Below are 107,869 nucleotides of genomic sequence, written 5' to 3'. Positions count from 1 at the left end.
TGTGTGTGTGTGTGTGTGTGTGTGTGTGTGTGTGTGTGTGTGTGTGTGTTTGTCTATGTGTGTCTGTCTGTGTTTGTGTGAGTGTTTGTCTGTCTGTGTATGTGTCTGTGTTTGCCTGTGTGTCTGTCTGTCTGTGTGTCTCTTTCTCTCTGTGTGTCTCTTTCTCTCTGTCTCTCTTTGGTGCATTGATGGGAGCATGCAGCTGAACAGTGAAGGGGGACGAAAGTTTTGAGGTTGACATCAGGCAGCCACTGTTGAAGGAGGCTGGTCAGTGGATGGATCCTGATCATGACATCTGCTTTTTGACACTACCCCAGGCTGTGGGGGCATCTTTTTCGTGAACTGTTGCTTTTGCAGGGATCTACTTCGCTCAACCTCCAATTCGATGGTGAACGAAATGTTAGAAGCTGGAGCTCAGCGCGCTGTGGTGTTTCGAGTTGGAAGCAGTCCTAGCCAAGGGAGAAAACGAGACATGCAGGTTCTCAGGTGATACATTACCCCCGACTCACGCAGCTTTCGGGTTCTAAGCACTTAACAGCACGACGTAGCATAGCCTTCTTCGCACGCCTCGATCGACATAGGCAGCAGCCTCCAGGAGGACAGATTTGGCAAGCCGCAACCCTTCAAGCTCCCCACGCGTGAACACACGCGCATGCAGCCTACACGACACCCCAGAAGCGGCTTAAGACAACTGCCAAAAGCATGCCTCAGCGCAGCCAAACATCGTTCGTGCATGCACACCTGCAGTCACCAACGGTTTGCTGGCTCCTTTCCTACGCAGGTTCGACGCAGAAGGCCAGCCTTCAGTAGTGGCTACCATCGATGGATCCAAAGTGAGTGAGAGTGCTCGTTGCAAGGCATGCTGCTGCTTGCTTCCCTTGCCGCTGCTCGCACTGACGCAAAATAGCTTTTGGCTGCATGCTGCGCATGGGTTCTTGTCACAGTAACCCTTTCAACGCATGCCCTTATTTCGACGGTGTGCGCTGGTGGCTGGTGGGTGCCTCTTTGTTGTCTAGCTCAATCTGCAGGGGAAGCCTATCCAGCCATCCGCCGCAATGCTTCATTCTTGCGTGAGCAACCACGCGCACATCCCGATAGGCTTGCTGGATCTGGCCTTTGCAGCTAGTCGTTCTGGATTGGGAATTTTCGCATCAGCTTTGCCCTCCTGCTTCCAGCCTCCTTGCCGGCAACGTACCCCCAGCAATGCTACGCTGGCGTCTTAATAAGCTTCTCTCTATCTCTCTATCTCTTTCTCTCCCTCTCTCTGTCTATCTCTCTCTCTGTCTCTCTCTGTCTCTCTCTCAATCAATCAATCTATCTATCTATCTCTCCATGTATACATATGCATATATATATGTGCATATGTATTTATGTACCTATTTATCTATATAAATGCGTCCATGGAGCTTGTCTTGCCAGTGTCGCTAATAGCGGCTCTTTGACACTCAGGGTGTGCGCTGCAAGCATTTTCCGCCGACTGTTGGGAAGTGCTTCTTTTGCGGGCCCTTCACTTCTGATTTTAGGAAGAACGTTTGATTTTGTTGGATGAGGCTTCGTCCTCTTCCTCCTCTGCATATCCGCTTCTCTTCGACTTGGAAACACAGCGCATCACCGACCGCATTTCAGTGGATGCGCAAGTAAGGAAAGAGTCTACTCAGGCCTGTGGCTTGCCCCCGTGAGGCAGCTGTTTCCCAGTCACCATGAGAAACATCGTGCCATGAGAGCACGCTCTGGCACTTTTAGAATCGTAAGAAAGGGCACTCCTGATGAGCGACGCAGGGAGACTAATGGCGGCAGCAGGACCTCTTCGCGCTCAACAGTTGGAACTAAGGCATCTATTGCTAGTGGAAAGCCTGTCTCAGCAGGGGTGTGCTGTCGGAGCTGTTGGGGTTCATGAGTTGTCTGAGGTTGTGGTGTCTGCATTGCGGTTGCCTGCCGCGTGCGGCTGTTTCTTGTGAAGCCTCGTGGCTGCAAAGTTTTCGCTATGTGTGATGCTGGTGTGCAGCTCGAGCACATCTTGCCAGCGACTTCAGAGTCAAAGGGTCTGTCAGACCCAACATTTATTGGTCTCAATTCAAAGGCCTTTTTCTGTATCGACACCCGAGTTAAAGGAGGGTCGGCCAGGAAGCACTCGTACACCTACTCCCAAAATCAAGGGTTCTCTTGTGGTGGTAAGCACGCCATGCTAGGAACCCTCACAGAGACCACGATCCTTGAAATCGCATACACTGTGAACGCTTGCTAGCCATAAAGAAATAGGTCGGCGCGTCGTGGGGTGAGCACTTCAAAAGGGAGAAACGGCTTCTAATGAAGGAATAGGAATTCGGGTTGGGAACATTTGGTTTTTATGAACTGTGGAGTCAATTTAAGCGTTTAAAATGCGTGCTTTCCAATAAGGGGTGTGAATGGTCATGTGTATGCTTGTGTGTGTATGGGTGTTTGTCCATGTGCTTCGCGGGGTGGGGTGTCTGTACAGCAACGAACGCTGAAGGCCATCTGGTGTTGGGAAGCGGAAAGGGAGTCTTGCGCCTATACGATGGGAAAACAAACAGCGAGGGCTCTTTTAAAAGGGCGAAAACACAATTGAACGCTTTCGGAGATCCAATTCTCCACATCGCCGTGACTAAAGACGGAGCTTGGATTCTAGGTCAGTTTTCTCGAACCCTGAACGCTTAGCTGCAGCGCGTATCGGACCCGTAAATTGAGCATGAAACCCCGAAAAATGTTGCAGGGAGCGATCGCCATGGGTTAGTCACGGCATGCACGCGCAGTGTACAGCCAGCACGCATGCACTGAACGCATACGAAATGGGTGCCCGTATACTCGAATCCACCCTATTACAGCCCTTGATCAGCGCAAACTTGGACCTCAGGCTGTATGAACACCTCAGGCTGCACGCTTTTATTGACGCTGCCTCCTTCCGAGATCCCTAGGTTTCTCTTCTAGTGATTTGCGCTGCAGCGACTTGCGCACGATACTTGCTCCTCTACCCAGTACGCCTCCAAGGGAGTGCCAAGACGGGATTTACTTCTCCCTTGGGGGCCCTCAAGCCAAAGCCCATACTACTGCGCTTGAGCTTGGAGGATGTCAGTCGCTTCAACCTGCAAACCTGCGCTTTTAAGACGGCCGTCTTTGACGCGAAGGAACAACACATCGTTACAAGCACCAACAACCTCGTTATTATCTGGGATTTCGTGTGAGCCAAACCTTCAAGGCCGCACTTTTCCCTATAGGAGCAGAGCCTGCATTATATGCACGGATACAATGAGCAAGAAGGGCGTTAGAGAAGGGAAAAAAGGGAGGGACAGACTTTTAATATGGGGGGCGTGTGGGTGTACCACCAAGCTTAGGGTCGTTCTCGAGTGTTCGAGTTATCTCAGAGCCGTGAAGAACGGCAAGACTGACGCTTACCAAATTCGGAGAATCAGTGACTACATCAAGGATCTCGCCTTCTTTGAGGCTGGAGATAGAGAGGCGGTCCTCATGGTGCGCTAGGGCGTATGTACACTAGGAAGGGGCCCTCATGCAGCTTTCCCCTTTGGTGTTGTTGTTCAAGGTTGTGAATTAGCTTTTGAAGTTTGGTGGTATCTGTGCAGGTGACGCCGTGTTCAATCACCACGCGTGGTGTTCGTAGAGTGTATCAAGACTGCGAGAGCGAGCCAGAAGCTTAGCGCATCGACAGCAGCTTTCGCCTCTCCAGCTCCAACAGCCGTGGGAACTTCTGCAGCAGCACTTGCTGCTGCAGAAAGTAGAGTAACAGCAAGGAAAGAACTGTGGTAGCTGGCGCCAAGGTTGAAGGTGCTGCTGCAACTGCGACAGGCGTGACAGTACAGCACCTGGGCGTTGGTGCACCAGTGAATTCCTGCCTGTGTGTGAGCACGAGTGTGAAGTGTTACTACGAGTCGTATAAAATTTGAGGATCCGTCTGCACGGACCTGTCTTAACTTTCGAGAGTCTCGAACATTATGTGGCTCTCATTTGGTAGTGTTGCTGCCTATTGCATTCGGGATGTATGTACACTTGGTGGCGCGCTGCCTCCAGGTGCTGTGCAACCTGCTTGCACGTTTCTATGTTTGGTGTTTGCATACGCTGAAGTGTGTTTATGTATGCTGATATGCAGATGTAGCAAGTTAAGTACATATATACGCATGCATGCATATATATGTGATGACCTCCGTGTGCATGCATACACCAATGAATACACCTCTATCTGTGCGTGCGTACATGTATATGCATGTCGGCGTACATCAATATACATCCCCGTACACTTGAACTCCTGTAGGGGCACAGGTATTCACGTACCTGTGTATACGCATGCACATGCCTCCACATGCATCCCGTATACATATATATATATATATATATATATATATATATATATATACATATCACAAAGTACACATGTATTTTTAGCATATATATACACAAATATGTGTGTAGGGGTTTGCTTGTCTAAGCGGCGGCAGAAACTGCATCCCAGAGCTCAAATTGCGTACTGGTTGCTATATCGAGCAGACAAAGGTATCACAATCGAGGAGCATGTGAACAGCAGGATGGTGTATAAGGCTGTAATGTAGCGAAAGCTTGGAGGGCTCCGCAGCAGAAGCCTCGGAGCCTGGGGGTACTCTTTGGTCTCGTATTCGTCGAGCGTTTCTCTCTCGGCAAAACTGCAGTTTATCATGGCCGAAGGCTCAAGGTGCAAAGCCGGCGGATTCGCGTGTTTTGCATTAGTGGCACTTGAGGTGAAGGATGTACTGCAGTATACCGTTAAAGATTAGGTGTTTGGCGCATGGAGTTTGCACACGCTCTAGAGTCTAAAGCTTCTGTACATTAGAGAAGAGAGGCAGTTGCAAGACAGACGATGCCCGCAAGAGCAACACCGACTGGCGCCGTCCAAAGACTCACAGCGCCAAAGAGCTGCAGCTGTTGGGGTTGCTGCTCGCGCATTTGTTGCTGGCGGGTTAGGGCATTGAGTAGGGGCATAAATCTGATTGCGTCAGAGCTCCAGAGTGCAAGCGGTCTTGCTGCTCCAATCTGTGCTTCTGCAGCCTGGCTACCACCGGCAGGCGCAAGCGGGTACCTGAAATTGAATGCATATGGCTTCTTTCTTTCTGAAAAAAAATCCTCCAATGGATGCTCAGTAAGTGAGGGGAGGCGGACCCCGGGAACTCTTTCCTCCTCGACGCCGCAATGCGACATTAAAAAAGACGGCTCCAAGCTCTCCAGGAGGGAGGATACTGGCGGTAACAAACGACCCACACCCATTCTTCCGATGTACTCGCTGCTGCTGTTGCCGCTACATTCACTGCTGTTCGTGCAAACGTCGTTCTCAGTTGAGAAAGCGCTAGCCGCTACCGCAGCAAAGTCGGCGTTTGCTTGTTTGTACAAAAAGTTATTCACAGAATGAGTCCACCTGTCAATCAGCGACGCCCCCATGAGGAAGTCTCCCCCGTAGGAATAGCTGCTTTCTCCCTTGAGGGAGGAAGAGATTCGCAGCACGCCAGGTGTCTGCACACCTGCAAGCAGCGTGGCGGCCTGGCAGGTCTCAGCAATTAGCAGCATCCGCTTAAAACGCCCCAAAGAAGCCATTATTGCGACTGCATCACTCAGCTGCTGCTGTTGAAGCACCTCCCAATCGCTAAACTTCAAAAAAGGGTCGCCCCCGTGGCCAGACAGAAACACGATCACGCCACTCTCCTGGTCGCTGTGAAGGCGCCTCTTTCTGGGGGTTTGGGGAGGCTGCATCCCCGTAAGAACCCCTAAAAGGGCTGCCACTGTCACGTCATCTCCTCCGTAGTCGACTTCAGCTCCCTCCCACCCCAATGCCCCCGCAGCGCACTTGGAAAAACTACGGGAAGAGAAAATCTCTGCATGTAAGTCCTGATGCTGCTCCTGTGGCCCCTCCTGATCTTGGTGTTGCTTCTCGATGCGTTGCTGAATGCGCCTTTTGAGTTTCTCTGCGCAGATGTTGTGCCCTCCGAAGAGGTTGTGCTTTCGGCTGGGGTGTCTGTACACCCCAGCAGGAAAAGGGTTTCTGGCAGTACAGGGCCCGTCAGCCCCGGCAAGCATGAGCACGATGTTCGAGTCCCTTAGGCCCTGCTGCTTCAAAATAGAGTAGAAGGAGAGTGCATTGGCTGCATGCCGGTAGTTTTGCCAGTGACGGGAAGTGGACACCACAACGGCGTGCAAAGAAGAGAGCGAAGAAGCGCGCAACGCAGTCAAAGCCGACAGATAAGTTGAATTACGCGCAAGCCACTGCTGCTCCTCTTGGTGCTCAGCCGGAGGTTCTTGCAGCCGTTCGCGTTCATCATGACTGTGGAGGGATTGCCGCTGCTCCGGATTGCCAGGGGCAGCGAGAGTAGCGAACGACGATGCCGTCGAGAGGAACAGCCAGAGAGGCAGGACCAGCAGCAGGAAGAGCAACAGCATCTGCTGCAGCCTCTGCGCGCGTGCTACGAAACGGCTGGCCGACCCCATCCGCTATGTGCTTACACGCGACCAGAAAGAAGCGCCTGCATTTGAATCTGAGTCTTTTACTGCAGCAAAGACAGCGGGTAAAGAAACTAGCCAGGGGAACAACAGCCTATGGTGAGATGCATGCCTTCAGACACGGGCAGTGTTAACCTTGGCTTTGGGGCCATACGAGGTGAAGCCGACGCCACCACTCTAGCGGCAGCCACAAGCAGTCGACTCGTAGCAGCACCAAATAAATCCCCAAATAAAAATAGAAACATGCAGACAAACAATATTTCAAAGTGGGTCCTTTTTACTCGAGTGTATGCATAGCTGATCGGCTCCACGGTGAGCCCCCGAATGCAGTTTATTGAAAGATAAGCGGCTTCTAACCTTCGTTGCTTGCTTCGCCTGTATGTAATTCAAAACAACTAGTCATGGGCATCATGTGCCTGAGCCCTTTTGCAGTCAACGGAGATGCTTACCCACTTCAAGGCAGTTACGGACAGCGACTACGCTTGCTGTTCAGGCTTCAGGCACAGTTCCTCACAGGCTGCGCCTACTTCTGCCTCTTTTTCTCCCTTACTTTGCTTACCTAAGCGAGTCACATCCCGCGAAGCAACGCCTCCTCTCGTAGCGCCAGTCCCTATTCCTGCAGTGCGTGGCAATTCCTAGCGTAAATTTCGGCCTTCGGCTACCAGAAACTACCGATACCCTGGTGAACTGTTTGTCTTTTAATCACGCGCTGCTACTAACATCCATTTTGTGCTTAGATCTGTTCATTTGGAGGATTAATGCAGAGCAAAAGTTTACTGTCTCTTTGTATCATGCCTCGATCACGAGGCGTCCGGATCCAACGGAACGCATTAAAGCGCAAGAGCTAAAATGCAGCTTTCCTCCAATGTTTGCAAACGTAAATAGCAATGGAATGTGCTAGCATGGAGCGCCAAACAGAGAATTAAAATAACGGCCAAAGCTCTTGTTGACAGCCGATTAAGGACGTCAGTAAAAGCAAAGAATGGAAACATGCTGAGGTAGCAGATTAGTGGAGCCTAATTTTCCTACATGTCTGCTCCCTTTGACAAAACTGACTGACAGAGTAGTGCGCGTTTTTTTCCTCAAAGCACTGCATACGTCGTCGGGTCTAACGCGGCAACACGTACAAGTGCCTCGATTCAAATGTGCATGCAGATGATGGGCACTCAGTAGCGTGACAACCTGAAGCAACACATGTATCGTGTACACCAGAGCGAATCGGCTGTATTTATGTCGATAAACACAATCATGCACCCAGATGCACATAAATCTATGGTTGTCTACACACACATCCAACTGTACGTTTACGAACGCAGCTGATGCGAGGAAAATCCGTACAGGGCAACCGCATTCCCGTGTCCGGGAAATTCTTGCATTGCAGAAATCCGCGGCAGTCAACAAAGAGCCGAGGGTAACGACAAAACAAGAGAACCCCAAACCCACGGGGGGATACCCATGCACGACGGCAGTGAGGCACCAATAGGGAAGGCACAGGAAATAAGAAGGCTGCTGCTCAGGCGACAAAAAGCAGCAGCCGCAGTTATTACTGCTGCTCCTGTGGGGGCTTCTAAGCGACACATGCGGCTTTGCGCTGCAGCTCCGATACGGGGGCTCTCAGCCGAAGGCCCTCTTAGGGGCCCCCACCTAAGGGCCCACTGACGGGGGACACTTTCCAGGGAAACGACCTGCGTGAATACGGGCGTTGTCGTCACATCCGCTAAGAGCGCGGCCAAACAAAACTGCTCAGCAGCACCCGCATCTGCAGAACAAATAGATCCCTCCCTGTTGCTCCGGGGGAGGGAGGAAAGACCCCCAAGCATTCGGGAGACTGGCCAAAGGCTGTAGGGCCCCCTATATCATTACTGGAAGCCTCAAAGGCCACGAACGCTCCACAAGAAACGGAGCACACCAAGCTGCTAGGCGGGGTGCTATAAGAGACGGCAGCTCGCGGCCAGGGGAGCTGCCTCCCGTATCCATTTATGCCCGTACATACTTCATTTGAGTGTCTCTTGCTTTCCTTCCGTCCCTCCCATCCTTCCCGTCTTGCGATTTTTCGAGCCCTTCTTATTTTTCTGCTACTCTCCACCACGTGCTCCCGCCTCTGGGCGCCGCCATCCTGCTGGCTTGGGATGCCTTTCCCGCAATTCGTTCGCTAGGCTCTGGTGCCTCACCTTGCGTGCCTTTGGGCTTTTTAATTCCTTCTTCCCTGCAGTCCCCTTCGCAGCACCTCTCTCTCTCTGCCCTCTCTCTTTTACACTTCCCTTGCTGTGTACCTCGTCCGTCTTCAGTCCGAATCCTGTTGAGTGACAGCAGCAATGTCTGTTCTGAGGTCGTGCTTGCAGATAGGACAGAGTGTGCTTCTCTTCAGCCAGCAGTCAATGCAGCGCTGATGGAAGGAATGTGTGCAGGGCAACCTTCTTTGGGTTTCTCCGCCTTCGTACTCATCGAAACAAATCGTGCACTTCCTATGTTCAGCATCCAGCCGACTGCCCCGCTCCGAGTCGTACTTGCTGGTGGGTAGGAACTCAATGAAAGCATCTACCAAGCGCCGCTCGCGCAGCTCTTCCTCATACTGCTGCTGCTGCAGTTGCTGCTGATGGTGGTGCAGGTGGGCATGGGGGTGAGGGTACGCCAAAGGCTCCACTCGTCCGCGGGCAGAGGGGCCCCCATGCGCGCCTCCCCCCAGTGGGCCCCCGTGGTAGGAGGCACTCATGGGGCCCCCCCCTCCGTGACGTCCAGAAGCGCCCCTCGCGCCGGCGTAATAATAGCGAGGCTGCAGGCTCCCCTCCACATGTATCTCTTGCAAGGATCGAGGCCGCTCGACAGGGGTCCAAGGAGGCCTCTCGTAGCTAGCTGCAACCCGTTGCGCAGCTGAAGGGAGAACTCGACGCGGCACTGCTGGTGTCACTAGCCCCTCTTCAATGAGCGCCTCTGCCCATGTGGGGGCGATTGTGCCGGGGGAAATGCGGCTGCTGCTGCTGCTCCGCGCGTATATCCAGCCACTCGAACCGCCTCCTGCTTCCAACGAACTCTCCGACGCTCTGCCAGTGAGCACTTGGGAAGCCGCAGAAGCCTCCACGGGATAATCGTGCAGCTGTTCACTGTAAGTCCGCTGCAGGGTGTGCCCCGACGGGGGCCCCTCGGAGTCTTCCACGTAGAGGCCCCCTCGTGCTCCTCCCCCCCTGGAAGCTCCCAAATTCAAGGAGCCTCCTCGCACCATCTCGGGGTAGCGCAGCACCTCTCGCCTTTCTCTGTGAAGCTCGGGGGGCCCCCCAGGTGACCCTCTCTCGGAGTCGTATGCTCCGGGGCCCCTAAGACACTCCCGCATTTGCCTGCTATCCTGCCTGCGCTCAATGTACAGCTGCTGCTGCTGCTGCTGGAGCCGAGCACGCGCCGCTTCGCTCCGAGCAGACTCCGTCGAGAGGCGGCTCGCAGGAGCGTGCATGCCGAACTGGCCGCTGCCGCTGCGAGCAGGGGACTGCGATTCCAGTCGCCGCGCTGCTGCTGCTGCTGCGGTGTACCGTGTGCGATGCTGCGACTGAGGGAGGTCAGTTCCACTCCCCTCGTACAGCCGGGGAAGCTGATGCTGCGAGGCTGGAGCGCTGTGACTGAGCACACGCTGGAGGGGCGAAGCCGAGGCAGTAGCAGCTGCTGCTGCTGCAGCAAACGACGAGGCGATCGAGCCGCGAGATCCGGCGAAGCTCAGCAAGGATCCCTCATGAGCACCGACAGTTCTGTGATGCACTGTATGCAGAGCTGTCGAAGGGGCCCCTGAAGCCGTGCGCGAGGGGACAGAAATCGGAGAAATGGAAGCTGCATTCCCCACGCCAACAGAGCGGGTGCGCTGTATCTGTGCAGGCCGCCTAATGCTGCTGCTGCTGCTGCTGGTAGTAGTGGTCGTCGTCGTCGTTTCGTTGCTGTTGTAATTACTGTAAGCGACGCCACCCAAGTTGCTGCTGCGGGGAGCCCGCTGCTGTAGAACGTCGATTGCATGTGAAAAGAGATGATCTGCCAGCTCATGAGGCGCGAACATGACGCGGCACTCTGGACAGCTCACCTGCTGCTGCTGCTGCTCCTGCTGCTGTTGCGGTGTCTGCTGCTGCTCGAGCTGCTGCTCCGACGGCTGGAGCTCAGGGCTGCTGCTGCTGCTGCGCATGGATCCTGCGCGAGCAATGGAGGGGGGGGGGACGGCTCCCGCGGATCCTTCAATGGGAACTTCATTGACATCGGACTCGTCGCTCCCTGACTCCTCTTCGATTGTTGCTGCTGCTGCTTCTGCTGCTGCTGCTTCTGCTTCTGCTGCTTCTGCTTCTGCTGCTTCTGCTTCTGCTGCTTCTGCTGCTGCTATTCCTGCGGGTGCTGGTGAGGGGGCTGCTGCTGCTGCTGCTTCTCCATCATCACTGGTACTCGCAGCTGCAGCGGGGGATGCTGCTGCAGCTACAGCGGGGGCTGCTGCTGCAGGTGCTGCTGCAGCCTCCACTCCCCCTCCGCTGGTAGGAGAGGAAGGGCTGCGGTGTGGGGCCCCTGAGCTGGAGGGTGGCATATTACTGCTGCTCCCGTGGCTTGTACGTGTTGCCACCTCGTCATGCGTTTGAGTGTCTTGAGCTGCTGCTGCTGCTGCTACTCCGGGGGGCGTTGCGCGTGGTGTAGGGGTGTCGCAGACGGAGGGGGAAGCGCCCAAACCACCACCAGAAGTCGATGGATCTCTTCTCTCAGGAAAGAAATCAGCAAGGCTGCCCGTAGGGGGCCTCGCTGCGGGCTCGAGCGAGGCGTCCATACGGCGTCACCGTGGATTGGAGTGTACAGGGAGCGTTTGAAGGATCGGCGTTTGCGGCGTAGGCCTAGCGGCTTATGCAAGCAGTAGTAGTTTCCCGAGTAGCAAGGAAATGAGTTTCATAGGCGGAGGAAATACCCCGAGGGACGGGCAGAAAGAGACAGCGAGTGGAGCCTCCCCCGGAGCAACAGCAACAGTCCCCTGACCCTGCAGGCCTTAAGGGAGGCAAACCGAAGCTGAATATCTGGAGTCAGAAGAGCAAACCACTAGCCCTATTGCAACTTTTTGGTTAATCCATGCGCCTTTAACTCCGAAAGAAAATTCCTGGGTCCAAATAGCCGATATACCGTGAAATCTTGGGTAGCCTGTAGTGCTCTGGCTGCAGCCTAAGGCGCGCTGGTCGACCCCACGCGGTTCCTTGTGGCGGAAATGGGGGAAGGAAACAGTCCTCGCATTCGTAAATTGGCCTTGTACGTGGAATATTCGAGAAAAAAATATTCCTCGACAAATTCTGCCGGCATTACATACGCTTCGCCCATCGCCAGCTTGCCCTTGTGCCCGAACACGTTTGCAATGCGGGTCTGGCTGAAGATAGGCGTGGCTCTCTGTGCAACTGACTATGAAACACTTATACACGTGGAAAAGCTGACAATCTCCGGGTACTTAACCTGCTCTTGGCTCTAGATTTTCGCCCTTGGCTGGGGGATCAGATCCATGACATCACAAAGCCGAGTCTCCACTTCGGGAGCTTGGTGGGTGCTGGCGTGCTGCACAACGATTCTGTGTTGGTCAAACTTCATTCGTTTTGACATCATTCCGCATGCCTTCAAGTTGGCTCGAATTCGCTTTTACGGAACGCAAAATGTGCTGGCTAATTATACGCAATGTAGGGCGATAGGAGGCCCATGGAAGATGAATTAACAATTAAGCCGATATACTCCTACACTAGTTCTCTTTGAAACAAAGTAAGTTAGGCAAGACCTGCATGGTAGAACCATTCTTGTCTTCAATGTGTTTCAGAGGAGGCTTAATGCGAGAACCGTGCCTTACAAGCAAGATTAGGCGGGGTCGAGAGCCCTACGGATCCTGGGAAGGCCTCTAGCTTCGTCACTGCGCCTCCAACAGGCGCCGTAGCTCTAAGCCTGTTAGTTCATCAATCACCTAAGTGCTTATCTTCATGAAATACCCTTTCTTGGAATTGTGCTCTACTAATGACCGCTAGTGCTCTCCTCAACTTTCTAGCGTGACAGGGTGGCAAGGGTCTCTGGTGGGGGCTGATGGCGCGTGCGAAATCCTAAATTCGATAAATGAGTGGCTCACACATGCTTGCAACCAATGCACAGCCTATCTCTACAACGAATCGGCTTTCCTTAATGTGAAATTGTATGCAAAGGCTCCGTGAAGGTGCCACGGAGATCAATCTTCGTTCCCACGCTCACTGGGCCGGTTTAAAAAAAAGCCTGCAACTAAGACTTTGGCACAACTATGGTTATTTGTTGCTCGAAGCGAATCAGTGCTAATGGATAACAGCCGAATTTTCAAGGTCAATGCTTTAGACTATTTTGTCATCGGAATTGGTCTCCAGGCGAGCTTTTGCGTGCAAGTAAAGTCGAGCCATGAATGAATTAGCTAGAGCGAAAAACGCCTCTTTAGGCAAGTGGGCGTCATATGCTTTCTAGCAACAATCAGCAAGCTAGAAACATGTTTTTCTTCGACCTCATTTTTAAAGCCGCCCAGAGTCAAGCTCAAACTTTGTACTAAGTTTAACAACGGCGCTACACTGCGGATTATAGCAAAAATACAAAGAATGCTTCCGCGCAGCCATATCCCCTAGAAAAACCCTTTTTTCGACCATTAGCAGACGTCCTCAGTGTGTAATGGGCTTTACTAGGGGCTTAGGGCCCCGATCGACTGTGGCGGTGCAGAGCCCGTGGTTCTTTAGATCTTTGTGATTGTTGAGGTAGTTGAGCTGCAGAAAATACAGCCAAGAGCGCGAATGCAATGATAGCTAGCTAGAATTATTCTTTCCCTCAAGATCCAGTGCAGGAAAGACGAAAACACAAGCACACCTTCTAACCAGCTGCGATAGAAGCCCCGAGCACAATCGAAACGGAATACGAAATCATGAGCAAGAAACGTAGGCAAAAATAGTCGACATGCAACCCCTGTGCTAAAGTTTTGCTTATAGATAAGCTGGACGCGATGGCAAAGCAAAAAGCTTTCCCGTAGTCAGCCTTGCTACTCACCTGTGGACGATGGGTAGGTGTTCTCGATTAATGATTCGAACGACTAGCCCATCCGCTCGTTAGTACCAGCTATAAGTGTTTCATGACACCAACAGTTGAATTTGATGCAAAAGTACCTGATCATTCAATGGAGAGATGGACGCTTTTGCATCACTTGTTGTCGCAGGGTGGTGACACAATGGACTCCAAACAAAAGCGAAAGCACCAATGAGTCCACGCAGTATAAAATTGCCGCTGCAAGTTTGCATCAAAGCTAAGGTAGTGGATGTGTGCGGCAAGTCATTGAGCACCTCGTTTTGATTGCGTCTAAACGCCGCTTGGCATCGGTAAGTGAACTCATGTCCCATCGCACTCCTTTTGGCTGAATAATACAACTGACACACACCAGATAAGCCTGCTGCAGCCATGCTGCCTTCATTTCAGATATGCAGGCGGGTCCTCCCACGTGTGAACAGCCCTAAAGCCTTGAATACGATTTCTGATTGTTCTCCGAGCTCCTAGCGGATTCTCACTTCGTGCCACATTCCGTAAGTCTTTCCACTGGACAAAAAGCTCTTTCTGGCCTCTTGTTCGCGCGACATTGCAGCAAGGATCAACCTTTTCCAGTTCTACACCATCTACCATGGCTTGGGCGGCTGCTACCCCTCTTTTTAAATATAGAATATGGGCATGGCAGGGCGAGCTGAGCTGCAAGAGCAACGTGAAACACGGGATGCTGCAGCATGGTGGGAGAAAGCTGAGGCCTGTAGACACCTTCTGCCGATATGTTGGACTGCAGAATTTGAATGAACCAACGAAGCAGGTTCGTTGCTGGGTGTTATGCACAGCTTTTGAAGTGGACGGACACCTGACCCCTAGGCCGCCTTCGGGAAATTCTACTTTTCTGCGTAGTGCGTTTCCGCTGCCAAGCTCTCAGGAAACGTGCTGCTGTGAGGGCAGCCAGTTGAGTCGACAAGGGGCTCGCATGAAGGGCAGTCACGTTAGAGGTTCGATCTTATCAACAATGTCTAGGCATGTTTCACGCAGGAAATTTCTTCCTACAATGACCTAGAACGAGGTCACACCTGCAAAATTGTGCACTGTGCAGCTGCATGCTAACGCATTTGAGCGGAAAATGGTCCCCTCGCTGATTATCTGGATGCATCCGCGCAGGATCTGCTCTGGTTTGCGGTGAGCGCGTTTGGTATGGTCGTGGGACTGCGGATACCAGGCACTTGGAGGGTTCGCTTGGTGTTGCATCTGCAATAGAACAACTTCGAGCTCCAACGATACCCACATCACGGTCTTACGCTGTCGTGCGGAAGCCCACGATAACGTGCTAGATGGTCAGCCAACAAATCTTACGTGTGCGCCTCTTGAGCAAAATTTTAGGTGGGAACAAAATGTTTTTTTCGGATTGTATATACCCAGACTAGTTTTGTCCCACGTTGTACGCAGTGCGAGGTAATGCTATGAAGAAATCCAGTGACACTTGGTCTCACCGTCTGTTGGAAACTTGGGGACTAGAGGAAGCTGACGGGCGTCCTATTGACAGATGTGCTGGCAATGGGACAAAATTTTACGTATGTCATGGAATAGCCGCACATGTCCGGTCAGCTGAGCTGTCTGGCAAGGTTATCGTTTGTTTGCTGATACCCTTGTGCTCTCATGTGGGATAATCATATGCTTAGCACACTGTGTCGCGACGTACTTTGTCAAAGGAAGCACAGGCAAATAGACAGTGAATTTGTCAGCTAGGAGGCAGGCAATGCATTACACAGCTGCAAACATGAAAACAGCTTTGAAGAGGGATAATGCAACCTTTCGTTACCCCGCTGGCCTGTGTTTAAATGACTAACAATAATTCGAAGTTGATAAAAGATGCTATGTTAGCCAGTGGATCCCATCACATCTTTGGCTCTATCTTTGTACCATTAGGCACACCATGTACAGCGCCGAATCGCTGCTCACTCAAACTGCCACACGAGATGCCGTACAAAAACAGAATTGCTTAAAGCAAGGAAGACCGCCGGATTACACCAGACCGACTACAAGAGGCTCGCCTGAGCTTCAGAGACACATGGAAATAGAACTTGAGGTGAGATGCGTATAATCGCCGCAAGCCTCGGCCATGATTCCGGTACGTGGGGTGTTGCAACTGCTAAAATAGGTGGCCAGTCACCAGGGAAAACTTCACTACAGCTACCTTACTGGTTTCAACGCTTCCCAATAAAGGCAGCAAAGACTGTCTTCACAGCGGAAACATTTTCCTAGTGCCCAATGGGAATCCCACGAGCCATTTGACAGAGGTGTCATGTGTGAAAGCAACGTTGTGACTCCCCGGAAATTGTCCTAAACACGTTTGAAGAACTTTTGAACTCGGATGGTGTGAGCAGTTGCACAACACTCTAGTCGGCATTCAATAAACACGGTTGTTGGGAGTGTAGCGCACTAGGTAACAATAAAGTAATCCCGTATTCGCAGGCAAGCATATTAAAACTTCGACGATTGTGGTATTCAGTAATAAATTATCGTGGACCGCTGCACTTTGCGCGTGGCATAACACCTTTTCATCAGCACATGTAGGATGAGCATACGAGGTACGAAAAAGAGCAGCTTTCCCAGAGAAACCCGCCCACAAGATGTGCTTTCTTTTGAATTGAAAGCCGACAACGCAAAATAATTTGCACATCTTCTGCATTGTTGCGCCGCCTTTTGTGCTCACGCACAGCTCAGTAATCGAGTTGACATTTTCTTTCCTCTGCTCCAAGCATTCGATCAAGCGTACGCTCATCGGTAGAACTTCAAAGCTAAAGACAGTAGGACGTCGAAATAATAAATGCGCACACCTAAACTTGACGCATATTTGTGGGCCAGTTCCGTATGTTTGAGGGTTCAGCAGGTGTTCCCCTTCACATGTGGAACCTTCGATCTGGTTATATCAAATAGATTCGTCGTCTAAAAGGTGTGATTCCTGTCAGCGCAGCGCTGTACGAGCAGTTTGGCTTCAAGGGACTCCAGCGCAAGGGTTGTTTGCTGGACGTACAGTAACACTGCCATTAGCGTATACTGCCAAAACTAGTGCCTCGGAGCTTTGGGGTTTAGCCCGAAGGCTTGTGGCTTGTTGCCGCCTGCATCTGCATCTTGCCAAGCCGTTGCGTAAGCGAGGCGTAGCATTCCTTGTTTAGGCGTGTGTCAGGGCCAAACGGCAGCCTGCGTCAGCCGGAGTGCAAGCAGAGACATAGACAGGCAGCACAAAAAATATAGCATCATACACTGCCAACAAAAGAGCACGTGCAACAACAGCACCGGAATTGCCGTCGGCAACATCAAACGCGCCGATGGCATAAAAAGTGGCAAAAAATCAACGTTTGCATACTCAGCAGCAGCCTACTGAAATCCCAGCTCATTGCAAATAGCTTCCATCTGTTTGAATGGAACGCTGTACTGGTGTCCCAAATCACCAACTGTCTCATCGGGGTACCTGCGAATGCGCAGCAACAAGCACAGTCGCACGTTCAAGGCTTGCTTACCACCTGCCGTGTCTGCTTAGCCCTAGAGGCCTTCGATGCAGAGTTTTTCTTCACACGCTTCATGCGCCACAGGCTTTGGGTTGTGCCAGAGAATATCACAGCACACTGGAGAGCATAGTGGTCAGAGGGGGCTGTATCCCGGTGGGGGTTTGGAGTAAACAGAAGGCTTGTTATGCGCACACGATGCCCAAGGGTGTGCGCTGGATGTAGGAGCCAGACTTTAGGATGCAGGCATTAAATATATGATTGTGCATAAGGGAATAAGATTGCGTTTACAGGAATATGGTGCTGTTGGGGTCGGCGACGTGCAGTAGTTCCACCAGCCCCCAGGCGGCAGCTGGGTGTACATAGTCCCCCAAAGGAGCACGCGGGTTGATGGGGGTGTTACAACCAGCTCTACAAAGAGCGTCTCCCAGAAAATCCAAGGGAAAGCCGAACCGAGCAGCTAGAGACTGAAAGGCAAGCAGAGACGAATACACATTGAAAGAAGAGACACATGGTTTGAATCGAAGTCCAGAGACCACATCTGCAGAAGGGCCTAGCGATAACGGGCAGAGTTCGACCTAAGTGTCAAATATTTAGTTTAGGTTATACTAAAGTAGCATATGAATGGAACATATTTCGGAGCCGACATCAAGCTTTCAAGACGCATGCGCAGTTGCAACACAGCACGCAAGCTGCTACCGTCAGAAACAGTACGGTGGGAGCACCTCGAGAGACTCTGAAAGAACACCGTTTTTCTGCGCTCTAAGGAATTTCTCCTTCTTTTCGTCATCAGTCAAATCCTGCAAAAGCAACATCAATCCAAGTGTCTGAACATATCGTGCCCAGAAGTTGCACATTGGGTTTCGTGGATACGTATATCATGCTTACTACGGAGCCATTAACTGTAGATCTTATGCACTCAACTCCAGCCCATTGCTAGAAGCCACCCTAAGCCGTCACCCCCAAAATTTTGGCCCTACCGCGAAGAGATCTTCTCTGGTAATCGGCTCTTCCAGGGGAGTCTCGCCATCAACCCGCAGATCCAAAACCTTTGGAATAGATTCTCCTAACAAGTCCTCTGAACATGGTATAGTCGTAGAAATATGATGCGAATGTAGTAGTTGCAGTGCTATCACACATATACTTGCAGTCTAGGTACTAACGTATGCACAAGCAGCAATATCAGGAGTGGCAGTATAGCTGGTTCTTTTCTTGAACAACGTGGAGCTGCACAAGTTGCGGCATCACAGCTCCCAGAGGGAAGATCGGCAACAAAAGCACTCTATGCAGCAGGATTTGACCAGTAAAGGATAGCAGGATAGTCGCACCTTTGCTAGGGTAGACCAGTTCGAGTTCCTTCTGCGTTCGTTGCTGAAGCATAGCCTCTTCCTGCCCCTCACGGTGCATTTGCTGTAATTGCTGCAATTCCTCAGCTGTCCAGACAACGCCCTCCAAGTTCTTTCGGAAGAACACAGAAAATGAGTCTTCGTCTGTAGTACCTGATTCGTTTGCTGCCTCTGTCGGCGTGGATGTTATTCCACCTTCTTCAGGAGCTTGCCCTAGTGCCCCTGCTGCAACAGTTGCTGCTGCTTTTACGCTATCTTTAGCTTTCCATGACTCTGCAGTAATTTCTTCTGTTACATGCCCTGTTGTCGCGTCCACTGGAGGTTCCCGTGGTGCATGGGTGTCAGAAGTGACCTGCTGTATTGGCCGACTTGTTTCGCGCTCCAACTCGGTGATGTCTTCCTTGTTCAAATGGCGCAAGGATGAATTCGCGTCCAAGTTGAACACGCCGCCCTAAAAAGTGCCAACACGTAACTCTCACTCTACACTCACATATGAAGGGCAAAAGGTGCAACGTGTTCAACTCCATCCTAGCCTCCAGTGGGGCACCGCTTCACAAGGGCTTTACATGCCAGCCCAAGATATATGCTCCAGGATGCACACCCAAAGAACTATGCAGTTCTTGGTGAGCTGGTTCAAGCTTACAGGGTCGGCAACAGCTGCTGCGACTTCAGCTCGTGCCATCCACCGTCGCATGACTGAAGCTGTATCTCCGGGGTTCATGAGCGGTTTTTGTATCTCCTCGACCTGCACACAAACTGCAGTTTCTTCGGTACGAACCTCGCGAGAACTCAGCCCGTAGTGCTCACCGTTTAGCACTAAAAGCGCGTTAGTCTTAATCCATCGTCCTAAAATTCAAGTTTGCCAGGGAGTGTCTCACTGCAGCAATGAACCGTGCGGCGGCTTCCGGGTCAGGCGTTTGAGGCTTGACACCGTCTATCAGGGCTCTCCGAAGACTGCGCAGTTTAACACAAGACTCGACGTTGCATACGCCATTATCAGGAAAGGCTGCGGTGCCTCATCTTTCTGGCAGCTGCACTAAGGCTTCAGCTTATAGGCTGATAAACTTGCCGGGTTCGTTGAACCTCCAGGTCGCCCTCGCAGCGGAGCCCCCTATAAATCAGACATTCTCGTAAGTCTGTAGGAGACAGGCTGCAAGACAGCAGCAGCATCAAGGCGGCTCGCACTGGCAGGCTTGCTCTTAGTGCACCAGCGGGTGTCGATACACTCTATCGTATTATGACCGCGGTAGGCGTGGCACATGGTGCCTCTACAGTCGACAAAGCTGCCTACACTGCAGCCGTAGGTAAATCCAGCCAGACACGCATGCAACACACACTGGACACGGCCACGTGTTGGCAGCATCAGCGAGCACACACCTCTCGATATCCTCAACAGTAACTTGCTTGCATCGTTCCATTTGCGCGAGGGCACTTTGATGCAGTTGCTGCATGAGAGGCTTGTGTATTTGCTGCTGCTGCCGCTGCAATTCTTGCGACTTTTGCTCTAGTGCCGCGTCCAGCTGCGCTTCTGACATGTAAACCCCATCGACGTAGCCCTCTGTGGGGATTTCATTCTCTCCTGCTGCTGCAGCACCCACTGCGTGCTCTGGCTGCTGTCTCGGCAACACAGGAGGAACTCGAGGCATCTGAAGGAGACTGGCGCTAAGGCTGTCAAGCAGGACAGCTCGACAATCTGAAGGAGGGCAACTCTTGGGATCGATGCTCCTCAGATCGAACAGGTGCTGCCGCTGTTGATGGTGCGCATGCTGCCCTTTCTCTTGCTGCTGCGCCGATGTAGCGGATGCCAAAGGATCGACGGAACCTGAAGGCTGCCCGACGGACCTTCCTGGCTGGGGAGGCTGCGGCTGCTGCAGCCCTAGTAGCTCCTGCTGCAGACTCTGCTGAAGCTGCTGATGCTGCGATCTTGCGACAATGGTCCCCAAGCTGTCCAGCGTTGGATTCTCGCTGTTTACCCATTCGGCGAGTTGCTGCTCAGCTAGCCGCTGGTTCTCTTCACTCTGCTGCATGCGCTCTTGCTGCTGCTGCTGTAGGTCCCGTGACGCCCAGCCCCCCTCATCTGAGGGACTAGCAGCAAGCTGACTGATGCATCGCGGGGTGACGGTGCATGCGTGATGGGCATGGATGCCACGGAAAACGGAACGCGGTGTGGCTGCATTACCAGATTGAAAAAAGAGTTGTGCTGCTTTGGATTGGAAGTAGGCTGATGCGTTCTTCCTCAGGAAAGCTGTGCTAGAGCGTTTCGTTAGGGGGAAGCTACCAGAGCTGGAGTGACTGTTGCCGCCGCTAGATGGAAGCTTGCTGCTGGGCTTGACATTGCTGCTGCCGTATATTTGGCTATCCAGTAATTTAGGCCGACAAGGCTGATGAATCCCACATGTGGGCGACACATACACCATCAACAGCAGTGATAGCAGCAGCACTCTACCATTGTGCAGTAGCAACTGATGCATGGGCAATACTGAGCGTGTATTCTTCACCGCACCAGTTAGACGAAGAGGGCCTTGTTGCCCTCTAGGAGCCTTCGCCTGTTCAATGGATCTCTTACGCCAGCTTTCCACGGAATTCGCTGAGTCATGCAGGTTGACGCTACAGCGGCACCAGAAGTATGAAGGAACACTAACTGTACGAATTCGTGATGCTGCTAGTCTTCCCTCATGGTGTACATGAGTGTCAGAACGAAGCACAGGCAGCACCCGATAGAATCTCCCAATCTACTTTGACAATATTTCTATAGTAGATGGAATTCCCGTATGTTCAGAGGCAAGACACCTGGGAACTTCCCCATACCCTCGCGGGCTGAGTACCCGTCCCTGCTCCCTGTCTCCTCGGACTGGCAATCGCCAATTTCAAGCGTATACCCTCCTCCCACGCCCTTTATCATAGTTTTTTGTTGGTGGTATTTCTTTTTCAGGTGCATAGGAGCTATGCATGGATGTACAAACGATTTCTATGACTACGAATTCTTGAAAGCTTGTGCAGACACACGTTCGACCACGAGACGATATCGAACCCCTCTGTTCCCCATACAAGACGGCAAGCCGTGAACTCTAGCCCCCAAAACTTTGACCATGGTGCGCGCACTAGCTGTATTCGGCTGCTTGCTGGCATGTGTAGGACCTTTCGATGTACTTACACAAGTCGCAGCCATAGGCGTTCCTCGCCATCAGGCAGGTTTCGTGGGGCTGCCCGTAGGAGGGCCTCTACAATACACATTACGCTGCAACAGGCAAAATTTGAACCAGCAACAAGTGGCAGCAGCAAGGAGACCCTTTGTAGGTGGTAACTGGAAATGCAACGGGACTGTAACTGGCGCCGAAGAAATCCTCAAAATGCTCAACGAAGCTCCCAATGAAGTAGATGACATCGAGGCAAGATAGCAGCTCCAACCCTCAGAACCTGAACCACAAACTCTAGACGCCAGCAGGGAGCGTCACAGTCAACAGCGCATTGGGCAGTACAATTTGCGGTGATTTCCGGCATGCATTTCCATTATATGCGAGGGCTTGGAAGAGCTTGCTTCCATGGGTAAGCAAAGTTAGGAATTTGTGGTAAATGTCTTGTATGGCTGTTGTAGGGTGTATGCGCAGGTGGTAGTGGCTCCGCCCTCTCTCCATGCAGGCTTTCTATTGAGAGGCCTCAAGAAGCCCTTCGCCGTGGCATTGCAGGACGGCAGTCAAGTAAAGGGCTATGGGGCGTATACGGGGGAAGTTTCCCCGCAAATGGCAAAGGCAAGACATAGATGTGGGGGATAGGGAGTCAGGACGTTCGCCCTCTCTCTAGGGAGATTGTAATGTACAATTCCAGTAGTGCTAGCTGGTTTATGCATGGGGCATTGACGACGCCGGGCTACATGGGGTACTGAATTTCTCGTTCACAGTTTAAGGGATGACTTTTGCAGCGTTAACACACAGTACAGAGCGCCCATAGTTCATATTTTGGCAGTAGGAGAATGCTATTGTTGGGATATGAAGGGAAAGAGTTCTGCATGTTTTCATGGGAGTGTCACAATGAGCGGACCTAGGCTTCAGAATTTGCCATCGTATGTGGCTGTAAGAAGCTAAGGCATTTGGAATGTACGACTGGGAGTTTGTTTTCCAGGATTTTGGTATTAAGGCGGTCATCGTTGGTCACAGCGAAAGGCGCGAGGGCTTCGGAAATCAATCGGTAAACCAGCATTCACACCAAAGAGGATGTCTCAGCTATTGAGTTTAAAGCTTAATATCTTAAAACATGCGAGATTTGGGGGTCTCTGGCATAGGGGGAGTCCAACGAGGAGGTAGCCGCCAAGGCTAAGAACGCTGTGGACAACGGGCTTCAAGTAATTGCATGTATCGGTAAATCCTAATCAGCGAATCCTTGACCTGCTACTGCCCCTACGCCCCCACCTACCCCGTCCCTCTGCATACACAGTTATCATTTAATTGCAGGTGGTAGAAATTAGATAAGGTTCGAGGGGTTTGCTACAGGAGAAAGCTTGGAAACGAGGCAGAGTGGAAAAACGATGGAATTTCTCGGGAAGCAACTGCAGGTAAACTCAGCAGTCTCGACGCCTTAACATGCACGAATTCATAAATGCAGGCACCTCTTGCAGGTGTGCAAAGGCCTACCAACGTGGCTTGCTTCAAATCCGCCTGTGTATGAACTCGAGTTCGTACGTTGTTGGCAGTGCGCACTGCTAAGTCTTTTCATGCCTTTTACATTATTGTCGGCATGGACTGCATCCGAGCAACTACATATGTGCTTCAGGCCTACGCTTCGGCGTTGTCTGGCGCTGACTGGAATTCAGTGGTTTTAGCCTACGAACCTATTTGGGCTATTGGTACCGGTGAAACGGCTACCCCCGAGATTGCACAGGAGACACACAAAGGCACGCAATCCTAATTCCTGAATCCGCTATGTGTGACCACTGAGGACCCTTGATGTACTTCTCAAAAGAACTATTCCTAGACTTGCAACCAGCAATTCCGTCTTACCGCCTGCCCGGCAGCGCGTGGATGGGCTTTGCGTGTTTAGACTTTCGGCTTGATGAGGACTGAGCAATATTGTCTGCAGGTATTCGGGAGTGGTTGAAGCAACACGTCGGTCAGCAGACAGCGGAGGCCTTGCGCATAATCTACGGAGGATCGGTCAAGGGATCTAACGCTCAGGTTCGTCAGGAGAAAGGATACTAAATATACTCTCAGATAAAATAAGTGCATGCAGCGAGTAGCACAGTAACAGGGGAAGCCTGGGAAGTAGGGCTGTAAGCACAGGAGCAGAGAAATGAGCACGCACAAGGGAACAGGGGGACCCCTGCAACAAAGGCGACAGGGAGCCACACACGCTTGTGGTCAGACTCAGTGACGTAGTGGGAAAGACAAGGAGATTCATTGGTAGATAAAGTGAGATGAAATTATCTGGGGAGGTAAACAAACCGGCATAAATCTAAACGTGCAGGCAGAACACTAGCATAAAGTCATCTCGTGCACTACCGAAGCCTAAAAATGGCGTATGTGCTACACCACATGCCCACATGCCGGCTAGTGGGCCAAGAGTTCACGAACAGCGTGTCTGTCCGCCTAGATGGCTACAATTATCATCTATATGTGCGCGAGATCTCGGCCGCTTGCAACACGGATTCGTTACTTACCTGCTACTTCATCCCTATATCTGCCTCGGTGAATTCCGTGGTTACTAGCTCTTGCCAGTGTGCCTTTTTCCCCTATGTATTACGCTCTCTACGCTTATGTGTCACACAATGCTGCATTCAATTACCGACAGTAACATTTGGCAAAACTGTCCGTATAGGTTGTTATTTGCATTATATCTGCTGAATCCCTGCTTCTTTGTGCTTTCTGTTAGTCCCTTTTCACCGGGGAGGATGTGGACGGCTTTCTAGTTGGGGGCGCTAGCCTTACTGAAGATTTTCACGCAGTCCTCAAGGCCACCAGGACTTCCCGAGAATGAAGGCACTAAATCTTCTCAGGGCATATACATATCTAGGCAGCTGCACATTTGCAGCTAGCGACAAAGCGAGCCATGTACTTCTATAGAGATATCCAGAGTGTGCAGGGCTAACTAGCAGTATAGCTGATTACAGAGAAGCTATACCCGGCTTGCGAGTAGCCTGGTCGCGCAAGTAGCGCGGCTATAATCGCCACATACAAAATTGCACTAGTGAGTTGTGCTGTTGCAGCAGTGGCTGCACAAAACAGCGTCTCTGTGCGTTAGCCAGACAGGATGCGTTCGGTGCATTCCCAATGTATTGGCTTGAATGAAAGCGATCACATGAGCATCTCATTTACATTATCAAAGATTTTGTTTCTACATGAGGTGTGCGGGTGTACAGCGGCAGTTAGTCCGGTAGCCTCCCCTGATCGTCCCTTGCTTGGCTGGTAAACCAGGATATGTGTGCAAGTATGCTTGGATGGCTGACTAGCAGCCGCATGCAGGCAGGCAGTATGCTTTGAATCTGGTGTTACAGCGCCTGGGTGGAGGGGCGGTCTGGCAGTAGAAATTGCATTACTTGAGGCGTGTGAAGATGCATTGCTAAAGGTGCTGGTTGTGAAGTGAGCCAACAAAACTAGCCAATGGGCTTGAAAAACCATTCTCTGTAGCATTTGCTGCTTCACACCACTGCAAGCTTACATGCATTAAGCCAAGCTTTCCGTTCACACTGAGGATGCTTGCGGGTCCGCTTTAAAATCCTGTTACCTTCGTAGTCAATCCGCAGCCCAGCTGGTACATGCTTGCCCTGTAGAATTTCCTACGGTAGTAGGAGACCGCGCAGAGCATTGGACGAGGAGCATGATAAGGCTGCCTCCATGGGGACTTTGCCATTTTGATAAAATCATGAACTTGAGCCTTCTATGCTTCGTGAACTGTAGAAAAGCATTGTATTGAGGAAGGCTAGTGGTTCAAGAGTGGTGCGCTGAAGTTGCTTGAACGGGAAAATACTGTTAGGCTACTGACAGATGCCCATTAGGTACTAACTATCATTTTCCATTGTGCCATAAAGCTCCTGTGAATCGAGCAACAATCATTTAAAACTTTCAAACCATACATGAGACAGCTTATCTGGACCGATGATAAAGTTCTGGATGCCCAAAGAACCAGAGTAAGTGTTGGTTTTTCGGAGGTGCTATGATTTCAGCAATGGGATGTATTACCATTTAAGGTTCATTTTACAATAAAATAGCATCGATTAATACATATGAGAAATACAATTGTTGGCGTGTGGGCTCAGCAAGAGCCGCGATCAAGAGAAAGGATAACCACTACAATAAAAGCAAGCAACCCACTGCGCGGCCACGTCTTGATGTATTTACGTAGGCAATAGCGAAGAGTCGAACGAACGATCTCTCTATTCGTATATCGTACTTATTGCAGGGTAGCATTAGATCAGAGACGAAGACGCAACGTTGCATGCGTGTGCGCTACATGCATTGCGCGGTTTGTTCCGTATGCTGGGAATGCTTTGAAGGTGAATCTAGGGGCACCCTAGCTCCCTCTCTCTTGAAGTCGAAACTCTGAAAGCCGCTGGCAAAGAACGCACGCAGCACTTTTCAAAAAAGCTGTTGCTGATTACTTATCAAGGTGGTGTTGAGTGTGGAATAAATGCCTCTCGACAGAATCATAGATGGGTAGATGCAGTGTAGCAAAGCACCTTTTTGATGAAGCTGGCATTCCACGTCACCCACTGCTTATAGAATGCAGTGGGATGCCGGCGTTTTCTACAAATGTTGTTTAGTATGATCAAGTTATTCGGTATTTAGAGCATTGACTATTGGTACGCAAAAAGATAGGAGGAAAACCGTCTGGTGACCCAAGTTGACAGTGGCACTACACCTGGTACGGTGGCAGATGCCGCCTTACAACCAAGCAAAGATGCATAAGGCTTATACCTGGTGAAACGGCATCACTTTTCGCCATATAGGACGCTCATGGACTCGCCGAAGCGGTGATGACCACTAGCAAAACATTGCGGTTTCGAGGATAGGCAAATGCTCGTCCATTTCGTCAGCCGGTGGTAAATACCTCCATTTGTAGCTGTGCCCCAAGCACCCATTTGCAATTTGTAGACAGAGTTTTAGGCCCTGAGTGTTTAGAAAATGTCCCACAGTATTCGACTGCACCCGCAACGAGCGCCGCAGCACTAAGCTACAATGGAATCTACTGACCTGGTGCCCCCTTTCACGGAAACGAGCCTCCAACCACAACACATTCTTGAGCCGGCGCACGTTGTTGAGTAGTGGTGATGTCAAGGCAGCTTCAGCACAATATTCTAGCAAGGGTTTACGGTACGACCAAAATGCGCGCGAGGATACTCCAGTGATCGGTATACTGTTCAGACTTTGTTGAAACCCCTGCACGCCCCATTTCATCAAGGATTCACTGCGTTTTGAAACTTAGCGTGACGATTTCTCAGTGAGTCTTTTGGACTTATTCTTTGTTCCTGCACTCTCACTGGCACGGGTAAAGCATGCCTACAATTTAGACCCTAGCGTGTATACGAAGAGTCTTTCATGCTACTAACCAATGAGTGCTGTGAATGAACAGCCAAATTTGCACAAAACCAACTTCCAGAGACTGACCAGCCATCAAAGATTGTCTCTGCATGCACTGTTGCGTGCAAGTCAAACTGCGGTACGGGGGTAGTAGCCTCCCTATTTGTCCAGTAAGCGTCGGTGCCGCTCTTACCACACATTCAGCTAGATACATATCATGGTTCTATTCTTCGCTAACTTTCAAACCCTACCCACTGTAAGCATTTTCCCTAGGCATAACTAGCAAGGAATAATACGCAGCTATAAAGACGACCGATATAAGTTTCTTCCCCACTTCCACTATGGTAATGCGAATTTGGTTCTACTGTATGAGATAGGTCAGCGTTAATCTGTCTTAACAATCTTCAGAAGTTGACGGCCCTTGTAGACTGTGGAAGGGCATGGCCTCTTGTTCTTTAGATGTTTGTGCTAAAAGAGTGCCTTCAAATGCGATGATAGCTGCTGGATTATTGGAATGGGTCATAGCATTACATAACCTAAAGCTCAAAAACGCGTCAATGGGGCTTCGGTAGTGGCAATACTCAAGGATGGAAGCAAGAGGGCGTTATCAATACTGGAAGAAGGCTGCCATGCTTCCTCGTCAAGGAGTTGAACCCAAATGGTGCTTAGAGTTTTTCTAGCACACACTAGCTCAGTCTTTTGCACCTGTTCTGCCGTTACGTGACTGTGTTTGGTGTTTACGGAATTGAGAAGGCAGGGTATACTGAGAATATCTACGGAGGACTATCTCTCGGGGCTGCATGTGGGACTCAAACGGCTGGTTTCACGGAGCTCGTTTTTATGAAGGAGGGCTTCCAGCTATTTAAGTAATGCGTATTATGTGTGTCTTTGCTGCTTTTTGAGCAATTTGAATGGATGCATTTGAGCGTAGCTACATTCCAAAATGTCAGCCCTCAGCCCCAATTCCAAGCAGCCACAGGCGCTCTTGTGCTTTTTGCATTAATCAAAAAGCCATACCAACTACAAGGATCAGGTCTGCTGAAGGAGCGGTAGCTTCCCCGAGGGCAGCTCACTGCAGCAGCACGAGTGCGACTCACCTGCGTGTACCATAGCGCGTTCAACAGCTGCAGCAACAATGAAACGCCTTGGAGAGCGATTTCAGCAACGCCGACAACAGACAGGCTCCCTCCAGCAGCAACTTTCCAGCGGAAGCACTGATGTGGCTCTTGGCAATGCATCAACATTGCCGAAAGCCACATCAGGAGACGAAGCAAGCACACGAACAAGCCTTTCTACCGGCATCACGTTGCGCCAGACACAGCAGCAGCAGGCGGGCAGCCCATCAGTATTAGACCGGTGTACAGGAGCTACAGGATCTCCCTCTGTTCTCTCACCTTCGAAAGGAGCACCCCTGCCCCAATCTTCTTGTGAGCAGCATCCCGATTCCCCACGTGGTTCAAGTTTCCCCGTACAATTCACAGGAATAAATTCAGGAGCAATACGAGCATCATGGCGGGCAGAAGGCCATTCCACGAGACAGCAGCACCTCCGGACAGGCGATCGTGACGCGGCTGCTACCGCTGGAACGACTGCAGGAACGACAACAGCGACCAGATCCATCCATGAAACAGCTGCAGAAGGTGCTTCCGAAACTGCGGCAGAGGCAGGAAGCTCTACTGCAGCATCAACAGATTTGTCTTTGCAGCACCCTGCATTTTGTCTGTCTCGAGCAGCAGCAGGAGCACCAAAAGACACGCGCGATGTACAGCTAACTCGGGTAATTTGCTGTTTTTTACTGCAGCATGCAACGCAACAGGAAGCAGCAGCAGGAACTTCTTCAACTGCTGTCAAGCTCGGGTCGTTGCCGCACAAGATCATTCTGCGGCAGCCACTGTCTGTTGCTGCGCTTCCTGTTTTGATTAGAAGGGCAGTGGCAGCGGTAGCGACACTGCACCATAGCCGGCGGCTTGCGCAGTATCCAGCCGCAGAGGTTGCAGCTATCATTAACCAATGCAGTAGCAGCGCCACTGATAGCAATCATGAAACAAGCACCAATAGCCATTTTAGCGGCAACAACAGCTTCTGTGGGGTCCCTGCTCCTATGCCCATGCTGAAAGCTGATGGAGAGGGGCCGCTCAGGGCAGTATCTGCGGTGTATCCTCACCGAGTGGCTGCCTTTTTGCTTCAACTGCATGCTCAGAGCAGCAGATGTGGGCAACAGCATCAACAACAAAAGCAGCAGATGCACGGTGTTCCTCAAACAATGCAGCAAAAGCAGCAGCTGCGGCACCAGCAGCTGTATGAACAGCAGCAGTTAGTAATGCATCAACAGCACCTCCACAAACAACTCAGACACCAGGATGCCCAGCAGGAGGGTAGGCTTTTGCAGCAGCAGCAGCAAGAAGCAGAGCTTGAGGCGCTCCTTAGCGAGCCTACGGCGAAGGTACTCTTGTTTTTAACGCATCCGCCGCTACAACTACCCTTTTGCGCTGCACTTCGTATGACTACTGCTGTACCCTTGCCCCAGAGTAGTTGTCTGAAAGTCTAGTCGGCTGCTGCGGTGTACGCTTGCCTTAGAACCAAACTACGCACCAATTAGACTCCGAGGTGCGGGCCCTCCTCTCCGCATTGACTTCCAGACAGCAGCAGGTGAGCTGCCGGTGTATATCCGAGTCTCACAGAATACAGGTGGCAGGTCGATTCCAAGGGGAGGCTTATCTCCCATGTCGCACGTTGCTCTATTTAAAAGGGAAATTATTCCAGTTGATCTCTGCTTTCGTTCATCAGCTGCTCATTCAGTTTGTGTCGGTTTTTGGATATGTTGTAATCTAGCGTGTTTCACACTGATCCGCCATTTTTGTCGCTGTTCTTGAATACCTGACTTCTTTTATATGTCCAAGAATCTGCGCATGTGTGCATCTTTCCATTTCTGTAGGTCACGCCATCTGATTCCCCTTTTACCTTTGTTTCCTCTGTTTCCTCTTCCTTTCTCGTGTTTCCCTGCCTGTACACCTAAGGCCATTTAACCTCCACTGAGCCCCGTTGCCCCCCTCCCCCCTCGCGACGCTAGTTTGCTTAAGTACTTGGCGTCTGCGTTTGTTAGTTTATTATTTCATGATTGCTTTGTGTGTATCTGCATTCATGTCTTACTCTCTGTGTATCTGCTTTCATGTTCTACTTTCTGTGTATCTGCTTTCATGTTTTACTTTCTGTGTGTCCTCTGCCCCCCGGCTTCACAACCACCATATTGTAATCCATCCTTGTACCCCTCTCTGTGTAGGTGGCGGCGGTCTTTCGGACGTCTTCTTCTGCTACCTTTCGCCCCCTTTGTCCCCACGGTACACGCGATGAATGTGCCGAGGCTCTTAGGCGACAGGGTGTCTCCCCACATTCTTCTCGTACTCTTTGCAACAAGGTAATACACAAGCCCCTAGACACCACGCTCCCTGAACCGAAGAACGGATACATTAACACTCGTAGATTTCGAACACGGCATCACACACTATCCCCTCCTTTATTGGCATTTGGGCTATGCATTTTAATTTTACAATTCAAGGGGTTATTGTGTGCCTCAGTTGCACTTTAGGAAGATCATTGTAGAAGGCCTTACAGGTGGGCTACTCATGTGTATTATTATTGTTGCTTCTGTGTTTTCTTCTTCTGTTGGTACTTTTGAGGCGCTTGCCGCCACCCCGTTGTGTACTGTTGCCACGATTATTCGTGGCTCCGCAGTTCGAGCGATGGTTGTTGCTCTCCCCGCCAACGATACTGCCTCAGTTTTCGCTGCTCTCTGGAGGCGTGTATCTTTCCAATACTTTTTCTGCTGGTGTTCCGCAGACGAGCGTTTAGGCGACTGCAGTTACTTGGACACTTGTCGCCACATTGAGAAGTGCCGATTTGTGCATTACGAGCTCGAACAAAAGCCCAAGTTAGCCTACAGGATTTCGGGTTTGCATTTAAGCTATAAGGATTTCTGGCTTGGCACTAGGCTGACGTTTGCAATTTCTTGCGTTTGGCTTTCAACTTATTGGTTAGCTAAGCTTCAAGTGCAGAGCTTGCGGAGCGGACGCAGACGTTCTGCTTGTAAGGGTTAAAGTTCGTTTTGGAGGATTTAGAGTTTTGCTGCAGCGAGGAGCCCGTAGAGCCCTACTCCATTGGTCCGCAGTGCCTCACAGAGAAGTATCCCGCTCAATGGATTCGTTGCGACATTCGGTGTGCAAATTCTGAACCCTATGACATTCGCAGGTTGAACTCTACTTACAACACGAAGCTGTTAATAGCAGGAAACAAGCATCTTACTGGGCGCTTTAGGGTTTGATCGTGAAGGTGTGAGGGCTACGTTTTAACTGCTCTTTGCTGCAGGACATTTGACTTCTCAATCTTCAAGCCCTTTGTGGACGTAGTGATGGCGGATCCTCCCTGGGATATTCACATGGATCTGCCTTATGGCACAATGACGGACGACGAAATGCGCAGCCTTAGAGTGAGGATTTGCGACTTCGGTTATGCGGCTTTCGTGTATTTTATGTAGTTGGCGTGACCCTCAGTTTCCATTCTGCGGCGTTTTTGTTCATGGCGGCTCTATCGGACTCGGGACTAGGGTTTATTGTTGACCAAGTGTGTGTTACTACCTGGGTTGTAGCGGTGTTGCCGGTGATTCTGCAGGTAGATTTGATCCAGGATGAGGGCTTGCTGTTTCTATGGGTAACTGGAAGAGCTATGGAACTCGCGAGGGAATGCCTGCAGGTGCCTTCAAACCCACATTTCTAGCGCATCGACAAAGCTTTTTGGTGTTCTTATTGAGTTGATGAGGTTCCACTATTTGGTTTGCAGTGTATTTTGCGCAGCTATGGGGATATCGTCGGGTTGAGGAAATCCTGTGGGTCAAAACAAATCAGCTGCAACGTATTATACGCACGGGCCGTACAGGCCACTGGCTTAACCACTCAAAGGTAAATCATGTACTCGCTGCTCATGCACAATTCTTCGTATTATTTCCTATACGCGTAATCCATTGTTCTACCCCGCCACCAAAAAATGCGCAGAAGCCTTTGCTGCCTTACACGCGTTCACCAATATTCATTTTGGTCTTATGGTCTAGCGTCTATAGTTTGAGGGTTTGCGATGTTAGGAGCACTGCTTGGTGGGGGTTAAGGGCAACCCGAAGGTAAACCGCAACATCGACTGCGATGTCATCGTCAGCGAAGTCCGGCAAACCTCCAGAAAGCCAGATGAGATCTACAGGTACTAAACTCTATGCGCATATGAACAGTGTATGTACAAAACGTCACACCATGGGCTCTTTGGTGCTTGTGGCGCGCTTTACGCTCTAACCCCTGTGGCATGAATCAACTGCTTGTTTTTTTTCTTGGTTGAATTTTAGGATGATAGAAAGGATGCGCCCTGGTACATTGAAGGTGGAGCTGTTTGGCCGGCAGCACAACATCAGAAATAACTGGATCACATTGGGTAGGCTGTGACTGCGAGGTTTTAGGGTTTGTGGTGTTCTTGGGAGGTTTGAAGTTACAGTGGAGCACTTTCGGGATACAATCAGAGGGCCATGAAGTAGGGGGGTTGACGTACAGGGATTGTTTTTGGGAGTGTTTCAGGCAACCAGCTAGAAGGCGTCAAGCTCGAAGAACCAGCGGAGCTCGCTCACAGGTACAACGCATTTGTTGCAGCCAACCCGCAGCAGCAACCGCAGCAACCGCAGCAGCCGCAGCAACAGCAAGGGGAAGTTTCAGATAGCAGGGGGACAGCTGAACCTAGCCTCAGCCCCCAACCATGAGGCTATCCAGATTGCGTTTTGGGATCTAAGGTGGATGGAGTGAACTGTTGCTTTCGGCAACTTTGAAAAATAAATCTTCCTTTTTTTGCTCATACATTTATTCCATATTCGTATCACGTAGTATTTTCAAATACGGCTACATTTTATCGTTGGTGGCTTTCTGGAACATGGCTCTGGGCATTTACTGCTAAAAGTGCCTTGTTGGTTTCACTGTCACTGGCGACGGCAGCTCTGTCCTTGCTGCTGATGGTCACTGCCCACTTAATTAATTGAAGTTTTACTTTTTTTGAAATTCTCAGTATTCTTCGAGGTAGGTGCTAGGGGCTACTATTTGTGGTTTTGCCGTTTGAGTACTACGATGGGCAAACACCACCGAGCCTCATGAGAGGACACGAGCTCAGTACCATTTGTCGAAACCGAAAGTGAAATCCTAATCAAGTTTTCGGCTCCTAGGAATCACCAGAATATACACCTTTCATAGATTTTGATGATGAAAGATAGACATGGGGCTTTGGGGTCCGATAACCTCCCATGGTCACCTGAGTCCTGCACCCGCAACGGTTTTCGCCGGATATCAAGGCGGTCAGGGTGGACAAGAGTAGCCAAAGGCAATCCTCTAAAAATAGTAGTAAATTGAATACTACCAGTATGCCTTAGAGTGGCTATTAAGCGCATTCGTAATACCAGGGTGATCATGCACTCGCTCTGTTATGCTGATGTGCGAGGTCCCCTTGGCGTCACCGATGCTGTTGCTGCGCTGTAGCAGTAAATACAACGAAGAATGCCCCAGAAAATCGCTGAGTACACACAGTCACGTGCACCGTGTTGATGTTACTGCTACAGTTCTACCCATACTTTCCAATGGGGCAAGTTCGCTGCAGCAGCGAGCCCAAAACATGAAACCAGAGGAGCAAATGCAGCAGCGTCAGCGGCAGAGTGACAGAAGGAAGCGAAAACCGCTGAAAAAGACCAGACAACTGACTCACGCACACCTTAATGGCCTTAGGCTCAAAGTTTGCCCTTCCTTCGCTGGCTGTACCTCCTTAGAGGTATGACTTTGTATCTGGGGTTGGCCGTTTAGGCTCTAGCGTTCATATATTAGCTTAGCTCTAGAGACACTCTTCTATGCGTATTTTTTTCTTAAGCCTAGGTTGTTGGGCTCCGGACCTGAACTTTTGGATTTTTGTACTTGTTTTGTGCCTTGTGATTTTCGTTCGGATAGGTGGTATATTTGTACTGCAACAGTCTCTCTACAGTGTCAGCACTGAGCGCTTTACCCCGACTACAGCGGTTGTACTTACATCATAACGAGCTGGGATCCATTTCTTCTATCTGTGGCCTCCCGGCTCTTCGAGAACTCGACGTCTCCTTCAACCGTCTTACCACCTTAGACGGCCTCACGGGTTGTCCCCTGTTGCAAACCTTGTATGCAGACAGCCAACAACTTCAATCTCAGGAACAGAAGGACCAGGAAACCGAAGGCCTTAGATTCAATCAAGATACTCTGGAAGCCCTAGCCCCTTCGCTCACTTTCCTCCGTCTCAGAAGCAACAAAATTAAATCGCTTAATCCTCTTGCTGTGTTGCACCAGTTAGATACCTTGGACGTTGCTGGAAACAATCTAGAGGAACTGAATCAGCTGCAGCAGTTGCTGCAGCAGTGCACTAGATTAAAGCATCTGACCCTAATCGATAACCCCCTAACAAAGCTCCGAGGCCTTGAAGGAAGAGCCCAAATTCTTGCCGCTTGCTCCAGTAAGCTGCAGACCCTTGATGGGCGGGTTCTGCTTCAGCATGAACAGCGACATGCCTTGCTGCTCCTACGACAAAAGCAAGGCAGCACAACCTTTAACAAGGGGTTCCACTATAGTAATAGCACCTTTACAGCACAAATGCAAGAACGTCGGCTCTGTGGGCGTAGCATAAAGCGCGGTCACAGTGCAGCGTGTAGCAACAAAGGAACCAGAGGCAGCAGTTGATAATTTTCCTGCAGCCGTTCCGCGCAGCACCCAGAAACTATCAGGAATGACTCCTATAAGGATCTCACACCCCATATACCCAACTGTAACCTTATTTTGAAAACCCGTATATGAAAGGCTAGTATAACAAGCAAGGAGATAGTACATCGTGCTATTTCATCAGATAACGGCCCCCTTCGACCACTTGTTAACACGGCCAAGCTGCACCACTACAAGAAACACCGCAAAGTTCTCAGAAAAAGTATTTTTTGTACAGCGGAAAACACATTAGCAGTGAAATCTACATCGATTCTCTCACCAGCAGGTCAGTGTAAACTGTAACAAATGACGGTTTTTAGAGGAGCCTCGTTGAGGCCAGTCAAGTATTAGTACTCTATGCGATAAGCACCAGCATAGGATGCTCACACTCATCCCCTAAGTAGGCAGTTAGAGCTTCACGCGGTTCGTGCACGTTTGCATTGACCTGTCAGCAACTCTTTAGAGGATGCCTTAGACTCTTTCAGTGAACTGGTATACCCGCGAGTTTACTGCATGCACAGCGGCAACAGTTTGTGGCTTACCTGTAGCAGTTACCTGCAGCAGCAAAGCTTGCTAGGATTCACTGCTGTATTAAAAATGGACGAATTGATTGTCTTTCTACACATCTTGCTAGTTACAGGAATCTACCACCTCGATACAAAAAGACGCAATGTTGTGTGCATGGGCGCATGATGCAGGATGCCACTAGCTGTAAATGCTAAAAGTATTTTAAGATGCAGCTGCGCCCTCCATAGCTGTCCCGGGTGTTGAAGTGCGGAGGGGCACTTACACAGGAAGGCGGGAGATCCTTCGGAAGTTACTTAAGAACTTTTTGTTTGGTTTGTATTGAGCATGGAATAAAGTATCCCCGTACGGAAGACCGTAGGTGGATCCCTGTACTATTGGTCATTAAGGCGCTACCCACGTAGCCCTATAAAAGAGCGTTAGGGATATATGGTTTTATAGGGGAGATACGATTCGACACTGTTGGTAGTGCTGAAAGCTTGAGGACTTGGTTTCCACACACTACAGTGAGAAAGCGAGAAACAGCGGACGCGCGGGTAAGATAAGAGCATAGTCAGGCTGACGCATGCTATGGGACCTGAGGTTCAGAGTCTGGGATTCCGATTTTAGGCGTTCTGGTTTTATTGTAGCTTGTATTGCTCAGCATTTTCAGCAAGGCACATTTGCTCGGACGTATGAACTCTAGAGCACGAGCCTCAGGCGTCATGGGGCAACGGTATTTAGACTTTACGAAATCCATTGACACAAAGTCAGGGTCAATTACGGGATACTCTTGGTGATGTAAGGGATGGTGATGCTCCTGTTAATGCTTTTGCTATTACTGGTGTCGTAGGTGCTGGGGCAGCAAAAGAGAAGTGTATTGTACTTCTCTAGGCAGAATATGGGTCATTGAGTCAGGCACAAATTGTAAGTTTGGAAGCCCGTTTCCTTCAGCAGTGTAGTAGACCGGTCGGACCAGCGCCGACTGCAACTCGTAAGCCTCGTGCTTAAAGCCACGCCGTATTTATCAAATCTCCCTGATCTCTGCGCATATTTGTTTATTAAATGGGAATGGCATTTGGGATGTACGATTTTATGCTTGAATTTTTGGTTATTGTGGTGCGCAAAATGAGTGACGGTCTCCTCCGCCGCCGGCGTGGGCCTCCCGCATGCGCCTCCTGTAGATTGTCTGCGCAGGCAACGAGACACTGCTCTTTAGGGTTTAGGTTTTGATTTCCTGTATTCTCTGTTAAAATTGTTTCAGTCTCATCACATTTACAGGGACTGTGGGGCCACCCACCGTGCCCTGCCGGGGAGCAACAGTAGAACGGCAGCAAGACGGCAGCAACAAAAACAGCACGAAAACAACATGTCCTTTCCCTTCATGCTTTTAAAGCCACCTGCTTTGGGTCTTGCCGTATTAAATGAAGTGCTTAGAAGATACGGATTGATTTGATAGTGTTTACTTGACTGTTCGGGTAGGATATCGCTGGGGCCAGGGAGTCTGGAAGGGGTAAAAGGCGTGAAGTTCAGGCTGAGGGTCTTCGCGGACAGGCATGCCTGGAGTGTGAGCAACAGCAGCGGCAAATAGATTCGTCTGAATGGCCGCCAGAGGCAGCAGATGCAGCAGCAGCTACACCTTCATGAATCACAGCAACATACGCAGTGCTTAGTACCAGCACCAACTACAGGACCAACAGCAGATGGAATCGCTAAAGAGCAGCCCTAGTGCGGGGCTTCAATCTCCGTACTTTCTGGAGACACCCCTGCTGCGCGTGTCGCAGCTTCCTGGTATTGGTTTGGAGGTCAGTGTGTGTTTCTCTGATAGGGCTGAGGACTACTCATGCGCCCTTGTGCGTCTTCGCGTGGTGGCAGTCACATGTTTCTGATTTGTAAATTACTGCCGTGATGACGCTTTTTATATGCGTGGTTAATCTTCAAAGAGCGAGGCTTGGCGTTTAGGACTCAGGATTCTGCACTTGTGTGTGCTCAGGCACTCGTGGTGTCTGCTGCCCGCCGCAAAGATCCTTCAGCATTTTTGTCCCTTTGCCAAAGTCTAGTGAGCAGCAGAGGGCTCAATGTAGCGGCAACGGAGCTACAGGAGGTGCATGCGCTACATTGGGCAGCCTTCCTGGGAGCTGAGTCCCTCCTCCACTACCTCATCGCGGAAATCGGATGTTCGCCCTTCCAACAGGTCAGGAAGTAGCCTTTGCAGTTTTCGGGGTGGCTTCATGTTTGAAGAGCCGGTGAACCCGGTTTGGGGTGTGGAGAGTGGAGCTGGGTGGGAAGAACGTTTGGTCAGCTGCTTGGTGATTAGGCTTTGGCGTGTACAATTGGGGTTTACGCGATTTCAGGAAGAATCGTCTCTCGAGACGCCGATCTACTTCGCCATAAAAGCCGGAAACTTTGCAGCTGTCCGGTGTATTCTTGCTCATGGGGGCTGTAAGCTGTTGCAGCACCAGGTAAATCATCTGCACTCCGCGCCCTGTCCTCCGCAATTCGCACTCGGAGGTTTCTCTTTCTGCATATGCCCTTTGCAACAACCTCGTTTACTGAAAAAAATGCTAGCCTAAGTCCAATCTCTAGCACTTTAAATTTTTCGGAATAACTCTGTTCCGACTTTGAACTCACTTCTTCCGGCTAGCGCTGAGGTCCTCTGTTTGCAGAACAGGAACAATATGACACCCTTTATTGTTGCGGCTGCCGAATACGCCGAAGAAAACGTCGGAGACGCTCTCCGTATCTTGGAGCTCCTGTATCTCCATGTACTTTGAAATCCAAACCTCTACACGTCAAGTCTTAAATCTCACCCGTAGCCGAACTCGAAGCTGTGGATCCCGCCTTGAAGCCGCACCCTGCGCAAGGCCCCTACAAGCATGCGTCACTGCGCTTCTTTGCGGCAGGGTCACTTTTGCAAATAAGCGCGAACACCCAAAACGTTATGTGCGTTGCATTGCAGGGTGTATCTCTAGAAGAACAGGACGACATGGGGCAGACGGCCCTTCTGTGGGCTGCCAGGCGGGGGTCTCTTCCCATTATCCAGTGGCTTCTTTCCAAGGTGCAATTCAGCCAAAGATCTCGAACGCTAGATCCCCTGATCCCGACACACCCAGGCCCTTTAGTTTTGCAGGTTCAAGTGCACCCCCGTCGCGCTTTATCGACTAAAACAAGCGCGAACTCTTCTGCCCCGGGCTTTGTCTTGCGCCTTGTCTTTCAGGGGGCAAATTTAAACCACCGCGATCACGTGGGCGGCACAGTGCTGCATGCAGCGGTGTGCGGCGGGGCGGAGGAGGATTGCGTTGTCTTCCTGTGTCTAAAGGGGGGAGTCCGCCTTCTCCCAGCATCTTCGTGGGGTGTTGGAGCTAGGGGCCCCCGCACTGCAGTATCTCTCTGCCTCTCTAAACGGATGTTTCTGATGGCAGGGTTGCTATGGCTTCATGGCCTTCAGTACAAAGCTCTGGGCAGAGTGGCGTGGATCAAGTCAGCGTATGCATTGCTCTACTGGGGCCTCTCGATGCTCAATTTTTTGATGGTTCTCGTCATATCCGGCTTGCTGCTTCATTCCACTGACGCCGAAAACACCGGCTGGATGATTAACCTGCTGCACTCTGTGCTGGCCATGGGATTGTGGACTGCAACGCAACTGCTCTGGCTTGCTACCTTCAAAGCTGACCCCGGAATTGTCGCAGGAAGCCTTCACAGGATCAGGGACCAGTTTGCATCTGTGCATCCGTACGGCTCTCCTACTACCACTGCTACACCGATTTCTGCCGCTGTTATTCTCGTGAAAAAAAATGTCGCCAGCTATTCACGGCTCTCGTTCTGCTGCTGCTCTCATCGTTCTTGAGGAAGCCGGCCTTGTGCTGCTGGCTGGTATTGCTGCCGCAGTCAGTTTACTCGGGAGATTCTCGGGGCACTTCGCTGGCCTCTGGGGCCCTCCTACGGAGCTTACCATTCTCAATTAGAGCAAATCGAAAGGTACAGCTACCACTTTCTTAGGATACATATATGTAGCTCTTTTAGCACAACTGGGCGTGTGTGTGCGAAGCCTTCAAGCCCACAGTCACTGCCCTCGCATGCCTAGTATTGGGAGTCTCGCTGTTTCATATATCTAGATTCTGTCGCACTCTAATGAGTAGCGTTTCAACGTCTGTGAACTTTCTCTCTCAGGCAGATGCTGCTAACGAATTTGGATCTGTGTGAGCTGAACACGGCAGTCAGCCGGCGGGCCTTTCAGGCTGGAGGGGGGGCCAGTGATGTTGCTGTAACTGACGAAGAAGACCTGCGATTTCAGGCTGCTGCTGCACGCCTGTCTTCTTTACGAGACGAGTTATGCGAAGTACAAGAAGGCATTGCTGTCGAGAGGCAGAAAAGACTTAATGGAGTGTACATACACTCCATCTTGTCTGGTGGCATGGATGAGCTGAAGCAGATCTGCGTCACCTGTACCATCGTCAAACCCACTAGGGTTCACCACTGTGCCGAATGCGCCCATTGCCTCCTGTCAGTTCCTGCAATTCTTTTCGCAGCCGCTTTTTGTGCTCTTGCCGCTTCCTGTCCGGCTGCTTCGTTACTGATATTCGCGGTGATGGCGCTTCTGCTGCGATATTGCGTGTTTTCGCTTGCCGTTGTCGGAGTGTTCGTACAGCCGTCAGGACCATCACTGCGTATGGGTCGACAACTGCGTAGCGGCCGGAAACATGAGGCAGTTTTGCTGCTTTTTACTCTGCCTCTCCCTCTCCATTCTCCAGATTTACGTCCTCACCGGTCTCTTCGCTGCCCAGGCCATTGCAAAGCCTTCACAATGGGTAAGAATTATGGATCGAAATGTGCAGCTTGACCATTGGACCTTCCGCTTTCTTTTGTAACTGTCTTTTGTATTGGCGTCGCGTCCTTCCCGTTCGCAGCATTGGCTCTATGAGGACTACTGAATTTGTGGCAACTCGACAGTCTACACGTTTTATGAGGGTCCTACGATATGCGGTTTGTGATTCAGTTATGGCTTTTGCTGAGCCTTTGCGTGGCCTCTTCAAATCTGGCATGGCTCTGTTTTGGTGTGTATCTACTGCTGCGCACTTCACGGGCGATCTTCTCCAACGTCACTTACTTTGAGTTCCTCAAAAAGTACGCCATTAGCCGTAGTGCATGTCTCAACGCTGAAATCTGATGCTCGTGTAACCTTTAGCTGCAAATTCAAACGGGGGCCCTTTGACCATGGTTACAAGGCAAACCCTAAACGGCTGAACTGTAGATACTAATCATTTATTTGCCTGGTTGATGAGCTCTGAATCGGTGTCTGTTCTTCGTTTACGCTAAAAGCATGGGGATCTAGAGTGTAAGGCGTGTGTTTCAGGCCGCCTCATATCGTGCGGCGTTTTGGAGGGAAAACGAGAGGCTGGCTTTGGGATTTTGGAGATCTGTCCCTTCCTGCAATCATTCGGTAACTTGTGTGCCTTTCTCTGCTACCTTTTCTTCTTCGAATATCAGCCCAGTCTTTTTTGTTTATGTTATTATCTTCCTACTTTTCCTCCCCCACGGTCCCCATATGTCTCTCTCAACCATCCCCGCTGCGATTTTTTCATGCATGCAGTCTACTCTCTGTCACTTTGCTTTGTTAGACATGTGTCGGTCTTCTTTCCTACCTCCACGTTTCTGTGTCCCTCACCTTCTTCCGACTCTTCTCCTCTGTTCCCGCTGGATCCTTTTCCCTCTGCGGCTATTCTTGCACCGATTTATCTTTTCTCCTCTGTACCTCTATTTGTACATGGCCCTGGGGTGTTGTTCTTTTGCTGGCTCGTATCAGGAATGTCACGCGTTTCTGGTATAACTCCCCCTTGTTGGATGAGGAATACGCGTGTCCCACCCAAGCCCATAACAGCGCCACTTCTCTTCCACCTTCTCAGCTACCCGAGGCAAGCTACTCCTCATCGAGGTTTGGGGGGTTGGGCTATGTTTAGCTCATTCTAGGCGTTCCTCACTTGCCGCTAGGACCAACCTATGAATATCCTTACAATTGTGAGTCGCATTTTCATGTTGTGGGCTATGAGTTGTTGCAGCCATTTGACCCGAAGCTCTCCTCTCGTTCGTATTACTATCAACAGGGAAACGCCAGTGCCGAAAGGCTCTTGGGGGCACCACATTCTTCCCATGGCCCTCCAATATCAGTTTGAAAACATAACTTCCTTATAGTGTGAAGGCCGCTGTACATTTACGGCCCTCGGAAGAATTCCACTACGGAGGGGCCCCTCCAGTCGAGCGACCCGCTCACTAGCTGGAGTCCCTCTGTCTCTCTCATTGTCTTAATTTATTTTAATCTGTCCGTCCTTTGTTGTCTTTCGAATCTCTCCTCTGCATGCTACTGTGCCCGTTGCAGGGGATAGCTTCCCCAATCCCAGGATAGCCACACAACCACTGAAACAGCTCTCTTGGGCAATGTGCTCCTGCTAGCCAAAGCAAACCAAAGGGCGACCCGCTGGCGACTGTGATTCCAAAGGAGTTGCGGGTTATTTCCGTAGTTGCTTCGTGGGTGCCCCTAGGGTTTCTCACATTTAGCGCTTTGCTGGATAAGGAAAACCTATCTCCTTTTATTTTAAAGTAGCTTACCTATCCGTCCATTTTGAATATTTTATTCATTGCGCTCTGGGAAATATGCCACACACAACCGTAGAAGTGCGGTCACATTAGTTCTTTTCTGTTTGTGGACTACGTGCATGCAGCCCTGAAAGGCTAACCCAACAGGGAATTCTGCAAGGAAGGGAATGGCGTTGATCACATTTTCAGCCTTTTAATACTCGTTAGAATATCTTAGTTTCCCTTCGAATGCCTTTGATATTCCAAGAGGGGGATTCAGGAAGGGCACAGGGGGCCCCCTTATCGGTCCTGCAGGGGCCCCCAAACATTTCATGCAAAAAGTCTGGGCCCTCGCCTGCGGCGAAAGGAATTCTGAGCCTTGTTATCTGCAGATGCTGCAACATAGGCTGATTTCGAAGCCCTAACACCTCCATCGGAGCAGCTGCCGTAGGGAGCCCACTGCAATACCAGGGGACAACATGTTGCTGCAACTGCGGAATGGCGCACTGCGGAGGCTTCACCCTCCTCTAGCAGCATGCGGAAGGCTCCCCCATTCGTGCATGGCGAGGTTTATCGTCGATGTGGCCACCAGGCAGCAGCAGCAGCTTCCGGATACATTAGATGCTCCGTATGCAGCAACGGCAAGGCGTGCTCTCCGGCACCGCGTGACTCCATCAGCGGCGGAGTCTGCGCACTCCGACAGTCCGGGAGTGTACCGGTATTGGCCCCATTTGCTGCTTTATTCAGCTCCTCTCCCCGCGGGTGCAACAGCAGCACACGGCAGCAGGAAAGACCAACAAAGTGAGGTCCTTGCAGCAGCAGAAGAACAGCTGCTACAAAGGGGCAGGTGGGCTGGCCGTCCCCTCGCAGACACTCCGGCGGCAGCGCTGAAGCCCCTAAACAAAAACGCATGCAAGGATCTGATTCACCTGCTCATGCTGCAAGAGATGAAAAAGCTGCAAAGGGCTAGAAGATTCAGAGTGAGGCTGGACTGCTGATGGGTGCGGCTGGTACTGCAAAGGCAGCAGCAGAAATTTCAGCACCGCCAGCCTTTAGCTATTGAATCTAGTCGTGCCTTCCCAAAGTTGCCTCAGGAGACAACTACGCGACGCCCTCTAGAGTGCAGGTGATAGCAGTTGCACTAGGTGCTTCTCCTATTTGTAATTCAGCGTGCAGCGCGTGGTGCGTTCTGCTTCTTCAGCTGCCACAATTTGCGCCGGGAGACTTAGTGGAGGTGCAGTACGAGCTGAGTCGCTCCCAGCAAACAGTAGGGACCTTCCAGGGTAAGGCCTGAGGATGCGTATCCTTATTTTAGTCGCATTCTTGATACATACTTAGCATGCGTGCCGCTCTGAGACTATCCCTAATGGACGCTTAGTCTTCATTCCTTCTAGGGACCCCCTAAACTCCGGATAGGAACGCAGCTTTTTTAAATCCTAAATCCTTACTGCGCACTGTGTGTGACTGCATGCAGGCTACGTGCTTAGCGTGCGGCAGCGATCGTTGAATACTTCGTTTGTGCTCCGCAACGCCGTTCAGGGTGTATCTGTGGAGCAGCGGATTCCCCTCTTCTCCCCCAGGCTACTGTCGCTCAAGGTACTGCTGGAATAGCACCCTCTGCTCGGCGAGGGCCCCTCTTTCTCGCACATTCAGCTAGAACCTACAGGGCAATACGGTTTCAGTTTAACCCAGTAACAGCAACTGTACCTGCATGTAGAGCTGTCTTCGTTGCTTCGCCGTGCTTTTGGCTCTCACGTACTCTCAGCTTGCGCCTCGCGGAGTCTGCTAAGCTTGGTGTCACCGCTTCTGAGCTGTTTGGGCAGGTGCTTCGGAGTGCATCTTCGAGCTCTCAGTCGTTTGTGGCTGACCCCCCGCCGCCTCCCACGCTCGACTATCGTTACAAATGGAAATATCTGGTCAGAGGGAAATATGAGCGCAAGAGGGGAGTGCACAAACCGGGTGAGGCATAATAATTCGAAGCGGATGCAGATGGAAAGAAAAAGGCACCTAGGAGACGCAAGGCTGAGGGAGAGCGAGACAGGAGGAGCTCATAGACGCAGAGATAGATGAAAGAGAGGCAGAGCAATGAGCTGCCACTGGACGTTTTTCGTCCTGTATCTTCAGGAGCAACCCTGAACGCTCAAACATGTAACTAGACGTTACAGGCTGTCAGAAGCTCCGCATCCCTTTCCCTCTGAAATAGTAGGTTGCTAAGTTTGTTGCCGGCGCTGCGGCTTCAGGTGTACGGACAGTGGAACATCGACTGCGTTCTCGAGTGTCTTCGCTGCTGCACCGCTACATGCGCCAGCGGATATCAGCCAACCTGCCACCCTATGTCTGGGGAGGCCCGTACCCGAGGCTGAGGGAGAAGAGAACAAAGGAGATCCGCGGAGAGCTTTACAGAAGGATGCTCGTTTACTCATTTGTAAGACGAAAGCACTGCATTCATGCTGCCTATGCACTTTCCTTGCACTCGAGAATTTTAGGCTCTTCACGTTGCTCCCACCGCTGTTTGCCTGCTAGAGTGTAGGCTAGGGGGAAGACCAGCACTTCACGTGTTCTCTTTGTTTGAAGTGCTGCGCCTTCTGCAGGACGAGCAGAGACGGAGACAGGAACGCCTGCGGAAACGTCGGGAGAATCAGAAGTTCGGTGTCTTCAAGGTGAGACGCACTGCTGCTGCTGCCAGTTTTGTGGGGTGCCTTGCACCTTTTCGGCAGTTCCTCCTCTTGCATATAAGCTTCTCTGTCAAAGCTGGTGTTCATTGGATTACTGCATGAGCTTCCTTCTTCAGTGCTGCTATTCTTTGTTGCAGTTGCGGAAGCAGCGCGCCACTGCTTTGGAGACGCTGCCGCCTGACCATCCGCTGCACACTTCGAAGGACCCTCCTTTGGCCTAAGCGGCAGCAGGCTCATCACATACATAATGCAGCGTTTGCAGCCACTGTAGCTGTGCTTTTAGCTGACTTTGCTTGTTGTCTATGAAGTCGTGTTGAATGCAGCAGCTGCTGCTGCATATACTCGGTCTATCTGAACTGCTGCATACACTCGGTGTACCTGAGGCACCGCGAAAGAGGACTTGCGCCTAATGAATGGCTGTTAGTCCCCTTTAGGGCTGGCAGTGCAGCTCTCCTTTCCTTTCTATTGGTTCTCCTTGCCTGTGTACCTGTCTATTTCACGGGGCCTTTAATCTGGAGGCGTGCATGCCTTGCCTCGACACTAATGCTGACTGTGGGAGGCCACCATTTGCACCTCGTGACGTGTTCTCCCCAGCAGGTCGCACAATTCCACAAAGTCCAAAAGTCTTTATGAGTCTTACTTTCTCCCTGCTTTTGTCCTGAGACTAAAACTCGCCGCTTTGCAAGTACCCCTCGAAAGCAATCCCTACCATCGTTTCCAGTAGCCGCAACTGCACAGCACCTTCTCCAGCTAAAGCAACGACTATGGCCAAAGCGCATCGTGCTACTGTGCCACTAGCTACCTTTCCACCGTTTGCTCAAGCTGTACGACGCGTGGCTCTTACGATCTACCACTCGCTAATGGCAAGTGCAGTTGCAGCTGCAGCCTAGGGCACTAGCGAAAGCAATTCCGTGGAAAACTCATGGCATATAAGCCTGATCTGCGGCTGCAGCAGCCGCAGATACCTATCTTCGGTGACCATGCGTTGCACGCTGCGATGTAGTGACCCCACATGCTGCATCAACTGCCCTGCCTCTGCTGCTGCAACCTGCGCCGCATAGGAAAAGCTCCACTCGGGATGAGGATGTTGCTGTTTGGACGGGTGCACCATGGAAAATACGTGTTGCTGATTTGGATCATGCGGTTGCTCATGCTGCGCCTCCTGCACTTCGTGTTGCTGCTGCTGCTGTCTGTGCTGCTGCACCAACCACAACGCCTCCGGGTGCTTCCGCAAACCCTCCCCAAACCACCGATTCAGCACGTGTCGGGGCGGTACAGCAACACAGCACTGCTGTTTTTGCAACTGCTGCTGATCCTTTGACTTGCTGTTGCAGTCCAGGAGCAGCAACCGTCGAAGCAGCTGATGCTGCGGCGGCCCCTCGAGGGCAAGTTGCAGCAGCAGGTGTTGTACTCCAGTGATTCCCACATCCTCCGCCTGGTTGTGCTGCTGCTGCGACGAGAAAGCAGCACCGATTGGGGCTGATCTACTGCGAAGCTCGGGAGTGCTGCTGCTGCTGTCCGCCATGCTATTACCGCTGGCACTGTAAGGGTCTGCTGCAGCCGAACCCGACTTCTCTGCCTGTGCAAGTTGCTGCAGTACAGCAGATCGCATGTCGATTCTGCCGCCTCCGCCGTTGCTGCCAGCGCCGTCAGCGGCTGCTGGCTGTAGCGGCCGTTGCTGCTCGTGTGCATGCAGTTGCTGCAGGATCTGCTGGCGCATTGCGACGGACGAGACGCTGCCCTGAGCCTTGGATCCCGAGAATCCTTGTTGCTGCTGGATCTGCTGTAGCAGCAGCTGCTGCCGCACCTGTCGCTGCAGCCTCTGTCGCTGCTCAGGACTGGACTGCAAAACGGGGTGCATTTCTGCTGCTGTAGCCTCGGCAGCGACGGCGGAGAAGGCAGCAAGCACAGCCGCAGTGGCGTCTTCTTGGTGATGCAAGGCACTTGCACTGTCATCGCCTGGTGCTTCAGACGTCACAGCCACCCACACACGCGAGCTGCAGCGCCGCGCAGCCGCAGCGAGTCGTAGCAGCTGCTGCTGAGCGGCTCCCAAGTCGGTGGCCTCTATTGGGGAAGTTGCCATGCCTGCCGCTTTGTTCGTTCGAGCGCCTTCCTCAACCCGTAGAGCAGCAACACCACTAGCTGAGGAGGGCATGCAGCTCCTTCGGCTACGTTCACCGCTGCTGATCTGGCTGCTGCAGGCGGTTCGGGTGCAGCAGATCTGGTCTATGGCGCGCAGTAGGAGCCGCGAGAGACGCATTAATTCAGAGGACTGCCAAAGAACGTCCATTGCTGTAGCAGCATCATCTACGGCATCTGTCACCGTCGCTGAAGTGCCTGCATGCGTAGACGTGCTCTGACGCGACAGGGGAGGCCAGTTCTTATCTCCGTCGTCCACTGTTGCTGCATGAAAGGAGGCGCTGCTGGCAGAGGTCCACTGCGCCAACCCATGCAGCCCCCCTCGCTGCTGCGGCACCTGCTGTTGTGCCTGCTTCATGGAAACATGAGTGCTGGGATGCACGTGCTCCGTTTCACTGGGATTTCCCACTAAAAATGTGGTGCTACCGCTCATGGGCAGCGCCGTATTCGCTGATGCTGTTGCCGGAGAGGAAGCAGACACTCCGCGAGCTTCCCGATGCACCAAGAGTTTTTGCTGTTTCTGGTTTGTTGCTGCTGCTCGGTGCCTAGTGCTCTGGCTTAAGTTGCTTCTGCCCTGGAATGGTCCTTTTGGATATCCAGCAGCAGCAGCAAACTCCGTTGCTGTTGAAGTACCAACCCAATCCCCAGGAGGCAGACGCATTCGCAGCAAGCACGCGCACTTCTTGTGATGTTGCTACTGTGCAAACCGGGGGTGTATCAGCTGCTGCCAATCGTCAGCAGATGACCTACTGGACCGGCAACAGGCTGCCGCTGTATCTGTACAGCAGCACACAATGACTAGTAGGGAGCCTACAGTTCCCCTCCTTTCGCTGTACACTCGCAGGTATCTTGTGTGAATAGGCGGATCATGTTGCCTCGGCGAGTTTTGATGTCACTTTCGCTCCAGGTGCTTGTGTTACCGTACCTAGCAGGGGCGCGTCAACGCTCACACATGCCCCGGGGGCCAGTCCCTCCGGCACGAGCAGCAGAAGCACTCAGTTTTACTGATGCTTCCTCATGTAGAATTGTAGGGAAGATTTCCTCCGGAACCAGAAATCAGTCGAGAACTGCTGCTGCCGCTGCCGGTAGTTCTGCCGCTGCCAGTAGTTCTGCCGGTGCCGTGGATAGCAAAGAAGCGGGTACGCGTAGATTTCATGACAGCGAGTTGGAGGTCTGAATTCTTAACGCAACATCATGATGCTTTCGTAAGCGCCTGCGAGCAGTTGACCGATTGTGTGGGACATGGCCACCGCTTTGAATCGCGCGAACACAACAGCACCAGTGCCGGAACGATGAACAAATTACGCAACTGTTCGCGTTCAGTAGAGCACAGCGGAGGGCAAAATATATCCGCTGTCGCAAATGCTGATGGAGCTACCATTGCTGCTCGGGGGCCCCTCCACCCGGCTTCCACTGATAGGGGGCCCCAAGAGTCCTCTTGCACTACTCTCGTGCACCACTAGTTATATTCGGTTATACTCGCAAAACTTATGCAGGACATCTTCGACTCTACAAATGTGCAGCTTTTTGGGTGTGTAGTTAACTAATACTCGTGCGTGTGTGTACTAATACTGTACTAGGGAATGACTTTAGCTGCACGCAGTGTGGAAAATCGCACCACCATGGGCTGGATGAACACGTATGAGGCACCCTCTTCCTTATTTTTTGGCTGTAGGTAACTCGTATACCACAGGCTGCCATTCCATCTAGCAATCCAGTGCTACCCCTATGCCCTTTGCTGTGGCCCTCTCTCCCGGAAATCTGCGTACGTCCACTTCCTCTTAGTGTTTTTACTCGTTCCACCTAAATTAGTTTGCTTTTACGTTTGGTGCTGCTAGTACTTGATACGGTGAAGGCCAAATGGAAGACCCTAATCCAGCACCCGGGGAACTCCAGGTGCCCTTAGTTCCCATGAGGCGACTTCATACCACACCTGCAGTAGGCACAGCAGAGGAAGGGCCATCACTGGACTTCCTGGATTTGAATCATTCCATGACCTCTGTAGCGCCGCTTCCACAGTTGGTTAGACATCCTTCAATGGAGCCCCCTAAGCCTAAGAAGCGGCTAATATCTCGTCCCGAGCTCTTAAGGCACAGCAGCCGCTCTCTTCTGAAAATGCTTTCCTCCTCTTCACTTATTGAAAACACAGAATCGGCCTCTGAAGAGCATACATGCGCCCAAGAAGAGGGTGTTTTGTTGCTTTATATTACTGGTGAGCTTGACAGGCAATGTACCAGGATGTCGAACCTACAGCAACTACGGTGTACTCACTATTAGGTATTTAGGCTTGCTACAGTTTTAGTTTTTCGACAAAGCAGGATTAGAATGATCTTACGTTCACGCCTCATCGACTATGCTTAATAAGCATCGAGGTCCATTCAAATACAAGAACCCAAAGAGCACGATTGAAGGTCCAGGGTAGCGTGCTCGTGGGGCTGGAGTAAACGGGCTAGATCCGTGTATTACGAAGAACATGGAAAGGAGTCCCGTGCTTGGTACTTTGGGTCTTGTTTTGCCATAGGATGGGGTCAGCCTCACCTGCACCATCGTGTAGCGGGGGGCACTTGGAGCACTTCGCCAGGGGTCCCCATGACCCGCGTGCTGCTCCAGACCCCGCATGGAAGGGCCCTCATTGGCCTCCTGCCGCGGTGGCTCCGTGGGTAGGCTTTTTGGTATTTCGTTGCATCGAGTCTTTATTCATTTCGATCTGTCGTCGGTGCCGCGTTCGTGCTATTGACTCCTTTAGCAAAAAATTTCGAGGCGTACACACATCATGTTTCCATGGCACTTGCGTCGTTATTTCGAATGGAGGTCTTGTTATTATGTTGCACTTTTAAGTCCATCTTGGACCTGTTGGGGGCCATATTACTTGGCGTGCTGCCAGCACTCCTTCACACTGCGTTCATGGGGTCCGGCAGAAAGCTCGTATCGCTATCGTGAAAGTAGGGCCTCTGGATGGCTTCCAAGTGCCCCACGTATGAGCCATTATGTGGTCGTCGATATTTTGTGGCGTGGATAGTCAGAGCAGGCACCACAGAGGTGGTCAAATCTACAGAAAGGCAGAAGTAATCAAAGGGAGATACTCGACTAAGGATGCTGTTTAACTGCCCATGCATGAGAAATAGAAGTAGCTCGCAAGATACCGCAGATATATATGAGTGCTTTTACTGTGCTGCAGTCCTGCTGAGGGTAAGCTATGGTTCTTTGCCTCCAACACACCCAACCTCGAGTTTCTCCCGAACGATGGTATGCGCTATACTCTAGACTCGGTACACTCAAGTCCTAGTCCACCGCGTTCATGACCACTCCTCGTACACTTCAAGACAGGTGCTAACTATTCACTTTGCTGCCACTTGACTTCTTCTACTGGTTCCGGGTTGTAGGTTTAGGAATGACGATACACAGCTCTGTGGGCTTGCAGGTCACGGGGGTTGGGACAAGGCACCAGGGTGTCAGCACTACTACGCGGGAACAAAAGGAAAATATGCTCTCTACAGAGGATCACTGCAGCGGCTTCCTGATCCTCCTCAAAAGCCGGCTGTGCTCAGGTGAAGCTGCTGCCTGACCTGTGAATCCACCGTTTTAGCAGGTGGTCATTGCTACAGGCGCGTGGGGTCGCTATATTGCTTCTGTCATTGTTGCTGCTTCCTGTGATCTGAGGTGGCTGACCCTAGCACAGCTGCTCCTGCCCTGTTTGTGCTTTTTAATTTTTCAAAACTGCGTTTAGATGTATTGAAGCCGGCAGCAGCCATGCCTGTCTGACTTGGAATCCAAATCCATTTAAGGCTGAGACCATATCAGGCTACACAATTTACAGGTAGGAGGAGGTCTATGGACTTTAGAGGCTTGCATTACACTGGTTATGGGCATCTACTGAATCCAAAAGAGACAGCAGCTGCTAGTTCGGGTCCAACGCCGTTTTCTCTGGTGTCTCGCTCTTCTTGTATACAGCCAAGCAGTGGAACGTTTGCCGCAGTCCTCAGCTACAACACGCTAAATTACACGCGCAAGCACACCAAAGACACGATCCCTTTCACAAGCGTTGCAAAGCAGAAAGTGCAGGTGTGATGCAAATGTGGTTGTGTGGCGTAGAGACGGCCAGTTAGTGGCAATGGTGGACGGCGATTGCAGGGATTACACGGACCGCCCCTTATTGGGTCTAAGAGTGTATTCGTATTTTGTTTGCGCCGTGAACCCAGAGGGTCAGGAAGGCCCTCCATCTGACTGCGTTCTCGCGAGGACATCAGAACCGGGGAAGCCATCGGCTCCACTCAACCTTGTCTGCATAAACAGAACAGAAAACAGGTCGCGTGAAAGCACAGTCATGAGCAAGCCTGATACCCTAAAGACTACGGGCAGCAACTGAGGGGAACTTGTTTTCCAGGTTTTGCAATGTTTGGCTTAAAGACTCAGTGTATTGCATGTACAGATTGGGTCAGGCGAATCCATATTTAGAGGACAGACTGAGCTTGTGTCACAGGATAGAAATCTGTTGGAAACCTCCAGCTGATCACGGGGGTGCTCCGGTGCGATTCTATCGGGTGTATAAAGACGGGGTCCCCATTGCATTTTTGCCAGCTGTGGGACCCCAGGAACACAAATACACTGACGTGGCAGTAACGAAAGGCGACACCCACCGCTACACTGTTTCCGCATGGCACGATTTGCCTCCTCCGGACTACAATGAAGGAAAGAGCAACATCGATTACAGCAGAAGCAACGGCTTCTTTAGGATATTTTTGCCGGCTGCAGTTGAGGGACTTCACAGCGACCCGTTGGACGCTCGTGCTGAAACGCGACTGGAAGGACCTCGACTAGACGATGGGAAGGGGCATATAATGCTGCAGGGGTTTAATTGGGTCAGCGCACAGAATCCCACAGGCTGGTACAACGTTCTTTGCAGCAAACTTGAGGACATAAAACGGCTTGGAGTTTCCATAATTTGGTGTCCTCCACCCACAGAATGTGTTGGATTGGAAGGATACATGCCCACCAGATGGTACTGGTTCTCAGTGTTGCCGGTGTTACGATTGCTGATAACGATCTGCATATGTTTACGATTGTGACTCTGCCTAGGCCCTCGTTTCTACCTCAGCTACTACTGTGGCACTGCCTTGTTTAAGTCTTTTGTTCTATTTACTTCCTGTCTACGCCCCACTTCATGTTTTGCTTATCTTGGCATAACGATACGCTCCCTCTCTGTCCCTTTTTCCGTAGCCACCCCTACCGCTGCTTCTATGGGGTCTGTCAAGTTTGCGTCCAGGTACTCGTTGAACAGTCATTACGGGACGGCAGCGGAGCTGCAACATCTGATTCGAACCGCTCGGGAATCAGGGTTGGCTTGCTGCGTTGACTTGGTGGCCAACCACCGATGTGGCACGCGGCAAGACAGCCGGGGGCACTGGACAATTTTTGAAGCTCCTGACTGGGGCCCTTGGGCGGTGGTATGCAACAACCTGCAGGGCTACCATGGGGAAGGAGGCAAAGACACCGGCGTGAGCGTGGATTGCGCACCGGATCTTGACCATACAAACCCTCAAGTGCAACGAGACATGAAGCTCTGGACCCAGTGGCTCATGCGAGACGTCGGATACCTTGCGTTCAGAATTGACATGGCCGGTGGCTACGCCCCCCAGTACCAGGCAAGAAGGAATTCCCGATACCTCAAGCTTAAACCGCTTATGCAAGAGCCTCAAGCTAGCTTTTACTTGATAGTCGTTTTCATGTGCGATTCGCAGCAAGCCTTTGTGGAGCACCTGGGTCGGCCGTTCACGGTAGGGGAGTATTGGCATGGCGATACACGGGCTCTTGTGAACTACGTCAGAGCCGCTGGGGGCTCTCTGGCTGCCTTTGACTTTGCATTTTACTATCATCTGCAACGCGCAGTAGAAACAGGCGACTTCGGCATTCTTAATGCCTGCGGAAATCTCAACGGTCTCGTCGGCATAGTAAGGACAGACACACAGGCTTGGGTCGACAGTGAAAAAGGCTGACAAGAAGCAGCCAAGAGAGAGCGCACGGATATCAGATACAAAAGATAGTTAAAGACACACATACTTAGATATGTCACGACATGGGAGAATGATTATACTAGCAGAACAGGGAAGAGAAAAGCATGTACATAGATTGCAGGCAAAACGACAACCACTGTAGCAGTACAAAGTTATGACAGACATTATCGACCAACCGGCAGAACAAAAGCACAGCAAGGAAGGGATATCAGAGCACATAGAAAAAGATACAACTTGAAATTAAGTGCGCAGAGATAAAGAACGGAAACACGGGCAAAAAGGGGAAAGAAAGTCCGACACAACTGAATGGGCACAAGCGCAGGTCAAAAGCAGGAAAGTAAACAGCCATTTAGCTGACATGCGGAGAAGACCTCAAAAATAACGCGAGCTTGCGGAGTTTATACCGTATGCCTACCCAGCGGGGGATCCATCGAGTAGGATGCAAACGAATTTATGCTTTCAGCATTGAGCAGGAATACAATTAAGCGAGTGAGCATCTCGTGTGATGTGTTCCGACCCATGCACTGCAGGAACCGCAGCTCGCCGTTACCTTTATTGAAAACCATGATACCGATCACCTGGAGTACTGCCGTACCTTCTGCAACGGGGAGCTTGACGGAGTTGTAATCTCTAATCTTAAATCTAAGCCCCGGCACTCACGGCTAAATCCTAATGCCGGATGCCCAGTACAACGGAATTCTCCCCCTTTTAACCCTAATCATATCAGCTTACGAGTTCACTGACAGAATGTGGGTATCTCTCCAGCTGCAAGGTTACGCGGTCATTCTCACGCACCCGGGAGTTCCTTGCATCTACTGGAACCACTACTCAGATTATGGCCCATATTGTCGGTAGGAAAATAGAAGGTCCCAAGCATGAAGCCACAAATTGAATCCAAGCGCTAATCCGCAAAAAAAGGAAATCACAAGCTTAAAACTCAGTAAGGAGGGCCAGGGGCTATGTCGCTGTCGCAGACAAAAGCTACAAGAGCTTTGCGACGTAAGAACTTCCATGGGGATCCACAGCACCAGCGGCATCTACATGGCTACGTAAGTGCTAAACCCTGCAGACCTCAACCCTCTGGCCCAAAGGCTTTCACCAGGATGTTTGCAAAAAAGCACTTATAGCTCAACACCTGTCAGTTTCACAGTTCATCATCCTGCCTGTACGCAAACCATATTGCCAACCCCTAGGTCCCCCCATTTGGTAATTGTACATTGAAGGCTAGCCCGTATCATTTTCAGGTGCTTGTGACTACGTAGGGCAAAACATGGGCTGTATGCGGCGTACATCTCACCCAAGGACCGCTGGTGCCACCCCCACAGTGCAAGTGTGGCGATAAAGATCGGATGGCTAGACTGGCACCCTGGACCGGGAAATTGGCTCATCGCATCCTTCGGTCACAACTTCTGTGTGTGGACACAGTAAATGCCGCCCAGAAGACCCCTGGCCTGTGTTTGTTTGGCCTACACAACCTTTGGTAGCCATGTAAACCCGTCCGAAGTAGAAGTAGAGACGCACCAGAGCAAGGCTGGCTGTGCCTTTCGCGAAAAATATGCTAAGCATCTGAAGGCATATAGCTACCAGTAGCTTTTAAATAAGTATGTATTCTTTTTCTTGTGAGGCTGTGCCTATTAGCATACATTTCTGTCTATCACCATGGACTCTCCTTCTAGAGTGTTTATGAGTGTTTGCCTGCTCATCGAATAGTTTTCCTTTCGCAGTTCGCGACTAATTGCTACCAGTGATTCTAACTATACGAACTTCTGTAGCTGCACTCAAAGGTGTATCTATGCTTAGAATATGGTGAGTCGATGTATGTTGATGTGCACGGGCATCTAAAATGCCGGTATTTCAAACGGCGGACCCTGGGAAGTCCCAGTTGAGCATAGCGGAATTAGAGGCTGCAGATGCAGTCTCCTGGGAGAATTCGACGGCAAATCTAGTGCTTGCTTTTTCATGTTAAAAACCAGCCCACATACTGAAATACCATGGACTTTTCACTTTGATTTATGCGTTAATCGAGGGTTCAGTGCCCATGGATTCCCCCCCACTCCTGGGTGCAGAAATGGAGATTTTATTTAGTGGGCCACAGAAGCGCAAGAGAAATTCTCCTGTCTTTCCTGGCTGCAAAGACGAAACCACACTTCATTATGTACAGTAAATGCATCGTAATATAATTTTGCCATCCTATTATCTGTTCTCCACTGTTACGAATTGCCCTAAGTGCAATACTAAATATACGAACTTGCCAAAGATCAAGTTCGTGTTAACAAACCTTCCAGGTTGTGGGCATCACGACATACTCCTCGGACTTTCTGGGTGGGCAGACAAATAAAACTGAGAGTGAAACTTCATTTCCAAGCTGATCGACTCGCAGACACAGAGAGTCGAAACTGGCGCCATCCCCAAGGCCAAAACTTTATGACCCAGAGCTTGAGGGACATGTAATGAAATGTGCGAGCATGGTTGTATCTAATCCCCAGCACAGCTGTACGTGAACCCATGCTTTTTCCAAGATGCAAGCCGCATACCCACTTATCGGGAAAGAAAATCTACTACTGAATACTCCCCGAAACACAAGACAAGCACAGCGCTGCAACACACCACAAAATCCGTCTGTTGGACCAGATTCTCCATACAAACATTCCTTCCCCGAAAGACGTAAAGTCCCATCATGCATCCCGCCATATCCTGCAGCACATCTCAGTACTTAATTGAAGACGGCAACCCATGGTATCCCCTGCGCGCTAATACCTTATCCCGAACCCTGGATACTGACGCGTGAGTTGCATTGTAGCAGACATCCTTCATGTGATGGGACATTTATTTATGGATTCAATATTTGAGTCTCTAGTTTCAAACCTGCTCCTTTTGAATTCCCCAGCAGTCGTCATGCCTGGCCAAGGTAATGCCAACTTGAACTGTCTCAGCTACTGATAGAAGGTACTGCGGGTTAGACACCCATCCACGCGGGACCCTCTTTGTGCCAATAAGCGGTAAGGGACACGTAACAGGCTGCGCTTTGCCTTTTTTCCGGAGTGGAACTGGATGGACAAATAGGCAAAGAGTTTACGGGGTACCGTGAGGTTTCAGGCACAACCATAGGACAGTTACACATGATGCTCGGACCAGCAAATGATAAAAATATGGAAACCACACCCAGAACAGAGCTGCTCTCGCCTAAAACCAACTCCCCTACCTGTTTTATTTTGGAGGCCATTAGGGGTTGCGAGCAGCTCAGGGAAGTTGTGGCTTCCCCCAGCTGTTTCAAGCTCCCATTGACCAATTAGCGTTCTGTAGTGCTCGTAGTCAAGGGCTTCAAGTCTCTGCAACAAAAACCACCGAAGGCATTCAAAACTAGGAATTGGGCTCTAGATTACAGTGTTCTGGTACAGCTTGGAGGAGAACGCATAGTTCTGACACATATACACAGGGGAAACGTGTCAGTCTGAACTGTTTGCGTCGGCCATGCCAAACACTGTAGCGCGAACAACCTAAGCGGGGTACTTGTTCGTTCGGTACCTCGAGAGGCAAGTCGCTGAACACGTTCAGGACAAAGGCTCCAGTTGCACCTCCTACCTCTAAGCATGGAGATACTATAAGGGGGCCCTGCAAAGAAGGGCCAAGATACGTTCCAATCCACAATTTGCAGACGCATGCAACCAACAGGGCTATGGAGTATGAGAGACAACCCGCACGGAGAGCAATCGCAATAATACAAACGGAATCGCAGATCCACAAACTCGCATATATTCACTGTTTTCTACACCCATGAATTCGCTTTCCTCAGCGATATAGGTAAACCTGGCTCACGGATCCCTTGAGAATCGTGAGTTTGATGCAGCACTGCTCGTTCCCGACGGCTTCAACGAACCACTCATCGGCCTCGATCTGCACGAAGAACGAGCTACAAGCTAGATGTGAGCTGAACGTCACCGCTCCAGCAGCCCTGGACGCGTTAGCAGGCTATCTGGCTTTAGGACGGAGAGGTAGCAAGGTATTGTTAGCTGACTGTCAACTTCCGATTCAATTCAGGTTGAGGTGCTTCAGAGCCGGCTCCAAACCAGTTAGTTCTGCGAGTAGAGCGTAACCACACATTCTCATGGCTGTCTTGCGAGACAAACTGAGAAGAAGCAGTGCGAGTCTTTTTACACTATGGCTGTATACTCTGCGTCCTGAACCTGGGTTCACAGCCGGTTTTGTAAGTCCAGCTTGACAATCTGCAGAGCTGGCCAGTAGAAATAAGTTAGGGATCATTACATTAGATCAGTTAAGTGTTACTGCGTATGTTGAGAGTTCGAAGAAGCTGTGTCTTCCATTGCCTCTGGGTTTGTCGAATCCCTCAATCGCGTTGCCACTAAACCTACCTAGCGCAACAGCACCCACAACCGCAGAACAGAACAGAACCTGATTGCCACGGTACTGGTAATAACGACAGTTCAGCTACTACTGATTTACTGGCTGAGTGCAAATACATCCAACGAGCTAGCTTGTGCCCAACAGTAGCACCACAGGTGAAGCTCGTTGCTGCAAACACAGAAATACAGTGCTAAGACAGGAGGAACCACAAACTAATTACTTGCACTTCTCCCAAAACTTGCTTAAGGAAACCCAAGCCTCACGGAAAGGTGCTGTTCGGTTTTTGTTTTTGCTTCCTGCCGTATTACAGATATGCACACTGTTGTTTCAGGGTACCTTGAACATGGAGAGTTGACACCGTCACTCAAACACAAGCCCCCTTCCACAGTGGTCGAGGCACTCTTTTTCTGGCATAAGCGCAACACCACTACGACTGGAACCTCCAGCACACACGAGTAGCCCAATAATTTTCTAGTTTGATGTTCGAGCTAATCAGCATTAAGCTCAAAAGTTGTATATCCTGCTTTAACCGGGCCTGCAGGTCGTCGCTTCAGTCCACCTTGGGTTTGCATAAAGAGCGAATTGTGGGTTTGTTGACCACTTCGTATTAAAAACAAAGCACTTTCGAGGGCCCGGTGTCAACAGTCTGCCGCCTAAAGGAGTCCAAAACACCAGCTACAATGTGAACAGCAGCATAGCTCGCCAGAAGAGCCAATGAGAAAGTGATTTGTGAGGAGGGGTTTTTAACAAGTTCGGAAAAGCTCCTCAAAGACACTTTGAATTTATTCCACGCAAAAAAGGACTAAACCAAGAACTTTTTATGAATTAAGGGGTTGGAGGCTGACCTGCGGAGTCCGGTGTCCATGCACCTGATAATTGATAATGTTTTGGGGGCGGAAGCTGCTCGACGTGCATCTGCAAGCACCCGTGAAGAGGCAGTGGAGGCATGACCAACAGAGGAATCCAGTAACGTCTCGCAATATTTCTGTACGCATGCTATGGTACAGATGCTCTCTCCTCTATGAACACTGCAGCGATTCAGTACAACGCCGATTTGCAGTGGTGCACATGACAGTTCGAAAACTCCCCATTCGAATATAGCCTTTTCAGCTTACGGGGCATGAGCTAAAGGTGCGGAAAATGAAGTCGTTGGGGCGTAAACTGCTGCTCTCGGCTGGAACGTTTTGGTAACAAACTACGAGCAGTCGTCTGGTGCTCTTTACGCAATCTCCCTCGGCCTCCCCCACAAATCCCAGTCTTAAGCAGCTATCTCTCCAGGCCCCTCGAGGTTCAGGAGCCCCTATTAAAAGACCCTGCATGCAACTAGCCATGCAGCAGCCGCCTCCCTTCCATGGCTCCTGGCTTGCCGGTCTCTCACCATCCGCCACTGCTTGAGACACTCCCACAAGCTTTGCATCCGAGAATGACCAGATGCGGCGGCATTCCTGAGCAGCAAAAGACCATTCTATCCCATAACTTGGGTTTTTTTACTTTCTCCCATTGTTAGAACATGAAAATCCCACATCCACGTAGGGATGCACACGACGTCCATTGAACCCGGTGGTTGGGTATCAGCTTCAAGCGCCTGTGTGTATCTGGGTTTACCCGTGCGTGAAAGACTGCCATGCTGATTGGAGCCACATCAAGAGCGCTGCTCTGCGTTATGGAGAGGAAAGCTTCCTGCAAAGCTGGCCGTGTTTCCTGGGACAGCGGGTGGCTTTGCTGCGATTCATTAATCCTCGCCTCCTGGTGCTTGTGCGAAGCATTAGTGACAGATGAAGGTTCAGGAAAAGAAACGAGGAACATTGGAGCGTTTACCCACGCCATATCAAATCCCTCAGCTTGGTATTCGTACCTGACCAAAGCGGAGGGGCGGCTGACAACTGTGTATTCCGCGCATGCAGGTGTGGTCCTGTTGCACTGTGGTACGACTGCTGGTTTTGTAGCCCCGCTGCCGAAATTTTCGCAGGAAACTTCTAGCCTGCCATTGACTACGGCATCAACACAAAAAGGAGCAGCTGCAGCAGCACTCTTCGCTGCAGAGGACTGCAGAGGGGTGTGGCTCTTCCTGATTTTGGCGATATCTGCTGTTTGCGCGGGTTGCGAGTACCGTACTCGCCAAGCCGGGAAAGGCCCCTTAGATAGGACTCCCGTTGAAATCGTATGTTGCTTGTTGACCATGGTGGAGCTGCTCTCCCTGATTCTACCAGAAAGCCTTTGTCCTTGCTGTAGTGTGCATAGAGCTAATGGCTGTAGGGCGGTAGCTCCTGCTGCTGCCTGTTGCCTATTCCAGTCCCGTGGTAGACCGCAGAGAGACAAGCCACTCCAAGTGGCTCTATGCACTGTCACGTACAAAGCAGCAAGTCCTTGATTGCGCAGAACTTCAATATCTCCAGTTGTGGATCTGGCTAGCTTGCTGTGTTCGCAACAACAATTCTAGAATCATGTAGAAATTCTCCCGTACCGCTCACCCGCCATGCTAAACTGCCATTCGGCAGACAGGACTAGTGGTTGTTGCTGTTTTAAGGCTTTATGGAAGCTCACGTGTTTCCTTCCGAATCCGCAGTCTGCTTCGATGCTACGGCAGCAGAGTTGAAACCCTCGTGGATTCGCACAGCTGCAGCAGCCGGTGAGATGGACGTGGGCAGCTCCTTGAGCTGGGAAAGGGGGATTTTTTTCTCGGAGGGCAGAAAATAGCAAAAGAGTATGTCTGTGAAATTCTCCAGAAAGGACTCAAACTTCATCCAAAATGCTGCTGGAGCATCTCCAAACTTGTAGTTTAGCCTCTCTTTCAGGTCTGGCGGCCAGAGACAGGACAAAACAGGGACACCGGACCAGATACCATTCGAAAAGGCCGTGGGTTCCTTCTCCAGACTGCTTATTGTCTTGGTCCTGCTGCGCTGTTGCAGAGAGTGCATCAGCCATACACACTGTATCAGTTTATACCATCACCATTTCGCAGTCATGACTTGCTAGTCTCCGAAGTTACAGCTCATGGATGGTTTAGATTCAACAGTGCCAGAATGTGTGGTTTATGATGTAATAAAGCACCTGGATACTGAGTCCAGGACCGATGATAATCAGAAAATTCTCCTCGCCAAGTGGGGACCTTCCAGGGGTTGTGTAGCCGCACTAGCCGCAGTTCTTCAACCTACAAAGCCATGGGTGTGCCAAATGAATCTAAAGATTTCCCAACTAGAGCCAACATTTAGCAGATGCGGGTGCTTTAAATTGGCATTGACTGTGATACGAACGGCATTGAAGTCTGCACTTGTGCTGCCCTTATTGCCAAATGCCTCAATGAGTGGGCGAGGCCTGCAGACAGGCTGTACAAAGACTAGATGTCAGGACAAGATTTTGTGGTAGAGGGTTGGAAGTTTTGTGTTTGCATACCCGTACGACATCGACAACGGTATATTGCCTGTTGGAGAGTATTTCTTTTTCTGTGGCTGTGCCCCTGGCAATGCTGCTTATAAAACATCCCCCAGTGCAGAAGGCCCTACAGTAAACAGCAATACAACACCAACAAGACATGTGCCTTTTCATGTATTCGTTGCATCTATGTGTATGCACGTGTAAGTGTACGCAGGAGTACCGGCTTCTGTGCCTTGTGCATATAGTCCTAGAAGTAACATTCGTGTGTGCAGCATTCACTATTTTCTTTCGTTGTGCGCTTCACCGGGTGTGCTTTATTCATGTAGCTGTACATTGTTGTAGACGCCGATAAAGCCCATACACGGTAAAGAGCAAACAAATTGACCTTAGGAGTCTACATCTAAATATGTGTAAATACTACTCGGGTTCGGCATTGAGAGAAGGTAATATTGGTTGGCTGGAAGAATATGTGGATGCACGCTTATTGACAGACACATTTGCATGCACGTTGAGAAATGACTCTATAGGCTCCACTATCTTAATTATATGCAAAAATGCATGCATTTGGCACTACTGGTATTTGCCAACAGGTTTTCATTCAGAAGACCTGCGTAGATACATAGGGGACACCGTCAGCGCACTTCCTTAGTTTGGCCCACAGCACAGGAGCGTCAAAGCACGCGACCTCCACTTCCTCAACTGAGCAGATGCACAAGAAAGACTGAAGCATACGATTTAAAGCGAAACGCTTCCGTGGACAGCACGTGACACTATAGTTTGGGTCAGAAACTGGAGGCTGGGATGTAAAGCCCTTGGTGTCCTTGTGTGGGCGGACCAACGCCTCCTGTCAAGTCGACAAGTATATCCCGGAAGCTCCTGAATCCTTGCACAGATGTCACACACGCTTAGTAAAGCCTGTTCCTGTATAATGCTTACCATTTATTGTTTAAGGCTTAAGGCTCACCTTTGTGCTACAGCCTCATAAGAACCGAGGAACTTGGCATAAGCCTTTTCCAGGAGAGGTAGCCATACTTCCTCGAAAGCGTGGCAGTGAGTGAATCTGTCCGTGAGAAAAAAAAATTCGAGCAAAGAATATATGCTGTTATATCACGCGAAGTGGGTACTTCCGCTTGCTAGCCTTGAATGCGACGCAGGAAATTTCGGACGGTATACAACGGTTTCTGTGTTTAGATATATTGTCGCAAAACCACTCTCGAGGCCCGCAGTGTGGTGAGGAAATACTAGGGGTGGCAAAGCTCACGCGAATTCTATGAGCGAGTCCGTGGCGTCCGCTTGTGCCTCTGTACTGTCCAGAGTGCATCGGTAGCCATTTTCGCTATTTGGGCTTACTGAAGATATACGTTTGCTCGAGCAGAGCTGAGAGTTGCCCTCTTGAATCTGCAGCGCTGCCGAAGTGGCGCAATTAGGAGGGCATTCCTTCAAAGGCGCTGCTCTCAATAATGTGCCTTTTCCGTTACTGCTCCGCGACTTTCGTGCCTCAGAGCTGCTTCCCTTGGTTGACCGACGAGACTGTCTGTTGTGCTCTTTGAGCTGTTGCGAGCGGCGGCAGGGCAATCGGGTGTCTATGCACACCACTTCTCTTTCCCCTGACCGGAAGAAGGCTACGCAGAACAAGCCACGCGCTCTGAATCGAGACACAAGAGCCCCCCCACAGCAGCAATGAATGTATATGCTATCGTTTTTCTCTGCACACTCACTATGCTTATTAGAAGAAGCAGTATGCAGCAAGCAGTCGTTCTGCCACCGACTGTAGTGTGGCAGCCTATGGCTAATCTCCGCTAAGCCAGCTGCCAGCCGTCGTGGTCTCTGTGCTTTGGCTTCATATACCGCCAATGCTGTGGGTGTATCAAAGCCTCTCTGATAGCTAGAGGGTGTGAAATGGCTAGGCCGCTAGCAGCAGCAGCAAATGCGTGCGATGGCAGCAGCCCTTGAACGACAGTGGAAGCAGGTCTGCTGCTGTTGAACAAAATTGCCCGCCTCTCTGCATGGGGCTGCGAAAACAGCTGCTCCTGTGCAGAATTTCGTTGTTGCTGCTGCAATCGAGATGTCTGATGAGACTTGGCTTGTTGATGCTGCATGGAAAATACGATTTCGTCAGGCCGCCTCCAGAGCAGCCCCTTTAAAATGCCTGGGGGTTCCCCTTCACTCCCCTACACAAAGAACACACAGGAACACTCTTGCATAAGTGCAGGTACGTAATCCATTTTGCAGCCTAACATAAAGCTGTCGGCACTGCTTACTAAAAACTTACAGGAGGCTTTAACGATGGAACAGGTGGATTTCCAGGAAACTCAGCGTCCTCATAGAGGCCGTCGTCCCCCTTGAGCCCTGAATTCTACAGACAGATTCAGAGGCCCAGAGAGATCGTAATGCAGCATCAGCTAGTGGCATTGACTCTCCGTTTCATTGTTTCTTTCACTGATGCTGTTCTACCTCCCAGTTTTCAGGCCTCAAGACGCTGCCTGTTTGCTAGATAGTTGTGGAAGCGTTACCTGCGATGCCTTGGGCCGCATCTCAAGAGTATCCTCAAGCGGATGCCACCAGGGTCTAGTGGAGCATTCCAGCGTTTTCTTCACTTTTTTATATGATAATTATGACGATATCACCAGTGTGCTCGGCCCTACTGCCTTCCCTATCAGCAACCACCGCATCTAAGATTAAGCCTTTAATGATCCTACAGCTCCTTGGGAGAGATTACCGATGACCACTCTTAAAAGATACACCACAGAACGTACGACAATGCTGATTCAGTATGCCGTTTTTGAGATGAGAAACTTTGTGGCCTACTTTGCTAATAATTCGTGCACACTGCAGGTAATAGTAGAATATCTGTACGCGTGCCTACCCATTCAGTCAGAAAAAACTTGATATAAGGCCAGGATTATTAAGTCGCATTGTGTGTGATGTCAGCACAAATACGAAAAGTTAAGCTTTTAAGACAAAGGGACAAGTTTCTCCGTTGGGTGCAAAGGTGACTTTTCCTGGACATCAAGTGATCCTCAAGCTGACACCCAAGATAAACAGCTGCCTAGAAGGCTGTAATAAGCCCGCCACCAAGTAACTTACCCAAAAGTTAGACCTATATGCGTATGCTGCCATCCTTAATCTCATGCGGTACGCTGTCCCAGTCCTTGCCAACTGTTTCCAGGTTCTGTACGAAACACCGGTAGTACAGAGCAGGATCAGCATGGCATTAGGCATTCCTCCGGTAGAGTTAGCCTTAACCCTACGAATATTGCACCTTCTTAACTTTCCTCCTGTGCACACAAAGGAGCTACGGGCGAATATTGTGGACACGTTGAGATTAAGCACTTTGCTTTATCATTTTTAACGAAGCCCAAGTTGGGGTGTCGGAAAGATAAAACTGGTTCGAAAGCTGCTTGCAGCTTTATATTATACTCAATAGTAGGCCCTAAGCCGTTGAGTCAACCTTATTTATTCTGGAAGTTCCGGGTGCCCTTCTTGGAGATAATTTCCTTTAAAAAGTACCGTGTTCCCAAATCCGCAGTACTACTTACCTCAGTGCCGACGTCTTATTAGAACTAGGCCAAAAATCGCTGGGGTGGAACAAACACGCTGGTTGAGCCTCCTTTAGGCGCCTCCAGCCTCAGGTTGGAAGGCCGCTAGATACGTTGCACTCAGCAGTTCCTACAGATTTATACATGTTATTCAGCGAAACAGCCCTATGTGCCCCTTAAGGCCATTTTTCATGTGATTACTTTAGCTTATATCGATTATTCACCATACTATAGAAGGCTTCAACTAGACTCACCTGGGTCACTACCTTTTATAAGCAGGCCTTTGCACAGAAGCCAGCCCCACCAACCCCATGTGTTATCGAGCCTTTTGTCTTCTACCCACTGAAACTAGCTAAGATATGTTTGATGGCGGCACGTGTTTGTGCATCTATAAGCGGAAATGATCCCATGAGCTAGCGTCTGCCATGCCGCTTTAAACGGTAACGTCTACTGCACTACAACCAAACCGAGGCAAGATTCTACAATGGGTTCTTTCTTGAAATTTGAAAGCCCGAATCATAGAGCTCATATCCCCAACGTGTGAATGCTGACGATGGCTTCGGTGTAGACTGTGAGCTTCAACGAGCAAATTTCCCCTTGCCCCTCCACCCCCGTCCTTCGACGAAACATCCACATTCATTTACACACTACTCTCAGGCAGCTGCCAAAAGCATAATTGTTTCCCAGGAATTTGACTATTTTGATAATACTTATATGTGCTTTCATACTATTATTTCGGGTAGCTGTCTACTCACTGGAGGCAGCGAGAGAGCTAGTCGCACAAAGCGGGTACACACACGCTGCATTGCGCCGTTTCGTGTCTAGCTGATATTGCTTCGCACGATAAAGATAGAGTAAAAGGCAAATCATACAGTGAAATCTATAATAATTTTTAGTTGAGAATAACTAGCGCACTAGAAAGTGTTCAGTTGTACCTTGCACTTCATTTGCACACCTAATCTCAAAACACAAGCCCTCGTGTTTTGTACCTGTCCTTCGAGACACTGTGCGTGTAGTACAGCAGAAGAGTTCCGTGCGTATCTTCATTTTCCAAGCAAGCAGACGCGCGGAACTGAATGCGAAAAAGGCATTACAGCGCGCCACGATATGCCTAAACACTTTCTGCCTCAGTACTTATTCAGCTAAGTGTTAAGATAGAATCGCCTAAATGATTAATCCCACCGTAGAGCTTATTTATTTGATTATTAACATTAGCTTTGCACAAAACGCACGTTGAGTGTGTGTGCCACCTGCTACGTGAAACCAGTTGTGCTTGCTCGGACTTCTTACAGAATGCAGCTATGCACCCTCTAGCTGCCCCTCCTCCCTTACGACGATACCCCCACAACCTCTAACAAGGGAAGGAGAAAGGTCTTTCAAATGGCATCCAAGAAGTGTTTGAATAATTAATTTTAAGTATGTTCTGCGTCCCGTCTCCTTATATAAATTTCGAATGGAATATTACAGACATGAGGCGATGAAAGCAAATTGAAAGGAAGCAAGGCGTACGCATGTGGCAGCAACAAAAGAGAAACGAACCCAACAGAATCGAGAGCGCGTAACAGTTCACTGTCGTCGAAGTGCTGAATGCTTATGCAGCCTGCTGCGACAAAGCAGCGACGTAAATATGCTAGGGAAGCCAAAGTACACACTCGTTCAGCAATGCCCTTGCGTGGCAGAGCGATTTCTACATGCAAATATAGCTCAATTATGCTGCGAAGTCGGATTCAAAGCCCAAAAAAAGGGCAAGAGAGGATGCAAAGACACTCTGAGAGTACTGGCCCTACATCGAGCTGCAGAGACTAGCTACACTGGCAATTTCAAAACAGTACCCATGAATGAAGACTGCTGTTTCATGCAGCAAAAGTCGCTGCAGAACTACAATTATAAAAGTACCCAAGGAATGTATTTAGTGGTAGCCAGCATTAATTAACAGCCTGGGCCACAACTTTTATTGCGAATAAGTAAGCCAGAAGTTAATTCTCCGTCAAGCACTGCGACCCGCATTCCCCACTTCGTTGCACTAGCTACCCAGTCTAATGGAGTGCCAGTGCTCAGAACTCTTAGAATTGAACAACCATAGAGGCTTTTGTTGATCCTTCGCTTCCCCAGAGGTCACTTGCGTGCGCGGCAAAGTCCCTTAATAATTGGGGGAGCTTTAAAACTTCTTTAAGAATACAATATTGGTAGCTTTTTTGGCAGCCCTACCTTTACGGAAGTCGATAAAGTAAGCAAGCTAGATTCGCGGGAGCTTTGCAATCGGCACGAGCCGTCTGCCTGATTCTTCGTTAGGTCGCAGTCTGGTGGACCTCGTAAAGCCTGCTGATCCACCAGGACCAAGATCTCCAGGCTTGAAACACGTAGCGGGCCACAGCCTATTAGGATTGCCAGCGCTTCTCTCCTAAGCGTTGAGTATTTTTTGCGTGCACTCTCAAGCTTTCTTTTGAACTCCCTGCGTTGCCGAGGGTTGCTACTGACTTCGGACCATCAAGTCCAGGCCCGGCTCGGAAACGGACTCACCAGTGTAACTAGATATGAGGTGGAGCAATCGGTGCTCGAGTGTACCGGTTCAATATAAGCGTATTGGTCATCAGGAAGAAGCCTAATTTGAGCAACTGGATTATGGAGACCATCAAGTAGCCAATAGTGCAGAACACTGTTTTTGGTACGCTTGGTGTGTGCATCTCCCTCAGGGTGGCTCGCAAAGGTCAACTTATGGTCAATGTGTAGGCGGAATGTGACGTGACAAGAATACGTGCGAAGAGACTTCGGATCCCTGTTCGTAATGATACTCCTAGTCTGTTGACAACGACGAAAATCCTACTGACACTTGACCCAGCATTGCAGTCCAAACCAGGTCCGTCTAAATCAGTTCACAAAGCAGAAGGCTTTTTTGCAAAAGGCCGGAGCAAGGAAAATTGTGAGGCTTGAGTGCTAACATTCTGTGCATGACACTGCGTTCTCTCCTGCTCCAAGGCTCCTCGCAAGCCACCAGGGAAACCGTTAGTTTTTCTCAATGTAGTATGAATCCCTCAACGTCCCCAAAGGACATGGCCATGTGATCCGTGCCAAGGGTTACTGGGGAGCGCAACCGGAATGTGAAAGCAGCGGTTTCCGCGTTGTTTTGAATCACTGCATGTAAATCACAGCGTGGCACCGTTTCACCCTTTGGCCATTCTGAATTTCTTGGCAATAGAAATTGATCAGCAACTTGGGCTTAACTTGGTGTTCGTGCCGAAAACGGATGAAAGGCGGCGAAGATGCGTTTACATGAAGATCCTGAAAGTGCTAAGCACAAGACACTGATCCTTATATTGGAGAATAACTCGATAAACTGTACGGAGCAACCATGTACTCGACAGTTTACTTCATAGAGCTTGCTTCATACGGGTGTCAAAGGCATCAGACAGACGCAATATTGGTAAAAGCCGTTAATCATCACAGGCAACAGTAGTTGTACTGCATAATAGTGGGCTGCTAACGTTCCGCGATAGTGAATTGGTAGCCGTTTTGCTGCTGCCCTTGATATAATTCACTTTGAAGGCACACTACAGTAAGGCACTGAAGCCACCGAACAACTCCAACATTATCCAAGTCCTGTAAGCCTTTCAGACGATACACTAGAGACCGCTACTTGGTTTGGACAGTACACCTACGCCTCGTCGACGGCATTTTTTGCCTAACACCACATCAAGCTCCTTTCCCGCCCCGGAGACCCCTGTTGGGTTCTGATGAATCACTGAGAAAAGCAAACAATGATTCGGTGCTTTGGAGGATCTGCAGGCTGCTAGGAGAGAGAATTACACCCGGCGCCATTTTCACCAGCATCAGATGCTAGAGAAAATGGCGCTCACAGTCGGGCGACACATGAGCCGGAGATGTAAGGCTGGCGATAAACGTCCCTGTAGCGGCATCTGCCTCCTCTGTTCAAAGTATGAACCGTGCTTTCTGAAGTAGACCAGTCAAAGGTGCAGCGATCCGAGCACAACCAAGAATTCAAATATGGTAAGACGTTCACGCTCATAGAACTTCACAACGTCCTTGTGGGTGTATAAAGCTACACGCCGCGCCGTGCGTGCTCCAAGTTTTTCTGGATCCTGCTTCATGCTTGCAACCGAAACGCAGAATTACACTTGCATGCCTTCACATATTACTGCTTGTCCTGTAGCAACGAATGCTTACGCTGTAGGTGCTGCAGCTCCTCTTGAGCGTTTCGGCTAAATACCAAGACGTCAGCCATGACGACAACCATCCACTTCCCCTTAATAGACCCATGTCACTCCTTATAAACTTGCTGCTTTAGTTGAGCTAGGGCATCGACATGGCCAAAAGGGATGCAGGCTACTCAAGTTTGCGAGTGCGAGTGTCGAAAGCCGTTTTCTGCCTGTCACCAAGGTGAAGAGGGATTAGTAAAAAGCATCTGTCAAGTCAGATGTCGGGTGCATTCTTGCTCTGTAATTCTGCAAGCTAAGGTATTACAAACTTGTGCTTCACGCCGAATATGTTCGGAGTCTTCGTGACAACCCATCCGCCATCTTTCGTCCGTTTTTGGCACTAGCATCATGTTACGCCCTGAATTCCCTACCAATTCCTGCAGTGTGCCTTAGCGCAAAGCTTCCTCCTGCTTTTATGTATCTTCTTTAATTGGGGGGGGCTCCGGATACTATGGGGCATGGCTTGGGTCTGATCCAGGGATTTGCTAAGGGATTGTGCCAATGAGTGATCAAGTATATCGCACCTCTGTGCCGTCTCTTCATAGAAGAAAACCACTATGGCCCAGTATCAGGCAACTATATCACCTATTGGCCATTTAAATAAACTAGCGTGAGCGCGGAATCGACCTGTTGTGGATCTGGAGCCGAACGGCGGTTTTACTGCACCGCAGCCTGAGCAGGTGGCTTTCCATTTCCCAGGTGTACGAGCGTTGCTCGCTAAGCAGCCTGCTTCCGCAGAGCCTAGTTCCGTTGTTAAAGCTTTTTGCCCTTTCGCATGTGCTTGCACCTCGGGATTATAGGACCTAATATCCTACTATAGAAAAAGCTGCATAGAGGGCCGTGTGAAATCCTTTGGAGGGTGGGTGGGTTCCTTTTAGATTTCTTCTGTCATTTATCCTGAATTGTATGCTAGGGCCAGGAGACCCAACCCGACATCCATTGGTTCTGTTCCTACTTGGCTTATATATTTTAGCCAAAGACGCATGAGATACGCAATTCTCTTCGGAAATTTCACGCACTCCATCATGTTCGTCAGCCCAACCGATTGGTTGTCGACTCGCTGAGTCACTACCCACCTTGCAACCACATAATGCGCCACTTCGTTTAGCCTAGGTAAGCCACTGTTAAAGCAGCTGTTCCATCTACCTTGTGTTTATACAAACCAAAGCTTTACATTTCTTCATATTGATGAGCTTTTTGCTTTAGCCTTTTAAGTACTCTCAGTTTGCGATTTACTTGATCTCGGTAGAAACCAGTAGGTCAGGGCTTGTATGGAGTCTTGAACTGTACTAATCCGTGCAGGCAGACTCCGTCATGTGCGTGAGCTGAGAAACCATTGAAGCGCTTCTCCTTCCGATGTGCATGTTGCAAAGAGCCCTCGTTCCTCCTTATGTAAAAGGAGAAAAAGTCGACATACATCTGTACCGGCTGATGAAACCTTCGAGTACTTGCCCCTCCTTCGGCCGTCCTACTGTACTAGGCGGCATAACCTTATCAGCGCATCCACGGCCATTTGATAGGTCAGGATTTCATGCCTCTTTACTAGCTGTTAGAGCTGCTGCGTTTATTTCGGCTCGCAAGAATGCCTCTGCTGCCCCAACACACGTTTTGCCACCGCTATACATCATTGCCAGAGATTTTTTCTCCCCGCATGTTGTCACGTTATACTAAGTTATTCAACCAATAAATAGCGCAATCGGACCAGACAGTCGTTGTAGAAGGAAGATTATATCCCACTGCGTCCACAGTTACGAGTTGAGCAGGTAACAGCTGCATCGAACCATGCGGTGCTACCAGGTTTCCCGTTCTATCTGAGGTCGCTGTAGGGAGTTAATGAACTCTGCACTCAATACAAACTTGATAGAAAGTTACTGACTGCGTTACACAAGAACTTAGACATTCGCCTGCCAGCCTGTCAGAGAGATCCCGCCATGAAGAGGGAGCTGCAGGTTCCACACCGATCCCTGCACCCTCCAAACACGCTGAGCAGTCACAGCTTGCTGCAAATTATATATAACGCACAAGCAAACTACAACTCAGGTGTCTGAATCTAGCCAACGTGGGTGTGCAATGTATAAGATACACAAACAAACGAATTAAATTGTCAGTTCGTTTACTAGTGCCTAGTTAAACACATCTAGCGTAGTAGAAAGTAAATAAGCATGTCTGAGACCGGAATACCGCTCAATCTGCGTCAGCACTAATAATTTAGAGATGATTGGAGGCTATATATCAAGCTATGAAATCTTCCTACAACGCTATGCAGGAATCAGCTGTTGCGTCCAGATTTTGTTCTCACAGCACGATTTTTCGTCGCCCCATCCACCATCTGTGCATGCGCCAAACTTAAATTAAAGCCTTTTACAACCTCCATCTGTTAAGTACGGTTTAGAAGTAGACCTTTCTCAATAACAGGTTGTGATGAAATGCCTCCGCTTGTTCCAAATGGACACTCAAGTCCTGGTCGATGTAGATTGATGTTTGTTGGCAGTATTAATCTCCATAAGCTTTGTGTCATTTGCTGTATTCTACTGTCTGCAATATTCCTCATTTGCGTGTGAATCTATCCACCGTAGTTTTAGGAAATTACCATATAGCATGGCTCAGGAACTCCCAGCCCCATCAAGTTATCGGGTGGGGTCTCCTGGGGTAGGGGGCCCCAGTTAGTCGACAATGAAAAACCAAGACACATTTGTTTTCCCTTCGTTTTCCTCATTTTATATAGACATAAGAGAAACGTGTCCATCACAAAGACGTTTAGCTGGTGGGACACAGCACGTTCCTGAATCTTTAGCGGCACAACGACCTGCCGTCTCCTCGATGAGGCCCAGGGCGGTCCGCAGAGCCCTGCAATGCCTTGCCGGCACTGCAACGACGGTTGTAGCAGGTGGTAAGAGCAGTGATAGCTAAGCTGAAGAGTTTGGAGCACGTGAACCTGCTTGAGAATCGATGCTGCACAAAAGTTCACAGAGCCTGCCTCCAATTTTGGCTAGTCCAACTACGAGGGTCTGCTTGACCTTATCTCCAGAGGGTGACACATCGCTGTGACTGCTTGTATGCGCAGGTGCAGCGTTGCTGCTTTTGCACCGATATAAACAACGCCATTGCCCGTCGGCCATGGGCCCTCAAGGCATTCCTGAAATATATGGAAAGCCATACGAACCCCTCAGTGAACAGGCGGTCTCGAATAACGCCGAGTTGTGTAGGCAACGGCATCGCAAGAGACTGCTGGCTTTGGGTCTCCCCGCTGCAGCAGCTCAGGCAGGAGCTGATGCGGCTGCAGCAGCTACAGCAGCAGAAATTCCCAGCAGTTCGTGGGCTGAGGAGCTTGCAGTAGCGAACCCCAGCCTGGGCACACCGGATGAGCTTATCAATTGTGTAAAGGGAGGCTCTCCAATAGAGTTACATATTCATTTGAAAAACCTCTTCTGCGCAAAACTCAAAGCAGCACTGCTCTGCGACCTGGCAACTCGCCAGCTGCAACAGGAAACTCATGCTCATCGGCATGGACCACTGAGCGATGCAGACATGCCTCTGCTCCTGCAAGAGATAGAACGCACCTTCACTGATGTATTCTCCAACCCAGAAATACGTGCTGCTGCTTCAGGGTGTGACTTTGTCCGGCCCACGCACGAGTTAATCCAGGCATTGCGGGAAATTCGTAGCAGCACCAAGGGCAGTACCGACAGCTCAGAATGCTCGATGCTCCCACTCTTATTCACTGAAAGTGGCAGGGATGCTTTGGCTAAGTTTATTACTGCAGTAGACAAGCAGGTCCTCAAAAGCCTTTGCAGCAGCTGGGTTAGCAGTGGTTCACTACAGGGGCTAGGCTCCGATAAGCAAAGCCAGCAACAAGAAAGCAGTTCACGACGCGTACGACAACTATCTGCGCTCAACACTGGAAAGAATGCAGGCACACCCATGGCCCTCGCGTCTTATGCCGATGTTGCAGAGCAGTAAGCTCCCAACCAATCCCTTATTCATGGCACAATTAGTGTAAGGTATTTCCTAAGTCGCATAATGCCCAAGACCATTCTTTCAGATTTTTCGTATGGAACATAAGAGATGCTCTCTAGGATAGGGCAGTGATGCGCGAACACTGCAGGTGCAAGGCAAAGCCACGTGCGACAAGCGCCCTGGAGTTGCCTTTGTTTTTACGGGCGTCTGATGTCAAGGCTGCTAAAGATGCGATATCCAAGCAGGGCTTCATTGTCCTGAAGAACGCTCTCACCCCGAAGCAACTGCAAGAACTACAGCAGGCAACGTTTTCTGCAACCGCTACGGTACGCTTACTCTCGTAGGGTATGGAGGCAGGTCATCAAGTGCACAGTGTAGTCTTGATGTGTCTGCCCTTGCACAGAATTACAATTCATGGAATTCCGTATGGCCTATATCTTTACAGGCTGCCGAAGGTGGGATGAAGATGAAGGAGGTGGATCCGAACGTGTACTGCACCAGACCTACTTATGGTGTGCTGCCTTGCTAGCCATGCTGTTCCTGTTTGTGCTAGCTTTGCTGTTGTTTCTCACTTCGGTCAGTAGGCTTCCATACTGTTTGTACACGTTTTGGTCTGTGTGTCACTTGAAACATTTGGCGTGTGTTTTGTAGGACGCTTACACTGTCTCCTCCGGGGGTCGTTGGTAGAGAATTCTATAGTTGACGCTCAGCGTCTTTTGATGCCTCTGGTGCATTCATATCTTCCCAGTGGAGCTCACTTGGAAGCAGGCGGGGCTAAAAAGAAAAACAAGTATGATGCACAAAACTCGCAACGACGGTCGCACGTGAAGTCCACTCCACTGAGCGGATGGGCTGGTCATTATGCCTCTATGTATTCGGAGACCTAGTGAGCAATGGCCTGCTTATTTCTGTAACTCCTCAAGCGCAAACTTGGCTTCCCCATGTGTTGCTTCGTCGCAGGTTGTTCGTATCCGAGATGCAGACGGTAAATGCAGGTATGGCCACACCATTTGGACTGATACGTCCCTTCTCTTTCGGCGCCTTAGGGGAAACAGGTATGCAAGAGATGAAGAACCATGTCTCTTATTCCTTGTGTCAGATGCACTAGCTCTCGCCCAGCCTTGGCATCGGGACAATTCGCACCGCGGCATAACGGTAGTCATCCCATTGGTGCATGTGCACTCGAGCAACGGTCCTACAGAATTGCTTCCGGGTTCGCACACGCTGTCTGGCGAGGTAAAGCGTAGATTACTCCTCTTCTTGCTGATAATGTAGCTCCGAATCCTTGTTCGCGTGCAGGAACTGGATAGGATGCGGCTTCTAGACTGGCCTCAGTGGCCCCACATTCATTTTCATGACTTGGTGTCGAATGCTTTTTTCTCTCGCTGCAGGACGGAAAAGACAGTTGGGTTCATTGGATGTGCTCTCTGCCGGCGTTTTTTCGAAACGTTCTCGCTGGAGGTACAACAGTGAAGGCTGTGCTAGAACCTGGTGATCTCCTTGTCTACGACTCAAGGCTACTACATAGGGGGCAAGGTAAGTAAACCACTTGCATGTGCTGCTTATGCTGCCGTCCCATTACCTTGCACTTATTTACACTGTTGCTGATGGAGCTGCAGTGTACAGGGTGCATGCTTCATCATTTCGAGGCTAACCTGCATATAATGTTTCCCTAAATTGGCAGCAAACGAAACATGGCATCCTCGCCCATCTCTGGTGCTTCGCTACGACTACGAAGACACTCCACCACCAGGAATATACAAGAGTGAGGGCTTTGATCCGGCCAACCGTTTGCTTTGACTTTGAATCTTGCTACTTCGTGCTCCACCACAGTTTACAACTAATTCTTTCTGCTTTCTAATGGTCGTGTGCTGACATATTGTATGTGATTTCTGCCTCTTTGTACTCGGTTTACCTTCGTCAGATATCCTCTACGCTTTGGGGGCTTCTACATTCGGCCGGGCAGTGGCGGGACTTTTAAAAGTATATGAAAAACTGTAGGAGTGCATCATGGGCCCCTTCAAGTCTCCAGTGGCCAGTTATCGAGCGCGCTGAACCCAGAAACGCTGACATTTACAGGGTTTGTCGCTCAGAGAATGAGTTCGAGGCGCTCTTGCTACTGCTCGCTTGACGATAGGGGCCTCTTCACACCGCCCTAATATTTAATAGGGCGCCTGTTTACTGCCCCAGCACTTAACACTTCTATGGGTATATGAGGGTGAATAAGGTCACCAGCCGCAGTCTTTTATGCTGATGGACCCAGCTTCTTTTGTCCCAGCGCGATAAACTGTCCAGAAAAACTTTAGGATTGCGCGTTAAAATTGTTCTAGCTATTTTTGCTTTACCGCCGTTCAAGTGCCGTAAGGCACCGAGAAGTACAGGATGGCAGACGACACCAGAGCATTGCACTAGTCGGTGGCTTAAACTGTGTATGCGGCGATTCGCGCCTCACATGCTTGCTCCATTGCTGGGTGAAAGCCACCTGGAGTGTGCTCAAGATATTGCTTTTGCCGCCCAAGCGGCAGTTCGTGGAAAGATTGCACGCCAGCTGAAGTACAGTGAAAGTCAACGACTTGAAAACGCTAACAAAGGGATAATCTTGCTAGTATGAACTTGAAAACCCATTGTTTGATTTTGATCTTGTTTGCGCATTTCTGTTCTGGGAAGCATGGGCGTGACGGCGGAGCAATTGATTCGTATACCCTAGAAGCGTGAAAACCCGGTTTTCTCGATTATCCTTATCGGAGCAGCAAAGCGGAAGCCTGGTTTATGCAAGTAATTCCATCTGTATGCACGCAGACATTGAACTGAGTGCTGAGCTAGAATATACATAAATGCGTGCCGATTAGACTTCGATGATGCTATGCGTAGGCGTTTCCATGCGCGGCTACAGGAAGGTAAACTAGGTCATACCCTGTTGGAGAGAATTTAGTGAAGAACCGAAACCAAAAGTGGACAGTAGGCGGTCAGCATATACTAGGAATTCCAGAGCGGAAGCGCTGTGGAAGCAAAAGACCTGGAAAACGCTAGGGACAGCCCAAAAATTACTCATGCTTTCAGGAGATGGCCTTTGATCGAGTTGCAGTGTCAGTGAGTGATTTACTGAGTGCATAGGGATGCTTGAAATCTTGTGTTACACAGTCGTTCCGAATTTTTCTGTTTCAAGATGTACACTTCCATGAGGCGTCTATGAGTACCTTCCTTTCCTTCAGGTACCACCAGCTTATAGAATGGCGTTCATCAGTGTTACAAAAGGCATGCTGGTATGAGCGCACGCTTCCTCGGGGCAGCGCCATGCGCAATCTAGCACCTGTAAAGGAGGGACTGGCAGTTTTGGCAGCTAACATTGGGCCTTCATGACACTGTGGGAACGCATAGAGGCATGAAGTGGCGCAATTCGTCTTCAATTGGCATATTATGTCAAGATTATTGCAACGCAATCCATTGCCAAGGGCATTTCTGCATAAGCTGCTACTTCTGACGCGGTAGGCCGCCCAGAGCTCCTGCCTAACTACCTCAAATGCTGACAGGAAGGTCAGTGAAATCCACGTTTATTAGATGGGATATGAAATTTCTAATGAGATAATTAGGCTTTGGGTCACACGAGTCTCAGCAATGCTGCGGATTACATTGCGTAGATTGTGTCCTCCACCCCCTCGTCCAGCATCCATTCCACTAGGTAGTTTAGCCGATAAATTCAATTGAATTAATTTGCATTTTAAGTCGAATCCTTTAAGTTGAATTTACAAGCCTATAAAACAAGAGGAAAAGCGCAAAACTAATTCTGGGATGGTTAAGTCGCGACCGCCCGCTCCGCCGCCGACGACCAGCCTTCCCTCGGGAAGCCCTACTAACATTGCTGTGGCGGAGACAGTCCAGCTCATTGTAATCTCTTCGGTTCTCTGTCTTGCTATAGCTCTGGGGATTTGCTTCGCCTTTGTGCTTTTCTTCTACGGCTCAGCAACTAGATTCCTGCGGCGGCTGGTGACGGGGAAGGGGCACTGCAAGTGCCGGTCCGGTCGTTTTGCTTCGCTTTCTGAGGCCCTCCTGCCCAAACACTGATCACGCTTAGCTTGCAGTGTTCCAGCCCTAAAATCGCGATAGATTTGTCTTGACTTTTCGTAGTCTTCATCATGTATATTCCAGGGATGAGGCCCCGAATGTTTTCGACATCTGTCGAGATTGACCTGGAAACTGCCGCTGATAAATTTAGCTCAAATGAGGGGTGCAAGGACAAGAATCTTGTAAAAAACCTCAAAAAGGTCAGTCGTGTACTTTCTTCTTCATTGTCAGAGGGTCAAGGATATCCCCCCTCCCATTTAAGTGTCTCATGCCTGCCCTCATAGAGGGAACGGAGACCGGAAAGCAAATTTCTGTTTGACTTTTTTCATTGACAGAATTAGTCATGGTTGCCTCCTAATATGCTTTTATCATGTTTTCGCGTAGGCCAGTCGGCTTTGGATTGCTCTTGCCGCCTGCGTGATCTTTGTGTTTGTCTTTTTCTCTACACCCCTCTATCGCTCGCCTAAACCACCCACAACTAAGACAACCACAACAGTGACACCACCTGAATCCTCGTCTGGTAGATCCGAGGCACAAACAGCAGTGAGCCAGCGCGTTGGAGGCCACCGTCAGCCTGTTGCGGCTCTCGACATGCTGCACACGAGCAACTCCTTGGCACATCAAAATATGACCCCTGGATCCGGGGCCAGGCATCCCTTACACGAAACTCAATATGATCACGAAGAATGGGAATTCGAAGAGGCAGAGGATGATGAGAGTGAAGATGCCCATGGATACCTGCACGATGAATATGATGCAGAAACTCATGAACATCTTGCAGACACTCATCCTGAATACGGTTTAGATCATAGTAGCGTTTTTGACGAAGTGAAACAGCACCCTGATGAACCAGAATACATCGACATCTGGGTAAGGCAGTGGACCAAGCCCCACATCCCAGTGCTTCTTCGCAGTTGCTGGTCCTAGAAGGCAGCACATGGGCTAGTTTGCCCTGAATGTAGCTACCTACAGTATACTGAATTTTGGCTTGATTGCAAGTAGCCTTGTGTTGAGTGATACTTTTCCTTCAGGACGGTGTTACCCACGAAGATCTGCATCTCTCTGCGGGTATTCCTGGCCTGAGGACACCACTGTATCGCTTGCCGTTCGTTGATGGGCAACACAACAACACCCATGTGATTGGTGCGCATTCCAAAAATGTTCTTTTTCCTAAATATTTAGCAGTCAGTAGTGGAAGGAGAGCTCAAAAAATATCTGGGACCTACAAAATGTACATGATTCAAGATGGCAGGCCAAAACCACACCTCAATCATGGCAGACTTATCTGGCAGAAGGTGAACAGTCACTGAAACTCGTCTAACACGAGCAAAGATACCACGGGACGTATAGCTGTGCACCCACAAATGTTTTGGCCGGTCAAGACAACGTCGCCTAGTGAGACGCAGGCAAAGAGGCATACAAAAGAACGGCGGTAGCACCAAGCAGGCTGGCATGTTGCCAGCCGCGGACCCCTTCCACTACGATAAAAATGGTGACCAGCTGTTGTGTGTGATCAAATTACGAGTTGGTTTGCTCAGGAGGGCGAAGCGTCTTCCATGTTTTTATACTACGACCACATGCACCATACATGGGTGTTCAACGAACAACTGGACTTGCAGCACCCACAACCCGTAGCCTTTCTTGCACACGGAGCAATACTACCAATCAGCAAGAAGAATGACGGCACGTTTAGAAAGTTTGGAGCGCCAGAGAGTGTTCACTGGATCGTTAGAGACCCAGCTACTGGAGGGTCTCGTCCTGATGGTTCAATCAAAGTTGAGGGTAAGCAAGTGGCAGTCACACAGATGCAGATTCACTATACATATGGTAGCACTTCTGTTTCACAGGATTCAACTTTTAATTCAAGGGACTATGTCGACTGAATCGCATAGCTCTGCTAGTTGAAAAATCCTGATGGACACGCCGGTCCTCCGTTTGTTACTTTTTGTTGATTTTGCAGCCGATCCCACTCGCAGAAGTAGTCAGCATCTGCAGGCCCTTTTGTTGCAGAAAGTGTATCATGCTCCTGAGGATGGGTCTCTTGAAACTGGTGACATCGATGATTTTGAACTGTTCGAAGAGGAACACGCGGATGAAGATGACGACGAAGACGTGCCATTAGACGAGCACGGAGAACCAATCGCTCTCCCCATAGGGGCTCGGAGCTTTCAGCAATTCGTTACACACGTTAGGACTAATGTGTACCATACATTTGATTCCTTGCATCCCCGGTATAATCACGACGAGATACTTAAGGATCCCGTTGCGTTTGTCGAAACAAATCCACACCCCGACATGGTAGGCCCAGAACGGCTGGACGGATACTCTAATGAAACCGTACCCCATCCTTTAAGGAAGCAGGTACATTATGAAGAGGAACCCTAGTCATTTATTAACTTTAATTAGGTATTGACATCGGTTCTGGAGGGCAATGTGAGTCCCCCGGTGTGGATCCAATTCCCGTTAATGGAGTTTACGTGGGGCAGATGCATGTCGAGGGCACCCAAACCAGAACAATTGATCTGTTTTGCTAATTATCCGGTTACCTTGTCTTCATGGCTCAACAACAAACATTAGGGGAATGTGGTCACTGTGGTATCGCCACATTTCAAGTAGAGACGAATAGCGAGTGGGTGCTGCAGATGGGACCATCGCCACTGTGCAGACAGGGCAACGAATCTAACGTCATATTTAGTTGGGACAAAGATTAATGTGTAAAACAAAAGCTAGTTAGCTTTCAGCTTAGGCAGGTCTGAGGAAATATATATTCGCCAGCATGAGCAATAGGCTACAAGCCAAGTTGCTGATAGCTAGCTGCAAAACGAATATATATTCTGTCATGGAATGCTCTTGCTTGTAAGACTGCAAACAATTCGAGAGTAAATTTCTATTGGAAATGTGACAAGCAATCTAGCTACTAGATAGTTGCTTGTTTTTTGCACGCCTTCGTTTTGGAGCTCAGAGACGTGTAGCAATAGCGAATTGAGCGTTCCTGTTGAACAAGTCCCCATTAAAGGGCCGATAATTCTCATCAAAGTGCAGAAGCGTAATCAGTTTGACAGCAGTAAGTGTCTATTGTTTTCGCAGTCTCGTAGGACCAAAGTTTTCTCCGAGTCTGCCGTTTTCCTACATGACTGCTGTTTATTTTTCGTAGGATCCTGTATGGCACGGTGAAGCATGTCTTCGGCACTGCTTCAGTACCGTCTTCCTGCGCTGCCAGAGGAAGCTCACATCTTCGTGTGGGAACTTCGGCCTCCTGCAGTGTCGCAGAGAACAGACTTCCTCAGCGGTAGAATAGGGCACCCCAGGAATCCTAACTTTCTTTAATTTGCTGTTGAAGCTCTTTACGATTCCCTAGCAACAGCTTTTGGGCGCAAGTGCCATTATCTTCATGGACTACACTCGAAGTTATTTACGGCCTTTCCTGGTACACCCCTGAGGTTGTACTTACTCCTTGTAGAAATGATACTTACAGGTCCTAGAGAGCACAGGTTTGTGAGCACCGTCCATAAGAGTATGCCTCACCGAAAGGCGCCGAAATATTATTAGATAGTACCCAGGTGTCATGTTTTGGTAAGGGAAACGTCGATGTGGTGGCTCCCTTTGGGTTGGGGAGAAGGGGCGGAGCAGTTATCGCCTTGCGGCTTGGCAAAAAGGATTGTAGGCTAGACAAAGCCTCCCAGGTCGTCCAAAAGTCACAAGCGCAGCCAGATGGTAGTGGTATATGCATCTGCGGCTGGTGTCCTCGGCAGCTCTGGAAGAGAGTCTCACGCGCAGAAAGGAGCGGTGGGACCCGAAGTGCGTGTAACTTTTGAGGCCCTCGCGTGTAATAGGGAGCGGGCACTGGAGCTAATCCGCCAGAGCTTTTTGTAGCTGTACTGGGCACTCTAAAAGGAGGACCAAAAGGGAGGGAGCGCAGCAAGGGGGGCAAACTCTCCGGTCTTCGTTGCATGTCCTTTTGGTGTAAAACGAAGCCTAGCGTCTTACAGATTGGCTGTCTCAGGAGTGAGTATCGTCGTAATGCAACGAGAGACATTGGGGTGTACTGACAGGTGTTTAACGTCGCACTTAATCCTGCCTCCCAGGATTTCTCAGGTCTTGGAGCAGTCAAATGGGGTGGCCGGTCCCCCAGTATATCTCTGCAGATCTTCTGCCTATGGGGCCTTGCCATGTTGCCCTCCCTGGGCGTATAGCCTGAAGGTGACCAAAGTCTTCCTGGGGGCTCAGTCAGATAGGAACTTCGGTTGAGAGTTGAGGAGAACGATTCAATGGAGGGGTGCATCTCTCTGTAGATGTCAGCCTCAAACTTATTGTGCGTTGAGGCTGGAATCAGACTGCTCTGAAACTGTGTCAAGCCAATCAAATGTTCTTTGACTCCATGGTTATACAGGGGTATCCCTGCTGTTGTGGCTTCTCCCACATGATCTACTGCTGTTGCTGACGCTCTTGGCTGCAGCGGAGCGCCATAGAGGGTTTGGGCATCATGCAACACAGCTGACACATTCGTAGCTGCTGTAGATTGTGCAGAAGCTCGAGGGACGAAGGGAGCTGCATTCGGGTTGAGGGGCCTTTTCCTGCAGAGAGGAAAAACACCTTACGAAAACATGCTGGATAGAGCAAGATCAAGGAGTAAGAGGTTACTCTGTTACGCAAGTTGCTGTAGTTTTGCTATTTACTTGAGCTGGAGTGCGGGCTCGTCATCGTGGTTTGGGACTCCAGATGCCGTCTTCTCTTCACTACAGCTTAGGATCAAAGCATCCGCACCAGAAGGCTTTGTAGGACTGACTAAGGTCTGTAGGCTTTGCGATCTAGGGAGTAGCGTGCGAAGATAAAGACCAAAGATGATAATTTAGTATTTGGGCGGTGTCTTGCCTCTGGTTCGAGCAACGGTCTGAGCCGTCTCCGCAAAAAGAAGCACCCTACAAGAAGAAGTCCACGCATTTAGGAAATGTAGCTTTGCCTATTTATTTTTATGAAACTCTTAGTGTCATTTAGATGCAAGGCAAAAACCAGCAGGCCTTCAATGTCTACCTAAAGACGGAAAAGGCACCAACGGGTAGCGCATAGGGTTTGAGCCATACGACAATAGTTGTTTCAGAGGGGATAGTACTTTCAAGACCAACAGTTGCCTCCTTGCTTGGACGTTCGAGAGCTGATGTCATTCCAGAGCTTTTCTCGTTTATATCAAGTAGAACCCGTCGAAAGGCGCACAGCAGTGCATGGCGTTCCCTGACTCCATCTGCCTGAACGCGCGTCGCGGAATTAAGCTGAGAACCCATATATTTCAGATCAGGGCCTAGGGATTTAACCTTTTGTGCAAGCTAGGGGAATTGACTTCTCAGCAGAAGGATGAAGAGTTTACATGGATGGCTATATGGGTGATCCAGCTGCATGCGAGGGCACTGGGCCAAGGTCGAGCTGGGTCACTAGCTCCTTGACAATGCCAAGAATAGCCATCATATTCTATGGCCGTTTTTTTAAACCTCAAGTGTGTTGCTGCTGGTGCTGTAGAACAGTCTCTGTTTTCAACAAAAGGCGATTTTCGAGCGGCAACAAAGTTCCTGCAGTTCGTGTGCCAAAAAGAAAAACTTGCTTTTTGTAGAAAGCAGAGACAACTTTGGATGTGAGCCCAGACGAGCATCCTGCTGCAGTTTTGGGGGCAACAAAAGTATGGGGGCATCTTGCTGGCTCGTGGACCAAGAACGAAACTCACTGCCTCTGGAGCGGAGAACTTAAGGCGAAAAGGGGCAAGGATTCTAGGAGATAGCCCAGGGGACTCGGGCTGGAATCGCTCTTGATAGCAGCACTAAGGAACCCATATAGCCGGCCTAGAAACACGTAAAACACAGTATCCCTTCGACGAGATGTACACGGCAAGAACGCTATGCGACCCCGATTTTGTGCCCTGTTTATTCCTCCAAGCTCACTGAAGGTTGGTCTGCCACTCAGAGGCTATCGGCAACCGATTGTACGCGTGACCTAGTGCACTTTTTGAAATTCTTTTTAAACCCAGGCTCTCCTCCCTTCCATCAAAAACAACTTTTACAGCCAAAGAGGCCTTGGCTTGCACTTTTAAAGGGGAATTGTGGGGGTTTAAATAGCCAGGAAAGTGACAAGAATCAGATTGTGACAGACTTGTGTCGAACTCGAATGCCCTAAAAATCCGTAGAACGTCGTGGGTGACTTGATTCTCCAGTGGCATATGAGGACCCCCCACGAAGCAGATAAGAGAACCACATGCAGATATGAGTCTCACACTAGAACATTCAGCTGCTTTGGTCTCAGCCATTGCGCTGTGCGACTCATCATTGCCTCCTTGTAGAGCCCCCTCTGGATTTTTGTGTTGTACAGTCTCTTCTGGTAGGCCCCCGAGGCTCGAGCTCCAACAGTTTGAGCAGAATGATACTGTAGAGACGGATAAATTGACCTCGAACTGATGATCCCACTCCTTCAGCTCTCTAGAGCCAATGTGTACCTGCAACTTTGGGTGCACTCGGCCTTCCCGAACGAACGGTAGGTACAAAACAGCTCCAATTGGCTGGAGGCCCATGGAAGGACCATCAGGTGACCCCGCTTGTATACTAACCGTTAACCACAGGCCCCGAACGAGTAAGCTTTCTAGCATCGCTAATACTGTGCTGCCATTGCCGGCATTCGGAGCTACCAGAGACCCTTGGGTACCACCATATTTAAGCCGGGAGTGTCCGTCTTCGTGACCCCCTACTGGAAGGGCTACTGCAAGAAGGGGGTCCTCGAGCTGTAGGAGATTTAGTGGAGGGCTTCGTAGCTGCCCCTGAAGGGGCGGAGACATCCTGGATCTCTTGATGTACACAACTAGGCTATCCCTTACACGCTGTTTCTATCACTGTTGCTGAATCGATTACTAACCAGCTCTGGCCTGTAGCTCCGTGAATCTGGTACTCTCAGCTGTCTGTAAGGCCTGGATGGCTGGTTACCCCGTTGAGGAGCTGTAACCCTTTTGTCGAAGCTACCTGCAAGGCACGCTGAACAAATCGTGATCGACGAGAAAACTTTGAGCTATAAGCGTCAGAAGTAAGACCGATTCTATTGTACTCTAAAATGTTGTAAAATGTGTGAATGCCATAGTTATTACTCTTCGTTGTCGGATTGCGTGGGGAACGCTCTCCTCTTGTAGCTCTCCCCAGGGGGCTTTCCTACTTGAGTGCTTCCAGTGTCGTATTCATGCCATCTGCTTCGAGGTTCATATAAACGTTGAAACGCTTGCACAACGGCAATGAGAGAAAAAGAAATAGAAGGCAATAGCGAACCGCTTTGGTATTTGCTGCACCCCGTCGATGTTGAACAGCCAATGCACTGGAAGGCTTGTAGAAAATGCTGTCAGACTAGAATAATAGTAAACATTACATGAAATAAGCCTAATATAGTTTGAAGGATCAAGCACAAATACTGTGCCGCTTATTTTAGGCCCCTCAGTACTATTGGGCGGAACGGGCTCCAGGATTAGGCGGTGCGGTGTCCCTTCAATGTGTAGGCCCACATCCGTTAATACTTGCACTGCTGAAAGAGCAACAGATGAAGTAGCGAAGCACGGTTAAAATGAATACCCTTATATTTAATCTACTCATATGCATTAAATTATTCAAAATACGTGGCAAGAAAATCAGTCGCCGCTCCGCTGGCGCCCCTTTTGTGAACGCGCTCCAACTGCTCTGTCAGCACTCACCAAGGTCTTCTGACGGTGTCGCCAAAAAAATATGCGTAACCTGCTCCCAATCAAAAAAGCTAGATCATACTTTATTGAAAGCACAAGTTGAAAAGTCCAAAGATCAAAGTCCTTTACCAAAAAAACACATACAAAGATGCAAGTGAACTAAATCGCCCGTCCTTCCTGTATGGCCATCCCCAAAAAGGGGTAAATATATCGTTTATTTGCTAATACTCAATCCGAGACTTTGCATTTGACGCTGTAGAGCCCGTAGTTTATCTGCTTCTGTGCTTCGCCTGAAGTACACGTCGCAGTGCCAAGCTTGCAGACAACTGTCCGCACAGAGGCGAGACCCTGAGAAAATACACGCATCCAAGGACAGCATTGTCTAATAAATAGTCGATATTGCGAGCACATGCGGATGTAAATCCAGGCGATTCGTTTTTACCGCAGTGGCATCTCGCTCGGCCCAGATTGTCTACATATCCAGACGCCCCATGTAGATATACACTATACGCGCACATATTTTTCCTTAAACGTGATACATTCGAAGACAAACATATCTCCGCTGTAATAGACTATGCCAATATGATAAATCTACATATTTTATATCGGTCTGACGTCTCAATCCTCCCTATCCTGCATCGCCACGCGGTCTGGAACACGTATTCGCGTTCAAAAGCAGAGACCTAGCCTACCTAAAATTGTGCCACACCTTGCTAATGCGTACAAATCTCACCTGCACACTGCCTGCAGAAGTCTGCTGCTACTGCCAATCTTCTTTCAATTTTGTTGAGCCGCTGGTGCATCCACACGCATATCAATGCAGGACTGTTGCTGCAACCTTCGCAGATAGGGGGCAGAACTAAGACCCTTTCTCTCTGCGTCAAGCCTGCATATCCTTCTTTTAGCCTCCTCGATGTTCTTAGCGTCTGAGAATCCCCTATCTCGTTCTCACCGCTGCTACTGATGCCAAAAGAAGCATTTTGGAGCTGCTGCACGAAGTTCTTACGAATGGCTATCTCCTGAGGCTCTTCCACGTTGGAACAAGCGGATCTATGCCATTCTGAGCTTCTGGTATTGTACGCACTTTCGGAGGAAGCAGCTAAAAGTTCAGAATCCAACTCTTTGCATCTGCCCCCACAAAAAAGGCAAGAGGTAGCAGCAAAGAACTTCTGTAGCACCAGCCTTTCCCGTGTTCCTTCAGCTGTTATAGATCTTATGCCAAGTTGCTTCAGAAGAAAGTGCTTCCCCTTTTGCCGTTGCAGTTGGTGTCGGCGCATGGGTGTGTGGCCAGCTGCCTGTGCAGTCAAGCGCTGAACTGGCTTTGGCATTGCCCTGAACCACTGCAGCAAGTCTGCAGATGCCGGAGGGGGGAGAAGAGAAAAAACCCTGTCAAGTGCAGGAATAATCTGCCTGGTAATGTAATATCGATGATGTACTTGTGCCACTGGATGCTGATCCTCTTGCTGCTGCTGCCGATGGGGCAGATGCTCTTCTGGTGTCAGCACCAGCGATAGCGGCCTTAACGAAGGGTGTACCCATCCGCTCAACAGCTGCTGCATCTCTTTATGGTCTCTCCGCCCACCGTAAACGTTATCGGGGGAGGTCGCGCAGTCCACCAGCCGAACGCCGGCTCCTCGGGCCAAAGCACCCGAGGCACCAAAAGGTACATCTGTGTCCCCCGCAACATGGGAAAATACGAAGGGAACCCTTATGCCGTAAGAAGCTGAGGCTTCTCCGTTGTAGTCTCGCTGGTGATACAAGCGCTCATACAACACTTTGGCTTGGGGAGGAAGTGTCCCCGCAGGGGCGTCACCTGTCTCTGCTCGGTAGGTCCCTGAACACGAGTAGATTTGAGCCCAGACACGCCCCAAAACTGGCAATCATGTAGATACATACAAAAAGGAATAATGTGCATGTACACGTGTATAGAGAGCTAAGCATGTCTATGGAAGCATATATATACTCTAGATGCATCATGGATTCAATTAACATACAACTCTCTCATGGCCAGCATCGAACACAAGTTAGACGATTTCTCTGTATGTAGAAAGGCCGGCACACTTTTGGGTGCAAATGTGGGCGCGGATGAGCATGCATATATGCAGAAGCTGTGTTAGCGACCAATCAGGGGTACAGCGAGCGGTGGGCAGGCACAGCTGGAACTGCGAAACGATAATATTTCTGTCGATAGATGCAGGCAAGCTCGCAAAATACATATCCAACACATACATACACCTGAATATAACCAGCTTTGCATTTGACGGCAGTATCGACACAGAGCATAGCGCACTCAAAAGTACTGTCTTACCGAGCTTAGCCTTTCTGTGGAAAATGTAATGCCTTATGGGTATCTGACTCCGTAGCATTTTGCTCCACTGTCTGTACAACTGAGGCCATGCACAGTGCACAGCGGCCGGTTACGGGTGTAAACCAGTAAGGGCGTATTTCTCATATATTCAAACAACGCCAGTCAGCATATGACCACATGGCTCCACAGCTCCAGCACAAATAACCGTATACTCGTAACTTATATATATGTATCATGATCACATATGCGCAAGTGCATAATCATGGCTCACCATACGACTAGAGAGACACAACACGAAAGAACAGCATGATGTATCACATTTGCAACTATATTTCTTGCATCCCCCACTAGAAGTTTTGCGTTCGTTCTTTGTCTCTCCTTTGTTTTTAAAGGACATACTTCTCGATTTTTGTGCATATCACGCCTGCGCGTGGGCCATGCTAATCTTCTAGGTAGGCGTGCTTACTCCTACACCCCAGCAAGGTAGCGCAACGTACCATTTGCTTTACTTTTGAGAGATCTCGCGTTTCGAAAAAGAGGCGAAGGCTTTTTTCCAGAATGGCCGATGTAAGAGGACACTGATCGCGGCGGATAGTCTCAATGCCCTGGCCAGGGGTAGAGTAGCCATAAACAAAAACATCCAGCACAAAGGAATAAGCACATCCAGACAATGAGGCAACCAACAGATATACAACTCAGTACACACATGGCTAACATTGAGGGGAGATTTCAGATAGTTTTACGATCCCAGCCGTGTAGACGCAGAAAAGAGAAAATGGCAAGACAGTTAGCGGTCAAGGATGTATTCCTACCTTAGCGTCAAATATCGGTGGGCCTGAAGGCGAGAAATATGCGTTTCCAACGTATCGCTTCTTTGTGACAAGACAACATGGCAGATAAACCTGAGCATCCGACATAAAGTCGGGTTAAGCAGAAGAAAGAGCGTTCACGATGCAAATATCAAGCTCAAGAAGCATTGTACTTCTGTACGACGGGTAAATCTGCAAAATACCCCAAGGAACCCACAAGTATGGGGCACACACCACTACATATAAAACGGTACACGTTATCGTGGTCTGTATAAGCAGTCTATGGAGCCGAGCAAGCTATTAGGCTTCACAGCCGTAGCTGCATGCAGTGCTTTCTAGGATGCCCGCAAAAGCGAGCTAGTAGATTGGGCAGGACCTAGATAGATATGTGAAGGTATGCGCGAGCTTCTCTTCGAGACACATTAACAAATGCCAAATTATATGCAAGTATGCTAAAACCCGTAACATGCCGTGAGCTCCACCCCCACCCCTCTGCACCTGGATTCGAGAGTGACTATAGTTTCCATTTAGCTGCTCAAACGGTACTGCAGGATTACCTTTTCCAGCTGAAGCGTAATCGGTGCTGGGTTGCTCCTTGTGACAGCGTCGGCGATTTCCCTGCCAATGCTGAATGCGGCTTCAAGGGATCTGTCCTTCAACAAAACGAACATCGAGTCCGTGTCCCCGTACAAAACTCGGGCACCCCACCTGCTCATGAGGACAGAGAAGGATAGAAGTCCTATGGGTCCGCACGTGACTCTCGTGCTGCATCGGCCCCCAATCAACTCAACACGCATGTACAGCGACCTGGGTTGGTGGCACAAGTCAACAAGAAGAGTCGCGCATCGCATCTCGTGGCTGCTGACCCTCAGTTCAACGCTATGTTGATCCGTAACACTTATATTGAGCTTATGGGGCATCACCTCATATCACAAAAAGCGCATTTAGCGAAAATTTCCGGGAACGTGCGGAAGAACCTCTTCCTCCTCATATACATGCCCCAAAACTTCCAGCCATTAGCTCTAGCATGTCTCACTTGCCCCTGCTTCCTCAAACACAAGCGTCCAGTAAAGAGGAATACCCTATATACAACGAAGAAGCAGTGAAATCGAAGGCTTTTGGATGTGCCTTACTTCTGTGTCTGTTCAATAAGTTGCATTGCACGGATCAAAGTGGCCTTCGCAGTTTCGACAATGGCATCCGCGACGTCTGAACAAGGCATTCTGCCGCTGACGTTCGCGTTAGTATACCTGTAGGTAGCAAAGGTTTCCAAAAACTGTACAGCATAAATCGGCTGTCCAAGAAGCAGACTGAGTTACAAGAAAGTTCACCAGTTAATCTAGTCCGTAAAGAAATATTTGTGGGGGACTTACGTATCTCAACAATGGATATTATACAGGCAGGCAACATAGATTTAAATAGCTCTCATGATCGCTCATCCAGCACACAAACATTGCGTCTGCACACTGCTTCAAGGCAGGCTAATGTACTACGGAGTAACGAGGTACAATGCTCATACATCGTTTGCAATCACGGTCACTGGTAGACCTCCACACACTGCAAAGGCCATGGCAGCAAAATGAAGCTTTCGAGCAGTAACATGAATAATTACCAGCAGGGAGATGGACTGGCAAGGCAGAACAAACTGCACCGAAGGAAAATCACTGCGCTTTCAAAAACTGCCTTTCACACTCACGAATCGTTAACATAGGAAAAAAGAACGAGACCGCACAGATGGATCTAAGAGCAAGAGGTAGATGTATAAGGGCTTACAGGTATTGGCAAAACGCCTTACCCGTAAGTTACGTTGGCAATCATCTTAAGACCAAACTGCCTGTAATCCAGTTTCCTTAACAACGCTTCATCTGCCTGCCCATTGCCTAAGCTCACAAATAGTCCACAATTCCAATTCAGCATCTACAACCTGCAGCCGCTATTGATTGCCCATTTACACATTCAGGCATACAAAGATTCGAGGCTTTGCGTTTGAGTGTGTCGCCATACCAAGAGAGAGAGTACGCATAACGCTACATCGACAGTCCGATAGAGACATTGAGTAATTCCATGCGCTGCTATTATGCTCAATTATGCACACACGAATGCACCCCGCTAGAACACCTCACAGTCTGCTAGCCTTCCAATTTTGCCTCGAATACAGGGAGTCCTCTAATACATTGAAATGCTACGTATACCAGAATTCGTGTCAGGCTATACATTACCTTGATATCTTTTGGATGCCTGCTTGACCATCACCCGCGTCTGGAGAATGTCATTTAAGATGGCTGGTAGGATACCCTGGGTGGCATGCACATGTGATAATAGCCGGAAAATAAACTTGTTGCTCAGCTGCTCCCACCATGGCATCCATGTAAACTCATTCAGCTCATGAAAACCGTGTATGCATCTTTACTGCGCTGTTCTGGATTGTCAGCGGCGCGACTTCAGGCTTTCACCCCAAATGCGATTACTACCATCAATGCGTTTTAATAACACCGCAATCAAAGAGGATATTTCTTATATAGAGAAGAAACCTGCTTACCTGCCGCACATGAGGAGACACAAAAATGCTTCCCCCAGGCAGCACTCGCATCGCATCGTTCCGCTGGGCCCACACGCTTGACCCAGGGGAGCCTGCGCAGCCACAGATGAAGGGCGGTGCGAACGCGCAGGCAGATAGAGGGGTACGGCAAGTTGAGAGAGTGCCACTATTACTGTGGACTGTAAACCAGATGCATACTAGCACCGGGGGCCCGAAATAGAAGCCAGTGTAGGACGATGTCAATGCACGCCTTTATGTGAAAAATGAGCAAACAGAGAGGGATGAATGCAGAGAGCATCAGAAGGCCCAGTAATAGAGAAATTTGTATATGTATTTGTGCATACAAACCCTTACTGTCTGCTCCCTGAATTCAATGCGAACCCCACAGCATATTTTCAGAGGTTGAGCATACAGATTCAGCTCCTAGAATTTTGCAATCGTGGCTTACTTCTCGTTGCCATTGCTTCGGCATGCGCCTTAATGACCCAGGCAAAAACATCTGGGGGTGCATGTACCGTCAATACTCCCAATGTCTTCGTTTCTGACTCTACCGGGTCCACCTGCGCACATACGCTAGACTTTGCCCCCTCAATAGTGCTCTTGATATAAAAAGCGTGTTCACCTTGCTTGTGAAAGCAACACACACAAATGTTTTGTGAGTGTAAAGCTTTAGCTGGGGCAAATTGATCAGACCTGTGTACACCAAGCGCAGCCGTAAACCTCGAACGGTCAAAGCGTACCTCAACAGAGCCTAGGCAAGTGGAATAACAGATATTGTTGGCGATCACAATTGAGGGATATAGAGACAGAAAGTCCAGAACTAAAACAGGGGAGAAGTAAAATCCAGATATAGGTTCCAATACCAACGGTACTCCCACTGCTGCAGGTTGCTCCCTAACCTAAAATGCATTCATACACCACAGAAACTGGCATTAAAACTACGAGCCTTCAAAATCCGAAGAGAACCCCAACAAACACAGCATCCAAATTCCACCACAATAATATCTTAAAGCGTGAGCGCTAAAATGCAAAGCGTATTTTCTTGATCGTAGGTCCGGGTGGTATCCTGCCTGTTGCTTGGATGGGGAGACGAGGACGCAGTTGAGATTCTTTGTGGCCCTGAGAAGGATATTCTCGACTTTGAACTGACTGCCGCGCGTTAGGGCAGAGTGAAGGCAGCAGCCGTACAGCCGCGCAAGTTCACTTGTGCGTGGCAAAACTTCACAGCTGTCAACAAGCCGGAGGCCCAGGGATACCCTAATGCAGGGCGACACAGCAAAGGATAGTGGAAGCGGCCATGAAGAAGACGGGATTGGGTGCACAGGTTCGTAAAGATGGATGCTTCGTTACGATATGACGGACACTCAAACAAAGGGGGGAATTAAGAAACAAATAAAATTTCTGAAGTAAACAGGAGGGGTCGTTACTCCGAGAGAGGCCACGAGAGGCAATAATAAAGGAGGGAGCCTCAACTCAAACCGCAGGCAGAGTGACTGTCAGGTCGCTCTATCCTCACGTATACGCATGAACGCATGTACAAATACGCAGTAAAAAAGGCATAAAGCTCTCTACGTTTGCACGCATGCACACATATTCGAACTTATTTGCCAACCTGTTTGTACATAAGGCATAACACTCACGTACGCGTGCTCAGACATACATCTAGACGGGTGCAGAATACCTGTGTAGACCTGAATACGTTTGAAGGACAATGACAGATATAACGAATAGTACAGGGAACGGTAGAGGTAGTTTGGTGTTCCATTCAGCAGCTCAGCAGTTACCTCTTCATAACGTATGCCAACAGCTCGGCGATTGACTTCAGCGCCCACAACTCGTCCTGCTCCCGCTGCTGCTGTTGCTGCTGCTCCTGTGGGTTCTGTAAAGCTCTGCGTCTCCGTTTTTGCTGTGCCTGCTCCCAAACTGCCGCAACGATCGCCTGTGGAATGGATGGTAAAAGGAGCCCCAACACCTCACCTGCGGTACCACAAAGGTCGGAATGTTGCAGCTTTACCTCCTTCTGAAGCAATCGCCAGCCCTCAAGCACCAGTCGCCCAGGGATGGCAGAGCTCCCGCGCATCCAATATCTTCGCTTTCGCATGTTGGTTCCTCCAGAAGCCACAGGAACCACAGATGGGAACGCGGTAGGTGCTTTAGATGATCGACAGGAGAGTCGGGGAGCAGCAGATATTTCATCAGCCCTGAGAAGGACAGACAACTAAAGCTGCGTCAATAACCTCAGAACCATCGTATACAGCTTAGTTTATCGGTCATGGTGAGGGAGAAAAAGCGACAGACAAGGTATCTTTGCATTTGCTGCAGTGGTCCTCTCTGCCATTCTCTCCTTGTGTCTACAAGCATATCTCGTTTAACGGTGTCTGGCTATTGTCTCAGGTGTCTCGTTGTGCTCCTTCCCAACTTCCTGCACTTCTGACTGTATGCGTTCCTAGATTGTTTTATGCCAGAGTCAGTAGGCTTAAGATTGCTGCCTGTAGCGTGTGCCCTGGAGCTCCTCTCGCCTGACCGTCTGCTGCATCTCCGCCTGAAAAGCTGCCCAAGGCCAAGGGCGTCCGCGCGCTTTCGTAAGAACGCAAGTCCCCGACCACCATCCTCCCACTGCAGCAGCAGAGAAGGATCTGCTGCTGCAATAAGACCGCAAAACTGCAGCAGCAACTCCTTTTCGCTGCTAACTATACAGCGCCACCACCTGCTGTCAAAGTAGCTATCGATACTACCAAGGAAAATATGCTCTTGTAACCCCCCTGGTGAGTTTTCGGGGCAGGGGGGACACCAGCGAGGAGGCCCAGAGGGCTCCTGGGAGTCAAATATTATTACACCATTAACATCAGAGTACAACACTTGCTGTTGCATCCTTTCTGTGCACAGTTTCAGTCGTTCATCTCTTAATATGAAGCAAATGGCTAGCACGGAGCAAGTGCCAGGATTAGGTGTTGCTGCTGCTGCTGCTGCTTCCGTCGCTGCTGCAGGACGGCACTCCGCGATGACCTCGAGCGCTAAAAGAGTTCCATAGCTCGCAGTCTGAAACGCTCCTGGGACTTCATCGGTGAGTTTTGACTCTGGTGTCTGCTGCGCAAAGAGCCCCTTCTTCGCCCGACGTACATCAGACGCAAGACTTACTTGCGAGGTGCGCTCATGTTGGCTGCTGCTGTTGCTGCTTTGGGAGGTATTCGCAGGCTCACGTGATGGCGCCTGCTGCTTTTCCTGCTGAACTGGAGCCACATAGCCTACGATACGCCCGTGGTTGTCCAAGCGTGTTGACACCTGCATTTTAAGTTTGCTTTCACTCATTCTCTTGTTGCTGCTACCAATGGGATTCCTGCTGCTACAAGCTATTTCTTGTTCCAGCCGTATGCTTGCATCCTGCATCTGAGGCATTGTGTGCTGCTCATTCGCCTTTTGCCTCGTGTGGTCGTGCTGCTCCTGTATTTGTTCCTCCTGCAGAAATAACGCCTCCCCTTTACCGTTTCCGTTGGTCTTGTCGATGGCCTGGATAGCATCAAGACACCTGGCCTCTGCATCAGCATTGCACTGCGGTAAATGTTCTTGCTTTTGTTGACCCAGTGGTGGTTGTAAGTGCTCATAATGGCCCTGCCGCTCCGTTCTGTGCCACTTGCGCCTCACCTTTGACGGGCAAGTCGCATAAACTTGGGCCATGTCTGGCGGCGGCTGGAAATACACGAAGCACTCCCAGTTGCTGCCCCCGTGCTGCTGAATTCCCGTGTGTTCCTGTGGCTGCTGACGTTGTTGCACTCGCTGCTGCTGCCGTAAAAGGCGCCTCAGCTCCGGCTTACACTCTCCCTGTCCTACAGGTACAATTGGCCATGTTTTTGCCGCTGGTAGTGCCACTAAATGCTTGCGGCATGTACAAGGCGGCGGAACAAACCCGCAGTGAAGCAGTTTCTGCTGCAGGCGACCACCTGGCGTTGCTCTCAGAGGGTTTGTTGCAGCGGGGACGTCGCGCGGGTCGCTGTAGAACGGAAGCATTTCTTCTTTTGTGAGGGCTACCGCTTTGTTTATGCACGTGCAAGCGTCAGGCGGTGGAGAGATAGAAACCACCGAGTTACTGGATTGGGATGAACCAGACCCCTTGACTACCGTGCATCGCCTAGATACTGGTGTTGACGTCTTGCTACTGCCGCTGCTGCTGGCTGTGCCACACGGTCTGCCATGGGGATGAGCTGCTGGGGCATGCTCTTCGGCCGCTCCAGTTACCGCCTGTGCTGCGCTTGCTGTGTTTGCTGTTGGGGAGCGCACAGCGATCCCTGAACACGGTTGGCGGCGACAGGGTGATTCGCCTATGGACTGGGTAGGGGAGAGGTCATCGCAGGATGATGAGCCCTCCAACCGTACAGTTGGGGCATATGATGAGCTGTCTGTTGGTGCATCGAATCCGCCCGCCGACTCTGCTGCTACTGCTCCCGGCAAAGCTGCTGGTACTGCCGTTATTGGTGGTACCCGCATTGTTATTGCTGTTGTCCTAATATTTTGGAGGGTTTTGGCGGGAAAGCGAGAGGCTCGGTTCTCAGACAATCCACTGTCAGGCAATTTACTATGCCCCTCGAGGGATGTTACTTCACATGTGCTGCTTCTTCTAGAGGGATTGTCCCGAAGGAAAGGTAACAATGGGTGATCCTCAGTATTGGATTTCGTTGTATCGCACACCTGCAGAATATCCTCCATATCTGATACACATTGCTTGCCCTTATTGCACGGTGCACAGCACCTACACATGCAGCTTCTGCACTGCGCACAACTGCCAATACTATACCTCGGCTCGGCTGTGGAACCCCTTTTCCGATTAAAAGCACAAAACACTTTCCGCGGGCCCTCTTGCTTCTTTGACGTGATGGGGCTTCTGCTGTTGCTGGAGTCTGCGCTGCTTTCATCAGAAGCAACTTGCCGCTCTACTGAATTTGCATCGGGAATCTCCCCAAGGCCAGGTGCTCGCATAGGGTTATCTACGTCACTGTGAGTCACAGTGCCATGGGATGCAAGAAGCAAAGAAAATTCCTCGTCTTTAAGGTCCTGAAAAAGCAGAAAAGCATTCGCAGCCAATGCACAGCTTAGCATGCCGTGCTCTTAGAAGCTACCTGATGTTGCAGGTGGTTCAATCGTTACTGGTTTTGTACGTCATGCACGTAGTATATCTGCATTGTCCCCATTTTCGCTATACTTGCTGCTGCCTCTGGTGCTCCAAAAGCGCTTCTGCTGCGTACCTCGATGCCGAGAAGGTCATCAGTGGCCTCAAGTGGAAGCTCTGCAGGCGGCACTATGCCGACAGGGGGCCTTTGGGAAGGAGGCGTCGCTTGAACTAGCAGCCGTGCAGCCTCCACTGAATCTTGGCTACTGCAGAGCCCATGAACAAGTGGCCGTCCTTTTGACGACATAAGCGGATCCAAGGTCACCTTCTCTTGCCAATGTGGGGTCCCCTCGCCTGCAACTTGGGAATCCTCTTCGGGAGGCTTTGGAGCTACACATGCCCTTGGATATCTTGGGCTCCTTCCGATGGACGCGGAGTCGGAATCTGAAGTCTCTGACAGCTCCGATGCCTCCCATGTCTTCAGCAGAGAATAGTCAATGTCTCGTGAGCGGCGCTGCTCCTGTTGCTTCTGTTCTAAATGACTCTGACAGGTGATACCTTGCAGTGGAAATGGTTTCCCACCGTCTTGCTGCCGCTCTTGCCATTCGTGAACTCGCCTAATGATATTTTCGAGTGCTGTTCTCCATAATTCAGGAGCGGGAGCTCCTTGGGGGTCCCGAAGGCCTTCCTGAGACCCCGAACCATTTGCAGATGGAGGCGGCAATCCCCACGCAGATGCCCTTGCTGTTTCTTCTCTCCAGTAATCGGCAACACTGCCTACCAATTGAGCTAAAAACACGTTGGCACTAGCAATGCTGCTGGGTGTACCTACTGAGATTGGACTCGGCGATTCGTTCTCCATGCGACCAGACCGCTGCTGCTCTACGGCTGCTGATACTGCTGCTGTTGACTTCGCTTTTTCAGCGGCAACAATAGGGTTCAAAACCTGATCCATCCGTGCGTCCACTTCTATCATGCACTTGCTATATCGGGGGACCTTCAGCAGTCGCAAGCCTTCAGGTCCTTCAGGGGGCAGGGCTTGTAGGATCTTTTCGCATAACAGGCCAGTAGGATTCTCAATCTTGCTGCTGTGTGCTTTTCCTTGTTCATCGGTTGCACTGTGTGGTGCTGCTGTTGCTGCTGCACTTGCCTGCTCCACCTGACTTATCTGGTGCAGCAGTTGCCCCCAGCCTAAAGCAGTAAAGGTCCTAACAGCCCCCTCCCCGAGCATACCCAAAACAGAATGACGATGCACGCCTTGGACTGTACTGTGGCCTAAGGGCCCCTTCTCTCCCTCCCTGGAGATTCTCAGGTGTCCTCTGTAGTAAGGGCCCCCGCAATGAGCCTTGAGAGGAGAACTGTGGGGTCCCTTATGAACCCCTGCGGCAATAAGAGGGTCAAGGAGAACCGGAGTCCGGAAATAGGGCTTCTGCACAAATACCGGGGACATCCCCCTTAAATGCAAATCGGCGAAAACCTGAGTCTACGGAAGGACATACACGAAGGCAGAAACACAGAAAGCAAGATGAAGAAGCTTAAAATATGGCAGTTTCAAAGAGCAAATTAGCAGACGCACGAAGGAATACGTCCGAGACACAAATGTGGGTGTATTCCAAATCATACATTAACTTCTGAGGGGAAGAGAGCAACAGATTGACACAACAAGAACAAAAGCTAGCAGGGAGAGCGGCAGATGTCATAAAGGAATTGAAGACCGCTCGAAAAGGATAACAATGGGGGGAAAGCACATACACAACCTTACTTGGAAGTTTAGGTGAACCTCGTAGGGCTGCAGAGGACTCCCTGTGACAGCTCCTTGCAGAAGCAGCCCAGCGAGGGGTCCCACCATATCCGGTGCAGTCAAGTATATTTTCAGGAAGGCATAAAGCTCCCTGTGATACCCGTAAAAGGGAGTAGGCCTTACTACCTCGATCCTATACACAAGCGGGCCCCCCTTGGGCGCCCCTTTACTCTTTCCTATCCCATCCCAGCCAACTGGATCTCCAGGCTTGGGGACCCCAATGCCACGTATAGAAGCCCCCTTTCGACAGCCAGGGTGCCTGGCACCTCCTGCCTTCGAGGCCAGGAGGAAGTCTGCCTGCAACACTAGACACCGAGCAAAGCGACGAAGAAATCCAGAAGCCCCCTCTCCATATGCCTCTGGGGGGGCCGGGACATAAAAGTATGGAAATAGGCCATGCAAGTGGAGGCAACATTGAGGACCCCCCGTGCCCCAGGGTCCATATATACGAACTATGGGAACCCTCTCAAGGGGCCGCCCGCATACTTCTGACACTAATGGATCTAGACCCTTAATTGGCGAGTCTGACCCGATCTCTACTACTGATGCTGTCACTGCGATGCCAGCGAGACCCTCGGCGTCCACGTTAGTGGCTGGAACATCCCAATTTTGCTGGACCCCCTGGGGCACTCCGCAAAAAGGGGAGTGTAAGGGGTCTCCAGACAGATGATGTACATCCATTTAAGGAAAGATCCTAGGCGCCATGCCGACCGAACCTCAGGCTTGAAAGGGTGGCGAATAGATCATATCTCTAATGACGAAATTGTACAGCTACTGGGAAGGCCCTCAGTAAGAAATGGGTGCTCGGGACAGAGGGAAACCCCTGTCGAACTGGATTCAAGAAGCCCCCTAAAAGGGTCAACAGCTTCGCCAGGCTTGCCCCTAGGGCCCGAATGAAGTTACTGTCACATGGCTATTAGACAATGGCGGCAGTATATGAACGAGATCTATCTGATGATGGCTCCAGATTGAGTACAACCGCGGTGACGTAGGGTATTCGATTTTTCTTGTCTTAGCGTTTTAGGTACAATGTTTTCTTCCAATAAGCATGAAACCAACTTGACTCAAACATACGGCTCTTCCATTCCCTCTTTCTCCCCCCTCTCAGTTTCGAAGCAGTCACCTGCGTTGGGCCCCTAAACAAGGGCCCCACTAGGGCCGTGCGTTCTTGTTTGTAATTCTATAGATTAAGTGCAATTTTGCATATCTTCACTATTTCAAATTATCTTTATAGCTATTTTGTGGCTTAAAGTGTTATTGAGCAGAGTTTCGAGGAATTTGTCGACTTTGTGGATCAATCGAGGCATCTGTGCACACGACCGCTAATCGCGGATGTGTGGTCTCAAGGGCTTCAAGTTCAGTGCAGACTCAGCTTCGGGGTAGCTGGCGCCTTGACTCGTCTCACCGCTCGGACTGAGCTGCACACTTTAAGGAGACTGGAGCGAAATATCTCCTTCCTATGTCCCCTGCTTGCAGAGGGAACAACATTGAGCAGTACCAGGGAGAGCAAGAAGAATAAATACTAGGGTTTTTTCCGTACGAGCAATAAGACTGACACGAGTATCTGCAGACCCTGTTAGTGCTTCTTCATAATTCATGTTGTATCTAGCAAGAATGTCCGCCAAGTAAAGTTAATTCAGGGGGCTACCAGATCTCTGGCATCAAGGATTCTTGAGGCAGAAGCGCGGAACAGGTGTCGCAACACACCAGCGAATCGATCTGGACATTGCTTTTGTATCGTGCTCGTGGCTCATCGTCCGTTGGTGTCTCTTCAGGTGTGCAAGAATAGCATAGCACATTAGACCGCAAGATTCTCTCAGATTAAGTGCTCGGAATCACTACACACAAACAGAAAAATAAATTCGCATGGCTTAATATCTTATTCTGCGGAAAGCTCGCCATTCGCGTTTACAGCATGAGCAAACAAATTCGATCCATACACTATTTGCAGCAACTTGGCCGTCCAAACCCTGTAGGCCCCAGAAGTCTAAACACAACGCGATCAATCCATGCCAGACATGCACCAAGACCACGATAGCCGCAGTTAGGTCTGTGTTGGTAGAACCCAGGGCCTGATGCTTCTTCCTCTCCGTTGGGCGCTCAGTTATTACCCTGCCATCTCTAGTATTGTGGCGCTGCGAGGCTCTTACCTTCTTTCTTATGATGGCAGCCCTATTTTCTCGATGAACATACACTCTGAGGCATAATTATATCTGATTGCACTGTGCACCTATTGTGGGCTGATGAGCTCTTTTCTGTCTCCGTCTTTCTTCGCATGTACCCTTTTGTGTCCTCGCTTCACTTATGTGAGCTTGTTCTTAAAGTCTGGACCCTTTCAGTGCCCGAAATTTAGCAGAGCCGCCGTGGATTTCAAAAGTACATACAGACCATGGCAAGCGAAAACACGATCCGTTACACGGTGTGGCTGAGGCCAACCATTGCCAAAATATCTTCCAGACAACAGACAAACAAACCGGCAGTGCCCATATCAGTTCTTCTGTCTTTGGACACAACCACATTTCTCTGCATGTATGTCTTCACGCCTTTTCAATGTGGCCCCCTTCTTACTTGTGCTTTCATGCCCTGGGATTAGATGCTTCTCCCAGGAGTTTACTTATTGCTTTCGCTTTAAAGCTTAGGTTTTTAGGTTGTCTATGCTCCAGGGAAAAGCGGTGCTCCACTGCATGCACTGAAAACTTTTTTGCCACCTCAGCTGGGGGGCCCGAGTTTTCCAAACAGCCGATACACTGCTTAACAGATCAATGTAGCGCTACTGTGTGGCGCAAATATGATTTTTAATGCTCGTCGTGGCTCATTTCTTCTGTATTCTTGTTGTTACTGCTCGTTTTGCCCATGTGTTATCTCAGCTGTCCAAGCTTCTAGATGTCCGAGCATAATTGTACCTTCTTCCAAGTTCCATCACTTGCTTTTCCACAGTTTTCCATATAAAGTTTCGAATTTTTGTGGTACAGGTATTTTCTGAAAAGTCCCTAGCCTGAGCGAACGCATCTCCGGGAGCTCAGAATAGGGCGCAGCTAGCCACTCGATATTGATGCGGCTGTTTCTGCTCCGGTACGTCATCTTGTTGTGTAATTCCCCATATTCTCCACAATTTTCCTTGTTTCCAGCGATTTCGGCAAGCCCGCCTCTATTTCTGCCCCAATCACCGCATGAGGCTCCAGAGGAGTGACCTCCGGATGTCCACTTAACGGTTCGTGCTTTGCAGCTAAAAGGGCTCTAGAAGAAAATCCCCTATAGTTCACATCGCTGAGAATGGGGAGTAAGGACATAGATGTGGCTCTACTGTTTTCTACGGAGCTTCTCGTTCTCTCCACTTGAAGCCCCAGATCTTAGGCCCTATTCCATAGGCTTTTAAATGAGACGACTTCTTTGCCCTTTCCAGGTATACATACGCTCATATCAGTCCGCAGGAGGTCTTTGCAAGGATTTTTGTGGCACTGCACAAACCTTACAATTTTGATGCAAGTGATTCCTTGTGTCCTCTAGATCCCTGGGGATGGGGCCTGGGAAAACCAGCAGGAACAGCGCAGTTACTCATTAAGTTTTCATCAGGTTTAATGATTCTGTCAATTTCCTGTCAGGAAGCCCAATACAGACACCCCCAGCAGATCACCGTGTTCTTGGCCGTTTCACTTCTTCGCGGGCAACGCAGTGGTATCGCCAGTCAAGTTGGGGGCGCCTTGTCCAGGAGCTACTGCGATAGGAAATGTCGCCATTGAGGCCCTTCGACAGCAACCGAGCTCATTCTAGTGGCACCGTCGTGGCATCCACTGAAGCCGATGCAAGCTGCACCACAAAGAGCAGCAGCATGCTTGGCCTTGAAATTTCTGGGTCTCACATCCACAAAAGGGCCTGCGTTGAATCAAACAGCACCGATAAAAGGAAAATGAGCACCAAATACTTATCATCAAGTAAGACTTTAGGTGAGAGTCTCCTGTTGGTAGGGGATGCTTCCGAAAGAAATTGAACCAGCGGTAACTGCCGTATGCGTAGAAGCGGTAGCTACTAAGCAGGGATAACCAGGGCAGTCATATGTGGCCGTGTGCGCTCTAACATCTGCATTCATCGCTCCGTCAGGAACCAGCGGGTCACGCCACAGAGCTTCTCAGAGGCCATGCGACGAGGAGCACCAACCTTCGAAGCAGCAACAGCACGACCAATTACAGAATCCTAACCACCACGGCAAGCCCGTGAAGCCTTCTTCTGGTATTCAAACACCGCATCACAGTGCAGCGACAGTCACACACCACCGTTCGGTTGCTGCGGCAGCATCTCTATGGGGAAACAACGGCAGCAAGAACCCCAACTTGGAACTGCCCACTGATGCACTTGCAGCGGCAGCAGCAGCGATGCTGGCTGCCCCTGACGAGGTGCGAAAAGCCCGCGATCAGCTGAAGGAGAAGGAATATGAGTTACACAAACAGCATGGGCAGCATCCACGGTACCAGTCAAGGAGGCTCCTAGACACTCAGTTCTCCCCAGCGCTAGAGCAACGCAGTAAGCAGCGAAGACATGTACATGGAGGCAACATCTTAAAGATGTAGACAGAGATACCAGACCAACGCGGAACCATCAAAAATAATACTCAGGGTGCTCTAGGCAAGCGAAGAAAACTGCAAGATTAGTACCAGCTTCTGCTTGCATGTGTGGGGCAACTTGAATGCATGTAAGATTCTACGCGGTGTTTCAGTGCAACCTTTTCTCTAGTTTATGTGATTTCTCGTGCACAAGCTGCGTCTAGTTGCACTAAGCGGATATGGCCCCGATTGCTCGCGGTTGAATTTGCTGGGGCGTGGCCAACCCAAGTTTACTTCTGTATCCGTGTATTATGTCATTTCCTGCCTGTGCTGCGGTTACGTTCGTTCCTTTCTGCTCCTCTCCTTATGCTGAGTCACGGGCTTCTCTCTCTCTGCTATCTCTGTCTGCTGCTTGGTGAGGATCTCAACTGTTACGTCGGCATCTGCGCGCAGCTGGGACAGTAACGCGTTGTCGGCTGGACGAGGGATCCTATTACACCTTCAAGTCTGCTAAGGTGAGGGCTCTCATATATGTGAGGCATCTCTTTTCGCCAATACGGTGTAGCGCTTTTTAAAAGAGTACAATTTGATGTATAAGCTACAGCCACCGAGATTTGGGCTAAGGGCCTACGATCTGTGGAGGGCAAATAGCGTTTGCGGCCTATGAGCTTCGGTGAATGCACAGGTGAACGGCGCCACGGTTGAATTTAAAAACAGGGAGCAAGCCGCTGCCTCTATTCATCATCTTCATTGCGAATATGGAATCCCTGTCTGCAGAAAATTTGGTTTTCGGTAAGTTTGTGGCTTTACGGCTTCGGGATTTGGAGTGAGGGTTTAGAAATTGTTGATATAACGCACATTTCAGTATTTGTAGTGCCCATAGAGCCGAAGACGAGAGCCCTCACTGCACCCGAATTGGTTGCCCTCTTCTTGTGGTACTTCCTCCCGTGGTTGTTCGCCACGCCCCCCTACGCCGCTTCACCCTAAGGCTTTGCCTATTCCATTCCCAATGACTTTCTCTGTCTCCATTTTTACTGCCGTTTTTCCTCTCTTTTCAGTTATTTCGTCCTCGCTGAGCAGAACCCCCAACACCCCAAGGCCGGCTCCGTCATACGGAAACCTTTGAGCAACAAGTGAGCCTTTCCAACTGTCTCTCTTTGCTTTATAGATCGAAGTTACTGGGTGGAGGTGATGTGTACGCTCCTATAGCAGTGATGTTCCAAGGTCTGGTACTGCATACGTAGGAATCAAGATCCCGACGAGCTGCACAAGCATGAACCCGAAAGGAAACACAGCAAAAACGACGCCCAAGTAAGAGCTGACACAGCAGCACTGCGCAGCAGTCCACTGAAAAGCAAGAACAGCAGCCGCAACGCTAGCCTCAGGTGGTCTTATTGCATCAGAATTCGCGTAAGACAGCTGCAGAGGCCGCAAGAATTGCTGCAACTGTCGACGCAGCTGGGAGTCTTCTTTCACGAGCTTGCACACCTCCGGTACATCTTCCCGACGATTCACACCTCAATTTCTTCAACTCACCTTCCCCGACGACTGGCTCCGTCTCCGTCATGTTGGTCAAAGTGCTGATCTTTTCCTGAGCCCAGCTTCCTTCTGCATCCCTTATTGTGTATCTCTAGTGTGTGTAGCTCTCTAGTGCTGAGCTCTTGGTAATTTTGGCGGCCCCTCTGCCATTCTTCTATCCTGCTTCTCTCTTATCACTCTTGGCTGCTCTTCTAGGCCTTCTTTATTTGGCACTAGCATCTCTTTCGCTGTTGCGCTCCGTCTGGTGACCAGATACATGAATCATGGGCTCCGGTTCGCCTGCCTCCTCGCGAGTATCTTCCGCTTCGCGACTGAGAGGGGTCTATTCGAGCCGGTAGGTGGGACGCCTCTCTAAACGCTCTGCTGAAGCAAAGGACACCCCTCACGGGCTGCACTCCTCATACCGAGCTCGTTCGCACTCCTGTGGTGTTGGCTAGTTGCCAATGAATCGGTCTCAACTTTTCATAATAGGACATTACACCCCGATAGCTCATTGGTGACAAAGGACACCTCGCCCTAAACCACCGTACTTCGAATGCACCCTCCAACTTTACCTCTTGTGCCTTTCTCTCCTTCCACCCATCTGCTGCTATTTTCATCGCTTTGGCCAGCCTCTAAAGAGAGCTTCTGTTTGCTCCTGACTGCTGTGCTTTGTGCCTTCATTTTATGCCTTGATGCGCCCCTGCCTTGCCTTCCTGGCACCTTGCATCTATCGGTTTCTGTAGCTCAATGCCGCTTTATGCAGCCGTGTTTCTGCCCCAGCCTCCCACAGTATACGCAGTGCTTTTTCTAATCTCATCATTGCCCCATCACTGCGGTTATTTTATCGTCTTTCTGTCTGTTTTTCTCGGTATCATACATTAGTCTGCATATGCTTTTCTGTCTCTTTTTACTTGTCTGTGTCGAAGGGCTTGGAGACTGAATTGCCTTCTCCGTGGCTCTGGGAGCGGGTTGTATTCTTCTGTGGAGGGTTCGTGTCTGATGAAGTGATCCGGAAGCTGTTACTGGCAGATCCCAAGGCCCGTTCTGCTGCAGCATGCGACCTCACTGCTGTTACCGCGTCTGCTGCTACAGAAGGTGGCGGCTCTCAAAGCCAGCCTGCTGACGCTTCTAATATCGGCCACACAACTCTTCTGGAGAGAAGCCATGCGGCAGCTTCTTTCACTAGTGATTTTGTTTTCTCGACTGCAGCCACAGCCACCGAGGCTACCGTTGCGTCTGCTACTGCTTTAAGAACTGGGGCCTCCGCAATCGTGCCTTTCGCCGCAGCATCTCCAGCAGCGAAGCCGAAGAAGTACCAAGCCGCCTTCACTATACGGGGGGGTGAAGGTGTGCCTGGGGAAGCCCTCTGCATGCGACAGCAACGAAAGCAACAAGAGCGATGCCTAGCTAGTGCTGAAGCTTGGGACTCCAGTAGCCCCGGTGTTGGAATTATTGATAACCGAACAGCCTCGCAAACTGATACTAGTAGCGCCTCCACAGGTAGGATACTGCATAGGAGATTAAGCGCGCCTGGAGCACTGACACGCTCCAAGGCTTCCATCTCGCAGCAACGCCTTCAGAGTCAGCAGCGACAGTTGCTACAGACCCTTAAATCCAGAGATACCAGCGAAACGGTTGCTCGGAGACGCCGGGATATTGGTAACACACCCGGTATCTATCAGCCCAGAAGTAGAGTCTCACAACAACGGAAGAGAAGTAATGGCATCGCAAATCTTTTAAGTAAGTAAATGGGGCTGGGGACCCCTTAAAGACGCAGCAGCAGCATCAGGTGGCGGTGGTCCAGCTAAATTGACCATCTATTGCCGTTGCTGGTGCATTTCTATAACCTCTGTGCAAACTATTATTTTAGACTTCGAAGCAATTCTTTTGCTGAGGCTTACTTGCGGTCACGATGATGAAATTCGCTGAAATGGTAACATCGCGAACGATGAGATGTTGCCTTAGCAGAGTAGTTACTGAAGATGCTGGTATATGTGTTTACATCTGCAGCAAGTGATGCTATGTGCTAGCAGTCAAAGACTTCAAGACTGTAGACACCTTGATGCTGCAGTAGTCCGTGTAGGCACTCCGCCGTACATCCACTATTATGCGCCGATGTGCGCCACGCGGACCGCACAAAGGTCGTATGGTACCCAGCTGCACCCTTACCAGACGCCACATGTATCCGCGAAGTAGCTTGGGAGCCCCAATTAATACCCAATCTTGCATGGCGTTGTAGGCCTTTGAAAACAAAAAGTATTACAATGCTTGAACGCAGCCCCAACAGTCGCCACAGCTCTACGACAGGTAACTCCCTTGCAATCCTAATGCCACCCTCCACGACGCAGGCTCGTGCGACAATCATTTCTTGAAACAGCGCTTACTTAAGGATGCAGTTGCCGTGTTAATCTTCTTCGACGCGATGCAGTACCAGGGTTTTCCACTGTAGGCTGGTGCACTCTTGTGGAAACCCCAATGTATATGCCTGCTCTACGACTTGCTAAACACAAATGTAAAGTCTACGTCGAGAAAAAATCAATATTTCATCCCCTTTCAACCCTGCTCCAACAGATCAAGAATTCATTGTTGGTAGGGAATCAAGTTTTCACGTTCACTAGGCCGGCTGATGCACGCTTGCACGTTAGAATCCAGCACACACATGAAAACCATCATCACTTGAAGCGCTTGAATGCTCCAGCAAACATTCACTAATAAGAAATCAACCTTTGAAGACTGTTCGGTCATTAAAGATTGGATCTGCACGCACTGCTGCGTGCAAGGCAAGCTATAGCAAAGCGAGTTACAACCCCTCCTCCAGCTGCTTTTGTCGCAACTCAAGTCTCGCTCTCCACATGAACACCTAAGGAACTAGGTGCGCTGCACAGCCACAGCCTGTCAGAGCCTTTAGCGCCTAAGGAGTGTTAGTGCAGGTGCATCATGAATTCTAGCATAGATGAATAAGGATTTTGCGTGACAAGGCTGATTGTGGAAAGGACGTTTTCCATACCACTTTACAAATAAATGCTATTGTCCATAGTTAGGCTGAACAAGACAAGGTTGTGCAATGAACAATTTATAAAAGTACATCATTCAGCTAGATGCTTGTAGCTAGGGCAAGCATAACGCTCATTCGGTGAAAAAGGAGACTCTTTTTCCTGTTTCTCAAGGTGGCTTGCCTGCAACAGGGGGCGCAGACCCCATTCTCAAACGACCGACCAGTTCTTGAAGGGTTGACTTTCCCAGTAATCATTTGTCCTTACTAAGCACTCAATCGCTTCTTGTTACAAAAATCTTCGACGCAAGGGTTGAAGTCTAAGGTGCATATGAATTCTTTATCAAAACCAGAAACTATATTTATCCCTTTCCGAGGTAGGATTTGCGGGGGTGTTAAGGAAGGATAAGTAAAGTGGTGTTCCAGTGTTGCTTTTCCACACCCGTGCAACCAGCCCGCATTGGAGATCCTTGCAAATCTATCGCCTGAGGGAGACTCGGCGCAGCACCCGAAACCGTCGATGGGCGCCATCCCAAGAGCAGACTTTTTGGAAGCCTGGGTCGGTAGAGGGTGGCGTTAGGATTGCACAAGAGCTGTAGTGCCTGAAGCTTTAACGCCCTTTGGGGCTGCAGTCAAACCTCGCAGCCCTTGTCCTTAATCTTCAGGGCTCTTAGAAATGCTCAGTGGTGATTATGAAGGGGTTACGGCCTAGAGCGTGCCTCCAACTGCGAGGAAAGCTAGCGAAAGGACAGTGACTACAGTGTTGGTTCATTACCTTCTAGCAACACATGCAGCCTAACGCTGTCCGCTCTTTACATGAAGAGAAGAGTCTTGACTCGCAAAGTACTGGACGCCACGGATTGCTTATAGCAGTGCCCAATCTCTTAAGCGTCCTATTAGAAAGAAAACGCATGAATGATTTATTTGATGTATGTAAATCGTAATCCATTTATATTTTGATTGTCAGTGTCAGCTGTAATGTACTTTACTAAAGATGCATAGCATGCAGCGTACTATTTTATGTTAGCCCTGCTCTCCCGCTTCATCAAAGGTCTTGTAGGGAAGCACGACTCCAGGCTTTGCACGAAAATTGCACGTTTTTGAATGCTTCTTCAAAACCTTTCTTATTCCACTGCCAGCTCCCCTCAGACTTCCTGGCCTCACAGTAGAGGCACGCGTGATGCTACCTAGAGTAGCGGGTTAACTTGCACTTCAGAAATTTTTAGGAACACCGGTTATACTCTACTAAATGCTAGTGAGAAACCAGCCCATTGGTTTGCCTTCTTCTGTAGCTAATTGATTGCAATGTACTGTTAGCTCGACACAGGATATTCAATATTTTGTATTTGTGCTAGATGCCATGCGAAACCAGCTTTCAATGTTTGGAGTACTTGGAGGGTATGATGACGCTGCCCCTAGCTGTTTTTTTCCCCTGATGTCCAGAAATGGGAAGGAAGCGGGCAAGGGAAGGCAAATCCTCTCTTTAAATCCACTGAAAATCTTTCGCAAAGGTTTGTGTTGAGTGCGAACCAAGCGAAACCTCAAGGAAACTTTGGATAGGCTGTTACAACTCGTAGTAATGCATGGCTTTATGCAACTCCTCTCCTCTCATGCAGGGGCGGAGGATGGAGAAAATTCCACTTTTCTCTTCGACAGTTGACCGGTTTCGATATCGCCCAGCCAGTATCGTTAAAATGCACCTTGTGGCGATGGAAATGAATGGTGGCACAGAGGCCGTTAGCGCAGCAAAGGCTTGCCTACAAGCTGGTGTGAACTCAGTAGCATAGCTATTGTACAGGCATAAAATGTCAGTTGATCAAATGCTTACAGAATATATCGATCACGTCCTCTCGAACAAAAAAGATGGAGGCCATAAGGATGGACAAGCACTCGAAGATGGGATAGGCCTGTTGAACAGGTACCCCGTTCTGTACCTCCCTCGTACCGCCAAAGAACTACTTTATGAGGTCCCTTTCTAGAAAGGAGAAAAACTTCAATGTTGTTTTTAATGTTAATGAGTCACTCATCAGCTTTCAGGGATTACTACAGCTGAAGTCTTCACACAAGCTGTAGAACAGTAACACTTCATTTAAGGTCTCGGTATGAAAACGTCTTACTCGAGATTCGATGCAGATTTGAAGGGCTTTGGTTGGTCTTGAGCAGAAGTACGCCTTTCCCTGCCTGCATTCCTCAAAACTCCGAAAATACGGAGAGCAGGTTAGTCAAAGTGCGCGCAACCGCACCCTCTAAGCACTCGGAACATCCATAGCTGGTTGTACACAGCATCTAACTGACAAGCATACAACGTTGCGTCAAAGATGTACGAAACGACAAAGCAATTACTCGAGTCTGTGCAATACGAGCGAACAGACCAAACCCTCAAATCTTTACTGAATTTAGCTCCGTGAATCAGTGTACTAAAAAGTGGTGAAAAGTAGCCTAGCTCGCAAGATCTTGCCCCTCACCTTTTAACTGTCATGGTCCGTAGCTGTAGATCGATACCAACTGCATACAGG

At 50.0% G+C, this 107,869-nt stretch overlaps 15 protein-coding genes across 15 annotated transcripts; 9 read left to right on the top strand and 6 right to left on the bottom strand.

Moving 5' to 3' along the window:
* Positions 1-357: 357 nt before the first annotated feature.
* On the top strand, positions 358-3,671 carry LOC34618155 (VID27-like protein; the record flags this gene model as incomplete). Its single annotated transcript, XM_026336678.1, has 9 exons — positions 358-486; positions 782-833; positions 1,017-1,070; positions 1,524-1,637; positions 2,006-2,171; positions 2,477-2,647; positions 2,962-3,196; positions 3,381-3,486; positions 3,597-3,671. Coding segments are annotated over 9 exons (1,102 nt in total), but the record flags the coding sequence as incomplete, so codon positions are not given.
* Positions 3,672-4,830: 1,159 nt separating this feature from the next.
* On the bottom strand, positions 4,831-8,309 carry LOC34618154. Its single transcript, XM_022731493.2, has 2 exons — positions 8,037-8,309; positions 4,831-6,273 (listed from the first exon to the last, which is right to left on the bottom strand). The coding sequence occupies exons 1-2, from the start codon at positions 8,307-8,309 to the stop codon at positions 4,831-4,833; spliced, it is 1,716 nt and encodes a 571-aa protein (XP_022590723.2).
* A 464-nt stretch (positions 8,310-8,773) lies between these two features.
* Positions 8,774-11,266, bottom strand: LOC34618153 (serine-rich adhesin for platelets). Its single transcript, XM_022731492.2, has one exon. The coding sequence runs from the start codon at positions 11,264-11,266 to the stop codon at positions 8,774-8,776; it is 2,493 nt and encodes an 830-aa protein (XP_022590722.2).
* Positions 11,267-16,589: 5,323 nt separating this feature from the next.
* Positions 16,590-21,254, bottom strand: LOC34618152. The gene is made up of 12 exons (XM_026336676.1): positions 21,161-21,254; positions 20,245-20,573; positions 19,730-20,100; positions 19,422-19,502; positions 19,231-19,306; positions 18,954-19,097; positions 18,335-18,803; positions 17,987-18,084; positions 17,732-17,806; positions 17,422-17,473; positions 16,883-16,976; positions 16,590-16,701 (listed from the first exon to the last, which is right to left on the bottom strand). The coding sequence occupies exons 1-12, from the start codon at positions 21,252-21,254 to the stop codon at positions 16,590-16,592; spliced, it is 1,995 nt and encodes a 664-aa protein (XP_026192461.1).
* Positions 21,255-21,441: 187 nt separating this feature from the next.
* LOC113147150 (triosephosphate isomerase-like) lies at positions 21,442-24,319 on the top strand. Its single transcript, XM_026336675.1, has 8 exons — positions 21,442-21,741; positions 21,961-22,101; positions 22,472-22,537; positions 22,632-22,707; positions 22,840-22,901; positions 23,120-23,240; positions 23,426-23,520; positions 24,215-24,319. The coding sequence occupies exons 1-8, from the start codon at positions 21,442-21,444 to the stop codon at positions 24,317-24,319; spliced, it is 966 nt and encodes a 321-aa protein (XP_026192460.1).
* A 3,675-nt stretch (positions 24,320-27,994) lies between these two features.
* LOC34618151 lies at positions 27,995-34,625 on the top strand. Its single transcript, XM_026336674.1, is given in 13 exon segments — positions 27,995-29,302; positions 30,140-30,274; positions 30,435-30,471; positions 30,697-30,787; positions 30,988-31,071; positions 31,222-31,342; positions 31,525-31,605; positions 31,707-31,811; positions 31,991-32,103; positions 32,243-32,328; positions 32,469-32,547; positions 33,411-33,753; positions 33,870-34,625. Coding segments are annotated over 13 exon segments (3,339 nt in total).
* A 2,753-nt stretch (positions 34,626-37,378) lies between these two features.
* Positions 37,379-41,317, top strand: LOC34618150. Its single transcript, XM_026336673.1, has 9 exons — positions 37,379-37,609; positions 37,814-37,912; positions 38,107-38,205; positions 38,365-38,418; positions 38,629-38,879; positions 39,036-39,125; positions 39,318-39,533; positions 40,951-40,994; positions 41,205-41,317. The coding sequence occupies exons 1-9, from the start codon at positions 37,379-37,381 to the stop codon at positions 41,315-41,317; spliced, it is 1,197 nt and encodes a 398-aa protein (XP_026192458.1).
* Positions 41,318-42,277: 960 nt separating this feature from the next.
* Positions 42,278-44,494, top strand: LOC34618149. The gene is made up of 6 exons (XM_026336672.1): positions 42,278-42,697; positions 42,919-43,000; positions 43,192-43,313; positions 43,541-43,676; positions 43,958-44,142; positions 44,309-44,494. The coding sequence occupies exons 1-6, from the start codon at positions 42,278-42,280 to the stop codon at positions 44,492-44,494; spliced, it is 1,131 nt and encodes a 376-aa protein (XP_026192457.1).
* Positions 44,495-45,557: 1,063 nt separating this feature from the next.
* Positions 45,558-47,192, bottom strand: LOC113147149 (the record flags this gene model as incomplete). Its single annotated transcript, XM_026336671.1, has 3 exons — positions 46,165-47,192; positions 45,915-46,029; positions 45,558-45,587 (listed from the first exon to the last, which is right to left on the bottom strand). Coding segments are annotated over exons 1-3 (1,173 nt in total), but the record flags the coding sequence as incomplete, so codon positions are not given.
* A 1,861-nt stretch (positions 47,193-49,053) lies between these two features.
* On the top strand, positions 49,054-53,970 carry LOC34618147 (alpha-amylase AMY3). Its single transcript, XM_026336670.1, has 10 exons — positions 49,054-49,203; positions 49,478-49,596; positions 50,259-50,348; positions 50,594-50,836; positions 51,012-51,530; positions 51,795-52,116; positions 52,270-52,479; positions 53,073-53,165; positions 53,308-53,393; positions 53,805-53,970. Exons 1-10 carry the CDS (start codon positions 49,054-49,056, stop codon positions 53,968-53,970), a joined length of 1,998 nt encoding a protein of 665 aa, XP_026192455.1.
* Positions 53,971-55,080: 1,110 nt separating this feature from the next.
* On the bottom strand, positions 55,081-62,813 carry LOC34618146. Its single transcript, XM_026336669.1, has 19 exons — positions 62,793-62,813; positions 62,552-62,635; positions 62,128-62,450; positions 61,541-61,924; positions 61,244-61,339; positions 60,298-60,403; positions 59,956-60,055; positions 59,449-59,701; positions 58,510-59,320; positions 58,020-58,349; positions 57,720-57,877; positions 57,394-57,504; positions 57,125-57,223; positions 56,558-56,618; positions 56,359-56,436; positions 56,068-56,154; positions 55,700-55,871; positions 55,408-55,589; positions 55,081-55,236 (listed from the first exon to the last, which is right to left on the bottom strand). Exons 1-19 carry the CDS (start codon positions 62,811-62,813, stop codon positions 55,081-55,083), a joined length of 3,612 nt encoding a protein of 1,203 aa, XP_026192454.1.
* A 7,817-nt stretch (positions 62,814-70,630) lies between these two features.
* On the top strand, positions 70,631-73,789 carry LOC34618145. Its single transcript, XM_026336668.1, has 10 exons — positions 70,631-70,694; positions 70,758-70,931; positions 71,097-71,988; positions 72,138-72,315; positions 72,435-72,501; positions 72,641-72,779; positions 72,950-72,984; positions 73,089-73,225; positions 73,381-73,525; positions 73,674-73,789. The coding sequence occupies exons 1-10, from the start codon at positions 70,631-70,633 to the stop codon at positions 73,787-73,789; spliced, it is 1,947 nt and encodes a 648-aa protein (XP_026192453.1).
* Positions 73,790-76,122: 2,333 nt separating this feature from the next.
* Positions 76,123-78,436, top strand: LOC34618143. Its single transcript, XM_026336666.1, has 5 exons — positions 76,123-76,251; positions 76,436-76,921; positions 77,083-77,346; positions 77,590-77,833; positions 78,012-78,436. The coding sequence occupies exons 1-5, from the start codon at positions 76,123-76,125 to the stop codon at positions 78,434-78,436; spliced, it is 1,548 nt and encodes a 515-aa protein (XP_026192451.1).
* Positions 78,437-79,529: 1,093 nt separating this feature from the next.
* Positions 79,530-96,860, bottom strand: LOC34618141. Its single transcript, XM_026336665.1, has 23 exons — positions 96,264-96,860; positions 94,551-95,984; positions 91,836-94,446; positions 91,185-91,551; positions 90,547-90,657; positions 89,849-89,997; positions 89,401-89,492; positions 89,081-89,156; positions 88,657-88,741; positions 87,995-88,111; positions 87,419-87,569; positions 86,865-86,954; positions 86,550-86,657; positions 86,053-86,131; positions 84,478-85,578; positions 83,973-84,092; positions 83,044-83,126; positions 82,187-82,844; positions 81,765-81,879; positions 81,414-81,639; positions 81,133-81,294; positions 80,924-80,970; positions 79,530-80,625 (listed from the first exon to the last, which is right to left on the bottom strand). The coding sequence occupies exons 1-23, from the start codon at positions 96,348-96,350 to the stop codon at positions 79,530-79,532; spliced, it is 9,165 nt and encodes a 3,054-aa protein (XP_026192450.1). The 5' UTR covers positions 96,351-96,860.
* Positions 96,861-100,029: 3,169 nt separating this feature from the next.
* Positions 100,030-104,109, top strand: LOC34618140. The gene is made up of 8 exons (XM_026336664.1): positions 100,030-100,234; positions 100,401-100,820; positions 101,294-101,355; positions 101,526-101,632; positions 101,899-101,973; positions 102,085-102,333; positions 102,632-102,713; positions 103,288-104,109. The coding sequence occupies exons 1-8, from the start codon at positions 100,030-100,032 to the stop codon at positions 104,107-104,109; spliced, it is 2,022 nt and encodes a 673-aa protein (XP_026192449.1).
* Positions 104,110-107,869: the final 3,760 nt, after the last annotated feature.

The sequence above is a fragment of the Cyclospora cayetanensis genome, unplaced genomic scaffold, assembly GCF_002999335.1.
Source record: "Cyclospora cayetanensis isolate NF1_C8 unplaced genomic scaffold, CcayRef3 CcayRef3_contig_140, whole genome shotgun sequence".
In the NCBI taxonomy this organism is placed as follows: Eukaryota; Apicomplexa; class Conoidasida; order Eucoccidiorida; family Eimeriidae; genus Cyclospora; species Cyclospora cayetanensis.
This window is presented reverse-complemented; position numbering and strand designations above follow the sequence as displayed.

Coding starts and splice junctions, on each gene's coding strand:
- LOC34618154 (XM_022731493.2), bottom strand. CDS start 8,309: ATGCTTGGGGGTCTTTCCTCCCTCCCCCGGAGCAACAGGGAGGGATCT. Junction 6,274..8,036: donor AAGCCCCCACAGGAGCAGCA/GTAATAACTGCG, acceptor CCTCCGGCTGAG/CACCAAGAGGAGCAGCAGTG.
- LOC34618153 (XM_022731492.2), bottom strand. CDS start 11,266: ATGGACGCCTCGCTCGAGCCCGCAGCGAGGCCCCCTACGGGCAGCCTT.
- LOC34618152 (XM_026336676.1), bottom strand. CDS start 21,254: ATGATAAAGGGCGTGGGAGGAGGGTATACGCTTGAAATTGGCGATTGC. Junction 18,804..18,953: donor AGAACTGCATAGTTCTTTGG/GTGTGCATCCTG, acceptor GGCACTTTTTAG/GGCGGCGTGTTCAACTTGGA. Junction 18,085..18,334: donor ACTGGTCTACCCTAGCAAAG/GTGCGACTATCC, acceptor TACCATGTTCAG/AGGACTTGTTAGGAGAATCT.
- LOC113147150 (XM_026336675.1), top strand. CDS start 21,442: ATGGTGCGCGCACTAGCTGTATTCGGCTGCTTGCTGGCATGTGTAGGA. Junction 22,708..22,839: donor TCAAGTAATTGCATGTATCG/GTAAATCCTAAT, acceptor GGTTTGCTACAG/GAGAAAGCTTGGAAACGAGG. Junction 23,521..24,214: donor TCAAGGGATCTAACGCTCAG/GTTCGTCAGGAG, acceptor GCTTTCTGTTAG/TCCCTTTTCACCGGGGAGGA.
- LOC34618150 (XM_026336673.1), top strand. CDS start 37,379: ATGTTTGAAGAGCCGGTGAACCCGGTTTGGGGTGTGGAGAGTGGAGCT. Junction 38,206..38,364: donor TCCAGTGGCTTCTTTCCAAG/GTGCAATTCAGC, acceptor CTTGTCTTTCAG/GGGGCAAATTTAAACCACCG. Junction 38,419..38,628: donor GCACAGTGCTGCATGCAGCG/GTGTGCGGCGGG, acceptor GCGTGGATCAAG/TCAGCGTATGCATTGCTCTA.
- LOC34618149 (XM_026336672.1), top strand. CDS start 42,278: ATGGCGAGGTTTATCGTCGATGTGGCCACCAGGCAGCAGCAGCAGCTT. Junction 43,314..43,540: donor CCAGGCTACTGTCGCTCAAG/GTACTGCTGGAA, acceptor CTGTTTGGGCAG/GTGCTTCGGAGTGCATCTTC. Junction 43,677..43,957: donor GAGGGGAGTGCACAAACCGG/GTGAGGCATAAT, acceptor CTGCGGCTTCAG/GTGTACGGACAGTGGAACAT.
- LOC34618147 (XM_026336670.1), top strand. CDS start 49,054: ATGGGGTCAGCCTCACCTGCACCATCGTGTAGCGGGGGGCACTTGGAG. Junction 49,597..50,258: donor AAATCTACAGAAAGGCAGAA/GTAATCAAAGGG, acceptor AACTGCGTTTAG/ATGTATTGAAGCCGGCAGCA. Junction 53,394..53,804: donor GATTATGGCCCATATTGTCG/GTAGGAAAATAG, acceptor GTGACTACGTAG/GGCAAAACATGGGCTGTATG.
- LOC34618146 (XM_026336669.1), bottom strand. CDS start 62,813: ATGCGGCCCAAGGCATCGCAG. Junction 61,925..62,127: donor ATACACCCACAGCATTGGCG/GTATATGAAGCC, acceptor GTCTCGATTCAG/AGCGCGTGGCTTGTTCTGCG. Junction 59,702..59,955: donor GTCCTGGACTCAGTATCCAG/GTGCTTTATTAC, acceptor TCTGGCCGCCAG/ACCTGAAAGAGAGGCTAAAC.
- LOC34618145 (XM_026336668.1), top strand. CDS start 70,631: ATGGCTCAGGAACTCCCAGCCCCATCAAGTTATCGGGTGGGGTCTCCT. Junction 71,989..72,137: donor TATGCCGATGTTGCAGAGCA/GTAAGCTCCCAA, acceptor CGAACACTGCAG/GTGCAAGGCAAAGCCACGTG. Junction 72,985..73,088: donor GATGCAGACGGTAAATGCAG/GTATGGCCACAC, acceptor TCCTTGTGTCAG/ATGCACTAGCTCTCGCCCAG.
- LOC34618143 (XM_026336666.1), top strand. CDS start 76,123: ATGTATATTCCAGGGATGAGGCCCCGAATGTTTTCGACATCTGTCGAG. Junction 76,252..76,435: donor TTGTAAAAAACCTCAAAAAG/GTCAGTCGTGTA, acceptor GTTTTCGCGTAG/GCCAGTCGGCTTTGGATTGC. Junction 77,347..77,589: donor GCAGACTTATCTGGCAGAAG/GTGAACAGTCAC, acceptor TGGTTTGCTCAG/GAGGGCGAAGCGTCTTCCAT.
- LOC34618141 (XM_026336665.1), bottom strand. CDS start 96,350: ATGGTGGGACCCCTCGCTGGGCTGCTTCTGCAAGGAGCTGTCACAGGG. Junction 86,658..86,864: donor CACCGATATTTGACGCTAAG/GTAGGAATACAT, acceptor ACCCCTGGCCAG/GGCATTGAGACTATCCGCCG. Junction 80,971..81,132: donor CCTCTGAAACAACTATTGTC/GTATGGCTCAAA, acceptor TTCTTCTTGTAG/GGTGCTTCTTTTTGCGGAGA.
- LOC34618140 (XM_026336664.1), top strand. CDS start 100,030: ATGTCGCCATTGAGGCCCTTCGACAGCAACCGAGCTCATTCTAGTGGC. Junction 100,235..100,400: donor CACCAAATACTTATCATCAA/GTAAGACTTTAG, acceptor TCGCTCCGTCAG/GAACCAGCGGGTCACGCCAC. Junction 102,334..102,631: donor CACGAGCTTGCACACCTCCG/GTACATCTTCCC, acceptor TCTGGTGACCAG/ATACATGAATCATGGGCTCC.